Source organism: Lemur catta, chromosome 6 (assembly GCF_020740605.2).
Source record: "Lemur catta isolate mLemCat1 chromosome 6, mLemCat1.pri, whole genome shotgun sequence".
NCBI classification, from domain to species: Eukaryota; Metazoa; Chordata; class Mammalia; order Primates; family Lemuridae; genus Lemur; species Lemur catta.
Window position 1 is genome coordinate 79,717,673 of NC_059133.1, and position 144,179 is coordinate 79,861,851.

General features: G+C 35.3%; 1 protein-coding gene across 1 annotated transcript; it reads right to left on the reverse strand.

Moving 5' to 3' along the window:
* Positions 1–44,342: 44,342 nt before the first annotated feature.
* On the reverse strand, positions 44,343–111,766 carry ETNK1 (ethanolamine kinase 1). Its single transcript, XM_045554203.1, has 8 exons — positions 111,267–111,766; positions 90,122–90,381; positions 71,232–71,372; positions 68,215–68,357; positions 58,728–58,811; positions 56,899–57,059; positions 47,515–47,588; positions 44,343–47,187 (listed from the first exon to the last, which is right to left on the reverse strand). The coding sequence occupies exons 1-8, from the start codon at positions 111,420–111,422 to the stop codon at positions 47,115–47,117; spliced, it is 1,092 nt and encodes a 363-aa protein (XP_045410159.1). The 5' UTR covers positions 111,423–111,766; the 3' UTR covers positions 44,343–47,114.
* Between the last annotated feature and the right edge of the window lie 32,413 nt (positions 111,767–144,179).

The window sequence follows — 144,179 nt, forward strand, 5'->3', positions numbered from 1 at the left end:
GTAGGGTGGGAATGGGCTTGGTTGGTACCTGGTGGTAATAGGACTATTCTAATAGAGTATACTAAACATCGTAATAAAGATAAGTACAAGGATCACTTGAAACCATGCACTTCAGGGAGGTTTGGAACAGGAACTTGGGCTGGGTCATAAAGAATGAAGGAGACCCCACTGAATCAACACCCCAAGACCTATTCATATAAATCAGTCTTTCCTTATGAAGCCTACTCCATAAAATCGGAAGAGGTGAATTTTCCACCAGATGCATAGAAATCAACATAGGGACACATCAACCATGAAAAAGCAAGGAAACATGTCACCTCCAGTAACAGACCCCAATCATAAGGGAATATATGAAATGCCAGAAAAGAGAATTCAAACTAATAACCTTAAGGAAACTCCATGAGATACAACAGAATACAGACAGACGGTTCAACGAAGCCAGGAAAACAATTCATGATTTGAATGAAAATTCAACAAAGAGATAGATATCATAAAAAAAGAACTGAACAGAAATCCTAGAGCTGAGGAATTCAATGAATGAAATAAAAAATACAATTGAAAGCTTCAACAACAGACTAGAAGACCAAGCAGAAAAAAGAATAAGAAATAAATGAAATTGGGTGAGGAGAAAGGTTCTTTAACAAAGAAAATAGCATGTTCAAACCTCAGAGAAATGAAATATCATGGTCGTTTGGTCTCTGTCACTGAAGCATTGCTTGAGAGCACATGGAGATTGGCAGTGATTGACTCACGGTGCCATTCTGAGAAGTCTAGGTTTTATCCTCTATTCAGCTAGAACCCAATGAAGCACTCAGCAAGAAAATAACATTCCCAGATTTGTGTTTTAGGAAGATTATTTTAACATTTATGTGGAGAATGGGTTGGAGTGAAAAAAAGATTGCACAATGAGGGATTAATTTGTAGACTTTGGAATAATCTAGGCAAGAAAGAATTTGAGCCTGAAATGAAGTAGTATTGGTGTAAGTGAGAGAAGGGGACAACTAGGAGGTAGAATCAAGACCTAAATGAATGAATATAAGGAATGGGGAGGAGAGAGGAGTTGAGTATTATTCCCAACTTCCTGGGTGGTTTGAGGGGATGGCAAATAGATTAAACATAATAAAATGATATGTATTTCAATATGAAAATGCTTAAACACAGTTACACCAGAAGACATAAGGAAGCAGTCACACGCTTGCATTTATTTGCAATAAATGTTTGTATTTAACTGACACCTTTTGTTTATAGTTGACATTTTAAAATAAAGGGTAAATAATTGTATTCCTACATACTTAATGTGCAATAGCCTCCAATTCTAGGTCATCTTCTTGACAATAATATACTGTTCCAAACTGGAGGATAATTCTTAAACATTATGTTATGCTCAATAATGTTCTCAACAAAACATAGTATAATTTCCCTTCATTTTAAATGGCAGCTGCATTCTTAGGGACTTTTGTATGTTTAAATGGTACAAACATACTTCATATTCATAGATAAAATGGAGTCGCATTCCAGGCTTAGAAAATTGTAAATGGCTTTTTTCACCTACATGAATGGCTGGTGGAACCACTTGAAGTTGTACAGAATACAGGACAATTCTTTGTGTGAGACTGTTCTGTGTACTACAAGATGTTTATTTAGCATCCCATCCTCCCGGTATGCTATTGTAATAGCCAAGCCCTTATGACACCTAAATCACTAGACTGATTAACAATCTTCACATCAAATCTCCAAACATTCCCAGAGAATGGTATCACTCTGACCTCATTGAGAACTAGTGTGCTTGAGGAATGTTCCAGAAAAAACACCACAGTTTCCTTTTTTCTTAGTAGCTGTGGAGACCACTTCAGCTCAGAAATTTTTTTTAAAAAATCAGCTTCTTTGAAAGGAACTTTGATCCTGCTAATGGAGAAATTTTTGGTGTGTCACGAACTGTACAAGACACACTGGTGGCCAATCAAAAAAGATGAAAATGAAAATGGCAGTATCACATCCATTCTTCGGTTTGCAGAAAAAGTCTCACCTCTGTCTGTGAGGGCTTGTGTTACCTTAGGTCATTTCATGAACTGTAACAGGCATTCCTTCACGCCCTGCAAGTCTGGGGGTAGAGCTGGGGGCAAGATATGGAGAATGGCTGTATCTTTACTTAATGGGTGGGCCTCATCCACTGGTTTGTTGAAGCCAGTGTTGTGCTGGAGCCAGCTCTCACGGACTTTTGAGAGCCAATCTAAATTTTTAGGGATTTTGTTAGTCCTCTGACAATACATAAGAGGCTTGGAATTGGCAATGGTGATAATATTTAAACCATGGAAAGTGGCGAACGCTAAAAATCAGGGCTCTCCCCACTCTCCAGAGCCAGATGTTAAACATTGATCAGTATACCACCAGCTGAAGCTCTCCTCCATCCTGTGGGAAAAAGAGAGGTTGTCACTGGGGAGGCATGTCACAAGCACCCTAAATCTTCCATGTCCTTTTGGCCTCACCAAATGCTCATTATAGCCATTATGCTTGGTAATGATGCTACAGTAATGTTGTTATTTATGGACATGTCAATGCCATTTTTCTGTAGCACCCACACAAGTGTCTCCTGAGTGGGCAGCCCCTGTGCTGGGCACTAATATATACAGCTAAAATGGTTCACCCTAAATAGACATGTCTAGAAAATCCTAGCACCCCCATCTGTCAAGGAATGCATTTCAGTCCTCCCCTAATCTTAGGGTAGCTAAATTTTACTCAAAGCTCAGCTTGGACATAAACACAAATTCACTCACTTTTCAATCAGTCTGCAACCCCTGCAAGACCAAGCTTGGGGAAAAACCACAGTAGCCTCAAAAGCAAATGAAACTGACAAATCGCTGAGCTTCAGTTTCTGGGCCAAAAAGAGTTAAGAGTTTGTCAGCTTCAAGTCACTAGAGGCTTTAGAAGTCAGTCAAATCTGCCGACTCAACACATTTTGCTTTAAATAGAAAAGATGCCAACTGAAGCTGAATGGCGAAAGAGATTTCCAGGAAGTGGTAAAACGAAGGAGAAGGCAGGAGAAGGGAATATGTAGTAATAGTCACAAGTTTTACTTCAAACAATCTGACAGCACTTGCATTAGATATTCTATCTTCTTTCTCCACCATGCCCTCTAAGTTAAGTATTATTTATGGCCATTTTTACAAGTGGCAACATCAGAATGGTAAGATAAATAAGCTACTTCCAGGCATTTGGGGAAATCAGAACTAAAATCCTAGTCTTATGATATCTTCCTCTCAATCATTCTTATTCTAGATATATGTTTCCCATTTGGTAACATGAAGATAACATAACTAAAACATCCCTTGAGCCATATCTACGCTTATGCTTTTATGCACGAGTCTGTTTTAAAAATAGTTGAAAACAGTCAAACATCCATTTAGTTCAATTGAATTCTAGCATTAAAAAAATAAATATAGTCTACAATAACTCCATATGCTATTGGCTCTTTATATCTTTTTTTCCTTTTTTATAGCTTTACTGAGGTATAATAGACCTACAATAAACACAGCAAGTGCACAATGTGTTAAGTTTTGATATATGCATAAACCCATGAAATCATCCTCTCATTCAAGATAGTGAATACTATCGGATAGTCGTCCTTCAGTATCCTTGGGGGATTGGTTTCCAGCAGCTTCCCAGATATCAAAATCCTCAAATTCTCAAATCCCTGATATAAAATGGCATAGTATTTGCATATAACTTATGCACCTCTTCCTGTATACTTTAAATCATCTCTAGATTACTTATCATACCTAATACAATGTAAATGCTATGTAAATAATTGTTATGCTGTATCTTTTAGGAAATAATGACAAAGAAAAAAAAGTTATATGTGTTCATGACACACACAAATTTTTTTCAAGTATTTTCGATCCTGGTCAAATCCACTGATGCAGAACTCATGGATTTGGAGAGCCAACTGTACATCCATCACACTCAAAATTTCCGCATGCCCTTTGTAATTCTTCTCACCTGCCCTTTCCTACCCACCCCCACCCCAGGCAACATCTGATCTGCTTTCTGTGGACAAAATAAGTTTTCATTTTCAAAGTTTTATAGAAATGAATTTGTACAATATGTACGCAATGTCTGGCCTCTTTCACTAAGCATAATAATTTTGAGACATACTCATGTTTTTGCATGACCATCCTTCCATTTTATTGCTAAGTAGTAGTCCATTATGTAGATGTATCACAATCAGTTTATTCACCTATTAATGGACATTTGACTTTTTTCCATTTTGGAGCTATTAAAATAAAATTATTATGAGCATTAATGTGAAAGTCTTTGTATGGACATATGATTCCTTTTCTCTTGGATTAATACCTCAGAGTGTAATGGCTAGATCACATGATAAGGTACACTTAACTTGCCAAACTTTTCTAAACTGGCTATGCCATTTTCTATTCCCAATAGCATAGTATAAGAATTCCAGTTCTTCCACATCCTGGCTAACAGTTGATATGTCAATCTTTTTAATTTTAGCCCTTCTCATAGGTTATAATACTATCTCATTGTGGTTTTAATTTGAGTTTTTCTAATGAATAATGTTATTAAGCATCTGCTCATGTGCTTATTTCCCATTCATATATCTTCTTTGGTGAAGTCAATTTAAATCTGCTGCCCATTTTCAGGGGTGGGCATTTATTTTCATATTATTGAGTTTTGAGAGTTCTTTATATATTGTGGATACATGTCCTTTAGCAGATGTATTATTTGCAAATATTTTGTCGCAGCCTGTGGCTTGTCATTTCATTCTCTTAACAGTATTCTCTGGAGAGCAGAAGTTTTTAATTTTGATGAGGTCTAATTTAGCAATAGTTTATTTTATAGATCATACTTCCAGTGTCATATCTAAAAAAACTTTGCATAACCAAGGAAGGTCAAAAAGATTTTTACTTATGTTTTCTTTTGGGAGTTTTAGAGATTTAGGTGTTATATTTAGGTGTATGATTCAATTTGGGTTTTTTATTTAATTTTTGTATATGGTCAAAGGTTTGGATTGATGTTTGTTTGTTTCAGCACCATTTGTTGAAAAGACTACCCTTTATCCACTGAATTGTCTCTGCACCTTTGTCAAAAATCAGTTAGTTGACCATATATATGTGGGTCTATTTCTGGACTCTATTTTGTGTCATTGATCTATGTGTTTATCCTTATGACTTTATCATCGTCTTAGTCAGCTTGGGCTGCCATAACAAAATACCACAGACAGAGTAGCTTAAACAATAGAAAGTTTTTTTTGTTTTTTTATTTTTTTATTTCAGCATATTACAGGGGTACAACTGTTTAGGTTATATATATTGCCTTTGCCCCACCTGAGTCAGAGCTTCAAGCATGTCCATCCCCCAGATGGTGTGCACTGTACCTATTAGGTGTGTATATACCCATCCCCTCTCCCCCCTCCCACCTGCCCGATGAATGTCACTACTGTAAGTGCACTTAAGTGTTGGTCAGTTATAGAAAGTTATTTTTGTACGTTTCTAGAAGTTAGACGTCTGAGATCAGAATTCCAGCATGGTCGGTTTCTGAGGAAGGCTCTTTTTCTGACTTGAAGACAGCCACTGTCTCATTGTGTTCTCACATGGCAGAGAAAGAAAGAACAAGCTCTCTGGTGTCTTTTCCTATAAGGGTAATAATCCCATCATAGGACCCCATTCTCATTACCTTATCTAACCCTAATTATCTCCCAAAGGTCTCATCTTCAAATACCATCACATTGGGGCTTTGGGCCCCAATGAATTCAAGAGGACACAAACATTCAATCCATAACAACCATAGTATAGATAACTAGCTTTATAGTAAGTCTTGAAATAAGGTGGTGACAGCCTTCCAAATTTTTTCTTCATTTTCAAAGTTGGTTTGGTTATGTTACATTCTTTGCATTTCTGTGTAAATTTTAGAATTAGCTTGTTAGTTTCTACCAAAAAAAAAAACCTTCTAGGTTTGTATTAAATCTTCAGATAAATTTGGAGAGAATGACAATTGTGTTATATTTCTATACGTGTACAAGAAACACTCAAAAATTAAAAATAACACCACTTATAATCACATTAAAAACATGAAATACTTAAAAATAAATCTGATAAATAAACGTGAAAGACTTGTACACCGAAAACTACAAAACATTGCTGAGAGAATTACAGAAGACCTAAATAACTGGAGAGCTATAGCCTATTCTGAGGTTAGTAGACTCAATATCAGAATGTTTTCTTCTTCCTTTTAATAGTAGAAGCTGCTGCATTGTAGTTTCTCTTGGAAATAGGTGAGGCCATTTGACTCTGATCTACCTAAAAAAAATATCTCAGCAAAAGACTGTGTATAACTTCTGGGTTGTTGTACATGTACCTTTCCAACTTTCTGTTTTCCTCTTCCCCCTGGCTGGTGAGCATGAGGGCAGCATGCCAGGGTAGTGCATCTTCAAGTGTATTCCCTGACCAACAGTATCAGCCTCAGCTGGGAACTTGCAGGAAATGCAAATTCTTGGGCCCTACCCCTGAACTATTAAATCAGAAACTCTAGAGTTGGGGCCCAGCACTCTGTCTTTAAAAAAAAAAAAAAAAGAAAACTTCCAGGTGATTTAGACGCAGACTGCAAAGCATCACTTAGAACCTGGTTGGCTGGATCCGTTCTTTGAGCAGAGTCTCGCACTCTCCTAGGACTGCCTGCCTACCTCTGCCCTCTCATAGGATGGAGAAATAAACTTTTCTTGCTTGAGACTGTGTAATTTTGTTCTCTTTGTTACAACAGCTTAACCTATGTCTAACTATACCTCCATCGTGCCTGTAGGTGATGTGCTGACCTCGTGTAGAGAAGATTCTCTTTTAGGATATATTGTTTATCTCAAAGGTAGTATCAAAATTATCACTTCACGTCAAGGGTTGCATTTGCTTACACTGAGGGCACATCGTAATAATAAGTAGTACCTATCTTATGTAAATTTTGACATATTGATAAGTTGGATAAATAATAAAGTTATATAATACACTATGTCCAAAGATAATTTTATAGATTACCATCTATCAGTCTTAAAAATTATGAAGCATATATTTTCTGCCATTTTCCCTTTTTGTATAATTTCTTTTCTTTTTCTCTAACTTTGGAGAGAAAATATGGGATTTTTTTTCCTCTCCAAACTATCTACTTTTTCCAATCCGCTCCCATCGTGTAGGTACTTTAGTTGTCAACAGCAGCGAGAATTACCCTGAAGACTTGTTCAAGGGAATTGAAAAGGTACGAACAGCCCTAGTTGCTGAAGGTAAGAAAAGTAATGCTTTAAATAATATTCACAGTTGATCATTCTTCAAACAGGAAAAAAGAGAAAGAATTATGACCTGGAAAACATATCTTATTATTTTATATATAAAATGTTATTATATAATATAAAAATATATATTATTTTATATTTCTTATATAATCTGATATATATGGCCCAAAATACATTATATATGTGTATGTATTTTACATATATATGTATTTTAAATTTATGTATAGTAAATACATAAATAGTAAAAGTACAGTCCATTAACTCTTGGTGGAAATTTTTCAATGGTTCATCATGAAGCACTTCTTACAGTGCTTGAATAAGCCTGTCAAACTTAACTTGAGTACTTCCTGGTGACAGGAAGATTCAAGTGTTCACAGCTCATTCACTATTCTACTTATTTGCTAAGTATCTACTCTGTTTCAGACAGCCTCTTCAATTTCTGAACAGCTGTAATTGTTTAAAAGTTCTAACTCATATTGAGATGAAATCCTCCTGTAAACAGCTTTAACACGGCACTGCAGAAACACACGGTGCTAAGGGCTGGGGATATAGACACAACTGACATCAGGGAACTCACAATGTCCTGTGGACGGGGACAGGAGGTCTGACAACGGAATTAATAAACGCCAATGTGCACATGTACAAAGTGCGTTGAGAAACCAGAGGAGGAAGCCTCCAGCTACCTCTGTTAAGGGAATGGTCAGAGAAGGCTTCAAAGAGAACATGGCCTTAGAGAGAGTCCTAAAAGAGGAATAGGAGTCAAAAGAGAAAGAAGATTCCAGGCACCAGGAAGAGTATGGATACAAGCATGGAAGCATAAAAAAGCATGACATATTTAGGAAACCATGAGTAGCTCAGTATGGCCCAAATGAAAGGTTGTGGAGTAGGAGGTAAGACTGCCAAAAATCCATAAGCTGCAGTTTAGGAAAAGGCTTGTCCTTCATGATAAGGGGCTCATACTTCACTCTCCAGGCAATGCAGAAGCAGTAAAGAATGTTATGTGAGTGAATGACGTGATTAGTTTTCTGATTCGAGAAATTACTCTGAAGTATAAAGAATGAATCAGAGAAAGGAGAAAACATTAAGAGAGAACAGAGAGGAGACCTGTGAATAGTCTGTAAGTTTCTTCCCCATTTTTTTATCTTACCCTCTCTCCTGCAATAGAAAATGTGTCTAAGCCAAGGTAGCAGAAGTGAGGATATAGATGAATCGACGGACTTGAGAGAAAAAGAAATGATTGTCATCAGTACTTAGTGACCCATTCAATATGGTGAGCGAAGGAGGGGGCTCTAGTTCTGCATCCTGGAGCTTCCCAAAATTCTTCCCTATGACAACCCTTCAGTCGTTTGCAAATAATTACCACATTCTTTCCCTCACCTCTCAAGCAAACCAATTCTTGCCTCTTCAACCTAAGCACAGTAAAACGCCATTCCCCAGTCCTCCTATCCTCCAGTGTTGAATTAGGTGTAGAAGGTGCCTTGTCTAAAATTTCTCAACTCAGCAACCTACTCAAAACTCAATAAATAGATAAACGCATTCCTCATCAGCCTGTAGGACTTGACACCAGCCAAAAGATCTCCTTCACTGTTCAGTTGTCAAGAAAATATATTAATGCTTCTAAATCAAGAACAAAAATAAAATCACTCAGAAATAAAGTTTAACATTTCGTGTTTTTGGCACTTAAAATATTCTTCTATTTGTGCTATCCCAACATGAGCATATGACTTGCAAAATAAAGTAGCCATAAATCAGGCTACTATAACACCCTCCTCACAGACATTTGTCAGGAAAAATAATTAGTATACTGACTAAGAGTACACTAATAAAGCAGTGCATTTCATTTCATTTGGTCCTTATTCAAAAACTGCAAAGAGTTCCAAAGAAAAAGACAAAGAAAATGAGAACTATCATTATCCTATACCCAGCTGTACTGGTGATGCACCGTTTCTTGATTCTGGCAAAACTCCTGGACTTAATCTTTTATTTTTTAACCTATTGATTCTTTTCCATTAGTGACAGACTTGTTCTTCTATAAGAGATGGGTTTCCAAATTGGCCTGAGAGAGGCATGTGGGTTAGAAACAATATTGTCATTGGCCTAGTTTTGGCAGGATTGGTGGAAAGTCAGACAACTGTTATGTTTTGGAGTTGCGGGCTAATAGTGCCCTCTGTTTTCCATTTTTGCTCCCATCAACAGAATTACCAGATGGCCAAGAAGCCACTAGAACAGAAGTAATGTTCTAATACGGTGGAAAAAGACCAATCCAGTAAATACTCTAACATCTATCTAGTGACTTAAAATAGCAATCTAAATGTTCTAAAGATGAAGGGAAAAAATAGAAAATATAGCAGAAACATTTTAAGCCTCACTCCTTTTACACGAATGCCTGGTCTTTTTAGAACAATGAATTTACCACAGATTCCAACACTCTCAAACTATCCCACCCATCCACTCAAATGCCAAACTTTATAGTCCGGTGGACCACAATTACCCAAAAGATTTATACGACTCTTCCTAAAACTTCCCAGAGATTCTCAGTCAGTAGATCTAGGGTGGGGCAGGGAAATCTGTAATTTTAAAAAATCTCTCCAGATGATTCTGATGGTCACATTGGGGAAATCATGTAAAGAAATATGGGATCTATCTGGAGGAGGAATTTTCAAATGAGGTGTTGGACATAGAGTAATCAGTTGGGTAACTTTTTACATACATCCTCTACTCCCACCCCCAAGTTTCTTGCACACCTCCTAGAGGATAGGGAGTCTAGTACCCAGAGTGAGTATGAGTAGAGAACCAACTCTCTTTGGAATGAAGAGTCAGGGAACCATCTATGGGAAAAAAATGAAACAAAAACAAAAACCCTCCCTCTGGATGATGCAAGGTTGCTTGGAGGTACAATGTGTGTTGCTTCTGTGATGTACGCACGAAATGCCCTGACTTTACCACAATGCAATATATCAATGTGACAAAATTTCACTTGTACCCCGTGAGTATATACAAACAAAAAAATAATAGGAAAAAAATCCTCCCTCTCTGATCGTATGAACATGTAGAACCAGTCGGGTGCAATTATAAAACAACTGTCTTCTTCACCACCCACCTCAATCTGGGTTCATTCTATGAGTCAAGTTCTTCCTCTGCTCCTGGAAGAAATTAAGGTGAAACTGGTTTTTCCTAGCATTCGCAGATATTAAAATCATTTTATCTGAAACTGAGTTTCACATTACAATTAGAAGTCCAGTCAAAATTATAGAGTTTACAGTTGAAATTTCCCTTATGACCCTACTGGGGATCTGTTCTCCCAATTTGGGCCAGCACATTCAACCTCGTCTCAGTTTCCTCTCTTGCTTCTCCTCCTCCTCCTCCTCCTCTACCTCACTCACTCAGGATTAAAGGTGGAAGGTCTGCAAAATCAGTTTATAGCTACCATCTTCTCAAAATGGTATGTGGAGCATCTATTGGCTTGAGCCTTAGATGAAACAGGAATTTGAAGAGTCTCATTTTACATTTTAGTGGCTAAAATCCTAGTCCTTTGGACTGCCACAGTGAGGTCAATGGATTTCCATTAGAGGATCTGAACATGCCCTGTATTCAGTTGGCTCTTTGACATTCAAAGTCTGGGCAGACTGGCAGGTCCCATTTGCCAAGGAGCAATTACTTCTGTAGTAATTAGGTCTGGAATCATGTTGCCTGTTTGAATCAAAAGCAGTTATCTGCACAAGACAACATTCAACCAGTGCAGACACGGAGTAAATAAACAACCCATGTTTCTTCAACCAGGCACAGCACTGAATTTCATAGCAGTTAAAGGTTCTAAGGGTATTAAAGATTACAAGACTGTAATCATAAGAATACTAAAGAGATTTGTTAATTAAAGCCAAAATCTGGAAACATAAGCTGAAGTTATTATTCTTTATATTATAATAGAAAAGGAACAGAGGGGCAAACGGGGACAAAGAGAAGGAATCTTAAAAGGTAAACTGGAAAGCAAAATCATAAAAATTTAGCTATATCAAGAATTCTAAAACTCAACTCATTTAAAATCTTTATTTTGCGTGAAATAATAACAATAGTAATAAGCAACCCAACTGAGTAGTCACTGTTTTAAGCACCTTATGTATATTATTTCATTTCATCTTCACATGGCTGCGGTAGATTAGAATCTTGTTCTCAGGTCTTCACTCACTCCCTTTTTATGTTATACAACCTTATACTGCACTGTAGTGGGCAGAATACATCTCTCCACCCCATTGTGGTCAGACTTGACCATGTGACTGGCTTTGACCAGTGGGATGCAGCAGATGTAACTCAAATAGAGGAGTTAAGTCTGTTTTCTAATTTTGTAAATTGTGTAATTTGATGTGTCATCTTGCATTCTTGAGATTGGTGCTGGCCCAAGGAGAATGAGGAAACATATGGAGTAGACATAAATTCAACCTGGAGCCTGGAATCAAGCTAACCAATGAGAATCCTGAAGCAGATATGCCTCAACAAACTTTCAGGCCCACAAGCTAGGAAAATTAATGCTTGGGAAGTTTGGTCTATGACATTATTTTAGCAACAGCTGACTAATACAGAGGCCTACACAGACAGAAAGGATTTCTGCTTATCATCAAGATTGAAATAAATTTCAAAATAGTCATATTCTCTTTGTAGAGATCTTGCACCTCCTTGGTTAAGTATATTCCTAGGGATTTTATTTTCTTTGTAGCTATTGTGAATGGTATTGACTCTTTGATTTGCCTCTCACCTTGACTGCTATTGGTGTATAGGAATGCTACTGCTTTGTGTATGTTGATTTTGTACCCTGAGACTTTGCTGTATTTATTTATCAATTCCAAAAGTCTCTTGGTGGAGTCTTTGAGGATTTCTAGATGCAAGATAATTGAGACTACTTATTTGTCTCAATTTAGATACCTCAGCTCTAACCTATGCTCACTACTAGAAATTAAAGATTTTCTTAAATTTGAAAATATTACAGGGGTACAAATATTTTGGGTTACATGGATCACTTTTATAATGTTTGAGTCATGGTTATAAGTGTGCCCATTACCCAGATAGCATTCATTGTACCTGTTAGGTAGGTTTTCACTCATCCCCTCCTCCTGCCTTGCCCCTGCTTGATTTCTGTTGACTTGTACTCCCCTCTTTGTACATGTGTGCTCATTGGTTAGTTCAATTTAATAGTGAGTACATGTGGTGTTTGTTTTTCCATTCTTGGGATACTTCACTTAGGATAATCGTCTCCAGTTCCAACCAAATTGTTGTAAAAGGCTTTAAGTCATCCTTCTTCATTGGTGAGTAGTATTCCACGGTATACATATACCACATTTTGTTAATCCACTCATGAATTGATAGGTGCTTGGGTTGATTCTACATCTCAGCAATTGTGAATTGTTGTGCAATAAACATTCGAGTGCAGGTGTCTTTTTGATGAAATTACTTCTTTGTCTTTGGGGAAATAGCCAGTAGAAGGATTGCTGGGTCAAATGCTAGGTTCCTTGAAGTATCTCCATACCATTTTCCATAGAGGCTATACTAATTTATAGTCCCACGAACAGTGTAGAAGCATTCCTTTCTCTCTGCATCCACACCAGTATCTATTGTTTTTGGACATTTTAATAAAAGCCATTCTAACTGGGGTAAGGTGATATTTCACTGTAGTTTTAATTTGCATTTCCCTGATGATTAGTGACATTGAGTACTTTGTCATATGTTTATTGGCCATTTGTCTATCTTCTTCTGAAAAGCTTCTGCTCATGTCTTTTGCCAACTTTTTGATGTGGTTGTTTGATTTTTTTTCTTGCTGATTTGCTTGAGTTCTTTGTAGATTCTGGGTATTATCCCTTTATAGGATGCATGGCTTGTGAATATTTTCTCTCATGCTGTAGGTTGTCTATTTTCTCTGTTGATTATTTCCTTGGCTGTGCAGAAGCTTTTTAATTTAATCAAGTCCCATTTATTTATTTTTATTGTTGCTGTGATTGTCATTGGGGCCTTCTTCATAAATTCTTTGCCTAGGCTGATATCTAGAAGAGGTTTTCCAATATTTTCTCCTACTATTCTTATGATTTCATGCCTTACACTTAAGTCAAATCCATCTTGAAATAATTTTTGTGAGTGGTGAGAGATATGGATCTTGTTTCATTCTTCTGCATGTGGCTATCCAATTCTACCAGTACCATGGATTAAATAGGGCTTCTTTTCCCCAGTGTATATTGCTGTCTGCATTGTCAAAGATCAGTGGGCTGTATGTGGATGGTTTTATATCTGAGTTTTCTGTTTGTTCTTTTTGCTTAAGATTGCTTTGCCTATTTGGGCTCTTTTCTAGTTCCAAATGAAGCACAGAATTATTTTATCTAGGTCTGTGAAATATTAGGTTGGTATTTTGATGGGGATCTCATTGAATCTGTAAATCACTTTGGGTAGGATGCACACTTTAAACAATGTTGATTCTCCTGATCCATGAGCATATGTTTTTCCATTTGTTTATGTCATCTGCAGTTTCTTTCCTCAGTGTTTTGTAGTTCTCTTTGTAGAGATTTTTCACTTCCTTGGTTAAGTATATTCCTAGGCATTTTATTTTCTTTGTAGCTATTGTGGATGGTATTGAGTCTTTGATTTGACTCTCACCTTGACTGTTATTGGTGTATAGGAATGCTACTGATTTGTGTACACCAATTTTGTACCCTGAGACTTTGCTGTATTTATTTATCAATTCCAGGTGTCTCTTGGTGGAATCTTTGGGGTTTTCTAGATATAAGATCATATCATCAACAAAAAGCAACAGTTTGACCTCCTCTTCCAATTTGGATACTTTTAATTTCTTTCTCTTGCCTGATTGCTTTGGCTAGGACTTCCAGTACTATGTTGAATAGAAGTGGTGACAATGGGCATCCTTGTCTTGTGCCAGTTCTTAGTAGGAATGCTCTCAACTATTCCCCATTCAGTATAATGTTGGCTCTGGGTTTGTCATATATGGCTTTTATAATTTTGACATATGTTCCTTCTATGCTTAGTTTTTAAGGGTTTTTATCATTAAAGGGTATTGAATTTTGTCAAATGCTTTCTCCACATCTATTGAGATGATTATATGATCTTTGTTTTTGCTTCCGTTTATATGGTGAATCACATTTATTGATTTACATATGTTGAACCATCCATCCTTGCACCCCTGGAATGAAGCCCACTTGGTTATGATGGATTATTTTTTTGATGCCCTGTTGAATTCAGTTGGCTAGTATTTTATTGAGAATTTTTGCATCTATATTCATAAGGGATATTAGTTTATAGTTTTCTTTTTTGTTGTTGTGTTCTTCCCTGGCTTTGATATCAAGGTAATACTAGCTTCACAAAATGAGTTTGGGAAGATTCTCTCCTTCTTTATGTAATGGAATAATTTCTGCAGTATGCGTACCAATTCTTCTTCATAGGTCTGATAAAATTTGGCTGTGAATTCATCTGCTCCAGGGCCTTTTTGTGTTGGAAGATTTTTTATTGCTGCTTTAATCTCATTAGTCATTATTGGTCTTTTTAGGAGTTTTATTTCTTCCTGATTGAGTTTTGGTAGATTGTGTGATTCCAGCAATTTATCCATTTCTCTACATATTTGAGTTTATGTGCACAGAAATTTTCATAGTATTCACAAATTATATTCTGTATTTCTGTGGTTTCAGTTGCAATATCTCCTTTTCAGTTCTGATTGAGCTTATTAGGGTCATTCTCTTCTGTTTCTGGTTAATCTAGCAAGAAGTCTATCAATTTTGTTTACCTTTTCAAAGAACCAACTTTTTGTTTCATTGATATTCTGTTTTATTTTCCTGTTTTCAATTTCATTTAGTTCTGCTCTGACCTTAGTTACTTTTTTCTCTTCTGCTGGCTTCAGGTTTCATTTGCTCTTCTTTTCTAGTTCCTTGAGACTTGTTATTAGATTGTTAATGTGTGATCTTTCTGTCTTTTTGTTGCAGAAACTTAAGGCTATGAATTTTCCCCTTAGGACTCCTTTTGCTGAATTCCATAGATTTTGATAGCTTGTGTCCACTTTGTCATTCAGTTTGAGGAATCTTTTGATTTCCACACTAATTTCATCATTAATCCAATAATTGTTCAGCACAGGTTGTTTAATTTCCATGACTTTGTGTAAAATTGGGTGTTTCTCTTGGTGTTGATTTCTACTTCTATCCCACTGTGATCTGAGAATATATATAGTATGATTTCTATCTTTTTTTAGTTTATTAAGACATGTTTTGTGACCTAAGATATGATCAATCTTGGAGAATGTTCCACGTGCTGATGAAAAGAATGTATATTCAGTAGTTTGGGGGTAAAATGTTCTGTAGACATCTGTTAGGTCCATTTCTTCTAGAGTACTGTTTAAGTCTAGTGTTCCCCTATTTATAATATTTTCTTCTTGGATGATCTGTCCAGTTCTGTCAATGGGATGTTGAAGTCCCTAGCAATTAAGATGCTGCCATTTTATCGCCTTGCTTAGATCTAGTAGGGTTTGCTTTATGAATCCTGGCACTAGAATTTAAGGATTTTATTTGGAAAAGAGCTCTATAAGGAGCTCAAACAAATTTTGAATCACTAAAAGAACTAAAAAATTTACATGTATTCCCTTTTTTGGTATTTGTTTTGTCTGAAATGTAAAAACAAACAAATGGACATCTATAGCTTAACTCAAGCAATATATCAGCTTCTGGATGAACAATATTAAGCAGATTGGCAAGGGGTTTTCATGCAAAATGGACCATCACCTTCCAGGACTAGAAGCATATAAAAACAGTGGCATTAATCAATAGGTGTTTATTGAGTGTTTATGCAATATTAGCCTGAGAAAAAAAGTGGCAGCTGGGGGTGGGATCTTGAGGAGTGGCTAAAAATAAAAGTATGAGTGAAAGACCTTCCCCTGAGAAAGTTTACTGCCCTTCTAACAGAAACTAATAGTTTCAAATGCATTGTTTCAAAGCACTTAGAACCACATGGGAACTCATAATTTCTTTCAAAAATAAATATAAAATTTGCTAAAAAATAAAAACATCTACTCTCCCCCAAAATAAAGTCTACAGCAAACATCAATTCAATAGTTAAAAATTAAAAGTATTAACTTTAAAATGAGAAACAAAAATGATTGATGTCATCACTTATCTTCACATTATATAGGATATCAAAGCCAGTGAAATAAGAAAGAAAAAAGAAGTAAAAAGCATAAGAATTGGAAAAGTAAAAATAACCATTGCTATTCGCAGAATATATGATTATATATATAAAAAACTCAGAAGAATATATAAAGTGTTAGAACTATGAAAATATTTTTAATGAGGTAACTGAATATAAGATTATTAGTGTAAGGATCAATATAAAAAGGCTAATTGTACTTTTATATACTAGGAATATACCTATAGAATATATAACTTTTTAAAATACCACTTTAAAAACCAGCAATAGAAAAAAATTGTGTGAACAAATTTAGCAAAAGCTTTGCAAGATTTCTATGAAGAAAAATCTAACACTTTACTGAAAGGTATGAAAGATGACTTAAATAAATTAGAGACATACCATGTTCATGGACTCTATGAACATGTATGTATTGTAACAATGTTAATCATGCTCAATTTGTTCTATATATTCAGCTCCAATCACAGTCCAATAAGGTTTTTATAAGACATGAAAAGCTAACTTTTAAAAATCACATGCAGATTAATGGATGGATAGAGAGATGGATGGTTATATGACAAAGAAATATAATAAAATGTTAATTATAGAATCTAGGTGGTAGGTTCATGGATGCTTGTTTACTGTAAAATTCTTTCAACATTATTTTTGATTTTGCATAATTAAATGTTGAGCGAAAATCATATGGAAAAGCCAAGAGCTAAGCATAGCCCAAATGCTCCTGAAAAAGAAGAATCAAGTGTTTTACCCCTACCACATGGAAAAACTTTGGATAAAAGTTATAATAATTAAGACAATGTGGTATTGGTGTGGAAACAAACCAATGAATCAATGGCATATAATAGGGAGCAGGCATTTATGAAAACCTGATTTATGTCAGATATGACATTATAGAAAAGGATAAACTATTCAATACATAGTGGGAGAAAAACTGGTTATCCAATGGAAAAGAATAATACTGTTACAGACAAAACTGTCAGAAAAAGTGTATGAGAATATCTTTTAAACATCTTTATAAAATGGAAAGTTTTTAGAAAATATGACAAAAAATATAAACCGTAAAGGAAAAGACTAATCAATTTTATTTCAATTTTATTAAAAACTGCAGTTCAACAAAAGATGGCATTAAGAGAGTAAAAGATTGTTCCACAATCTGGAAGGAGTTCTTTTCCTTTCATATAACCAAGAACAGATTAATATCCATATTTTATAAAGTACTCTTATAAATCCTTGAGAAAAAGACAAACAACCTTACAGAACACATAGGCAAAAGACACAAACAGGCATTTCACAGGAGACGAAGCATGAATAGAGCATAAATCTGTTAAAACATGTTCAAATTATTGGTTGTAGGTGAAATACAAATTAAAACCACAATGATATTCCATTTCATACAGACTGGATTGAAAAACATTTATAATTCTCACACCATAATATGTTGGTGAGAATGTGGAGTATCAGGAATACTCTTATAGTAATTATTGGAAGTGTAAATTGGTACAACCATTTTGGAAAACAATATGACATTCCCTAATAAAATAAATCTTGGAAATGCTTTATGACCCAGCTAATCCATTCCTAAGCTTACATGCTAGAAAACCTCTTGCTTATGACAAATGTACATGAATTTCATAGCAGCATTGTTTGAGATAATGAAAACTTAAAAACAACCCAAATTTCTATTACAGTAGAATAGATAAAATAGTGGTTTATTTATATAATCGAATACTATATAACTGTGAAAATATATGAACTATGACCACATATATATCAAAAACATAATGTTAAGTGAACAAGACACAAAAAGTATATAGTAAAACCACTTGCAAAATGTTCATAACTGATAAGATTAAATAATATATTATTTAGGAGCTTATAGAAACTAAAAAGATAAGTAAAACATTATTATTATAAAATTTATGGGCCTAGAGGGATGAGGATACAATTTGGAATAAGTATAAAGGAATAAAGATAATGACTTATTTTTTTAATTGGGTGATACGTGTATGAATGTTCATTTTATTAATATTTTTAAAACTAGATACATACATACTACTTTATATTTGATATAATTTACAAATTAAAAAAATTTAAGGCAAGTGCAGAAGCATGAAGGGAAGTAAAAATCTAAAAGGCCTATCAAAGGGAAGGAATAAGCAAACTCCTTTGTAAATATTAACATTTTTAGTGGCCCTCAACTTTAAAACAAACAAGCTAAAACAAAGGTGGCACTGGCTTATACAACGCTGTAGTAACTTTGCTAAACCTTCTGTGAAGTATAATCTAGGAACTTAAAGACCACGCAAGACTTCATGAAGACTTCTCTCCCCAAAATGTATAAATTATGGCTAAGTATATCTTTCTGTCCCAGGAAAGAGAGCAAGGGAGTAGAAATTATAGCCAAATATCCTTGTTTTCCTCACTCCCTTCCTTTTTTCTTTCCTTGTGTTTCTTACTTTCTTCCTCCTTCCCTTCTTTCCTTCCTTTTTCTTCCCTTCCATTTTTCTTCTCTCCCTCCTTCCTTCCATCCTTTCTGTCTTTCCTCCTGTATTAGCTTTCTATTACTGCATAACAAATTACAAAAAATTTAGCAGCTTAAAACAAAACAAATTTATTATTTCACAATTTCTGTGGGTCAGAAACCCAGGAACAGATTAACTGGGTCCTCTGCTGAGGGTCTCACCAAACTGCAAGCAAAGTGTCAGCTAGGAGCCTGATCTCATCTGTGACTCAGCATTCTTTCCCAGACTCATTCAGGGTGTTGGCAGAGTTCAGTTCCTTGCGGCTATAGGTCTGAGCTCCCAGTGTTCTTGCTAGGTGTTGGCCAGGGGTAACTCTCAGCTCCTGGAGCTTCCCTAAGGTCCTAGGTACCTGGCCCTCCTACAGTAGGCATCTTACTTCTTCAAAGCCAGCAGGAGAATCTCTCTCATGCTTTAACACATTAACTGTCATGTGAGTTGTATTTAACTCATCCTAGTTTTGACCCCAGGGCCTCGAGAAGCATATATAACCTCCACAAAATGGCATCATTGTTTCTTCAGTACATATTTCCTTATCTGGAACTACAGCAACCTGAAACCTTTCAAACACATGATCAAGAAGTGGCTGGATCTTGAAGAGACAGTTACCAGGAGGACATTGTTAGAGAAATGCCACATTCTCAGAAGCATTTCAAAGCAGTTACCTGACATAAGTTTTTTCACTAATCGTTATACAAAATGTTTTTTGACCAGTAGTCCAGAAGTCTTGGCTTCTTGCTAAGGCCCATCCAAAACAATGCTCCCCAAAATAACAAATTTTTCATTAAATTAGAAAGAATCACTTTGTTTTCAAAGTTTTTATTCCATTTTTGTAATAAAACACTGTGGCCCCAAGGGGAAAAAAATTTTTTTCTAGTAGAGCAGTCAATGTGTTAAATCTAACTTCATTTCAGAGTTCACCTGATTAGGTCAGGCCCTCCTGGGATAATCTCCCTTTTGATTAACATAGAGTCAACTGATTAGGAACCTCAATTACAGCCAGAAATCACAAATTATTTAAAATGCCTGCAGCATAGAGTGACAGGCGGCATTGAGTAGGAGAAAGCTAGAGAAATAAAGGCTGAGTCACAGATGATTTTGCAAACCACATATGGAATGTGGCCTTCATCCTAGCCACAGTTAGAAGCCATTGAAGGGTTGAAGGTTTTTAAGAACAAAAATGGTAGAATCAAATGGTCAGATCCGCATTTTAGAAAGATGTCTCAAAGGGACAGTAAGAAAGAGACAGAAAGAGGACAATTCACAAATAAGTATTTATAGGATGAAAAGGGAGCATGTGACAAAAGTAACTCTAGAAGCTACCCCCAAAATACTACAGCATGTTCTCAGAAATTCTTTATTTTGAAAAACAATTACTGGGTATCTATTCTATGCCCAGAAGGAAAATTTATAACCAGAAAAAAAGACACATGTCTCTCCTGATCTAGCCTGCCACAAATGTATGCACATGGCTTTTGATAAAATAGTTCAGAGAGAGCAAAAGTCAAAATGCCAAAGAGGATAACATTTCAGGGAGAAGTTTAGCATACCAAAATCTATACCACATCTTCACCCATAGTTTCCGGTTTGGATAAAATGTCATTCTTAAACTCCCTTGAAGTCAAAGGGATATAGGACACTTGGTCAGTTACAAAGTCCTTGTGTCCACAAGATAAATTGTTCAGGGGAAGAACGAACCTTCCAGAGAGTGAGACTGAGCAAAACCTTTCACTTGGATCCTCTGTGTTATTTTTAGTAGTACAGTAAGAGCCGGAAGAGGTCAGAACAGAGGCATGACCTGTGCACAGCTGGGTTTGCTGAAAAAGGTCTCCTAATGAAGGAAAACAGAATATAGCTCTGCAGAGAGGAGGGGCAAATCCTAATAATGAATTTATCTTTACATGAGGTGTTCGATGACTTCTCATTCAAGCTGTCAAAGGGTTTAGGGGTTATCTTGTGATTGGAGCATCCCACATGTATAATAAATTGCTAACTTCATCTCTTAACTGACTTGTAAATCTTGAACTTTTTCAAGGATTAACTACTCGCTAAATTCATTTATCAAAATTAAAACTAGGTTTTCAGAATGCTGCCCTCCAAATCCCAAGAAACTATGGAAGATTAACCTTTTGCCAATCTTTCCGGGCTGAACTCCAGTGGGTAGCATCAACACAAGTGATTAATAGTGGGTATCGAAGGTCTGGGGGAGACACTGACAGACATTTCTCTCGTAAGATGGCATAAGTCAGCTACTAATCAACCTGAGAAAACAGACACCTTGGTACTCTTCATAAATAATGAAATATTTCCCATTAATATTTAGAACCACATGGGAGTCCTGTTTTGCACTAGTACCAGAGGTTTTCACAAGTGTATCAGACCTCACAATGTTGCCAAACATCATTGACTAACTCAGCCTTTTTTAATCATACTAGAAGCATCACTAGCAGCAGCAGAACAAAACCTCAAATCCAGAGCAAATTAGTCATAGCTCTTCTGTGATGCTGTTTTGTAAAAAGGACTTTAGTTAACATTTCTTATCCTGGGGACCCCTGAACCATTTGAGTTGTATGCAGTGTGTATGCAGTCTATATGCAGGCTGTATGCAGTCTGTATGCAGTCTATATGCAGGCTGTATGCAGTCAGTATGCAGTCTATATGCAGGCTGTATGCAGTGTGTATGCAGTCTATATGCTCATGATGGAGAAGCACATTCCTCTCTCTCTTCTTTCTCCCTTGTCTATTTACGGCTTGTGGTGCTATCTTGAGGCCTTGGAGGCATTTCATCCAAATATCTGCATTCACACAAAATGTTCCAACACCTTCCCAGTACAATCCTTGACATTTTCTCTTTCCTCCCTGAGTGGCACATACTGTGAACCTGCTTCTTCTTACGTCTGAAATGGCAGCTGGGCCCATTAATGGTCCCTCAGATTCTCTACCTCCATTTCTCCTCTAAAACAAACTCCTTGCCTCAGTTCGTAATAGGTCTGATGATGCCCTAAAGAAAATGCCGTGGAGACTTTGCTATCCACTGAAGGGTACATGTCAGACCCAGATGGAGGTGTAAAATGCCACGTGCCCTATCACAGTATTCCCAGATTCCCTTGATTATACTTTATGGAATTATTCCCTTTGAATTCTCTCAACCAGTGGTGAGCGATCTTTTCTTTTTCCCTTGGGGGCTACTGGCTTACAGTATAATCATTTAACTGGGGATCATAAGAATACAGGTCATACTAATTCCACTCATTTTACAAGCATCTGGGAAAGCTAACATTACTGAGCATTTATGGGTACCATGCATTATATGAAACAATTTATATGCATAATTTCCACCAGTCTTTACAACAATTCTGTGAGATATGTTCAATTACCAATATTTATTTAACCAGGAGGAGACTGAGGGACTGCGAGTATAAGTAACTTGCAGGAGTCAGCCCCTGGTCTGTCTGGCCCCAGAGCCTGGGCCGTTCTCATTCATGACTGCCTTCTCCTTCACCAGCTCTGCCGTAGGTCCTAGAGTCACACGGACGCATAAGCTGATGTTTCTGTTCCACCCACACCTGGGGCTTAAATTGCAAGAAAAACATGTTAAATGCTGTTACAGAACTAAGAACAGAGTGGTGGTCCAGGACGGAGGATGGGGATAGATAACGCAACCTAGAGGATTGAAGAAATCCTCCCCAGAGGAGTGACATTCGAACCAGGAACGTGACGGAGAGTATTCAGAGCAGAACAGGCGACATACTAAAGCTCAGTGTTAAAAAAGGACACATGCCAGAAAAGGCAAAGATGACATGATGGCGGTAGAGGCTGGGAAAGAGGAGGGTGGAAGAGGAGGAGAGTGACAGGAGATGGAAAAGGTTAAGTTAGGCCCTAATTCTAATGCTTAGAAGTCTAGATAGTATTTTTCATGCAAAGGAGCCCCTTGCTTTTGAGCAAAAGTATTGCATTATTAGGGCTAACTTTTTTTTTTTTTTTTTTTTTTAGGAATACTAGCCAGGTGGAAGTGTGGGGAATGGAGAGCAGTAGAGAGAAAGACCAGGAGCAGAGCCACCTGTTTGGAAGCCAGGACAAAAGTGAGAACAAGACAGGAGAGGGCCTGGGGCAGACCAGCGGCAGTGCAAATGGGAAGGAAGGGCCAGGCAAGATACGTGTCAAAATATCTCCATGCCACTTGTCACCATCTTCTATATCATACATTTACTTACTGATTTTTTATTTTCTGTCTCCCACTAGATTGTAAGTTCCACGAGAGCAGGGATTTTTGCTGAATCCCTAGTTCAGAGGACACTGCCACATAGAACCTCCATAAATATACTTAAAAGGAATGAAGTCAACTCAAAGGAATTTAGGGACTGATTGGATTTAATAGATGAGAAAGTGAGATGCCTGAGGGACGACCACAAAATCTAGCCTGGGAAACTGAATGGACGGTGATGGAGATCAAGAATACAGGAGAGCAGTTTTGAGGGCTCTATAGGATTCCAGACTGACACATGTTGCAGGAAGTTTCAAGTTTGGGACTGAAGCATGAGAGAGAAGACTGGTTTCAGAGATGCTGGCGTCATCGGTGCAGAGTTAGAGGTGTGTTAAAGCCATGGACGTGAATAAAACCAGGCAGAGCCTACAAAGAGAACAGGGCACGGGAAGAGGGAGAGGGAAACCACAAGCAAACACAAAATTTAAGAGATAGGAGAAGCCAACAAAAGAAACAAGGATGAGAAGGTGGAAAAGCTAAGAGAACTGGGGTGTAGAAGGGTGTTCCTGGAAACGCCAGAGTCCTGAAAAGCAGAGCGGGGTGCATTTGGGGACACTCGTGCTATAAGCCATTTGTATTTGGAAATTAGACGATCATTAGAATCTTCATAGAGAATATTCTGGGGCATGGAGCTGAGGACTAAATGCAAATTGTTGAAACTTACGCAGGAGGTAGGAATAAGACTACCACCAGCTCACTGTCACCTTTGTGCAAACTAGAAAAAGGTAGCCCTTGTTGGCAGAGACACAAGAGCACACCAAGTGACAGTAGAGTGCTGTCTCCCCTGAGCCCAGTACCTTCGGGTGGGGCACAACCTGCCCAACATCATGCCCTGGTCCTTGCCAAGAATTACGCAAGGAGTTATTTTAGAACAGTGAGACCAGAATGCAAGGACCAGTGGAGAATTCAACCTAAGATAAAGGAGAAGAGATAGCAAAAGGAGTACAGTGCAGGAGGAAATGGAAAAACAATACACCTTGGAGTTTAAGGAGCATTGTAAATGTTTGAAACAGAGGAAAATAAAATGTATTAGAGGAAAGAAAAATGATGATCCAATCCATATTGATAGTTCAACTGAGGCTGGATACTGATGCTACAAATTCACAGCTATATAATTTTTTTCCTGCAATGTTCAGAAGTCCCGCAATAGGAACAAAGAAATTAAATGGTTAGCTTCATCTTAACTTTTTTTAAAAAATTAAAAAATGCTTCACCACCCATTTTAAAAGTTGACAGCAATCAGAAAAATCCAGACTGTGGGAAACTGTAGAAAAAAAGCTTAATTCCCTCAGTAAATAAATTGCAAGTTGAAAAAAAAAAAACAGGGAGAGAAAGTGGGAATCTATAGAATAAAAAATATTAGGAGAAAAATCAACCAATCTCTATATGTGAACTTTATCTGAATACTGATTCAATGGACAAGTTATAAAATAATTTTTCACTGATGTGAAAGGGCAATTGGAAATTTGAATATTAGCTAGATTTTGTAATATTAAGGGAGAATTGTGAATATTTTTAGGAGCAATATACTAGGATTGTGGTTATGTTTAAGAGTCCTCATGAATGAGAGATATATACAGATATATTTACAGATGAACTTGTTACAGAACTGGGACTTGCTTCCAAATAATATGGGAAGCAGGAAAGTGAGTGAGATACAGGTGAAATAAGAGAGGTCATGAACGGAAAACTTTGAAGCTGGATGATCCGTGCGTGGCATTCATTCTACTGTTCTGTGCATTTTCCTATAGGTTTCAATTTTTCTGTAATACATTTTGTTTAATTGAGTGACAAAACTAAATTCTACTCAGTGAATAATGGAAAATGGACATTAGTACTAATGATGGCCAGTTAAGGAGACAAGATGAGAAATGCAAGAGAGGAAAATAATGTAAAAGAAGGATCCATAAATCTGAAAAAGGCTGAAAAATTCAAAAGACTAAAACAGAGAGAGCTAAAGGCATAAACACAAACAGAAAAAGAGGAGGCAACCAGAGCGAAAGCAACGCAGATTCCAAGACAGACTTGTGAAATTACATTACCACCTTGTGGTCTTTTAGGATATTGCCCCTAAATACTCAAACAGTGATGTTTTTTCACACCTGTAGGCATTTGTGGGGACAGTGTGCCTAGACTTGGACCAGGCATAACTCAGTTAAAGGGCACAGGTAAGCTTTAGTCCAGAGGTTTCTTATTTGTGATCTAAATTTTTTTGATTCTTCTAGTATTTTCAGACTCTACTTCCACTCATTGTCACAAGGTCTCAAGATTTAGCAAGCTTTGTTGTCCCAAGTTTCCCATTTTATATATTCTGGGTCAGCTCCTTAATTTGGTATTTCAGGACTTTATGGGAAAAAGAAATCCTTGTTCACATTGTGCAAATCCTTAATGGTTTCTTGCCTTTGGTGTTATCTTATCTTCTTTTCACCATTATATCTCCAGCCTGAAGGATCTTAATTTCCAACTCCTTTATTTCCTCGAGCATTCTACTCACCTTTCTCTTCCTTCTCCAACTCCATAGAAGTTATTTTTCTTACAGCATGTGACAGAGCAGCATAGTCTCTTCATATGGTGTAGCACCCCACGACAGGGAAGGATTGCAATGTGGAACCAAAGGGAATCAATTTGTGGCTAAAATGGCCCACTATTCAGCCAGATGACCCAAGCCAGAACATTCTACCTCTCTCATACTCAGCAGCCCAAATAGCCCAAATATTGTTACTATCAGCCCACATTATCTTTTGAATTCAGCCTCCTGTGTATCCACTCTCCTCCTGTGAGTGCTCTTGCTGTCCCTGTCTCTGGTGCAGACTGATGCACCAGACTCCTAGCAGGCCCCCTGCTTCCAGCCCATAGTCCCCTCAATGGACCCTCCACACGGCATGCAGTGACTTCTCCAAAATGCACATCTGGTCATGTGACTCTCCGCCTAACGTCTTCCAGCACTCCTTAACACCCACAGAAAAGAATTCGAAATGCTGACAGCCAACCTCTTCATAACACAATTCCTGCTGCTTTCTCCATTCATTCACTGCTGGTCCCCCAGCTTACAGGCTCTGCTCCAGTCAAACCTGCTGTTCCAGCCAGGCCACTGCGTGCTCCACACTTCCTTGTCTTGGTGCAGGCTGTGATCCCTGTCTGAAAACCCACTTTTATGCCTAGTTAACTCCTAATCTTGGTTTGTCTTAATTCAGACTTAACACTCATGGCTGGCCTCACTCCCCAACTGAGTGTTCCCATAGCACTTTCACACTAACTCCCTGTATTGCAATGATGTGTTTACCAGTCTCTCTCTAACCCCTGCTTCCAGCTCCCTTAAACTCAAATGTACAGCAGACTGGAACTGTGCCATACGTATTTCAGCATTCCCAGAACCTAGCATAGTGCCCAGCAAGGCTTGGGTATGTGATAAAGATTGGTTGCCTTCCACTCTGCAGCTATTTGTAGGGCTCTGATCTCTTATAGAGTGGGTGGCCAGAGCTTTAATGAAGAAAAGGAGATACCATTTGGGGCTTATTATATTCGGCACGTATTTTTTAAGATAATTAGCCAGTGTTAGCAAGGATTCTCTCTTAAACTTCAGGTAAGAGCTCAAATTTGTTCAAATCTTCTAGAAGTAAATGCAACAAAATATATCCAAAATATGCATATCATTACGCCCAGAATTCCATTTGTAGGCATTGAAATTGACAATGGGCACAAAGATTTAGATATAAGCCTGTTTGTCACTGCTGGTTTAATATAGTTAAAAAAAAAAAAACTAGAAACCTAAAACATTCAGAACAGGAGCTTACCAAAGTAAACTGTGGTGTAACTGGTAATGGAATTCTAGGCAGCCATTAAAAATGAAATTGAAAGTTATTCTTCTGAAAAGCAAAACCACAAATGCTGGTATGAAAAAAAACTGTGGCCAATTTTAGTGTGTGTTCATTTCTATCATGGACTAATGCAATAGACTTATGTAAATGTATACACTCATACACAAACATAGACGCCCATGCATAACAAAAGGCTGGAAAATATATGTACCGAAATGAAAATAGAGTTATAAATAACTTAATTTCTGACTTCTCTTTAGCTTCTGATTTTTCTCCAGTGTAGAAGTATTGCCTTTATAACAATAGGGGGGAAATTAAAGGTTACATTTTTTAGGAAAAGAGGAAGAAGAAAAGAAAGAAGGCTGAGTCCCTGAAGCCATCAAGAAAGAACATGGGAAGCTGGCCTGAATTTAAAAGAGTGTCTGAATCTCAATAACAGAAAGACCTGTGAGGTTTTACAGAAGGTTAAGCCAATTGGTCGGATGTGACTTAGTGTCAAGTACTCAGATCAATATGTACTTGAGGTCAGTGTCAGTGAATGGAAATGATTTGGAGAGGACGGAGGTGGGGGGCAGAGGTGATATCTGTCAATATTATGGGTCATACGATGCATATAACCCTTCTTTCCTTTGTTGCCCCACCCCACCCCCACCACTTGGCCTCCATTCTTACTACAGGGACCTGGAGAATACTAAAGACTTCCTTTATTCATGGAGAATAGGAAGGATATCTGTGAATGTAGTACAAGAAGACTACCTATGCCATATGCCTGTCCATTCTATCGGGCTCTGCATCATTGCCCTGAGGCTTCCCTCCCCTAACCAGAGGACAGACCGACTCTTTCCAAGTGCTTAGAAATGTATCTGAGTTCAGATTTCATCAAAACTTTTCCATTGGTTGATTTACAAAGAAAATCTTCAATACAAAGAATATCTGATCTCATTAGAATGAATATAAAATATTTGTGCGGAGAATTCTTTTGTTCAGACAAAAAGGACCCCACTAAAACCATAATAGATGAAAGAGGAAGTTGAAGGTGAACAAAACGAGATAGCAAGAGTATGTTAATTTTTCATGAACTTCAGGTATGAAGTGGAAATGGGAAGGGTGCAGGTAAAGGGAAATATTTACTTATTGCTATTTTGTTTCTTTGAAGGCAAAAAGAGACTCTAGCATTCTCATATCTTATGAGAAAAGTTATTAACAGGGAGCTATTTAACAAGGAAAAGAAGACACAAAGGGAGGGCCTGGTATTGAATGGGATAAAGAACATCTCTGCTTCTGCAGCTGGAGAAAAACAGGTGATGAAGAGGATGGATAAGATTTGTAGTTTTGAAGATGGAATATGGTAGAAACTTTTACTTGATTCTTTGTGAAATTAGAGGCAAGATCAACTGCTAGAGAGAGAGAGGTCAGGTAGTGGTTTTAGAGGCATCATGTTTTTGGAAGAGCCACAGTAGATATAGTCCTCCTGGGAGAGATACATTGTTGTAAGTGGTGTTCTCTGGGAAGCAGAGACTGAGACAGAGTTGAGAGTACAAAAGTTCATCAGGGAGTAAGACTGGAAAGAGGAATTATGTCTTATGAAGGTCTCAGTGTTGTTTTCTATGGTTGGCTGGTCAGACCTTGAGAGGCAGTAGATCAGACTTATGTAGGAATTTATGCTACTGAGCCCAGCCTTAGCCGACGCCTTAGCCTATGCCTCTGCTAACGTGGCCACTTCATTCATGTGCCCATTAGGTCACCCATGGGGTGGCCACTGCTAAAGCCTGGCTAATGTCAAATGGCCATGCCATTTTGTCTGCTTAGTTGTTTAGTGCCTCTTCCATGGAGGATTCTATTTGGGGTATGTTAATGTCTGATAGATCTTTAAGCTTTGTGCCACTCCCATATGTCCAACTCTATGTCCCTATCCCAGATCTTATCACTGATATTCAAATCTTTGTTCCTTCTGTCTCTGACCAACTCAACACTGCCCATGAGTCCTTATATAGTGTAACCTCCTTCCACACAAAGAGGGTAGCCTCATATACCACCCAAAACTCTCTTCACCGAGAATATTTTCCTTCAGTATTACATCCAGCTTACATCCATACAAAGCCAACCAATTTATAAACCAAGCTCAGGCCTTCTCTTTTTTTTTTTTTCAGCTGGTCATGCAGGACCTCCCACACAAGGATAGATGTAAGTTGGAGGAGGGGCGATGGTGCAAATATAATGGACAGAAAGAGGGGGTGGCTTATCTGCTCATTTGGCCTGCTTGTATCTCCTGGTCCTGTTCATATTTAGTCTCAGATGTCCTATTTCCAACTTAAAATGAATTGCTACCTGACTTTATTACCTGACAGGACCAACAGGATACAGATCATGATGGCCAGTTCAAGACGCATGATTATTTGGGGTCCCATGATCAATTGTTCCATCTCTTGATTATTTGGGGCCCAGTAGCAAACCAACAGCTAGTTTTCAAAAGGCAATTAATCCTATGCTGCATATGGCAAGCCTACTCCAAAACCTTATGGTGCCTGATTTGAGATTCCTCCACTAGGAGAAACTCCGTATTACATCTTTTTCCACCATCGACATCTCCAACACCATAGGGTCTACCAACCATATAGCCCAGGAGGCAGAGCTACTTACACCACAGGCTTGACTTGTTACAGAGGTCTTATCAGATCCAAGCCCCACTCAAAGCTAGCAGTCTCCATACCATCTACTATATGGAGTAAAGCGGTATTCCTAGGTGTAAAATATGTTGCCTCTGGAATTCAAAGAGACCTACTTGACACTATGGTTTTTTCTCTGTAGTCAAAGATGCACAATACAACATTTTGTCATTTACTTTGGAGGGGATGTCTCAGAATGACCCTTACAACTGACCCCTAATTATTTAAGTCGAGTTCCTGAATCTTCTTAGGGATTATCACATCTGTGTTTTGCCAAAGCTTCTAGTATGTTAACTACCTCTTGTCATTGATGTAATGGTTCAATATGTTTGGTGGGATGTCCAGATGGTCTAGATCTATTTGGATTACACATGGCAGAGCATGATGAAGTTAACAAAGCCTTGGAATAAAGTTATAAATGTCTATTGTCTTCCCTTCCATTTGGATGAATACAGTTTTGAGCCCATTTCACGACTGGGATAGGAAAGAATATTTGTCCAACACATGGATGCATGCCAGGTACCTGAGGCTGCATTAATCTTCCTCAATGAGGATACCGCGTCTGTGTGGCAGCTATAATCAAGGTCACTACTTAGTGAAGCTTGTGGTTGTCTATATTCTTTCTTCAGGATCCATCCCCTTTCTGCAGGGGCCAAACTAACAAATTAAATAGAGATACAAGCAGGTCTATCACTTCTGCATCCTTTAGATCTTTAAGAGTGGAACTAATTTCCACCATCCTCTTCAGGATGTAATACTGTTTTTGATTATTTTATTGGCTTAAAAGGGAGCAGCATCAGAGGTTTCCATGTGGTATTCCTCCCTATGATTTCTCTTATCCCTTTGGCCAAGGACCCAATATGGGTCACTCCAACTTCCAAGTATATCAATACCAACTATTCATTTAAGAACTGAAAAAAATGACCACCAAGAAGGTGGACACAGTGAACCCAATATAACCAGACTTTGACCAGGACTCCACTTAAAGCCTGATTCCCATACAACCCCAACTCTAAACTGCAGGGGTAGGGGTGGGTGGGAATGATAATACTTCTATCTCTAGTTATGAATGCCAACTTGGACCCTATGTCCAGTGGACCTCAAAATTCCCAGGTATTCCTCTTTCTCTAGCTTACAGACTCAATAGCTGTAGGTCCCTTTGAAAAGGGGCTGGGGATTCAGTACAGTTTTATTTGCTAGTGAACTTGTTGCAGTGAACTACCCCCTGAGGACCTGACCAACTCTTTTGTAAATGGACCCCTGGCTTGAAAATTGGCTCATTTCTGAAAATTGGACAATTGTGGCTTTTATTAGCAAGTCTACCTCAGCCTTCTGCTCATCCATTCTTGCTTTTGTTTACATATATCAGTATATGTATGCTCATCTCTTTTGTCCCAAGGGATGCTGTGTACTATTAACTGTCTCCACCTAAGGGCTCGAACCTTAGTTGTGCATGGCTCTGAGCAAATGATTTTTGTGGAGCCCTGTCTATATAATTTGGTTTAAAATGTGTTAAAAAATTCATGGACCCATGTATAGTGATTTATCAATGAAGATTTAGAACGAGTAGAGAAGAGGTAATTACATATTATTTTCCTGTCCAATCAGTGCATGTGAAGATTCTTTGTGGTGTCCAGAAACCATCTCTTTGTGTTTAGGTCCAGGAATGATCTCTTAATATTCTTTATTCTCAAATGCACCATTACTCATTAACTCGTTAACTCATTAACTTTGTAAACTAGCACCATAAGAAAAAGGTAGTAACACTGTTATTAATCACAATGCCATTGCTCTTCAGACTCCGTTAGCACTGGAACAATAAAGACTTTCTTGCTTCTGCCTGCAGTTCCTTCATACCATTTAACGCTGATTACATCATCACTTATTATCCTGCATCATCCTTTGTAGTTCCCATGAATACTGGTTTCTAATGACTGTTTCAAAGTTGTTGCTATGCTTGATTGATGAAAACCACAAACTCAAGTCTTACCCAGAATATGCAAGAAAATGTAAACAATAACTTGTTTTTTTAGTCAACTTAATCATTGGACTTTTATAGAAAAAATGTAGAATAACATATCTTCCAGCCATGTCTTCTTGAACTCTTTAGGCTGTATTCACTGCGTTTCTATAATGTGATTTCTTTTAACATTGACTGTACCACTGCTTTCCACACACTACCACCAACAGGGAGGGTAGTGAGGGACCCATGAGTGAAGGGACTCTTGGGTGGAGTGAAAAGAATAGTCTTATTTGCACATGAAATGTCTGTCCTTCATCTGGCATGGCTTAAGTGTGACCCATGTCAACCTCAGGCAAAAGAGGACATCAATCAGAAGGAGCCATTGGCATCACAGACCAATAGTCTCAAAAGCCCTCAAAAGAGATAGATGCAATGACCCCTGAAGAACTGCCTGAGCCTAAAAAGGGAGTGGAATAACCACACTGAAAGCAGGCAAGAGGGCACACAGAGTAAAGGATACCTGAAACCATGCAACTGCCATTGAGTATTATAGAACAGAGGCAGTACCATGGCCAGAACATATATAGATGAGAAACACCACATGGGCCCACATGTGGTTCAATCCCAAGAGTCAGCAGAAGGCCACTGGTAGCACAGAGCCCTGAACCTATTCTGTGTCCAACATGAGAAGAGTCATTCCAAAACCAGCATGTCAGTCCAGTCTTGAATGATCCATTCATGTGCTGGAGCTAAGTAACAGCTCATGATAGCCAATAGTCTGCATCTATCCCTAACTCATTAGTATCTTGAAATTGGTGACAATGAGAGTATTTATAATACACCTGGGAATTGGCCAGTGCTACATGGTTTTTTTATGAGACAGCTTGTTGATAAACATCTGCCAGCACACTCCTGGTATGATCCCATGAAATAAATACTGTGCTGACCAGGAAACACTTGCCCAGCTGGCCTCCTGGAGCTGGGGCATGGCCACAGGGCTCCAGAACAACCCCATAAGCATGAGTTCCTGAGCTTGTTGGGGCATCTATCTGGGTGATTCCACATGCAGGGTAGGGGGTCAGAGATCTCTCAACAGGAAGAAATAAGAACTGGAACGCAAGAAGGTTCTGGGCTAGTCTTGGGGCATCCCACTTGGAGGGAGACTTTTTAAATTACCAGGAAGGTACTCCAAAACATGAGACCATGACAGGGCCTCTGCTTGCTCACATCTGATGGTGATAATAATCTCCATAATTCTCAACTGGTCAGGCTCCCTAGGCTGTCACTCCAGCTGGTTGTTTGTTTTGATATTCACAACCCCTGGTTGCTGGCAGTTAAGCACCACCATCTGACCTCCACACTTCAGCGCACTATCATCCCCATTGCTATCAATAAGACAAGTTCTGTGATAGACTCTCCTACCATCAGCCCTGGCTTATAGAGGAGAGCCATCATTGAACTTGGCTGGTGGCCCTTTCACCAGTGAATTCTTTATGGACTTGGTGAATGACTTTATGGACTTGGTGAATGATGTGTCCTCTGTAAAACATGATCTTCTGATGAGTCATCTGGCCTCATATAATATACTCAAGATTATATGTCCAGCATGTCCACTTTTCCAACCCTTTACCACAGTATCTTTTTCTAACGTATGTGATGGCAACTCAGGCATTTCAACCTCAATCATGTGGGGCCATCATTTTCTTGCCAGTGTCTAGGAACCACCCTGGCGGTAAGTTTGCATCATCCCCTGGAGCCCTTACTAGGATGTTAAATTGTATATCCCAAGAGAATGCCATCAAGTTAATAAACTCACTGTAAGTTACTAGCTCTATTATACTTAAAACAGTTTTCAATTGTTAATTGACTTTAGCTTTTCATTATCCATCTATAGGGTGTCAATGCAATTTAGTAACAACAATCCAGTTCAATTATCTTTATATTTATCATTCCCCCTGTTCATTTCAAACTCCTGAATAATCACACTGCACCAATGGATTTCAATCCACCCAGTGCACTATCCCAGTTCAACATCAGTGAAAGCATAGCCATGCATTGTTTAATGACAGGGATGATTTCTGAGAATCGTGTCATCAAGCAATTTAATCTCTGTGTGAACATCACAGAGTGTACTTTTATAAACCTAGAGGGTATAGCCTCCGACATACCCAGGCTATATGGCGTAGCAGTAGCCTATTGTCCTTAGGCTACAAACCTGTATAACATGTTACTGTACTGAATACTGTAGGCAACTGTAACACAGTGGTACTTATGTATTTAAACATATCTAAACATAAAAAGGTACAGTAAAAATATGATATGAAAGATAAAAAATGGTAAACCTGTATGGGCTACTTATGAATGGAGCTTATAGGATTGGAAGTTGCTCTGGGTGAGAGAGAGGTGAGTGAATGTGAAGGCCTAGGACATTACTGCACTACTGTAGACTTTATAAACACTGTATACGTTACTACACTAAATTTATACAAAAACTTTTTTTCTTCAATAATAAATTAACTTTAGCATACTATAACTTTTTTACTTTATAAACTTTTTAATTTTTTTAACTTTTTTACTTTCGTAATGACACCTTAAATCACAAATACATTGTACAGCTGTGCAAAAATATTTTCTTTCTTTATATCCTTATTCTATAAGCTTTTTTCCATTTTTAATGTTTTTTTTTTTTACTTTTAAAAATTTTTGTTAAAAACTAAACATACACATACATTAGCCTAGCCTATACAGGGTCAGGATCATTGAGACTAGGCCATAGGAATTTTTCAGCTCCATTATAATCTCATGGGACCACCATTATATATGCTGTCCATCATCGACCAAAACATTTTTATGTAGCGCATTAGTGTGTGTATATATATATATTCCTTATAAAATGATAATAAATTTAAGAACATTATGCACTGATAAAAGGAACATTAGAACAGTCCAAACAGCAATCCAGCAGTTTTTTGTTAAAATAAATATATGCATACCCTATGACCCAGCAATTCTCCTCAGATATATCCCAGCAAAATTACTGCCCATGTCTACTGCTCATGTCTACATGAGGATGTTCACTATTATTTATGGTGTCAAAGAGTTGGAGATAATTTGAGTGTCCATTACTGTGAGAAATAGGTAAAATGTTTTGGATGTGCACTAAATGTATTATGCAGCTAACAGAAACAGTATCATAGAGGTACATATTCACAGAGCTACAAAAATTAAGAATATAGTGCTCAGTGAAAAAAGAATGAATATGCAATGAATATCAGTGATGTGAATTAAAGACAAATTGCCATAAAACTATACACATATTGTAAAACTAAATTCAAATTAAAAATAGATACAGTGGTTGCTTATTGGGAATAGGGGAATAAGAGAGTATTATAATTATATTATATATTAATTACAAGATAAAAAGGGAATGAATTAATAAATTAATGAGCAAACTAGCCAGAAGCAATTTGCAAGGACCAACAATAATATGGCTTTGAAAGACAAGTATGATTAAATTGGCCAGCTGCTCCTGACAGCAACTGCTCTTGAAGGCCCAGGCTACATTGGAGACATTTTGGAATTGAGGAGCATCAACTAGCAAAATTGTCACTGAGCAGGGCCAGCCCCAGGGGCAGGAGTGGATGAGGCACATGGTTGGATCTATCCAAGCCACTGTTTTTCTCCTACTACAATCCAGCCAATTGGGAGGCCATAACAAAATGCCACAGACTGGGTGGTTTAAACAACAGATATGTATTTTCTCACAGTTCTGGAGCCTAGAAATCCATGATCAAGGTGCCAGTTTTGGTTTCTTGTGAGGACTCTCTTCCCAGCTTGTGAAAAACCACCTTCGCTTTGTGTTGTGTGTTCACACTGTGTGCCCTCCTCAGAGGGTGTGTTGGGCGTGGGGGGTGGAGGGGTCTTTCGTGCCTCTTCTTATAGACACTAATCCTATCAGGGCCCCATCCTTATGACTTCATTTAACCTTAATTACTTCCTTAGAGGCCCCATTTCCAAACACAGCCACACTGAGGTTTAGGACTTCAACACATGAATTTGGACAGGACACAGACATTTAGTCTGTAACATCGTCCAAAAGCTAGATGAAAACGGCCTTCATTCAGGAAGAGCCTACAGGAAATAAAATTCAAAGCCCAAGACCTACGAAGACAAGGTATTTCCTTGTGGAAGGAAGTGTTATAGCTGGGCCACTGGAGCCAGCTCCAGTATCTTCTGAGTGAGCTGGAATTGTAAGTAGGGCACACAACAAAGGGAAAGAAGTGATATGCCACAGTGATGGAAAAATATCAAAAGTTCTCAATTTGTATATTAAATCTTTTCAACAGTATTTTGCCCACTGTGTCTCAGCATTTTAGAACTAGAAGAGACTCTAGAGGTAATCTTATCTACCTTGATCATTTTACACATGAGAAAATGAAGCCCACAATATCCATGGTCATAATTGGGAGTTCTTGCCACTCAAACAGAACCCTGCGATAGGTCCTGCATAGTGATGCAAGACTTCATCTCTAATTTCTGTCTCCAAAGACACTCTGAGTTGACAAGGAAAAAGAGCAGAAACTAACCTCCATTCAACCTTTACAAAGACTGGTGCAATTAGCAGCCCCCCTTTTGTTTGTATTGCTAAGGTGAATGAACTGATGTCACTATAGTATCAGGTAACATAAGACAAAGAATGCTGCTCTTCTAAGGAAGGAAACTCACTGGCAAATGTGGTCAAATGGTTACATTTTCTTTCTTGTTAATGATTTTTCTGTTTTAGAATATTTTGAAGCTGGAACTTAAAAATCTTTTTTAGCAGGATTGCTTTAGGTTCTTGTTAGGGATGTCACCAAGACAGCATTTTACAAGGCACCTACACAGCCTTCTGTTTCCATGTGAAAAAAAAAAACTGCAAGAAGCACAATAACATTTTAAATTCTTTCCAAGTGTTACAAAACTAGGAAAAAAGAGAACAGTTTTAGTTAGCTTCTTAAAATGTGGTGAAAAGATTAAAATGGCAACCCCTTTATCAACTAATTACTAAATATACAGTTTAAATAATTTTTCAACTATTAAGATTCACAATATGGTTGAGAAAACAACTAGAGAAATTGCAGTAGAAACTAGGATGTTTGATTTATGATCTAGTGTTGAATTAAAATAATACCGTAAAAATACCTGGTATGTCAAAGAAGAGTTTTAGGCTGATTCCCCTTTTGTGACATTCTGGGTGAGTGCAGGGGTCAGAGACAATAACCCAATGTAACTGCCCAATCTTAATGACAGGTACTTTAAAAAATAAAGTTCTAGTGTAAGTCAATAATGCTTGGCTTGGGTTTTATTGACTTTTACGCAATATTATGAGAAAAACAATTATACGCTTTGGCTGAAACACATCTAGAGAGAAAAAACATCTTTTACTGCTTGTCTCAATGTTATGGACACACTTTTTAAGACTATACACTGGTGGGACTGCAAAGCTGCTGGGATGCTAGATTCTAATACGGAATTCCAGTCACCTCTGGTAAAACAATGGCAGTTTACAAAGTATTTACATACTTCCCTCAACTGGGCTCAACTAAATCACTTACAGCTAAACCATGTAGAAAGAAGTATGTGGTAAAAAAGTGGATGTCTAACTTCCAAAGTAATGAAGTACAGGTGCGCCAATGAAGCGGCTTTGGGGGTGTATTAACGCAGGATAAGATACTCTGCACAATCAATCATTTCGAGTTTTTACCTTTCTCTAAGATCAAACACTGTCTTAACGTTTTTTGGGTTTTTTTTTTGGCTTGATTGGAAATATTTCCTAACTATTCAATACTTTTATTCATTCATTTAACAAACATATATTGAAGTTGATTATGTACCTAGCACTACATAAGGTTCAGAGACTATGAAAACAAATACAGCTCATGTCGTTAAAGAGCATGCCTACTCAGGGAGACAAATTCATAAACAGAAAATTGTGAGAAGTTCGTTGATAAGAAGTGTCCCCACAGCACTGTAGTGAGATAGGAGAAAGGGGGCAGATGGGACAATTGACCTAGCAAAACATGGCTTTCTGAAAGTGCTAATTCTAAAGTAGTGTGAGGAGAGTTTTTAAGTTTTAACAGAGTAAGAATCAACCTGGTCAAGAAGATGAGAAGAAAAGCATGAACAAAGCACAAAGTAAAAAGACTGAAGTATTTAATATATTTAATTGTGGAGCTAAGAATAAAATAAGGGTGGGGACATGGGTGGAAGAATAGTATATAAATGTTTATGTTCTGACATGCAAAGAATATAACTAAATAAAATGAGAGAAAAAAGAGAAAGTAGAGTAACATCACTGACTGTTCAACGGATAACAAGCTAGAGTCAAAGGATAAAATTTAAAACTAACAGGCAAGATAGGAAAAGCTAAGAGCAAAGGCCCATATAAAAACTACACATACAAAGGAAACCACAAGAACAAAAGTACAAACCTTCCTGAACACAAATATCAAAATAACAGACACACTAGAGAAAAAAACACAATAGATATAAACATAATACATAGTAGTAATTTTAACACAGACTAATCTGGCCAGAACTGAGTCTAAACATCAGTCATATAAAAATTATGAATGGGTTTATTAAAATGACAAGATTTGCAAATTGACTCATAGGGTAAAATCCAATTATATACTGTATATAAGGGACACATTTACAACAGCGACTCAAAAAAGCTATAGGGATTAACAAAAATAAACCAGCAATTAGAAACAGTAAGAAAACAGGATTATGATCCTGGTATCAAAGAATTCAGACCAAAAAGCATGAAATGAGATGAAGAGTGAAATTCTGTAATGGTAAAAGCCACAATTTACAACAAAGACATAACAATTATGCACATTTACACACCAAATGACATTGCAACAACTTATATGAAGCAGAAACTAGAACAGATACAAGGAGAAATTGATAGAATCACACACTGATGATTGGGAAGTTTAACATACCACCATCAGTGCAAAATAGGTCATAGGAACAAAACAGTGAGGATGAAGCTTTCCCAAATTTAGTAAAAGACATAAATTTACAGATTCAAGAAGCTCAAAACCCAAGCAGGATAGTAAATACAAAGCAAGTTGCACCTAAGTGCATCGAAATCAAAGTGTGAAAACTAAATTTAAAAAAAACCTTGAAAGCAGTCACCAAAAAAACAAACCACACTATACACAGAGTAACATTCATTTGAATGATCAACTGTTCATCAGAAACAATGGAGGTCAGAACAATGTTTTTAGAAAATACAAGTATTGAGAGGTAAAGGAGATTTGTGTGCAATTACTCTAAATTCATAAAAAGAATATTGATACAGAGAGACAATGATTATGTGAAGGAAGTAAAATATTTATTAGAGGACATAGGAACAGGATATATGGGAATTCATTGAACTACTCTTGTGACTTTTCTGCATGTTTGAAATGACTTCAATATAAAAATTACAAAACAGATGAATATAGATACATGTGTTATTCTACACACAAATATTTTCTAACTGTCCACCGATGGAATCTAGAACCAGCAACTTGGTAGCAACCAACACACCTGGTACCCAGATCTTGGTTTCTAAATACCAATCCCTAGTAAATAAGGGGGGGAAAAAATCAGTGCTCCTTGAAGAAATAGTTGAAGGTTGAAGTAGGGAAGGTACAAGATGAGCCTAGAACACCTCATATTGTCAGAACAGGAAGTGCTCAAAAAATGATGTAGGCATGTTGAAAGGATACAGAAGCCAACTTAAAGGAGTTTCCGATTACCAAACTCAAAACAACTTGAGCAACAAAATTATTGTAATGGATTATAGGCCAGAGAATTAAATATCTGAGTCCTTACTAATATAAGTAACTGAATAAATAAATGTCAAAAAAAGGTACAGCTCAGCCTTACAGTAAAATTCCAGTTTATAAATGTAGAAGAAAAGAGGGAAGTAGAAAATCAATGTTAGGAAGACATAATTGTTGCAGGCAAATCCCACCAATGGATGCTAACATTCTTGGCAAGAGATCTGCAGTTTCAGAATATTCCCCCCCAAGATATTTATTAATTAAAAGGGGGAAACTGGAAGGAAACTGGCATATACTGTTTACTAATTTGCATATTAACATCTTATACATCCTCATATGACAAACTGAAAGGGCATACTGATTTTACGGTATTCTTGATACACACACGTGTACACAAGAAACAAATATGAAATGGGAGTGGCAAGGAAAAACTCTGCAGTTGAATTAGAAACTGGAGGTACCAGTGTGAACTTAACAATTTCTAAAATAATATGTAGTACACATATTATATTTTATTTATATATGAATGTGTGTGTAGCTTTCTTTCTCTGCCAGCAAAAAGGACCTAGGATCTGTGATATCTCAGGAGCAATGAGCATATCTAGTTCTCAAATCTTTATTTCTAAATACCACTCCTTCTAAAAGGAACTAGGTTCCTCCAGGAGAAATGGCTGATTCCAGGGCTAAAACAGGGAACATACAAAATGAGTCTGAAATGTCTTTTTTGCTAGAAAGTAAAGAAGGGCTCAAAAAATGTTGGGCGTATATTAAAAGGACACAGGAACCAGATTTTTGATTTGGCTCCCCCATGCCAAATCTTAGATAATTTTAACATCAATATAAATACAGTTAACAGATAAATAAAACAGAAATCTGAGTCTATACTTAAAATACAATTACATGGATGGTAGATGATTGACAGATAAAAACAAGAGGATGATTCCTTACAGATGCTGAGAAATATGGAGCATGTAGTGAAATTGAAAAATCATCATTTTGCAGCTATATCATAACAAAAATTGGTTTGGGCAAGAATTATCAAGGGTTGCTAAATCAGGAGGGGAACAGAAGATGTTTGTTAAGGAGCAAAATACTTACATAATCTTAAAATACCTTCTCACATGTTGCCTATTAGTTGCAAGGTAAAAAATAACTACACAGTGAGGACATAGAGCAACACTTTAACCAGATGATCAAAATTAATATCAGCAAGTTCCTCACCTCAGATGTGATACTTTAACAAGGACACATCGCTTTTGGAGTTTTTTTTTGGTTGGGGAGACATAACCACAGCTAATCATTAGAAGGTACCAGATAAACCCAAATCAGAAACCATTCTATAAAAAACCCACACACAAACACACAAAGTACTATTTTTGTTATGGAGAGCTGATCTTTATGGTAAATAAACATCACCTGAAAAGCAGAGATCTTATTTAATTTGTATCTCCACCATCTATCACAGTATCTGATAATTTTAAGAGTTTGTTGGTTGAATAGATACTCCCTGCCTAGACTGTAAGATGCTAGGTCCTAGATAAGGTCTTTATTCATCTATGTTTCCCACCTTCAATTCCAAGAATAGTGAAGGCACAAAGTATAGTAGTTAAAAGAAAAATGAATTTTTACACTAGGTATACAGAATTTGTTCATAAGTTATGCAATATTCCATATACTCATCTCAAATATTCAAAAGTAAACATTTTTCAAAACTTTTTAACAGTGTATTATAAAACCAGAAAAATTAGAATTTAAAGAATCATTCCAAATATACATTTATATACTAACTTTGAAAAGTCTTATATTTCCAGATATTCTACAAAAGGAAAACCTCGAAAATAAGTGGAACAATAAAATTTATGGATACACGGTAGTTAGAACCCAACTTTATTGTTACAATTTTTATTTACAGAATATAAATCTCTTCAAAAAGATACATTCCTTCATTTAATCAATGGTAAAAAGCCTTATTAAACAGAAATAAAGCCCAAATGTCACTTATATTGAAACAGAAATACAAACAGCTTCATTAAAAGTTTATGAACACATAACAAAAATGTATTTTTACTTAAGCAGTTACATGAATGACGCTGTTTTTAATTTTCTTCACTGGCAACCCCATTTTACCCACAGAACAAATTTTACTTAAATTAACAGTAGTAAAAATGTAAAAATTAAATTTTAAACATGAAAATATGAAACAAAAAAACAGGAAGTATCTTCATTACCAAACAGATTAACAAATTCTCAGACACTCAGATACTTTCTGAGGCATATCAAACACCTACATCAAAAGTTGCATTCATTTGAGAGGTATCAATATATTTTCAGTGCTGAGACTATTTGTAGCACTTACAGTATATACAAAGCAGCATCATACTACTATGGTTCACATTTGATAAACACAAATTTAAGCTTTATGCCACAATTTCCCAATTCAACATACAGCTAACGCAATGACAGTTACTCATTTCATTTTCTTCTTCTGAAAGTGAATAAGAACATTACCATTTAAACACATGGAATAATGCCATGTCTTCTTCCTTATAATCACAGTTTAGTTTAAAAATCAAATACTTGATATCATGGAAACTTGACCTAGCTGTACAAAAGCTCCTAAATAGAGTACAGTCAAAAAGTTTCCTCTTTGCAGATGCCATTAATTTATAGTCACTTTAGTACAGAGAAACACAGGAAACTATTTCCGATTACTGGACAATAAAAATTTCAGTGTGTCACTACCTACAATTAAGTAGCAAGCACACCACTACCACAACCATGGTAAGTTAACACTCTCATATCCTCCACTGCCTTTTGGGGGTCTTTTCCAGGCCACAGGAGCTAGTTTACAGGGATACCACTGGGTTTCAACCTATCTCTGACAAAGTTTCTTCATTATGAGTTTTGAAATTTTACTAATGGAATGCCTACAATTCCAATCAGCCAGTTCTTTTCTTATTCTTCACTAATTAGTTCAAATACAGTATGCAATGTTTCCAATTTTCATAAACATAGGTGTTTTATTAAAATGATTAATGATATTCAAAATACCATTAATGGGTAATAAGTTAACAAAAATGAAACTAGGAGTATTTCAGAGAGTAATTTTTTCATAACTAGAAAAGCACATGGTAGCATGGCCAAGCAGTCTAAGGTGCTGGATTAAGAAAAGCTACAGGATTCATAATGAACATAGATATAATGATATTTTAACCCTGCTGTTTTATAACATCAGTAGTACAGCAATTGCATAAAGTACAGAAAAGAGAAAGAAAATTTCCAGAGAGAAACCTACTAAAAACTTGAATTTTGGATGCCTCAAATACAAAAGGGTTTATAGTGCTTATAAGCACTATCGTCATTTTTTCCATGCAAATAGTTCAGATCTTCATTCCGTTTCAAATTATAATCCAGAAATGAAAATTTTCAGCACAAAAACTGTTCAGAAAAATCTAATTCATTATGTAATATATCTTCTTAATTTCAGCTTTCAAATATTTAAGTAATACAAACCCAAGTATTTTCTTTTATAGCAACACATTTACAGATTGAGTTTCAAAAATGGAGGAAAATTCATTTAAAATAATAGATACACTTTTCTGTCCAAAGATATCACACCTAAGACATGACACTGTACTCACACAAAGTGGTATGAAAGAGAGGGAAAAAAAAAGGTGGTTCAATATAACTAATGGCTTCTTTTTAAAAAGAATCAAAAACAGATTGCCTTCAGTCAAAGGACATTCTAAAATCTAATGAACTAAAGAAAAAAAGAACAAATCAATTTTGAAATAAAGATAAAGCTGCTTTACCACATATTTATAACTCTTTTTCCTCTGTGCATAATTACTAGTGTTTGCCTTCTGTGTAAAGTAGGGCAAGTTGCTGCCAATAACAAAACTCTCGTAGCATAGAGCACTGTTAACTTTGTCTATCAATTGAATGACTGATTAGTATTAAAAGCCTAAGTCTGTATCACTTTGGAATGCAGTATAAAATGCTTATTAACAGCAATTTAAAGAAGAAAATAAAACTGATAGTATTTTCATTTATAATATGAAGAAAACAAATTCATAAAATGGTATCGAAGGCTTCTGTGTTACGTAAAAAAGAAATATCTGTATCATTTTAAAAGTGAAGGTCTTTAATTTTTGACACCTTGGCGAAAACTTTTTTTTTCTTTAAATCTGTAAACTTTAGTAACATATTCATGATGTTAAATATTTTTAGTTCAGCAAAAACTAAAAATAATTGTCATTAAAAGATTACTTCTGTCTTTTACAATCTTATAATGAACAACTTTAAATTTACAAAAGTCATCTGAGATATGCTTAAGATGAAGTAAGAGCTATTATTTGTTACATCTTTTGTATATATGGGATTTAGATTCACATTGAGATATATAAAATTTCAAGGTTTTTTTGGGTAGAAAAATGTTAACAACCCTGAAAATAGGAAAAGGTAATACTTTAGTCTGTAACCATTAAATTATACTTTTAATTTCTTTTAGCATAGAATCATGACTCAAAGAATGGAGCTCTATTAACGTAACAGTGTATGAATTCAATGTTTCCAGTAATCTTACCTCACAAAAACTAATGGCTAACTAAAAATGAAGAAAAGTTTTATTAGGCACTGAGAGGCTAAATAAATAAGTACTCACATTAACCAAAGCTGATAAACCCTATTTCCAGTTCCTGTGATCTCACTGTGCAGCCAGAACTGTTGGCTATTTCCAGTCTAAAACCAACAAGCTGGATCATTTCCTTACAGAAAAATTTCTACAAAAAGGAAGAGAATGCAAAACAATACACAATCTCATATGCAAGATACAATTCACACTAATTTACAAATTTTTATTTACACTGTTTTATATACATTCCAGGCAGACCTAGTTGATGAGTTTTGTGCTCATACTGATCTCAGATGATCATGTGAACAATATGATTTACTACCACATCTCTTTGATTTTCCAGAAAATGGTGGCAGCACAGGGTTAGGAGGGAAAAAATCATCACTGGTCAGGTAAGATCATACAAGTATGAAAGGAAAAAAAGGGAAAGAAATTGTGGAATTTTGCTTGTTAAAGCATCCAGGCCACTATGGTCTACGGACTAACATTGAATATACATGAATGCCACTTCTAACAGCCATTTTCATATTTACAAAATGAGTTTACTATCAGTTGAGTTATTAGGTAAGGCATTCAAGTTCCTTAGCTTAACATAAAAGGCAACAGATATCTCAGCAAGCCACAGGACAAATTTTAGAGGGCTGATTTTACAGTGCTGCTGAGACTTACCTTTCTTTAGAATCCCATAGTTGATCATTATAAAGGGAAGCAATTTTGAATCCTATTGCTAACCTGCATGAAGATCTCAAAAACCTATACAGGAAGTAGGAGCATCACAACACTCAAAATCTGGCAAAGAGTGGGGGCAATAGAGTAAAATATCTTACTTTGTTCCCAAGATCCACTGCATACTTCTGAGGCTAAAGTGAGTGACTTTACTCCTGGTTACATTCACTTCTATATAACTCTCTCTAAAACACAATAGTGTCAAAGCTGGCAGCTATGCACAGTCTATCAAAAATGGTTCAGTGAATCTCCATTCAAAATAGTTTGAAGAATATGGAGTAAGGTAGAAGAATTATATTCTCTCCTCCCATAGTTCCACAGATATATACTGTTGCACTTTAGAAGGCAGAAAGCCAAAAAAAAAAAAAAAAAAAATTCATGAGTATTGTTTATTCTTCATCGTTCTATGAAAATGTTCAACCATAGATGAAAATTCCACCAAAAATAAGTTTTCCAGTTCACTCTAGCATTATAAAAAGCTACTAATTAATTGGTTCCATTCATTTAATCAACTAGGCAAACTCTATTGATCTTACAGTAATATGGTTTATAAACACAAAAGTGAACATTTATAACACTGGGGAGGTAGAAACTAAATCTTGGTCTAACACTGTTATAGATACAAACACATTTTAAGATTCTACTTATGTAACTAGAATTTACCATTTGAAATGGCCTTTAAGTGTTTCTACTTACTTTAATAGCTTTAAATATCTTGAGATAATCCAAGTATTTTAAAGCACTTGTCTTGAGAATAAAAGTCATTTGGAATAATACATCAGACTCCCCAGAAGATTTCTCAGAGAATAAATCTGTAGCTGCACATTTTGAATATGCAGATCCAGTAAGCCAACTTTGTACATGGGCACTTATGTGACCAAAGTGCAAAGCTTATCAGACTAATTTTCTAAGTTAACCATGACTGCTCAACTACACACAGCAGACTTCAAAACTTGAAGCCTACTAGTCTGTCCCAAAGATCAAAGATCTAACTTCTTTCCATATAATAACTGCCTCTCTCTCACCCCCAAACAAAATTAAAAATACACTTAAAAATAGGAAAAAATCAAAACAAACAGAAGCCCTCCTACCATGGCTATTTCTGTTTAATTCACATTTGTCACATTTTAAGTGTACAAGATCAATGTCCTAAATGTTCCTTATTTAATTCTTCTAATTGCCTCAACATATTACTCTGAACTTAAATGTATCAAGTAATCATTTGCTATCACTCTAAAGACATGGAACCAACCTAAAACATAAAATTAAACTATAAGGAATGAGTCTGGACAGGTAAAAAAAGAATTAATCTAAATGATATTTTCGTATTTCCAAGTATGATAAACTTTGTATATTTTTTCAAAAATTAACAATACTAGTGACTATTTAATAATCAAAAACATAGACTATCTCAGTAAGTAAAACAATTTTTGGTTAGAAACAATTTGATATAGTAAAATTTTTAAAACTAAAACTAGTAACTATAATGACCATATTTAGCATTTCGAACATTATTTAATACAGGTTTTGGTAGCATTAATTCATACTTTTTCCAAGATTATATGGTAAATATTTATATTTATACTGCCAGACTATGTAGAGAGACGGGGATTTAATTCTAAGTCATATTCCCCCCAAAAGAAATGCTTTCTAATACTCAGTTCAACAAGATGTACCACCAACAGAGACAATAAATGTATTTCACCCACCTAAACAGGTATTTTTCTATGAACATCCTAAGTTATCTACATCAGTCAATGACTAGCATTTCTAGAGTAAATGATTCATTTTACTTACAGTGCATCAAGATAAAAACGTTACACTGAACTAGAATGTTTACTAAAATTAATCCCATTAAAGTAAAACATTTAAAAATTTCTCTGGAACATTTTCGTTGCTTACACTCAAAAAACAGATGAAAGCAGTCACAGAATCACATTAAATTTATAATAAATAATTCACATATAACAGAGATTAAATTATCAAAGAAAGGCTTAAACTGACATCTTTATACCTTTTGCAGATTTAACAAGTTTCTAACCCACCACATACTGATAGCAATAAGTATATTTCTTGACATCACTCAGTCTGTTTAAAAATAGATCGATTGTTTAGAGGCATAATTTGTAAAGCAAGATAACCAATTAAATAACAGAATTTTAACAAATATTGGCTTTTTGGAGTTTCTTAAGAAAAGATTCACAAGCACTGCTCAGCTACTTGTGAATAATTAAATCTCTTCTTTACTCAGGCACTTTTAACGCAGTAACCTCAGGCTTCATTTTAAAGTACTGGTTAAAACGAACAATTGCATACCTAGTGAGAAAAGAGAATAACAACAAAATTACTCAAAGCTGAAAAACTTAATCCTTCTTTTATTTCCACTCACCCTTCTGGTATTTCTAAAGTTGATTTTTCAAGGGATGTATTTTTAGTTTATTGCACCACCTACTGGACACTTTTCTAGTAATGAGAGCACTTAGCTTATAGCAGATTTCTTCACAGACCAAGTACTAAATGCATGTGGCTTTTAGAATATAATATTTGACTAAAAATAACTGCAATATTCCCTATGAGTTCTAAATGTTAATCCAAAAAAAAAAGTAGAGACAAATGTAATGCATATAATAAAATTTAACTTACCCAAGGAAATCAAATTCAATAGTGGAGTATTTGGCTTGAATCAAGGCCCATAATCCCCAGAAGAAATGAGAAGCCTTAAAAAAAGGGAAGAAAAATCAGGAATTATGATAATGCTTTTCTTTACAAATGTCAATTTGTTAATTCTATCCTCTTCATCATCTCCATACACAATAGTTCCATGCTGCTCTTGTCATATAAAATATCTAAAACACAGATCAAACTGAAATGTACAGTTACTGGATGGCTCCAGATCACTTTTATCCACACCAAAAGAGCTATGGTAAATTATAAGTACTTAAAAATAGAGCCCGAATTCCTGTGACCTGCTTTGTATAAAGAAGAGTTTAGCATCAGCATTCATGGATGTTGGTTAAGTGTTTTTCATGGTTATAATTTCTAACAGGCTTTCCTATAACACATTATCAAAGGCCTTTGTTTTTTGACAAAAAATATAAGCAAAAAAGCCAATCCCAATCTCAGAAATAAATATATTTAAATGTGAAAAATGTTCTGCGAGTGACAAACATCTGAAAATAATTTTGTTGGCTCAATTCTGCATAACCAACCACAACATAAAGTAATACAACTTTACTTATGTCAGGAAAAAATGACTCTTAGGACTTAAAGGGAAATTACTATGTAATTAGCAACTATAAAATAATTGTATGTGCTTTACAATCTACTTAACGGAGCTTCTGATACCATTAGTAAGTTTTCACTTCCCAAGAAATACTATTATAATTAGAAATACTGTCAATATAAAAATAGTCTTAAAGGTAAGGTTTTTGTTTCAGCTAAATTCATTATAGCAACAGCAACAAAAGGACTCTAAGAAAAAAGTACTCAATAGCTGTGACCTTGGCATTTTTAAAAAGCTAATTTGGTAGGTGAAGTAGCACAGTGTACCACAAAGAATTCTTTTTTTTTTGACACAGAGTATTGCTTTGTTGCCCGGGCTAGAGTGAGTGCCGTGGCATCAGCCTAGCTCACAGCAACCTCAAACTCCTGGGCTTAAGCGATCCTCCTGCCTCAGCCTCCCGAGGAGCTGGGACTACAGGCATGCGCCACCATGCCCGGCTAATTTTTTCTATATATATTTTAGTTGGCCAGATAATTTCTTTCTATTTTTAGTAGAGACGGGGTCTCACTCTTGCTCAGGCTGGTCTCGAACTCCTGACCTCGAGCGATCCACCCGCCTCGGCCTCCCAGAGTGCGAGGATTACAGACGTGAGCCACCGCGCCCGGCCCAAGAAAGAATTCTTAATGTGAATTACAAGGTGCAGAAGTTCAAGTCCAGGCTCTATCACTAATTCCCTTTGCAATCTTTAATAAGTCACAAATTTTTAGTGTCAGATCTATCATTTGTAAGATGGGAATAGTATTAGCCATTCAGTATTCTATATAAGATTTTTTTGTAAGATTAATGGAAATAATATATGTAAAAAAATTTTTCAATCTAAAGATCTCTACTTTAAAAGTATGTTGCTATGAAGATCTCTACTTAAAAGTGTTACTGCATTTTGTTTTTGTCTTCCCAAAAAATATCACTAACAGAGCTACTCGGGAGGATCACTTGAGCCAAAGGAGTTCAAGGTCAGCCTGGGCAACATAGCAAGATTCTGTCTATTTAAAAGAAAAACAAAAATCACTAACAGAATATATAACTTCCTATGACTCAGAGGTGTAGAAAGAATAAACAATGTGTTAAAGAGTGGACAGGCAAAGTCACATGCATGAAGCATAATGGTTTAAAAAAAAAAACTGGGCTCTACAGTATGGATTTAAGCAACTTAACATGTGTCTTTGTTTCCTCATCTGTAAAATATATTAATAGGTCCACATTTGTAAAATATATTAATAGGTAATAATAGTATCTACACATCGCATATACCAAGCATTCAATAGAATATTAGCCATTGTTATTATATGAAATTGGAATAAAAATGATAAAGATTTTCAAAAATGGTCTTCTTTCTATCTAAGAAAGCAGCTCAGTATTGAGAAATAAATTATGAGATTAGACGACTTCCTTCTTCTGAAAGTCTAAATCAGAAATTCTTAAAGTAGTCCATGAACCCAGAAGTGGTTTCTAAAGCCCAAAACTATTTTCATAATAATACAAATAAGTCACTTTCACTTTTTACGTTAACATATACATTGATGGTTCAAAAGCAATGGTGGGTGAAGCTACTGGTACCTCATTGTAAGCCAAGGCAGTGGCAGCAACTGTACTAGTATAATGGTCTTATTCTTCACCATCACACACTCAAGAGTAAAAAGCTAGTCTTACTGAAGAATGTCCTTTATGAAGCTATTAAAACTATTAATTTTATCAAATTTCTACCCTAGAGTACGTGTTGTTCTAATATTCTGTGGGAAAAAAATACAAAGTACACATAAAGCATGTCTAATGTGTACAATGGTTGTCTCAAGAAAAGCATTTAGATAATTGAGTTGTGAGTTGAATTTGCACATTTTTAATGGAACACCATTTTTACTTAAAAAAAATGACTGATACACAAACTAGAGTTATCAGACTTGGGTATTTGGCAGACATTTTCTTAAATATAAAAAAGATAACTTGTCATTTCAATGAAAATACTGACAATATTTGTTGCCAATGATAAAATTCAAGTTTTCACCCTAAAATTAGAACTTGAGAAAAGTTGTATTTGATTCCATGAGCTTAACAGCTTCTCAGTACAGTACTATAAGCTTTTCTGATGACACTGGTGGTGATATAAAATCTTTTGGTATCATATAGAGATGTGTCAACGTTTGGGATATCTACACTACTCAATAAATCAATATTTTCCAAAAACTAATAATGTTAAAATTATAAAATCATATACAGGCAATCATTCAAAGTACAAGATAAGCCAATAGATTTTGATGGAATAGAGTAAAAAGTTAATTGGTATGTTTAGATTATACATTGCAACTAACCTTTAAGAAACTACCACTTGTTGAGTTTTGGTATAGTATCAAAAAAGAATATCCACAATTATCTGAAAAGGCAAAATACTTCTCTTTTCCAACATATGTGTGTGAAACTAATTTTTTCATATATTTCAACCAAAACAATATATTGCAACAGATGGAATGCAGAAGCAGATAGGAGAATCCAGCTATCTTCTATTAAGCCAGACACTAAAGAAACTAGTAAAAGTGAAAATAATCCATTCTCCTCAATAAATTGTTTTTTTCTTTGTTTATTTTGGAAAACAGTTATTCTTTTCATTTTAAAACATGGTATTGGCTGGGCGTGGTGGCTCATGCCTATAATCCTAGCACTCTGAGAGGCCGAGGCAGGCAGATTGTTTGAGCTCAGGAGTTCGAGACCAGCCTGAGCAAGAACGAGACCCTGTCTCTACTAAAAACAGAAAGAAATTATATGGACAGCTAAAAATATACATAGAAAAAATTAGCCGGGCATGGTGGCGCATGCCTGTAGTCCCAGCTCCTCGGGAGGCTGAGGCAGGAGGATCGCCTGAGCCCAGGAGTTTGAGGTTGCTGTGAGCTAGGCTGACGCCACAGCACTCTAGCCTGGGCAACAGAGCAAGACTCTGTCTCAAAAAACAAAAAACAAAAAAAACATGGTATTTATGTCAACATTTAATGAGATTATTTTAAAAATATATATAATAAACATTTTGAATTTTGTTTTAATTTCTAATATGGTAAATATTGATAACTAACTCACATAAACAAAAGCTCATAGAGGTCTCAAAACTTTTTTTAAAAAGCATAAAGGGAAGATCGAAAACTTTGAGAACCACTAGTCTATATCACCTTTACATATTTTAAGTGATACAAAATCATCTGTGGATTATAATCTCTTCTTCCTACCAAGTTTGTTCTGTAGTGGAAAAGACTGAAAAATTAGGGGCCGCTGTGCATTTTAAATACACATCAACCAAGCTCTTCTCACCATTTTCTTTCTTTCTGTTTTTTTTTCTGTGTGTGTGTGTGTGTTGTGTATGAGACAGGGTCTTGCTCTGTTACCCAGGATAGAGTGCTGTGGCATCATCATAGCTCACAGCAACCTCAAACTTCCAGGCTCAAGTGATCCTCCTGCCTCAGCCTCCTGAGTAGCTGGGATTACAGACATGTGCCACCACAGCCAACTAAGTTTTCTATTTTTTATGGAGATGGGGTCTTGCTATGTTGCTCAGGTTGGTCTCAAACTCTTGACTTCAAGCGATCCTCCCACCTTGGCTTCCTGGAGTGCTAGTATTATAGGCGTGAGCCACTGCACCAGGCCTCTTCTTGCCATTTTCAAGCAGAGTTCGTAAATGTATTTCTCAATCAATATTTATTCATATAGTGATATAAATTAACTAAATGATTCTACACTAAAGAAGGATTATAACATAAAACCTCACAAAAATCTCATTTTGGTAGGCAACAATTTTTATAGGGTGAAAAGTGAAACATTTATTTATAACATTAGACTCTAAATAGATGAAGAGGAAAGGCAGGAAACAGCCCATTCATCATTTGCATTCCCAAAAAGGACAAGAAAGTCCTTAATACTATTTCTCTCACATTTGGAACTTAGAGATATAAAAGCCTCTCTGTTAAAGGACATTTTAATTTCTGGGCTACTCACCCCTGTTGCAAAGAAAAATTCAAAGCTTTATATAACTGAAACAAATTAATAAATCCCCAAACTGTTTTCAGAAAAACCCCTGTGTAACTCTTAATATTTTACCAAAAAAGAACTCCAAGTCTTCATACATGTCAAAATACTCCTCAAAGCTTAACAAACCCATTATGTATATTTTGTTTGGTTTTATAATGCCTACTTTTGTTTGCCACCATCTCAACATTAACTAAACAATCAATAACAAGTGAAGTCTTAAAATCTTTACAAGTCTGGATCATGCCCCCTGAGCAATAGACATTTACTAACCATTTATTTAAAAACATGTATACCTTGATATTATTCAGATCTGTTTCTACCCTTATCAAAGCAGCTTTATAATGTATATACATTATGTTCTTAATGACAAGTGAACAAGGAAGGAGGAGTCTACAGAAGAGTTAACAGTAATATTTAAGACACATCCATAAGGAACAAAAAGAATCTGCCAAGGGATGCAGGGAAAAGGACATTTCAGGTAGAAGGAGTAACCTACACGAAAGTACATAAAACAAGCATAAAACATCATAGAATATCAAGAAAAACAAGATGCCTCTGTTAGACCAGAAGTATGAGGTGGAAACAGTGGGGAAATAAGACAATTCGTAGATGCCATCATTTAGATTTCATTCTGTAGGTCATGGGGAGCCACAGGAAAGTGACATAATCAGATTCACAAATAAGACTCTAACTACTAGACAGGATCACTTTTTTAATGTATAGGATGAATTAAAGACAGAAAAAAATTGGAGGCAAAGAGACTACCAAAGGCTAATGCAGGCAAGAGATTAAGGCCTTAATCAAAGGTCACAGAATTAAGGAGAAGGAGCTGAAATTGAGTATATTTTAGAAACCAAGGAGAACAGAACTTGGAAACCAAAAATGTGAGGATGAGGGAGAGGGGCACACAAGAAAAAAAAATCTTCCCATTTTAGAATATAACAACTGAATGGAAGGTATTTTAATTAAATCAAGATAGTGAAATAAAGAGTAAATAATGAGGTAGAATACAGGGTGCACAAAATAAAACTCAGGTTTCAATATATTATGGTCAGATACTAATGGGACCCCCAACAGAGACAGTCTAGAGCTCAATAGTGGGAAGAAACTCAAATTATGGTCATTAATAGAAAGCAATAAAATCCTTGGGACTAGATCATTCAATGAAAGTAATATGGAGTAAAAGAAGGTTGTAGCCCAAATCAGAACACTAATGAATACCAACATGTTAGAGGGCTGGACGAAGAGAAGGAAAAAAAGAACCAGATGGAGAGACTGAGGAGGAAAGCACTAAAAGAGAAAAACCAAGGAAGAATTTGTTATGTAGCTGTGAAATGATTCAAAACACTTAGTTTGAGGCCAGGTGCAGTGGCTCATGCCTGTAATCCTAGCACTCTGGGAAGCAGAGCCAGGAGGATCGTTTGAGCTCAGAAGGTGAAGACCAGCCTGAGCAAAGAGCAAGACCTGTCTCTACAAAAAATAGAAAAAAATTAGCTGGTGCAGTGGTGTGAGCCTGTAGTACCAGCAACTCAAGAGGCTGACGCAGGAGGATCACTTGAGCCCATGAGTTTGAGGTTGCAGTAAGCCATGATGATGCCACTGCACTCTACACAGGGCAACAGAGAGAGACTCTGTTTCCAAAAAATAAAACAAAAAAACATTAAAAAACCCAAAACACTTAGTTTTGGTACATGAATGATATGTTTTGGTATAATAAGAACTTGGAAGTGTATTCCCCCCTCCCTTTGAGAATGTGACATATCAGACCCCAGAGCTTGGGGTGAACTCCCCCTCCTCTCAGAAATGTTAAGTCACACCTTTTCAGAACCCATATACAAGTTACTGACCTCAACTAGTGGACTTCAAAGTACACATAAACTTAAGAGTTTGACACATCGAGAGCTTAGGCCATGACAGGATGCATTCTGTCATCCATTTCTTCAAACAGAAGAGTTCAGGCCTTGACAGGCCTTGAATCTCCCCTGTGTTGGTCAAGCCAGTTTCTCCCAAGAAACTGCTCATAAAAAGGCATGCCTCAATCGTTAATTAGACTTTATGATCCACAGAGGCTGTTTCCCTCCTAACTGAATTAGACTTTAATAATTCTGGAACTTACTTGCTATGTGGTTAATGTACCTCATCTATCCCTGTGAGATTTGTTTAAATTATTCTTCCCCTCTTTAAGCATTGTGAACCTAAGGGAAAAAAATTATCTCTGTATGGCAATAGTCTGTGTGAATTGTGAAGCCACACTTTGACCATCTCCTTATTTTCACCATACAACAGAATTGTATCACAAAAGTCAATGAAAGAAAATTTAAAAACCAGTGGTAAATACTATCAAATGCCCTGGACAGATCAAGTAAGATAAGAAATGAAAAGTTTAAATTGGACTTAGCAATTACATCATTATTAGTAAGCTTTACTTGATTTTTTTTTTAATAGCAGCGAGGGAAAAGGCAGACTGCAGTGATCTGAAGAGTGCATGAAAGATGATAAAGACTGAGGGTTTGCTGATATTTCACCCAGCATTCCCAATTATTTATTCATTCAAACATTCAAGATGTGGCAGGCACATACTTAATATTATCAGTGGGATGAAATTAGGAGTTGGTAAGAGCAGAAGGTAAACTGGCTAGCTAAAAAGAAGCTATAAAAAGTCTTGAAAAAGGAAGACAGATCCGACAAATGGAAAGTTGGTAATCTCAGTGAGGGGGACAGGCGAATCCATGTGTGGGTAAGTCTGCTAACTTCTGATACATTCTTTCTATTCTGAAGATAGCAATGGAGGTCCGGAGGCAAGAAAGTTATACATCTTAGAAGAGAAAAGGCAAGAAAAGCACACTACAAAGGATCAGCAGAATTTTGATAAAATAAAAAGAATTCAGACAAAAATTGGCTTAATAAACAAAGGGTTTTTAATGGTTTCTTAACGAGGAAGAACTGAAAATTGGTATCAACCTCTGCATAATAAACTTACTATATACCCTTATGCAAAAACTAATGTAAATTCAGAGGACATGCTAAATTATTTAGGAATATTATCAAAAAGGTCTTAAAGTTTTATGTCTCTATCAACTGTCCTTTATCCTTTTTCCATCAGACCTTCTACTGAATTTATGACATTTTATTAATATGAATATATTTATTGCACATTTCATGGAGATATTCTTTTTTTTTTAAAATCAGGTTAAGTAAGTTTCCTTCCAATTCCAATTTGCTAAGAAATTTTCCATAGAAATGGGTGTTAAATTTTATCACAAAAAAGTTATTTTGTACATTTTATTTGCCATTCTAAATTATAAGCACTTTGAAAGAATGCATTGTTTTATTCCTGTTTTAAGCTCCCGATCTACCTGACCTAGAGTAGCAATAAGTATTTAATATCTGATTAGTGAATATTTATAAACAACTTGGTGATCAAACCAGAAGTAACTATTTTTTCATACCACGTACAGATACAAACACAGTATCCAAAAAAAACTTAAACATCAAAAGTTCACACGGGAAGCCAAGTCAGCTCTCTAAAAACAATGGACTGTTAACTAAGAATTTGGGAGGTATATGGACTTTATGTGGAAATTAATAAATTCAATGCCTTAAGAACATGAGAAATTAAATGGGTACATGAAAAAATACAAATTACAGCAATAATAATATTCCTCTTATTAATACAAAAACTGGCTAAATGATTCTGAAGTTCATTAAATGACCTAATGAGAAAGAAAACCCTTCATTTTCTCTACTTTAAGACCATGCTTAGAAAGAATAAATAGAAACAGCAGGCATCCTAGGGCCAGCTGGATAGCATGGCATTAATTGAACCAACAGTTCTACCAAAAATAGATATGAAAACAGCAGGTAAAGTCACATTTCAGCACACTCTATTACCTGAGATGTATTCTGAGTGACTCTGGGGATATGTTGCTCTCAAGACTATGAAAACAGTACACTTGTGAGCCACCATTAGGCTCTACCAGTAAAGACAACATAGCAAACATTCCCCATGTCAATTGTATAAAAATTATATTAAAACTAAAAAATAGCAGCTAAAATAACTTTGATCTATTATTCAATTTAATTGTCTAATACCTTAATCGAAAGCTCATTCCAATGCATCACATTATTCTCAAAAGATAATTTAAATGAGATACTTTCTAAAAAATAAATGTACGTAAAGAGAAGTCGGTCTTAAAAATGAAAATAATAATAAAGCATTAAAGCACCAAAGAAGCTAGAAATAAATGCTCATGACAAGACAATAAAGAAGACAAAATACTGAATAAGCCATAAAACACAATTCTACTGGTCCTTCCAACTTATTTTTATTATTATAACATTAAGATGTAATGATTACAGGTACGTGGAAAACCTCATTTCCCATAAATCGGTCTTTGATTATGTTTTTTGTAACGTAAAGAACAAGGATATAGGAAACTGCTTCACACATTAATTCTAACCTTAACTACAATCCAGTGATTAAATAAGACATTACTGAATATCTACCAGAGGGCCAGATACTGTTCTAAGGGCTGGAGATATAACAGTAGATGAAACAAAATTTTTGTCCTCAAAAGCAGTGTAATAGAGTAATGTAAACTATAAATAATCATGATTTTTCATTAGTTTGAAGAAAAATTCACAAAACTTTGAATGGGAAATTGTTTATAAGATGATGACAATTTAGAAACTTTTTAAACTATCCTAAGAATCTTTTACATTTTTACATTTAAACTTACCAGTGCAAACTGATTGACTTGAATGAAGAGTATTTCTACCTCCTTTTCAGTAACTTCGGTCCCAAAGCCCTTATACTCTTTGTAGGCTTCGAGGTAAGAACGCAGCCACTGACTTTGTAGTTCTCTATCTGGATAGAGACTATAGTCCACTTCGCTCACACCTTTAGGGGGAAAAAATACACTGCAGATTTTAAAAACATATACTCTTCTGCATACCTTAATAATCTTTACGAACAATAGTTTTTTTTTTCATAAAAAATTAATCATTCTGTATTTCAGCTTAAATTCTAAGGCACATTACTGTTGATCACCATAATCAATTCTCATTCCTTCAATTTTTCCTCAAAAAAACACCTACATCAAAAGCTCCAAATCTGCATTTTAATAAGCACCTCAGGAAATTTTTAAACACACTCACATTTAGAGCATTACCTGCAACTGTGCCTCTAAAACTTTTTTTTGACTATGACTCATAGCAAGAAAAACACATTTTTATTAAGATCTTATACATATATAATTAATTTTCACAAAACAGTATTTACCCCAACTATATCTTCCAACTCTGATATTTTCTATTTCTATTCTTTTCTATTCCTTGCTTTAAAAAAAAAAAAAAAGGTCATTACCCCACAAATTTGATTTCATGATCTACAGTTTGAAAAACCTAGAAGACAAAGTTCATACTATTCTGCCTAGCACTGAAGGTTCTTCATAAGTTGGTCTAAATCTACCCCACTAGTCTTACAACCTTCTATTCTCCCTCATGTATTTTATATCCTGTGAAAATAAGTAACTCATCTTGAACTTTTTTTCCCCTTTCCTGCGGTACTCTCCCTTCTCTTTGCACATCCAAATCCTACCTAACTTTGAAGTTTTGGCTCACTTGAGCTTTCTTTTATATTCACAGCAGTGACCATCTACATTACTAACGTATCTCATTACATGCACAGCTGGTTTTCCCTCCTGTAGATGAGATATGTAAAAATACATACAGCACATGTGTGGGGCTATGGCATGTATTTATAATAATAAGCTTCATGGAGAATAATAATAGGAAACATAAATTAAAACGTTTTCTCAACTTATTTCCCAGTCTGGTAATCTGAAGTATGTAAAAATACCCCAACACATAAACTCATGCAAACACAAATTCAACAATGAAAAATTCCTATTAGATCTAAACCATCCAGGAAAATTTTCTAATCTTTAGTTTTAGAACATTTCGAGTTTCCACATACACTCATAAAATGGATTTTAAATTAACTCCACTTACATTAAAAAAAAAAACTAGTGATTTTAGATTGATTATAGACTAACTGGGGTAAAAATGACCAAGTTTTCAATATTAACAGCCAATGACACAAAAATTCTTGAGCTTTTTAGTGAACCAAAATTCCAAAATCCTGAGTTTACACTGGAAACAGCAAAGGCTTTTAAATCACAAAATATTAGGTTCAAATCTTAGTTCTCTGTATTTTACTGGACCTTTGGTGAATTACTTTCCTCATCTATAAACTGGGAATATTACCTGTGTGTTGTGGAAGAAAAGGAGATGAGATTTATGAAGCACCTTGCACTATGTCAGATCTCAACAGAAGCCCCAATCATTCTTTTTCTCCTATGCATTATTTGCTGAGGGCAATTAAGGAAGAAATTTTGGTGATCTCCTCTTTCTTCCAGTAATTAACAAAAACAAAGAAAAAAGGTCAGCAAGAAGTAGAAAAATGTTGCTCCAGCTGATCTTCTTTAAAGAAAGAAAAAAAAAAACTCTGAAAATATCATTTCAAAGTCAAATAAGTTACTCTATTAGCTAAGCCTTGGATTTTTACCTGCAAATTCATTGAAATGATTTCCAATATCATATGCCAGGTAGTTGTATCCAGAATATTCATAATCAATGAACTGTACATCACCTATGTGAGACACAAAAACAAAGACATTAAGAAATCACACACAAGATCAGAAAATCCCTATGCTATTTGTAATTAAATAGCTTCCAATATTTTGTCTCATTGTACGTGCTTGGTTACATGCACTTTTGAGACAATGCAGGGTAAGGCTGTGAATTTTATGGCAATGAGCTTTACAAAATTCAAATTATTTCTCTTGATCAACAGCTTCTTTGTGAACATTAATGTCTACTTTATTAAAGAAAAATGAAGGTATAGTCATTCTCTAAGTACAAACAAAAGCAAAATATGTCTCTCACCACAAGGGGGCATCAGTTACTTAAAAATTTAAGCGTAATTAGAGATGAAAACTCTATTGTTTGAAATTGTTAATAATCTATGTAATTTTAACAAAAACCTAATCTATAATGCTCTAACAGTAAACTGACAAGCTTATCTACATGTAGAAATCAAATAAAAACTTTCAGAGACCTGAATTCTATAAACCTTGCAGTAATACTATAATACTACTTGCTGATCAACTTAATAACACCACTAATTTAAGAAGTTAGTTGCTATCATATTTTTACATTTTCCTCGAATGCTCCATAACTAAAATTTCCATATCTGAGTAGCATTAAGGTAGTGGTTTTATCTTTTAAAAACAGCAAAGGTATGATTTCTTTGGCTCAACAAAGATACAGGTCTTAGGTACACAAGAGAAAAAGTAAGAAAAACTAGAGAAAAAAGAGAGACAGATGTTTAAAAAAAAAATCAATGTGGGTCACTGTCTACACCAGGGATCACAAACTCAAAGGCTTACAGGGGCATAGAGTTAAAACAGATACGTAAACTGAGATGGCTGTAAAAATACTTAACTGCTTATATTGAAAAAAATGTGTAACACCTGTATAGTTAACACTGACTTTTAAATATCAAGCTGAAGTAACAAAACAAACTCCTGGTCAATGGACATTGGCATTTTGCCAAACAGCTTTTGAACTATAACGTCTTGATATAGATTTGTAAGTTTACTTTGGGGAAGTATGTCAATAGTATTCAAACACAGAGAAAAATAAAATTATATGACAAAAAATGTCATGGCAAATGTGTTTCACATAAAAGCAAAAACTTTTCAAGAAAAGTTGTATTTCAAAAATATAATTGTATTTAATATATAATTCTAAACTTGTATAAATAACAGTCAAGTTTAGAGTAAAATAAATGAGAATGATCAAAGTATCATACCCCAGTTTTCAAAATGTAATGCATATTATGATAATAAATGTAAGTTTTAAATGTTGGTGACAATAAATCACAGCAATTCAACTACCACAATTATTATATTCTTGAATTCACAGGACACTATTCCACAAACAGTCTTACAGTTAGCCAAATCACTTTATTAAACTGCAGAATAGGAAGTAGAAACATGTTTTAAAATTCTTTTTCTAAGAATCATTGGGAGTGAGAGAGCGAAGACCATCATCATGACAAAATACTTGCAGCCATGAAAATAAAACATGAAGAAATCTCATTTTCAAAATTAACGACTAGCAGACTTGCAAATGTCATATGAAAAGTACATATTAAATAGTAAACACTCTGGCTCTAAATGATTAAAATATGCCCAAAGAGAAAAAATATATATATAATGCATAGGAAAAAAAGATGAATGGAAATAAAGCAAAACAAAATGTTTCTACTGGTTTTATTACAGATGATAGACAAGTGACTTTTTTCCTTTTATTTTTCTGTTGTTTTAAAAATTCTTTACAATAACTATTACTTTTTGGAGGAAAAATGTTATTCTAAAAGAAAGTAAGATGAATTCTCTATACAAAGCTGTCCATAAGAGACAAAGCATGATTTAAGAGATACCTATCCACCAGCCTTCAGAAAATCAGGATACAAGAATATTTACCAAGTTGCACAACTAAGCCAACCTAAACGTTTTAATATAATTTTTTAATTGCAGCTGTTGATTACATTAGCTCTTTAAACACAAATTCTTGTAGAGCTCATATTAACTGTTACATGCCAATAAAAATACACAGCCTAGTCCTGAAGCTTACTTTTGCCACATAAATAAAAGCTTCAATTTCAATTTTCAGAACTATATTTAGAATTTGGCAAATATAGTTAAAACTGCAGGTAAACATGCCTGCTTGTAAAGTAAATACAATTTAATTAAAGCATAGCTCATTTTAACAAAAGTTAAAATCTGTTTCAGTATGAAAATTTTAGCAATGACTTTTTGTAGTAGCATTAATTCATTAAAACTAGCCTTTATTTTTAAATGCTATGTTGAGTTATAAATAATGAAATTTAAAAAATAAGAAAATGAAGCTAACAAGATACAGATGAGGCTGTTACCAGGCTCCGTGCATGTGAACAAGTGATGCGATAAACCTCCAGTCAGTGCGTTTAAGAAGCACGGGGTGCGCCGCCACATGGCAGCAACAATGGCATACCTAATCTGTAGCAGATGAAGAAAATTTGGCAAACTCACATTGTACAAGACACAAAGCTTAAAAGGAAAAAAATTTAAAAAAAAAATCTGCATTAACTATTCTTTTTCAAACTATTGCAAACAAAGTGGAACTCAACCTTAAATTTAATCTTCTGCAACAGAGTAAAATTAAAGAAGCCTACTTCCCTTATTCAGGGTGCCAGAAAAATCAAATTACTGGAAAATGCCTTCCTATCAACAGAAAATATACTATCTTTTTTTCTTCTATAAATTTAACTTCTGATCTCTAAAATTTCCAATTTTTTAGAGGAATGCCAACATCACTATTAATAATTAACTAGCTCATATGGCATGACCATCTTGTTAATTCTTTAAGACATAAATTTTTAACTGCAGTTTCAAGAACGGAAAGACAATGAGAATACTCCCTAAAATTTTATGTGTATATGCATTTTCTAAGGAGGGAATTCTCAATTTTCCAAATTCTCAAGGGATCCTTGACTTCTAAAAAGTAAAGAACCACTACCTTAAGGAGTAGGACTGTTATTTGTCTGTATATAATTAGCAGAGTGACAAACACATATTGGATAAAGTATATGATTAATGGATAAGATTACAATGCAAATTTCCAAAAGCTAAATTTTCTTTTTTATTACTATATTTCTTACATATCTTCACCACAGTAATAAAATCTACACACTACTGGGTTTAACTGTTCAAATCTCAGTATACTGAAAATAGTCTAACAATTTTAAAAGTATTTTCAGGCCGGGCACAGTGGCTCTCGCCTGTAATCCTAGCACTCTGGGAGGCCGAGGCGGGTGGATCACTCAAGGTCAGGAGTTCGAGACCAGCCTGAGCAAGAGCGAGACCCCGTCTCTACTAAAAATAGAAAGAAATTATCTAGCCAACTAAAAATATATAGAGAAAAAAATTAGCCGGGCATGATGGCACATGCCTGTAGTCCCAGCTACTCGGGAGGCTGAGGCAGTAGGATCGCTTAAGCCCAGGAGTTTGAGGTTGCTGTGAGCTAGGCTGATGCCATGGCACTCACTCTAGCTCGGGCAACAGAGTGAGACTCTGTCTCAAAAAAAAAAACAACAAAAAACCAAAGTACTTTGAATGCAAAAAATAATAATTTATTAACTAAGGCTACACAGTTATCACATGCTACAACTGTCTAGACAATTTCTTTATTTTGTTATTAGGAGAAAGGGATAAAAAGCAAAATAGTCAACATGAGAACCTGAAAATCTTTCCAGCTCACTCCCCTTTTTCTGCATTATTATGCAAGTGGAAAGAGAACAATGAGAAAAGTAACCATAATCATACTAATGTTGGCAAAATGTTTTCTCTCATATACAGAAAAAGCCAGAGAGTATTCTGGTCTGGGAAACTTTCCCTTCATTCCTCACTCTGGTGTCCAGTAGTTATCTGTGAACACCTTCTCTATAGCACTCATCATACTAAATTTAAGTAACTGTTTAGGGATCTGACTCTTCCAATGTTACATGGCCTTCTGGAGGGGCAGTAGGGTCCCTTTCATTTTTCATTATGCAATCCACAGAGCAATACCTAGCACACAAAAAGTATTCAAATGCTACTGGAATAAATGGAGGTTTTGCAGAGAATGCTGAGACAAATAACAACACGTTTGCGGGGGGGGGTACAAAATAAGTATGAAATACCAAAGAAAAAAGAAGTGTGGCATTTCTGACATTCTTATGATTGAACACACAGTGGGCCTGAATGCATGAGTTAAAATTTAACAAACAAAAAACCTAGTAACTATTTTAGGTCATTCTTCCTTAATAGTTCAGGTTTTTATGGTCCATTTAAGTTTTTTATTACCTGACTTAGGGATATTTTATTTTCTGCTAATTGGTTGTTCAAAATACAAATTAAAACAGAGTTAAAGATTATCCTTCATAAAAAAAAATAATAATAACCTCACTCTGGAAAATACAGGTTGCCAAATACAAAATAAATTTGTATTTATTTAAATTTTAAAATAAAACCAATCTAAAAATACTCTTCTAAGTCATTAAAACATAACTAAAACAACCACAACTATAACAATGCCTTCTAATAATTTTAACACAGTTGACAAGATTTGGAGTCAATCAAGTGACTAAGAATTCACATACCCATTTTCTATTCACAGTGTGTAAAACTCTAAAATAAAAACCTGGTTTACTCCTTATTCCCAGAAAAAGCTTTCCTTTTCTTCAATTCATTGTATTTCCTTTAAAAGCTATAAATCAGCTTCTTGTATTTTGTTGACAGAGAAACTAAACAGTGATTGCCATTATTGAAATTTAAAGTTCTATGTTAGGCATTTCTGTGAGATTTTATGAAGAAATGTGGGACAGGGAGAGAAACAAAATAACCACCAAAAGTCATCAGACCAGTAAACATTCTGACAGAGCATCAAGACATGAGACAGCAATCTCAAAAGCTTTAGCAATTACTTGACATGTCAGCAGAAGAATTAGTTGAAATATTAGATTTGAAGTCTGTTAGTCAGTAAGTAGTATTACAATTTGTTCTACTTAGTATAAAGTCTAATAATTGATTAATTTAAAAGATGAATGATAAGTCTTACCGTTTTGGAGCAAGAACCACTGCTTTTGGTTTTATTTCTTATTGTGTATCAAATTCTATTGTCATATCATGTAAGTATTCTTTTCTTACCTTTTTAGGATGTCATTTCCTGAAGATAAGGAATGGGCCGCTGTTTACCAATCACCTAATTCCTGGCACTAACTTTTCAAAAATCTTGACAGCTACCATCAACTTCAGAAAGGAAGCTCACTCTTCTCCCATATTCCTGAGTCCTGTCAACTGACATCATGAGAGCAAGTAGAGGCAATATTTTTTCCTGTGATGCCTACCAGTTCCTGTTACATTCACATGTGAAAATGCCTACAAGTTGCAGGGTGCTCATAGTCTTTGTGTGCATGTATGTATGAACATGTATGTATGTATATACAATCACATACCCACACATACATTTTTTAATTCTAAATTAATCATTCAAGTTATCATAAATTAGAAACTGCAGGTTGCACTTAAAGACAAACCAAATTTTCATCTCGTACCTATGAGCCCTCACTAGTACTTATAGGACATAATTAACCTTTCTGACCTACAGTAACCATTTTTCATTCTCTCCAAAAGAGATACATTGTAAAATGCCTGCCATAAATATAATACAGGGGTTGGCAAACTATGTATGTTCAGGCCAAATCCACTCCACCACCTGTTTTTGGAAATAAAGTTTAATTAGAACACAGCCACACTCATTTATTTATGTATTGTCTATGGCTATGTTCACGCTACAACACAGGGTTGAAGAGTTGCAATGGAGACTACAGTATGGCCCACAAAGCCTAAAAGATGTTCTACCTAGCCCCTTACAGAAAAAGTTTGCCAACCCCTACCTTAGTATAATAGCTACAACTGAGAGCTGCTAATTACTTGGTCTAGTACTACCTATTTTATATATGCATGATCTAAAATCTTGTCAGCAACTATCTGAAGTAGATATTACCTCTAAGTTACAAATAAAGCAAACTAGAGTTCTAGCATATCAACAGTACAAGAATGCTTCAAAATCTGTTACACACACATATTTCTAAGCCTATCTTGTTCTTGTCCAGTTGGTCTTTATGGGGCCCAGAAATCTGCAGTTTTTTTTTCCAAGTACCCTAGGTGTTTCTGATGCAAAGTCAAGAATCAAATGTAAGGCCGGGTGTGGTGGCGTGTGTCTGTAATCCCAGCTTTTCAAGAGGCTGGAGTGGAGGCATCATTTGAGCCCAGGAGTTCAAGACCAGTTTGGGCAACATAGTGAGACCCCATCTCAATTTTTAAAAAAAATCAAATATAATCACTTGTAAAGAGATAAAATGACTTGTCTAACACCACTTACTTCTATAAGTGATTGGGTAGGGATTTGAACCCAAGTGTACTTGGTTCCAAAATCTATTACTTTTTCTGACTACTCTTGGCTATAAATAAGCTTTAAATATATCTGCTTTTAAGAGCTACTCTGAGATTTATAGTTAAAAAATATATAAAATCTAAGTTATTACAGTTTAAAAATATATGCAGAAATTTCAAGATGATCTGGTATAAATTTATGAAGTTTGCTTAGGATTTGCACATCTGAAACATTAAGGGTCTGAAACATACTACTACAGATAGATACTAAGCTTGACGGTATCAAGGCCAGTCCTTTAGCTTTCATAGTATATTTATCTTTGTTTCTCATAAATGGGTACACAATAGTGAAGTCCTGAGATCAAGTCACATGACTGACTTAAATAATAAATCAAACACATGTTTATGAATATAACATGCAACTTAATCATTTATTATATGTGGAAATTGTCTCAATCTCAAAAGACTCAACTTGGCTTTTATATGCTATAACAGAATAACGAGTTAAGAAGGTAAATAACTTTGTAGTCCGTATCTGTAGTTTTAATTAACCTTTTAAAATCACTATCATAAGTAAAATATTAATGCTATGCTACAGTCTCAAATGTATCATTTTTTGCATAGTGATTTACTAAATCTTGCCTATTCTTGCCTATTAAATTTACTAAATTTATAGAATTTACATTTTTAAGTATGAGGCATGGTATCTTCTACTTATAACTTAAGATTCAAATATGTCATAGTTATATTTCCTCAAAACCATTAGCTCCTAATTTGAAACATAATACTAAAGACTAAAGTAAGCTTCCTGCCACACTTTAATGAGTTTTAGATTTTTACCTCAACATTCTAGTAATATTTTTCTTAATACTTATATTTCAACTAATCACATAGGAATTTTTTTTTTTAAATAAATGCCACAGGGTACAAAGCAGCCTTCTTAACAAACATTATAAAACCATTGATAAGGTGGGGGTTAAACCAGAACATTTCCATAACTAACACACATACATAAACCACAAAGACAAGAAGAAACAAATGATACAAAACAGATTTCTAAGGAAAAGGTCAAACTCTAAAAAATATATCAAAATAGTTACATCTGTGGAGCTGTAAAATTTGTTTTTCTGTGTACGAAAGAAAAATTAAACACAGAAGTATGATTCAGGTAACTCTTGGCAAAAAAAACAAATGACAACCTTAAACTCAAAGTCAAACTGAAGCATTTATTTAAACTATGGGAACTTTTCATATGACTGATCTTTATGTAGGAACCTTTCATATGGCTGATTAATAGTTTAGAAATAGGCAACTGTTTAAATAAAAGAGTAAAAATGTATTTTCTAATATCAAAGTAATCTGATTTTTTTGGTCCCTTATTTTTAGTTTTATAAACAAGTTTGTTCTGTGAAATGAATATGCAAAAGAAACTTGTAAAAATAAAAGCATGAAAGTTTAAAATTATATTCCAAAGAAAATAATAGATTCTCTTTGATTAACTTGCAGTTAAAAATAAAGCTGAGTGTCCACTTCAAATGTAAGATGAAGTCCCTCACTTGAAATTCCATCATATAAAATGTGTTATTAGGTCTTGCACTGAACTTAAAAGCTAATACATTGCTATAATGCATAGTTAATGCTCTTGTCTCACAAATGGCATTGAGATTTGGTTACTAGTATATAATGTAGTACATATATACTACGGCAATTGTATATAATAAATGTATAAACATATATTAAAGGACACTGTCAAGTACTTAATGTTTTAGGGTATACCAGAAGTTTAAAAAAAATGATCCCATACAAAAATTCCAGGACAATTCAAAATAAAGATGTTAGCTCAGTATATTTTTGAAAAATAAAATCTCTAATCCACAGTAAAATATCAAATATAAAAAATACTCAAACATGGTTTTGAAAATATGTGCTTAAGCCTACCACCCTTGACAGTGTTCCTTTGGTTGGTTTTCTTCAGCTATAATTCAGTTATAAATGTTAACAACTATTGTATTAGAATAGTTCCAACTTACATTCTGAGAAGGGTCATAAAGAGTAATTTAATATAATTATGACCATATTAATGAGAATTCTTTGGCTTTAGAATATTCACAACAGCATACTTTGGAATCAAAATCTGGTCTTCCAACTATAATGACTATCTTCAAAAGCAGGTTTCCTATAACGCAATAGCTTCATAGCTTCAAACATACTTTTTAAATTAATACTAATCCTTCAACCAAAATTATATTTTTAGATTTCAATTTAATACTGAAAGGCATCTATCATTTAGCAACCAAACCTCAAACCACTTTACCTAATGACATAATACAACCAAGTGTTTCTTAAATATGAAAACAGAATTTGAATACAGAGCAAGATCATTCCATCAAAAAGTATCACTGTCTACCTCAAAAAATATTAAAACTATTAACCAAAGCTTCCTGATTATTACTTTTGTAGATACAAATGTGAGCAACCACAAATAATACTTCCTCCATCTGTGGCTCTCTCCTTAGAGTCAAACTATCTAATCAACATAGTAAACAAGTAATGGGAAACGTGGAGATCATTTATTTCTAATACCATTGTCCTTCCCAACACTGAGAAAATTTCTGTATTTATAAAGTGGTGCAATGTCAATTTGTTGATTTTCCATAACCTCCATTATAAGCAGATATACTTTCAAATCATGAATAACCAAATAGGTTTTACAGTTAAACTTATAAACAAAATCAATTCATCATTTTATATTTAAAGATACAAAAGGAACCACAAACTGTTTCTAAAACAACCATTCTAAAACACATATTTTATACAAATATACAGACTATATATTCCTAACTTATCACAGTTACCATGACTTTAAAGCCTAAAAGAAAATCTTTAAAGGCTTCATGCATGTTTTTAATCCTTGCATTTGAATTAAATTTATCTTTATTGATACAAAGATAAAAGGACCATTAAGAACATAAAAGAAATCAACTTTACTTACTGCTATGGTCAAATACCTACCTTGTTTCTCATTGTAGATTATATTCTTACACAATAGGTCATTATGGCAAAGCACAACAGGTGAGCCCAGGTTAGAAAGAATCTCCTTCATCCAAGTCATCTCTTCCTGAAGAATCTGAGGGCTTGGGATATCACTTAGGAACCTTTTAGTTTTAAAAGAAGAATTAAATCTTGTTTATCTTAATGATTTTTTCAAGTTTGATTAAGGATTAAAACATATTTTGAATAAGTTCTTTCCATTTAATTGTACATACTCCCTAATTAAAACAATAAACCAATTAGTCCAAAAGTTAGGATAAAGAAAACCTGTATAATGAACTTAAACTTAATACAAAGTAATTGAACAATGGTGAAAATGCAGGGCAGAAAACTAAAAAAAACTATCACTATAAAATTTGTGGGGGGAGAAGTAATATACATAGTTAACAGGCAACATTTACTAAGTACTACTCTAAATGTTTTATGTTTATCCGCATTTTATAGATGATAAAACTCAGACAAACTAAGACACAAAGTTTAATAAAAAGAGGTTTAAGTATTAATACATTATTTAGTTACAGAAACTATTAAAAAACTAAAAATATCTATTTCAAGCTTGAAAGAGTGAATGCAGCATATATCATCTAAATTCTCAGAGATGTCAATAGATTATGATCTACAGCTAAATCAGAAATAAAACTATATTATCTAGGTATGTTAGGTAAATCAGAAATAAAGTTATATTATCCAGGTATGTTAAAAACAGAACTGTTTTAGAAATTGCTTCAGGCTAGTGAGACTGAGAAGGGTGGGAGGTAGCATGACAAGCTGGACAGAAATCATGACTTTTTATCCTATACTCTTCTACACTATTTATTATGCTATATTTGTATTAATTTGATAAAAAAATCAACTGAAACAAAAATGGGCTATCACAAATTCCTCAACAGCACCATCAGGCTTAAAAAATTGCTGTTAATTTATTCTTTTCCTCCTTCCCTTAATACTTTAAGTCATGCTCTCCTGATTTTTTTTTTCCCCACAGTTTCTCAATAACCCCTTACTTTTCCATTTTACAATATAATACAGATTCTTTTTACATTACTGAATTTGCCTGTTCAGGTGCTTTCTAACTGTATTTTCCCCACTGCTGCATTCTTCTCTACATACAATTTCCAAAAGTACATGCTGTTTTCAAAATGGTATGACTGTTCAAAAGAATCTATTTTTTAAAAAGTATGGCATTGAGGCCAGCGTGGTGGCTCACGCCTGTAATCCTAGCACTCTGGGAGGCCAAGGTGGGTGGATTATTTGAGCTCAGGAGTTTGAGACCAGCCTGAGCAAGAGCAAGACCCCATCTCTACTAAAAATAGAAAGAAATTATATGGACAGCTAAAAAAGTATGGTGTTGAATGGAAATAACAGGATTCAAATGATTATGAACAAGAAAATTATAATCACATACAAACAAAAGGGAATGGAAGAAAATATGAAAATAAACGTTTTTAATATTTTAATTATTTTTATGTTCTGGTTATATATTTTCTATTGGGACAGAGTGCTTTCTTCCTGCTATTTACCATAGTACCCGCCTCCAGCTTTTCCAAAATCAGTAACCTCAAGGATTTAAAGAATACCTTGGAAGAGTCTAGGAAATATAACTCAAAACTTTCTTTGAATAATAATAATTTTTAAAATAGCAGCTAATATATATTCAGCACTTAAGAGTGTGACCAGGCACTGTTTTAAGCACTTTATATATACTAACTCAATGAATCCTCACAAAAACCCTACAGGGTTAATATACTACTCTTATGTACATCTTATAGATGAAGAAATTTGCTCAAGGTTACACAACAGAAATGCTAGTGGCAGAACTGAGATTTGATCTCAGTCAGTCTGCTCCAGAGTCTTGTGCTCTTAACCTATACAATATATACTGTCTCTCTCAACTCTGCGTTATCTTAACAAGCCAAGAAAATCTTCCTTCACCATCTTCATCCACCTAATTATTTTTAAATAGTTTTTCCCAAAATCTTTCAATAAAATGGCTACTTCAAAAGAGAATTCTCTATTTTTATACTGTAGCTTCCTAAATATCCAGCACATTGGACACACTTCCAGAAGTTTGCCCATACTCATTATAGAGGTATAACATCCCTATCTAATTCAAAGTTTGACAAACCACCTGCAAATACACACACATACAGAGTGAATCAAATTAATTTTTGAAATAATCAAACTCAATAGCTACTTTTTCCAATGAATCATTTTAAAAAAGAAACAAGAAAAAAATATACGTAGGTCATGCTCGCCTCTGTTCTTCTTAAAACAAAGACTTCCTAAATACAAAGATGTAGCCTTCACATGTTTTAGATATAAAGGACGAAATAAAATTTCCAAATTTTGTATTAGCAATATTATATAAAAATATGATCATAAAATTTAGATTCTAAATACTAATCCATAAATTTTTTATACAGAAAATAATGAAATATCTTAGTTTAAACTTGGGGGAGTCAGTTGTATAAAAGCTGATAAGACTTTGGTAAGTGAATTTTCAACCTCATTATCTGGGATTTAAATAGCCACAGTGAAGACAATCCAAACTTTTTCATCCTTCAATATTACTACACTACCCCAATGTAGATAGATCCCTAGGTCTTTTAAAAACAGCTTTCGATAAAAAGAATTTTAAAAAAGTAAATAAAGTCTCTATGGCCAACTCATAGTATGCAAAAATGTACTCATTTATAGTGATCTTTATATGAAAATTATTTCCAAATAAATGTTCCATATTTGTTTCTTTCTCCCCTACTTCCACCCCTCTTGCTGTTATAGGGGTTTTTGTTGGGACAGGGGCACTGATGGAGATAGAAGTAGTTATTTCTACAGAGTTACCTGGGAGTCAAAAAAAAAAATGAATGCTTATTTTACTTTAATGCAAAGAGATAAAACCAAATCCAATTTTACACACAAACCTTGTTTACCTTTGAAACCCTATTATAAAGCAAAGTAATGTAAAACATAAATTTTACCTTTTATTAATGTCTTCATCTGCAAATCCTGTGGGAATGAGAGAGAAATATTTTCCCATCTTTAGCCATAAATTAGATTTGGGAATCCAGCCATTGTGCGCATGGATAGCATGAATTTTAGCAAGCTGACGAGCTATTAGCCTGTTTAAAACACAATAGCATGAAAAGAAAAAGTATAAGTATCATAAAGTTCATGTCTATTGACAAAGATTCAAAACAGCATAAAAAGAAGTTAAGCATCATAAAGTTCATGTCTATCGACAAAGATTCTTCATTTGACCAAATTTTAGTCAAGCTCCTGAACCTTCTTATAGGCTATCTGTGCATTTCCTTATAAAATCCAGTTTTAGCAAGACCCTGCTAGATCAGTTTAGCAAGAATGTCCCATCCTCGATATTTGATCACCTTAGATATTTGATCAGGTTCCTTGTCCTCCACCATCACCCAGGCAATGTCTAATCACCGTAGCATGTGTTCGGTAAGAATCCTGTTAGGTTGACTTAGCCAGAATCCCCCCACACTCCTGATTCTATGAGTAATTTTCCATCCACGAATCCCCACCCTGCTCTGTGGCTATAAATGCCCACTTGCCCATGCTGTATTTGGAGTAGAGCCTAATCTCTTTTCTCCCAATGCAAAATCCTACTTTCATGGTGCCTATACCTATCACGATGGTTCTGAATAAAGTTGGCCTTATAAAGCTTTAACAAGTATCACTGAATAATTTTTTCTTTTCACAGTTATGGTGCTGTGACTCAGATAGAATTAGATTCATCACTGGACTCCTGGACCCTAAGTTGCCTCTTTTGAAACCCTTGTCTTCACGTCTGACTGAACCACTGCTCCAGACTAACAACCAACGAAGCTAACAAGGACTGATTTTGATTTTTAAGATTCTGAGTATTCTTAAAACTCTGAAACTAGGTTAGAGTCCCAGGCTTCTTTTGAAAGGTATCTCCTAGGCTGGAAGTCCTTCGTCCTGGCTCTCCTCTGTGAAGCCCCTCTGTTCTCTCTACTGGATTCTGCTTCTCCCATGGGAACTTCTTTGTCACCTGAAACCCTTCCTTAAACCCTTGCTGACTATATGCCCCAACAACTCTGTCCACCTCATTCTTGTTGACATGATTTTGCTGAGGAACTTCAAAAAAATTATAGAGCCTTAGGTACTACCCCTAGAAATTCTGGTTTAACTGATGTGGGAAGCTGCCAGGGCATGGAGATATTTAAAAGCCTCCCAGATGACTTTAACATGCAAAAACATTTGAGAACCACTCAACTAAGACACACAGGGAACATAGCATTATATTTAGCCTTCACCAACCTGTGATTAAATACACAGCTTTATTAGATTTTATACTGTCATGAGTATTCTTACTTTTATCTAACTAGTTTCTAGTAAAAAAAAAAAAAAAAGAGTACTGATTTTCCTTTAGAGAAACTTCCATCCTCCTTACTTTTAGTTCATATGGTTCACACAGAGCTGATCTCAATCCTAACTATATCCCACCTACACCACTAGCTTTAGGAATGAGGGAGCATATGAACCAGACTTGCCCAGAGCATTCCATTGTGCAGGCCACAGTGATTGGTTCAGGACACATTACCCAATCTAAGCCAAGAGACTTGATCCTAGGTTCATGATTAACTAACTAATTTGTTGATGCTAGGCTAGTGGAAGTTATTAAGAGGATCATTCCCCCTGGGATGGCTGAACTGGTTAGAGAAGCCTGTTGATTATTATAATGCCCATTCTTAAGGAAAATTTGTCAGAAAAAGAAACTAAGAGAATAAAACAGAATAAAGTGATATTTCTAATAACATTGAAGCCTCTAATCCACCCACGTTTGAACTCAGTATTCTCAGTTATATGTACCAATAAATTTCTTCTCCTTTAAGTCAGCATAAATTTTCAAATTGTCGTCCTCAATCGATAGTATCAGTCTCACCCTTATTCTGACTAATACATTACCAAAATATTAAAATTTGTCATCTTTTTATATGCGTCTACTTTGGTTCAGACCTCTCAAACAAATTGAGTAAACATTTATTTGTATAAATTAAATAATTATTGACTGACCTTCCCCAACACCACACACTCACGTCTACAAGATACAGAAAAAAGAAATTTATTTTTATGCCAGTCTCATACATGCATAGAAAGCTAAGCCCAAATGAACTTATGGTACTTCATGAAAAAGCCAGGCAGTGATAAAATCAAAACAAAGAAGAACCCAAATGCATATACACAGTGCAGTGAGCTATGATGATATCACTGTACCCTAGCCTGGGCAGCAAAGTGAGACGCTGTCTCAAAAAATAGTAAGAAGAATATCATTTTAATAGTTTTACCTCAGGGTTCATAGAAGACCCTGATTTGCAAATTACAAAATGTAATCTTAGAAGTTCTCTAGTTATTCAGCTGACAGTGACTAGGATGAAAATTCTACAGTAAATACTTAAAAAATGAATAAAAAAAGTAGAGCCACAACTCCAAGGGGCATTTACAGATTAATGGAATCTGTTGAACATGAATAGCTGGAGAAGACAAAATATCAACTAATTTTGAATGCCCTGCCTTTCCTGGCAGAAGGTGGCAAAATGGGGCTGAGCCAGGATTTGGAAAAGCCCAGCAGTCTCCACTATAGAATATCCCCATAACACTGCACAAAATTAGTTGGGTTTCCATTCTGACTTTGCCATTGTACCTATAATCTGAACTTAAGCAAATCATTTAATTTTTCTGGTTCTCAGGTTCCTTACAAGGAAAACAAAATAACTGGGCTATTACACAGTTTTGAAGTTCTCCCTCAGATCTAATGTCATATGTCCCTGAATATCAGGGGGAAAAAATGTATACAAAAATTTAATCTACTTAACTTTTAAGTTCACTAATGACTTGAACTTCATATTCAGATTCACACACAAAAATCCTATAGAATAACTTCTTATTTCATACCAATTCCCTATGAGTTACAATAGAAAGGTTAAATGCACACAAACCATGGAGTGACAAAGGCAAAATCTTTCAAATGATACTGATTTTTATCAAAAATTTACCAAATACAATTATTCCTTTGAACAAATTTCAAAAATTATAGATGGAAATATGAGAACTACTTTTATATGAAATTTTAAAAACATTTTCTGCATAAGGTGATAATGCCTACTCTAATGTAAATAAACCAAAATATCTGTTAATGACCATCATCATATAGCATAATTACTATTTGCAAATATATCTATATCAAAACTTAAAAGAGGCTTGGTATGGTGGTAGTGGTGCATAATCGAAGTCCCAGCTACTCGACAGGCTAAGGCAGGAGGATCGTTTGAGCCCAGAAGTTCAAGGCCAGCCTGAACAGCATAGCGAGACCTTGTCAAAAAAAAAAAAAAAGCCTCTATTGATTGTGAAGAGAAGTTTCAGAAATGCCTATGTCAAGAAAGATTCTACAGAAAATGTAACTTTCATCTTATAGAAACAATGCTTTGTTGATCTTCTGTCAGTGAAGATACGGCAGTATATAGCTAAGGCTTCTTCTGCATTCTGTAATGCAATGATCATTCTTCATAAAAGAAAATCTGGGCTGGGCCCGGTGGCTCACGCCTGTAATCCTAGCACTCTGGGAGGCCGAGGTGGGCAGATCGTTTGAGCTCAGGAGTTCGAGACCAGCCTGAGCAAGAGCAAGACCCTGTCTCTACTAAAAATAGAAAGAAATTATATGGACAGCTAAAAATATATATAGAAAAATTAGCCGGGCATGGTGGTGCATGCCTGTAGTCCCAGCTACTCGGGAGGCTGAGGCAGGAGGATTGCTTGAGCCCAGCCAGGAGTTTGAGGTTGCTGTGAGCTAGGCTGATGCCACAGCACTTTAGCCCGGGCAACAGAGTGACACTCTGTCTCAAAAAAAAAAAAAAGAAAATCTGAGTTACATTTACCCAAGCATGGTAGCATGAGCCTGTAGTCCCAGCTATTTGAGAGTCTGAGGCAGGAGGTTCACTTGAGCCCAGGAGTTCAAGTCTAGCCTGAGCTACACATTGCAAGACTCTATCTTTAAAAAAAATAAAATTAAAACTAATGTTTAGTATCTTCTATAAGTAAATTACAGATATATCTAGCCCATCTACAGGTATATTCTCAAAATAAAATTAGAAAGGTAAAGGGCAAAGTTAATATCAAATAATAATATGTTTATATAATAAGTAAAAATATATTCACAGTATTATTAAAAATGCTAGGTAGCATTTTCCTATATAATTCAAAATAGAACCATACCAATAATAATATTAATAGTAACAGTTGAGAATGCTTTATCACTATGATTGACAAATACTACCACTAAGTTATCCCTCAAGAGGCAAAGACCATGTCTTATTATCTATTCTAGCACTCAGAACTTAAGAGGAGGTACTTAGATATTTGATAAGTTAGAATGAGTTATCTTAGCAGGAAACTCAGAGTACACTTAGAAATTGACCATAAAGCTAATAAAATTCTTACCATAAGATTCTTTCACTATTAGGTTTATTGTCAGGTGGATTAAAATCTATTTTGGATTTTTTAAATCACATGTAATAAAAATTGCTAACAAAATTAATGTTTTCCTATACAAAACCAACATGAGCATACATCTGAATTACTGCCTATTCTTTGATAAGAAAGGCATATCTTGCTTAAACCTCTTCCCAAAGTCTAAAATTCAAGCCAATTTCTATAGGTCTCAGAACTATAGGTCTCTTATCTCTTATGCAGCAAAATTAACACATGAAACGTCTTAGTCCTTTCAGTTGTTATAACAAAAATACCATAAATTGGGTGGCTTAAAAATGGCAGAAATTTCTTTCTTGCAGTTCCAGAGGCTGCAAAGTCTAAGATCAAAACACTAGTTGATTCGGAGTCTAGTGAAGGCCATTCCTCATAAATACCACATTACTGCTGCATCTTCACACGGCAGAAAGGGCAAACGAGCTCCTGTGGGCCTCTGCCATTCTTGAGAGCTCCTCCCCTATTACTAATGACCTCCAAAAGGCCCCACTTCATAATACTATCGTGCTAGGATTAGGTTTCAACAAAAGAATTTTGAGGAGACACAAAGATTCAGATCACAGCAGAAAAATTTATTTACAATACAAATCTCCTCATGGAAATAACAAGTATAGTTCAATTGTAACCACAGCCCCTACATACTTAAAAACTAGGCCTTGCTAAGAGATTAAAAAAGTAAATACACTCTACTTACAAGTTTCATATTCATCTAAAATTTTTGATAAATTGGGCTTGAACAAAACATACAAGTTTTTAATGGCTTTAAGAAAAACAGTTTTTACTAAAAACTGAATTCAGCAAAATTGCAGAATACAAAATAAACACTCAAAAATCAGTTGCATTTCTACACTAACAATGAACAATCCAAAAAGGATTTTAAGAAAACAATTCCATTTGCAATAGCATCAAAAGGAATAAAATACTCAGGAATAAATTTAATCAAGGAGATAAAAAACTTATACACCAAAAACAAAATGTTGCTGAAAACAATTAAATATACAAATAAATGAAAGATATCCCATGTTTATGGACTGGAAAACTTAATATTGTTAAGATCTCAATACAACTCTAAGTGATCTACAGATTCAATGTAATTCCTACCAAAATCCCAAAGCCATCTTTGCAGACACAGAAAAATCCTTCATAAAATTCATGTGGAATCTCAAAGGATCCCAAATAGCTAAACTAACACTGAACAAAGAGTGAGGTTGAAGTCTTAAACTTCCTGACTTCAAAACTTAGAAATCAGAAAGCTACAGTAATCACAACAGTTTGGGACAAAAACAGACACACAAACAAATGGAACGAAACAGAGAACCCAGAAATAAACTCATGCATGTAAGTCAAATGGTATTCAACAAGAGTGCCAACATCATTCAATGGGGAAAGGACAACAATGAGAAAAGAACACCAGCGGGGAGAGGACAACAAATGGTGCTGGGAAAACTAGATATCCATATGCAAAAAAATGAAAATGGACCCTGTCCTTATACCATATACAAATATTAAGTCAAAAGGAATCAAAGATCTAAATGTAAGAACTAAAACTATAAAAACTCTTAGAAGGAAAAATAGGGGGAAAAGCTTCATGACACCAGACACTTGGCCATGATTTCTTAGATATGAAACCAAAGCGCAAACAACAAAAGTAAAAAACTATGCATCAAAAAACATAATCAACAAAGGGAAAAAAGCAACTGAAGAATGAGAGAAAATATTTGCAAATCATATATTAATATCCGGAATATATAATGAACTCCTACAACTCAATAATAAAAAACCAAATAATCATATAAGAAAATGGGCAAAGGACCTGAATAGACATTTCTCCAAAAAAGATAAACAAATTTTTTCATATAAGCATATGAAAAAACATTCAACATCACTAATGATTAGGGCAATGCAAATCAAAAGCACAATGTGATATCACCTCACACCCATCAGGATAGCTATCAAAAAAACCACAATATAACAATTGTTGGCAAGAGTGTAGAAAAAGAGGAGCCCTTGGGCACTGTTGGTGGGAAAATAAAATAGTACAGCTACTACGGAAAACAGCATGGTCGTTCAGCAAAAAATTAAAAATAGAATTTCCACATGATCCAGCAATTCCACATCTGATATTTATCCAAAAGAACTGAAAGCAGTAACTCAAAGAGATATATTTGCACACCCACATTCATAGCAACATTATTCACAATAGCCAAAAAGTGGAAACAGCGCAAGTGTCCATCCATAGATGAATAAACAAATGTGGCACATAAATATAATGCAATATTATTAAGAATTAAGGAAACTCTGAAACATGCTACATGGATGAAACTTGAGGACATCATGCTAAGTGAAATAAGCCAGTCACAAGAACACAAATACTGGATGACTCCACTTACATGATATACCTAGAGTAGTTAAATTCATGGGGATAGAAAGTAGATGATGGATGCCAGAGGCTGTAGGAAGGGGTAAAAGGAGAGTTGTTGTTTAACACATATAGTTTTAGTTTTGCAAGATGAAAAAATTCCTAAAAATTAGTTCACAACCATGTCAATGTATTTAACACTACTGGGCTGTACATTTAGAAAAAATTGTTAAGATGGTAAATTTATGATACATATGTTGACCACAATTAAAATTTAAATTTTGTTTAAAGCATTCCTGAAAAAAAGAAAACAGTTCTTAAGAAGACTTGATTAGAGCACTTCAATTACTTTTTATTAGTAAATTTTACATACAATGGAAAAAAGCTATTTTTACATTTCTTATTTAATTAAAAAATTTATTCATTTTTAAATGTTTCTACTTTTTATAATATATTCACTAACACAAAATATTAGCAAATCAAATCCAATAATGTATAAAAAGAATTATACACCACAACCAAGTGAGATTATCCTAGGTATGCAAGGCTGGTTCAACATTTGAAAATCAATTAATGTAATTCATTACATTAACAGATTAAGGAAGAAAAATCACACAAACCTATCAGTAGATGCAGAAAAAGCGTTTCACAAAACTCAACACCTATTAATCATAAAAAAATCTCAGTAAACTAGGAGCAGAGGGGGAATGTCCTCAACTTGACAAAGAATATCTATAAAAAAACTACAACTAATATCCTACTTAATAGTGAGAAACTTGAAGCTTTCTCACGAAGATCAGGAATAAGGCAAGAACATCACCTTTCACCAATCCTTCTCAACACTGTACTGAAAGTCCTAGCTAATGCAATAAGATAAGAAAAGGAAATAAGAAGTATACTGACTAGGAAGGAAAAAATGAAACTGTCTTTAATTGCTGATAACATGATTGTCAACCCAGAATATCCAAAAGAAGTAACCAAAAAACCTCCTGGAATAAGTAACTATAGCAAGCTTGCAGGATACAAGTTTAGTACACAGAAGTCAATCACTTTCCTATATATCAATAATGAACAAGTGAAATTTGAAAATAAAGCACAATACCTTTTGCAGTGGCACCTCCAAAAATGAAATACTTAGGTATAAATCTAACAAAATATGTAAAAGATCTATATGAAGATGACAAAACTCTGATAAAAGAAATCAAATAACTAAATAAATGAAGAGATATTCCACGTTCATGGATAAGACAGTCTAAGATGCCAGTTCTTCCTAACTTGATCTATAGAGTCAATGCAATCTCAATCAAAATTCTAACAAGTTATTTTGTGGATATTGACAAACTGATTCTAAAGTTTATATGGACATTGTACCTCATAAAGATAAATACTATTTCTCAATTAAAATATATTAATAAAAAAATTTTAAAATAAATTTTATATGAAGAGGCAAAAGACCCAGAATAACCAACACAATATTGAAGGAGAAGAACAAAGTTGGAGAATTGAACTACCCATCTTCAAGACCTACTATAAAGCTACAGTAATCAAGATAATGTGGTATATGCCAAAGAACAGACAAACAGATCAAGGGACAGGACAGAAAGCCCAGATATAGACATAAATATAGTCAACTGATCTTTGACAAAGAAGCAAAGGCAATACAATGGAGAAAAGATAGTCTTTTCAACAAATGGTGATGAACAACTGGACATTCACATGCAAAAAAAAAAAAAGGAATTTAGACAGACCTTACACCCTTCACAAAAATTATCTCAAAATGGATCATATACCTAATTGTAAAATACAAAATTTTAAAACTCTGAGAAGATAACACAGGAGAAAATCTAGATGACCTTGGGCTTGGTGATGATTTCTTAGACCAAAGGCATGGTCCATGAAAGAAAAAATTCATAAACTGGACTTCATTAAAATTAAAACTTTCTGCTCTGTGAAAGACACTATCAATAGAATGAAAAGAAGCCACAGACTAGAAAAAAAAAGCTTGCAAAACACATACCCAATAAATGTTATCCAAAACATACAAATAGCACTTAAAACTCAGCAATAAGAACACAAACAACCCAACTAAAAAATGGACCAAGGACCTTAAAACACACTTCACCAAAGAAGATATACAGATGGCAAATAAGCACATGAAAAAATACTCTACATTATATACCATCAGGAAAATGCAAATTAAAATGATGAGATACCACTATGCATCTATGAGAATGGCCAAAATCAAAAACACTGACAAGAGCAACTCTCACTCGTTGCTGATGGGAATGTAAAACAGCAGAGCCACTTTGGGAAACAATTTAGTGGTTTATTACAAAACTAAACACACTCTTACCATATGATCTAGCAATCACACTCCTTAGCATTTACCCAAAGGAGCTGAAAACTTATGTCCACACAAAAAAACTTCACAGAGATGTTTACAGAAGCTTTATTCATAATTGCTAAAAGTTGGAAGCAACCAAGATATATCCTTCAGTAGGTGCATGGATAAACTTGTTATATCCAAACAATGAAATATTATTCAGCACACTAAAAAAGAAATAAACTGGCAAGGCACGGTGGCTCACATCTATAATCCCAGCACTCTGAGAGGCCAAGGTGGGAGGATTGCTTGAGCTTAGGAGTTCAACACCAGCATAAGCAAGAGTGAGACCCACATCTCTATGAAAAAATAGAAAAATTAGCCAGGTGTGGTGGCATGCGCCTGTAGTCCCAGCTACTCAGGAGGCTGAGACAGGAGAATTGCAGCTTGAGCCCAGGAATATGAGGATACAATAAACTATGATGACGCCATTACACTTTGCCTGGGGAGGGGAGGGGAGGGGAGGGAAGGAAAGGGAAGGGAAGGGAAGGAAGGGAAGGGAAGGGAAGGAAGGGAAGGAAGGAAGAAATCAGCCATTAAGCCATGAAAAGATATGGAGGAAACTTAATTGTATATTACTAACGTCAAAGAAGATAATCTAAAAAGCCTACATATTGTATGATTCCAACTATATGAAATGGGGAAAAGGCAAAACTATGGAAGCAGTGAAAAGATCAGTGGTTGCCATGGGTTAAGGGGAAAGGGGGGATGAACAGGCAGAACACAAATTTTTAGGGCCGTGAAAATACTCTGTATTCAAACTCACAGAATGTACTACACCAAGAGTAAATCCTAATGTAAACTATTGATTTTGGGTGATAATAATGCATCAATGTAGGTTTATGAATTGTAACAAATGTACCATTCTGATGGGGGATATTGATAATGGGAGATGCCATCTATGTGTGGGGACAGGGAGTACATAGGAAATCTCTGTACCTTCTTCACAATTTTGCTGTAAACCTAAAACTGCTCTTAAAAAATAAAATTCTTTAAAAGGAAAATCTCTTCATTAAGGTAACAGCATTGTTTAATAAACCATTAATTTAGGTTTACATATAAAGATAATAAAAAATTACTTAAAGATTTCTGATTCACTATCACAGAATCATCCTTCTACCTAGTCTCAATAAGTGAGATTTTACTATAGTAACATGAAGGGAAATACTGCTTTAAAATACCATACTTGTTGAAGCCAAATGTTTGAAAATCTCAAGACTTCAGAGAATTCCTCAAATGTCCACTAATACTAACTGTTCCCCTCTTGGAAGCTTTTTAAAATTAAAGATATTGTAACAATAAAAAAAATTATTGAAATTGAAAAACAATCCTTAATCCTACCATTCTAATACTATTTCATTTTTACATACCCCTTTTGAGCTTTCACATAAGCAAATTATTGCCAGATCATAGCCACAGCTAAGCAGTTTTTACACTCATTTTTTCCTCTTAGCCCGGCATCAGTTTCGCATGAATTAGACTATATTCAAAATTATCATTTCAATAGTATCATATACTCATTTGTGTGTTGATGTACCTTAATTATACATGAATATAAGAGATTTCTAATTGTTGCTGCCAGGAACACAGCATATAACTTTCTTTTATGAATTATTATATATTACCCTATTGATTTCCAAGAGGGAACATTACCAACTTTTCATGCAACACAGTGTGCCAGTTCCACTACAGTGCCCTCAGCATGCTTTTTGATAAATATGCAACAATTAGTTTGAAACTACACTTCTTTTGTACAAACTACACTATGTCTGTCACTAGGTGATTCTTAATTAAACTTCAGCTAGGATTCCCAACAAGCGGGGAGTTTTTGAGAAATACCTGAGGAGAAATTTGAAAAAATTACTAAACACCTTTGATTTTTTAAAAATTTCTAAAGGCCTCAGCAACACTTGATTGCTTTTAAAAACTTCAAATAAAACACGTCATAATTAATTTCCATAAGTGAAATTACCAGTTAAGCATTAACTTAGTACAACTCCTTAACTTAGTATAACTCTTTGTCTTTACCTATAACATTCCCTTCACCTCCTCCACGCTTTGCTTCGTTCTTTAAATTTCAGTTCAAATGTAATCTCAGTGAAACACTGCCAAATTTCCCAAGTATACCCACAATCAACAACCCTACCTTTCTGAAAACCTATTCTGTGTTTTGTATACTATTTAGCTTTTTTCGCCCATGATTATCGTCTGTCACAAACTGTGAATTACTGGGACAGCAGGAACTGTTTGAATTCTTCTTCCTCCCCAAGACTAGATCAAACATAAACATATGCCTTTTATATTCAAAGCAGATACTCTCGATCATAATCATAATACAGGCATATAGCTATGGCTCAACAAGGCAAAACAAAAGAGTACTGTGGACTTTGATCTAAAGCTCAATCAACATTTACTGAAGCTGTGATCAATCAGTCCAGATCAGTGGCTGACCTAACAATCAACAGCTTCTTGAAAGTTCATGACTATATTCAAACACTAACGGTCATAACAATGGATCAAAACGGGACATCCAACTAACCCCAAATTGGTAATAAGGCCCCATTAATTAATAAATCAAAAATTCTTTTTTATCACAGATAAATAAAAATCATTTTATAGAAGGAGAAAAGCTAAATAAGCATGTCATCCCAAGTTTATCTCTCCAACCTCTTCTTGGGGCTCCACAGCCATCATTTATTCACTTGGTTACTTGATATTTAAAAAGTATGTCACTATTTGAAAACAATAAAACCACGTTCCTATTTAAGATCATTTACGATTCAGACATTTTATTAATTCAAAGTTGCCTTTTCCTCAATTAGCTTTTCTCTTTGTATTTTCTGTTTTATAATGATTAACAAAACCTGCTCAGCTAAACACTTAAATATGCCATAAAAAATTACAAATTGAAAGAAATTTAATAGCAAAATAAAGAGCAAATGTTACTACTCATGTCAACTAATCATATCCTATCACACACCTTATTGTCATCTTTTATTGTTTCCTTTCTCAGCCTGTACTCTGCTTCTTCTCTTCAAAATTGTGCAATTCAATATATCACTTATTGTAAGCCAACTGTCACAGAATTTAATCGAAAGTATTGATGCTTGATTTCTAGCAATGTATATTTTTTATGAAGTGTGTATATGAGTTCATTAGTTACACTTACACATATTCTAAATGAGTACTAAAAGTACAGAAAAGGGAACAATTACTATAAACATATTTATGGCATTGCATCAAATACCAAAGTCAGTTTTAACAAACCTTTAGTGTTCCTGGTTAAAAATTAAAATTATCCTATTTTTTTCTACTTGAGGTTACCTAAAAAGATCAACTATGAAAATCTTTCCTGTTAAAAAGAAACCCTACAGTAGGCTTAATAACAATTAATTATGTAAAATAGTGAGAAATCAAAAATAGAAAAAAGTCTACATTCACTTTCTTGCTTTTATTTACTTCAAATCTACAAATTTTCACTTTTTATAAGTAGTATAAAAATACTTAACTATTTTTCTTTACATTTTACTTTCTTTTCTCAATGAGAAAGTAGAATGGTTCAGTTACTCATTATTAGTATTCTTTGAGGATGTGCTTTTATTAGCCATGTGATCACTGGCAAATTACTTTAAATTTTTGCACCTTAGTTTTCTCATCTATTGAAGTGGGATTATAATATTACCTATCTTTTATGGCTGTTGTAGGTTGAATTTATTAACATATGTAAGGTGTTTGGAACAGTGCCCAGCTTATATTATAAGAGCTATATATCAGTATAAGTGACCATCATCATCATTTTATTATGTCATTTCTCAAATCTTTCATGTATAAATCCTCACAATTATTAACAGGATTACAACATATCTATTACTAATATTTTTAGTACTAGTAAAAAAAATAAAATCTTGGATTTTTAATATAAAATGGTATCTTCAAGGTAGTTAAAATCACAAAAAAGACAAAATAAATCTGTACCCAAGAGACCAAAGAGGTAGTGTAATTGCTTAGATGGGAAAGATTCTGAGGTTTCATCCAGGTTCAGCAGGAAAGATTCCCAGGACTAGTCAGTATTCTCTGTTATGAACAAGGGGGGAGGGTTAGTGGCAATAAATTATTTGCTGTGCCACATCCATATGTTGCTTTCCTATACCTTAAGGAACACAATATACCAAAGTAAATAGTACTAAAAGCAAAAAAGATCTGTTTGAATTTTAAAATTCAAAAAATATGCTTCTAAAAGCATAATAAAGCCAATGGATTAGTAATATCTATGACAATTTGCCTAAGTAACATTTAATAGTTTTTTTAGCTAATGTCCAATTTGTTAGAAGCTCTGCAGAAGTCTGATAAAGTGTGAGAAGTCTTCTGAGAAAAATAATTATCATTATCATAAAAGCTAACACACATTGCTTAACATATGGCGGGTATTAGTCCAAGTTTTTACATATATTAACAAATTTAATCCTTACAACAACTGTAGAGGTAGGTGTTATTATCACACCCATTTTTAAGATGAGGAAATTAAGACACAAAAAATTAAGTATTATACCCAAATTCACACACCTCATAAAGCTGAGACAATCTGGCTCCATAATGTACTCTTAGTGAAAGAGCTATCCCGCCTAATACAGAATTTCAACATGGCACCATGGCATCTGATGCCATAACTTTCTACAACCATCAGTGAAAGAGAAAAAAACTGGCCCAGGTGTCCAGTTTCTATCATTGACTATAGAGTAAAAGGAGATAAGAATCATGTGAATCTGAACTTCTGACCGGCAGATGGTATCCACTGCCACCAGTTTAACTATAAGTTTAAATCTGGTATATCAAAGACAGTTCAGGAATATCCATGTATACCATAGGAAAGTGCGGGATTTACATGGGCCATTAAAATCAAAGACTCATTACCATTCACAATTGCTACGAAGAAAATAAAATATCTAGGAATATACTTAACCAACGAAGTGAAAGATCTCTACAATGAAAACTACAAAACTCTGAGGAAAGAAATCATAGAGGATACAAATGGAAAAATATCATGTCATGGATAGGCAGAATGAACATTGTTAAAATGTCCATACCACCCAAAATGATTTACAAATTCAACGCAATCCCCATTAAGTTACCAGAGCCATACTTCATAGACTTCACAGATATTTCATAGAAAATATTATAATTCTATGCTTCAGCTGGAACCGGAAAAGAGCCCAAATAGCCAAAGCAATCTTAAGCAAAAAGAACAAATCCGGAAGCATCACATTAGCAGATTTCAAACTATAGTGAAAGACTATAGTAACCAAAACAGCACAGTATTGGTACAAAAGACCAATGGAACAGAACAGAACAGAGAACCCAGACATAAAACCATCTACCTACAACCAACCAATCTTTGACAATGCAGACAACAATGTATACTAGGGAAAAGACGCTCTATCCAATAAATGGTGCTGGGAAAATTGGATAGCTACATGCAGAAGAATGAAACAGGACCCCTACCTCTTACCACTCACAAAGATTAATTCAAGAGGGATAAAAAACTTATATCTAAAGCATGAAACGATAAGAATTCCAGAGGAACATGTAGGAAAAACTCTTCTAGATATTGGCCTAGGAAAAGCATTTATGAAAAATACCCCAATGTCAATCATGGCAACAACAAAAATTAATAAATGGGATTTGATTAAACTAAAAAGCTTCTGCACAGCTAAGGAAACAATCACGAAAGCAAACAGACAACATACAGAATGGGAGAAAATATTCACAAGCTACACATCCAATAAATGCTAATAACCAGAATTTACAAAGTACTCAAGCAAATCAACAAGGAAAAAACAAACAACCCTAACACAGAGTGGGCAAAAGGCATGAACAGATGCTTCTCAAAGGAAAGAAAAATGGTCTCGAAACATGAAAAAAACGTCACTAATCATCAGGGAAATGCAAATTAAAACCACAATGACATATCACCTTACCCCAGTTAGAATGGCTCTTATTAAAAAGCCCAAAAACAACATATGCTGGTGTGGATGCAGAGAGAAAGGAATGCTTATACACTGTTGGTGGATCTACAAATTAGTACAACCTCTATGGAAACAGTACAGAGAATCCTCAAAGAACTAAAAGTAGACCTACTATTCGATCTAGCAATTCCACTACTGGGTATTTACCCAAAGGAAAAGAAGTCATTTTATTAAAAGACACCTGCACTGGAATGTTTATTGCAGCACAATTCACAACTTCAAAGATGCAGAAGCAACCCAAGTACCCATCAATTCATGAGTGGGCTAATAAAATGTGGTATATGTACACCATGGAGTACTACTCAGCCATAAAAAAGATGAATTAATACCTTTTGCAACAATCTAGATGGAAGTGGAGACCATTCTCTAAGTGAAGTATCGCAAGAATGGAAAAGCAACCACCGCATGTACTCACTATTAAATTGGAACAACATGCTGAGCACACAAGGTGCACAGAGGGAAGTAAAACTCAGTGGAAAGCAATCAGGGGGAGTGGGGGTAGGAGAATAAACCAACTTAATGGGTATTACAAACACTATTTGGGTGATGGGCACACCTATAACCAGGACTCAAGCATTACAAAAACGATCCATGTAACTAACCTAAAACATTTGCACTCCCTTAGTATCTTGAAATAAAAATAAATAATATGTAAATTAAAAAATTACTAAACCAGTAAAAATGGTATTAGCCTTAAGCAACTTTTCTCTTAAATCTTTTGGATATTTTTTCTTTCAGTTATCTCTAGGCAAGAACTTTAATACACTGAATGCTATTACTGACATCAAAAACTAGTGTAATATATACAAAATTATCATTTTATATAAAGTTTCTCATGCTGGCAACAGTATAAGTCCTGCCAACTTCTAAGTGGCTGACATATTATATCCACCCCTATAACAGACCCACTGGGACTTTGGTGAACATGATTCTTTCTCAGTATAAAGTCCTCTTTCCCTGAGAAAACATACAGATGAAGAGAGTATATCCAAAAGGAAAGGGGTGAGAGCCTGGGAATCCTGTTCAGAAAGCATTCCCAGGGGTCCTTGTGCCCAGGGCTTAGAACTTTAGGGGAACAACTGACCAGTACTTAGGCTGCTTTCTATCATAGTACTTATCAAGCACAGCTGCACTGCAGCTTCCACTGCCTGGATCTTGGTGGCACTGTTCCAGTGAAACCATTTCATCTCAGCTTGGTGCAGCTTGCCAGGCCTCTAGGACAGGAGCTCCACTGACCAGCGGGTATTGTAGTACACGTGGTGGTCGACATGTATGTAGTCGTCCAGGTGCTTCATGTCCAGCCGCCACTGCTGCTGTTACCATCACTGCTCTTCTCACTGCCTCTTGGTCTCTGCAAAGTACTCAAGGAGCTCCTCAATGATTTTCATATTGCTCAGGGCACATTCTACCTCCCCATCTGATTCAGTTTCTATCTCCTCCTCTTTAGACAAAGCTTGGTCTTCTCTTGCAGATGCCTGGATCCTATTGCTATCATATAGATGCTGCACACACCTTCTATAATTTGAGTGACTTCAGTGGGAGTCCTGGGAGGTCATGCAATAGCCAATGAGGGACTCCTTATCATGAGAGCTTTGGGGAGAAGTGCAGGAGGGAAGTACCATGGAGTACTGAAATACGATTCCAAGGCCTTCCTGTAGGTGCTCTCTCTGGTGGCTTCACATTCACACACAAACAAGCCATTAACTGATGATAATGTTGCCATTATCTTGCATATACTAGATGAGAACACCAAGACTCAGTAGCTTTTCATGTTGATGCCTTTACTGCCATCTCTGCTCATGAAAGTCCAAACAGGCACTAAAACTCTGCAGCTTGCAGATCCTGGTCACTGGGGTGAGCAGGGGCCTATTTTTCAGTGGGAAGACAGGAGTGTGTGGGAGGAAAGGTTTGTGGATACAGACTTTTTTTTTTTTTGAGACAAGATCTCACTGTCACCGGGCTGGAGTGCAGTGGCATGATCACAGCTCACTGCAGCCTCAAAGTCCTGGGTTCTACCAATCCTCCTGCAGCAGCCTCCTGAGTAGCTGGGACTATAGGTGTGCACCACCACACCCAGCTGATTTTTCTATTTTTTGTAGAGACGGGGTCTCACTCTTGCTCAGGCTGGTCTCAAACTCCTGGCCTCAAGCGACCCCCTGCCTCGGCCTCCCAAAGTTCCAGCATGACAGGCTTGAGCACCTGGCCTTAGATACTAAGGCTTAAAACTAATTTTTTTCTCTTTTCTTTAGTTGTAAGGAAACTCATGTGATGCTTCTCTAGCATCCTTATAGAACATATTTTTGTATCTGAATCTAACTCCAGCTTTTTCTTTGGTTTAATTTATTAATCTATTCATTTTTAATCCTGTTATACAGGTATTTCTCAACCACTGTAAATAAGATTGAGGGTTTATAAATAAATATATGCAACCCTAAAGACCACAAAAAAAAAATCTGACACAAAAGCGCAAACAAATTTATTCATCAGGGTCCTTCAACACATCTAAAAAGTATATTCATGTAAAATAAGAGAATATACCTGATTGCTAAATAGTAGGGTTTGAACAGATTTTTATGCCAAAATATTTTAAAGTATTGTTTGATACAGGCATACAATAGGTAAGTAATACTGATATATTCCATTTTTATCAGTGTGCTTACTTAACAATTCTAAATATATAACCCAAAGATCCAGAGACTAGTATAGACCTGAAACCCTTTTAGGAGGTTTATAAAGTTAAAACCATTTTCAGAAGAAGTTATTTACCTTTCTCACTCTTGTTCTCTCATGCACGTACAGTATAATTTTCAAGAGGCTACATGATATGTGATAAGGTCACCACACAGATGGCTAACAGGATGCGTACTTGATTTCTCGTGTTCCAAAAAATTGGTTTTGATATTTAACATGATAAGTATTGATAAATATAAATAAAATATTAAAGCAAAAGCTCTTTGGGTGCTCAATAACTGCAAAGAGTTGTAAAAAGTTCACGAGACCAAAATAGTAGAGAACTGTTGGTTTAACCTATGAATTAACTTGTTGTTTTCAAATCAAGCCTATTTTCTAGTTTTCAAAAACAGAAAGAAAATTTTAAAAGTTGGCAATTCTAGAGAAATGATCAAGCATATATAAGACATTATTCTTTAGAGAAAACATAATATATTGAATAATGAACAACTTAAAAAACCAAAGAAGTGTTAACAGAAACAATAGAAACATAATAAGCAAGAACTCTGAAAATATGCGCAATTAATAAGCAATTGGCAATAAGAAAATGTACAACACTTCAATTCAAACACTACTTTAAAAAATTAAGGGGAAGACTTGACTCTCTGCAGCAAGTTAATCCCAAAGCCTCATAGTCCTTTCTTCTGCAGAGAGTCAGCAATGAGAACTACAGATTTAAAGGAATTTCTTTCTTTCTCTTTAGGAAACGAAAATAAAACCCTAACGAAAGAAAGTTTCTAAGTTAACCAGATAGGTGCTCAAAGAAAGAAAAGGCAATGTTAAAAAAGACAGTTCCTTAGGGAACTTAATATTCTTATTTTTCAGAAGGAAAAAAAATTTGGTTAAATGTACCTGAAAATGGCGGGGTTGCAGACATGCTTTGGATCCAATGCTTCTCCTTGTATAAACTCATAGCACAGTCCGTTATTGAAGGTACAGTAGAGTTGTGGTGCACAGCCATGAGCCTGCAACACTCGAAAACTCTTTACTTCCTCATCTCGATCGACTAACAACTCAGTCTTATTGCCATAAATTCTCACCAGGACTACATCCTCCATGGTATTACCCACATAACAGCCAATAAGTTTATTTGTGATTCCATCGGTGAATAGCTGCCAGAAAAAGAAAGAAATGGGAGAAAAAAGCAATTTTATATTTTTAAGGAATAGGAGACAATTTGAAAATAATGAGTTAAATACTAATTAAAAGAAAATACCTACTTCTTAACATAAAAGAACCTTTGGATATCATTTTGTCTAACGTGTCTAAAACTTTAATTCTATATTTAAACAAAAAGGAATGTTAATATTTAACATGTTGCCCTTAATTACTGTAACATCATGATCCAAAAGTGTTAATTATTCACAGTCTTCATTATGTCCATATAACTTTTTTGCTACCTCTTGTATTTCACAGTCTGTCTTGTACTGCAGTCACTGCATGTGTGTATGTATGTACACACAGATGATCTATCCTATGTCTGTGTGCGTGTGTACACACAGATAATCTCCCCTATGTCCAACAAACTGATAAGTCTTTGAGGATGGGAACACTGCCCTCTTCTCAGTATGGTACATCACATACAGAAGTCCTTAATAATGTTCACAGGTTTAAATATACAAATGTAATCTATCATAATTTACATTACAGTAATTCTCCAATTTATAAAAAACTCAATTTTAAATATTAACTTTAAAGATCACTTAACATGCATTAAGCACTGTGTTAAGCACTCAAGGTATAATAGTTTAAACTTGAATGCTATGGCTAAAAAAAGGAAGTGCAACCTCAATTAGAGGAAGATAAAGAGGTAAGTAGCTATTTCCAGAGTATTTTCTAAATGGGACTTTTGGGACTTTTCAAGAGCGTTAAGTCAAGTACTTCAAATACTTTTTTAGATCTCAGCTCAGAAGGTATATTTAAAAAGCAAACAGGTAATTAGCAATACTAGTTCTCAAAGTCTATTCAAAAATTGTAACTTACATTATCTCCATACTAACTTGACACTAAAACTAACTCTTCTATTTACCCAATTATAATTCAGAGCTTTTAGGGGCTCTCAAGTAGAATAAAGGAAGAAAAGAAAAAGTGAAAGCAAGAGTTAAGGACATTTTTTTCAAGACAACTGGGTAAGAACAGGAAAAAAGGACAGAAGATAAGTTTTAAAACTATGTATGTACATTTAACAAATGCCTGAGAAAAAGCAAACATTTCTATTTCAATTGGAAATAGAAGCAAGAGTTAAGGACATTTTTTTCATGACAACTGGGCAGGAACAGGATAAAAGGACAGAAGATAAGTTTTAAAACTATGTATGTACGTTTAACAAATGCCTGAGAAAAAGAGTAAACATTTCTATTTCAATTGGATTCTTGTGACAATAAATGATACATGAAAAGCTTTAGATCTTCAGATGAAGATTTGAAAGAAAGTATTTACAAAAATGAGTATGCACCTAACAAGTGTTTATATAATGGTTTGTATTATTAAATATATACAGAGCTTAGCTGTCAACCTGTTATCAATTCACCTAATACAGGTAAAACTGTATAAGCTAATGTAAACAGACTTATTTTGAGTATCTATGTTTTTAGGTATGCACAGACATACAAGTATTGCTTTCCACCTAGATTTCAAGAAGATTATATATGAAAGAAGACATTGCCAAGAAGTATATGCACTTAAACTAAATGCTAATCATCATTTTATTAAACTCTGTGTTGAAAAGCATGTCATTTCTTATTACAATGCCATATCAACTCACAAATGCTATTACATAACTTCTTCAGATGTCATATATAGATATATTGATTCAATTACTATAATAAAGATTGAGAAACTATTTAACATTCTGAAATGCTTATAATGAATGACACTTTGGACTCCTCAAATTCTGTAAATCATCATCTCTGTTTTCTCTATCTTCACAGCAAATAGTAGGTACTTAATACTTAAACATTAGGACCCACATACTAATGTTTTCTTTATCTAGCTTATAAAAATTATATTCTTCCATTATTGCCTATAACCGTAAATTCCTTAACTGAACATGCTATATGGCACATTTATGTGTACTTACAAAAACATACATATAAAGATACATGTACTTAAAGGGCTAGAGAAAGACAAGATTACTGAATATGGATTACTAACAACTATATAAACATTTATAAAGATGACACAATGTCACAACTCCAACAACCCTAACCATAACTTTCTGTATGGTACAACAACCCCATACTTGGCAATGAAATGATAGTCAAAATAAATCTCTAAAAGAAAAAAAGAAATATATAAATACTATAACTCTACATTTATAAAAATATTTTATGTACAAATAAGGATTAAAATGTCTACAAAGATATTTAATAAAATACTAGGTAGTTTAAATCTTGCTTCTTATTTCTCCATAAGTAGTTTAAACGTTTTTCTTTTGGCTTATGTATGTTTCCTCACTTGTTTTCTTCTGCCATGAGCCTTGTTTACTTGTGAAAAAACTAGTGAGAACGAGAAATACGGTCCAACAGGTAGGCATTGACCTGGCACTCACAGCTAGGCCCTGAACATAGGCTGAACAGATGCTGAACATAAAACAATTTCACAGAACATCAACATCCAACAACAGATGAGGCCACTGTGTGATCATAAAAGGTCAAGACAAAAACAAAATTATTCTGTAAGCCACTGTGTGATCATAAAAGGTCAAGACAAAAACAAAATTATTCTGTAATCATGTCTAAATGTAGATAAAACTATGAACTTTGTCCAAACTACAAAAATTACCAAATATCCCCAAACACTCCTCTATCCTGGCTAACATAAGTGACTGCTACTGCTTTTCCAATCACAGCTTTGACCCTACTTCATTCGTCCAGCTTTCTAGGTAAGATTAAGATACACTTCCTTCCTGACAACATCCAATCCAGAGGGATACCCTACTACCTTCAACCCTCCCCCTAATCACCAGACAAATCAAGACCATTCTCCATGATGTAGTCCTCTTTGCTGCGGTAGAACTTGCTCAGCTATAGGTGTGTTTGTTTTGATCTCTGGCTAAAGAACAATGACTTCAGTTTAAAGAGGTTATGGATAATGCTTCCTACCCTAGAATGGTTTCCCACCTCATACATATACCACAAGTAACTCAACGTGCTGAACCATCCAAAATATACTATTAAAGCATATTAGACATATTCTAGATATATATACTATATTAAATATATACTTAAAATACAAAATTCTACCTCAGTCAAGGTAGGACAAAATATAAATCTTATGGTGCTCCTTTTAAGGGAGTTTATGCTACAGTTTGTCAAGTATTTCAGGTAGTATTTTAGAGAATGAGCTACAGAGCCAGACTTCTTGAGTCTGAATCCCAGCTATGATACCCACAAACTGGGTAACTTTAGGCAAGTCACTAACCTCTCTGTGCCTCAATCTTCTCATATATAAAATTAGTATATTAGAATCAATTTTGTAGCCTTGTATGAAGATAGTGAGTTGTACATAAAAACACTTAGAATAGTGCTTAGCACAAAATAATCTCTACATATTTAAATTTTAAAACCAAACAGCAAAATAATTCATGATGAAATCATAAGACTAAAAAGAAGACAAAATCCGTGTTAAAACAATATTTAAAAACAATAATTCCACTACAGATGCAAGAAAAATGTCCTTGCGCTTTCTGTCTGCCTGATCGTGGCAGCCAAGATTGAATAGAGGAATACAGGGAAAAAACATGGAGAATTTTCACAATTCAGGAATAGCCGTGTAAATAGTGAAGAACCTGTTTTACCCCAGAGAACCTAAAATTTGAGTTTACTTTAGAAGTGTTGGGAAATGTCCCTTGCCACCCTCCCCTGGTTGGTTACACTTGTAAAAAGCTTAAAGGTTAAAACTAATGAAAAGCCAGTGACTTTTGGGTCCATTTGGACATGTGAATCCAGTGATTTAGCTATCTAGACTTTACCCTAGTGCCTTTTTTTTTTTTTTTTGAGACAGAGTCTCACTCTGTTGCCTGGGCTAACAGCCTAGCTCACAGCAACCTCAAACTCCTGGGCTCAAGCAATCCTCCTGCCTCAGCCTCCCGAGTAGCTGGGACTACAGGCATGCGCCACCATGCCCGGCTAATTTTTTCTATATATATTTTTAGTTGACCAGATAATTTCTTTCTATTTTTTTTTAGTAGAGACGGGGTCTCACTTTTGCTCAGGCTAGTGCCCTGATGACTTTAAAGTCCATAATGTCCAAAACCTGACGCAGATACTAATCAGATTATAGTGCCCCCTGGTGATTGAAGAAAGCAAATTGAAATAGGTGTTGGAAACTAGTCTAAACTTAACAGTTTTAAGCCCTGATCACTGGTGTTAAAATGTAGAAAGAAGAGCCAGACTCTGATCTAGGAGGCCACTTGCCCTCTGAAACATACTAACATGAATTTTCAGGCAGTAGTCAGTGCTGTGGAAACCAGGATAACCTGATAAGTGGGAGAGACTCTTGAGGTAACACCTAAGATGAAATCCAGTTGGGAAGCTAGCTAGCCTCCAAAGTCTGAAAGGGCAGATAAAAACAGCAATGTGAATGACGGGCAGGTGTTGGTGGGACCTGGTCCCCCTGCCCCAACTTCTTTTGAAATTTTTCAGATCTACAGTAGAGTCCCTACTTCCCTGCAATGTTCTTTATAGCTGTATTCCCCCAACATCCAGATCCAATCAAGGTTCATAAATTACATTTTATTATGTCTAGTTTTTAATCAGGAAGTGACCAACCCCAGCTTTCATGAAGTTTTATGATTCCAGGTAGTTACCCCTTATTTTCTTTTCCTGGTTATTCCTAGAGTTAGGTTAAGGCATTCTGGGCAAAAATAATAGGTAATGTATCCTTCTATACACATCAGAGGCATATGACATTTTGTCTCATTGACTCTAAGTTTGATACAAGTATGTTTCTAGTGGCCCTGGGCTTTGTTACAGATGTGGAAAACAACTAAATGGAGGAAGAGGACTAATGTCTAGGAAGGCCTTTGGAATGTGACATTTGAATGCAGGTTTGAAGGTGTCGAAGTAGTGTGAGTATCGGGACAGACCATTCCAGGCCAAGGGAACAGCGGATGCAGTCAAGTGTGCTTGACGTGTTCTGGGAACAAGGTTGCCACTGTGCTGACCCAAGAAGGCAAAAGGGAAGAGTCAAGGTAGAGAAGTTTGAGTGCACAGGGGAAGAGGACCAAATCACACAGGAAACTACAGGAGGGCTTTGAAGAGGAAGAGTTATGTTATCTGACAAATTTTCAAAGGATCATTTTAGCTGCTGGGTAGCAGGGTAAAAGTATATAAAGTATGGAGGCAAGGTGGTAGTGGCTTAGTCTATGGTGGTAGTAAAAGTGGTGGGAAATGAAAGTACAGGATATGCTCATGGGTTGAACGACAAGTGAGAATGAATATAAGGTTGATGAGAATTATTTTGGCCTGAATACTCATATGGAGCTGAATTCCATGTGGAGTTGAATTCCATTGAGATGGAAAGACTATAAAGATTGGAAATCAAGAGTTTGGTTTTGAGGCCAGGAGCAGTGGCTCATGCCTGTAAACCTAGCACTTTGGGAGGCCCAGGTGGGAGGATCGCATGAGCCCCAGGAGTTGGAGACCAACCTGGGCAATAGCAAGACCCTATCTTTACAAATAATAAAAGAGTTTGGTTTCAGATGGATTAAAACACACACACACACACACACAATAATTCCAATATATTTCTCTAAAAGTAGCTTAAATCCAGATAGTTCAATGTTGAATATCACCATTTCTGGGCAAATTCTCTTTTCACACCTAAGAAAGTAAAAAGCCTTCAATTTAGTTAGTCAAAAATGCCATTCAACATCCTCAAGTTAGAACTACCCTGAATGTGTGTTAGGTTTTTAATGACTAATTATATTCTGTTAAACTTTAATTCCTAAAATGCATACAACTAAGTTAGTGAATTTAGCTCCTAATCACTTCTAATCTTTAGATTAAATATAAACAGCTTTTAAATACTAGGTAAATAAATAATAGATTCTAAATTTGTTTTCTGTTTTACCTCATCACATGGTTTTAAAAAATAACACATATAGGTTAAAAATAGGATTTAAACTTGCCCTTTAACAAATTCAAACAATCTGAGATTTCTTTAACATTTTTTATTACTTAATATTAATGATATCACTCTACTCTGAAAACTGGCAATTAAAATAGAATTAAACATTTATCCTGCATTTTCTATGAACTATATTTCACAATATCCAAACAGCCCTGATTAATGAGAAAAAGTTATCTACCAAAGAATTCCAACTGACAAATGTGGAGGAAACAATAGAACTAGAAAATCAATATATCACAACCCCCAATAAACAACTACTCCGGCAACAATTTTCAATGAATAAAACCAATAGATGAAAGATTGATGGGGAATTTTATAATAGCAGGAGTCATCGGTCACCACATGAACTCACAACCAAACATGTTATATACCTCCTGATGAGAAATATACTATGCCAACCATGACTTGGAATCTAATCAAGCTTCCAGACCTTTCTATTTTTAGGAAAATACAGGGGTTCAAGAAACACCACAAAGAAGCATAACAAAAAACAGAAAATGTAAGTCTGTCTACATAAATGACCCACCAACAGTCAATGGCATGACATTCTACTAATAGTTTAAAGAGGTTTAAGAAACGTTTAACAACCAATGCATGGATCTAGTTTGTATCCAGATTGAAGTAAAAAAGTGTGAAAATATTTTTTGAGCTGCCTGGGAAAAATTCAGTTGTGGACTGGTTATTATACTATGCCTAGAAATTTATTGCTAATTTTGTTTGGTATGACAACAGTGTGATTATTTAAGAAAATGTGTGTGTGTGTGTATATATATATATTTTTTTTTTTTTACAAATACATACTGAAATAACCAAGGATAATGACTTGAGATATGAGATTTGCTTCAAAGTACTTCAAAGGGGTTAAAAAAATGAAGCAAATGTGGATTCTGCATAATGGATATATGAATACTCATTTCATTTTCTGTACTTTGAGTATGTTAGAAAAATTTATATATGTGTGTATATATATATATATATATATATATATATATACATATATTTTTTTTTTCTTTTTTAAAGACAAGATCTTGCTCTGTCACCCAGGCTACAGTGCTATGGCGTGCATAGCTCACTGCAGCTTTGAACTCCTGGACTAAAGTAAGACCCCTCTGCCTCAAGTCTCCTGAGCAGCTGGAACTATAGGTACGCACCACCCTGTCTGGCTACTTTTTCTTATTTTTTGAGAGACAGGGTCTCAACACGTCACCCAGGCTGGTCTCAAACTCCTGGCCTCAAGTGATCCTCCCACCTCTGCCTCCTGAGTCACTGGTATTACACACATGATCCACTGCCCCCGACAGAAAATTGTTATTTTTTAACTTGCATGATATAACTAATTAAAGCATCAGTGAGGAACTCTCTAGAGCTTCTATTAGAGAATTACATAATATAATATAGCACAAGTATATAAGATTCATTTATGAGCAGATTCCAAAACAGATAAATGATAAAACTTAAAGACAGGTTAAAAAAAGGGGAGGGTAAGTTAAAAGGTCCAAGTGCTAGGAGACTGAAAAATAGATTATATGGTCATGTATCCCAACCACTTCTAGAGGCCAACTTCTTTCTCTTTCCCTTCTCAGGCAAGTTTGTTGAAAGAGAATTTCATATTCAGTATTTCCACTTCCAAAGTTACTATCTATTTTTTGCGATTTTTATTTTTATCAAGCAATACTTGTGGCATGTGGTTTAAAAAGTTAACTAGTACTAAAAGTTTAATAACAAGGAACAGTACCTCCCCCCCCAAAAAACTCCTTTTCAATTCTCATGTTATATAATTCCTTATTTTAAATACCATTCGTAAACTGTTTTATAAAAAGTCTACATGTTACTTAAGGGCTTCTTATAAGACAGCCTTTCTACATCATCTCCTGCTACACACATGCACATATAGGTATATTAGATTTTTTGTTTTATCAATTTTCAGTTATACTATTATGTATATATCCTTCCAAACCCCAACATGAAGTGTACTATAAATTTCCTTTCCCAGATGATTTGTTTCCTCTTTAACTAATAACGTTCTTATTTTCTCATTTGCTTACTATGTTATATACCTATTTGTATTCCCAATATTGGGCTGTAAGGCCCTGAAGCAATAGGAATAGGAATCCAAGTGAGCAAAGCTCTGCTTTCTCCCTCAACACACACAAAGACATACGCACACACACTACACCACCATCATCTCACTCACATCTATTTTACATACTGGATTTTGGCATAAGCTTTTATTTTAATAAAGGGTTCTAGCCCTAAAGAAAAGGTTGAAAATCATTGATCTAAATCATTTATTGGGCCACTTTCATTCCTGGCCAAGGAGGAGTAACAGGGACAGGATTTACCCTCCTCCTTAAAACAACTCTCCCACCCCCAAAAAATCCCAGATGAAATAACAATTTTCAAGACACTGGGCTTCAGACAACAGAAAATAGCGATCCCTGAGAAGATAGGAAACAAACAAAAGTGAGCTCTACAACTGTCCCAGCTTAATGCCTTGAAAGAATTCTCAAGGCCCAGCACGCGCAAGGAGAGCTCAGATGGAGCTGTGTGGACTTTCTGAGTTGACATAAACTGAGAATCAGAGGCAATCAAGACAGAATATGCAGGACAAGAGTACTGAAGCAGAAAGAGAGGCAGAGAGAGACAGAGACCTCTGGGGATATGCAAATGACCCCACTGAGTATTCAAAAGAATACTGACTGGGACATGTATGTGAGGAAACTACCTGTGAGGAAATTATCCAAAGCTGAAGAAAGAACCATCCAAAAAGATTAGAGGAAAACAGTACCTAACATGCACACAGGACTGGAAATGGTCCCTGTTCCTAACAGCCACACGGGAAAACCTCATAATTCATGGGTTAATGGATACAGTACACAAATGGATCTTGTGTCAGTAATTAGTAATAATTAGCCCTAGTCTAAACGATGCACTGGTCCCACCTAATAAATCTTAAAAGCAAGATCTGAACAATTCAAACTATTTCAAATAACCGCAAAACTATCCAGTGTCTAACAGTAAAATTCACTGTTTTATTTTATTTATTTTATATATACCTATTTGTACTTCCTACATTGGAGTATAAAATAAATTAAATACAAATATGAACATGATGATTGAAAACCATCAAATGGCTCCACATTGCTTAAAAGGATAAAGTCCAAACTCCTTACGGCATACAAGTTCCCTGACACCTCTCTAGCAATCCACCTAATAAACTTTTCCTTCTTTTTCTTCATCTCACTAACTTCTTTAATAACTTCCTTAAAAATTGTAGCATAGGGCCGGGCGCAGTGGCTCATGCCTGTAATCCTAGCACTCTGGGAGGCCGAGGCGGGTGGATCGTTTGAGCTCAGGAGTTCGAGACCAGCCTAAGCAAGAGTGAGACCCCATCTCTACTTAAAATAGAAAGAAATTATCTGGCCAACTAAAATATATATATAGAAAAAATTAGCCGGGCATGGTGGCACATGCCTGTAGTCCCAGCTATTTGGGAGGCTGAGGCAGTAGGATCGCTTAAGCCCAGGAGTTTGAGGTTGCTGTGAGCTAGGCTGACGCCACGGCACTCACTCTAGCCCGGGCAACAAAGCGAGACTTTGTCTCAAAAAAAAAAAAAAAAAATTGTAGCATAGGAGTTATCTCTTTTGAGAGACAGTCCCTAAACTCATACAAAGCATAAATATTTCTTAGTGCTTGCTAGTATCCTATCCACAGCATTTACTAAAATGCACTATAATTGCTTAACTATACTTGCCACTCCATGTTACACTGTGAGTTCCTCAGAGACTTGAAAAATACCAAAAGAAAACACATGGGCCAAACGGAAAAAAAAAAAAATACTAAGATGGCAGAGAGAAAAACCCAACTACATATATTAAGTAGTTACATTAAAGGTAAAAGAACTCAATAAATAATCCAATTAAAAGACTAAGTATGAAAGAAACAACTACACTCATCTCTCAGCAGGCACAGGGGCCTGGTTCCAGAACTCCTCCCCAGTACCAAAATCCACAGATGCTCAAGTCCATTATATAAAATGGTATAGCATTTTCATATAACATATGCATATTCTCCCATATACTTTAAAACATCTCTAGATTACTTATAATACCTAATACAATTTAAATGCTATGTAAATAGTTGTTAAACTGTATTGTTTAGGGAATAATGACAAGAAAAAAGGTCTGTACATGTTCAGAAGAGATACAACCATCCATTTTTTCTTTTTTTAAATATTTTCAGTCTGCAGTTGGTTGAATCCATGGATGCAGAACCCTCCAATACAAACAGTCAACAGTATATGCTGCTTACAAGAGACATGCAAACAAAAGCTGATGTAGATGTCCTAAATCAGACAAAATAGATCATAATGAAATATTCCTAGAGATAAAGAAGCACATTTTATAATGACAAAGGGATTGATCCACCAAGAAGATACAACTCTAAACTTGTATGCATCCAATAACATAGCTTCAAAATACACATAGCAAAAACTGACAGAATTAAACAAACCTCATAATAATCATTAGCAACTTGAGCACACTATTCAAGACAGACCTGATTTTTTAAAAGTTGAGAAAAATCATTATGTAATAAGAGATCGAAACAACAAAACTAAAAATCCAACTTAAGTGACACACCCAGAACATCCAGATCCAACAACAAAACATACCTTCTTTTCGAGGCCACATAAAACATTACCAAAATTGACTATAGGCTTGATTATAAAGCAAGCCCAAATAATTATCAAAAGATCAAAATCAGCCAGAGTATCTTCTCAAACTACAGCGGATATGAGCTAGACACCAATAGCACATACTTTACCAGATAAAAATAGTCAAGATGATAAATTTTATGTTTTTAGCACAATTTTTTTTAAATTAAAAATTCACCCAACTCATTGAAAATGAATCAAACACATCTAAATAATCTGTGAGGCAAAGAAAAAAAACCACAATGGAAATTAGAAAATATTTTGAACTGAATAATAATAAACACATATTGCCGAGCAAGTAGCACCTGTCGCCTACTATCAGGAGTAGAAGTCTGAGAACTTCTGTTCATTGTATCTTGGTATCATCGTCACCAAAGAAACCACAATGCACAGTCAAGCACTGCGTGGAACAACACTTTACTCACACAGAGTAAGGGAAAGAGCAAAATCAACTTCAGTAGTGGGTGTCAGTCCCCCGTGGCCAGTGGGTTCCTCCCAGCAGCTGATGCAAACAAATGGCCTGCACACACCAAATGGCCTGCAGTTGTGCTGCTACAAAATAACCCATGCCCTCCCCACAAGGGAAATATAGTAGTTAGGTTGGCCAAATGACATATGACACACATGCTTAAGCAGAACAAACGAGCATACACTGAGTCTGAAACAGGAAAGGATATTGCCACTTTAGATGAAAGTCCAGCACAGGCTGTAAGGACCTCTTAGTAAGGAAGCATTCCAGGCCCAAGGCCCATTCTTATTTGGTGGGAGGGGGACTGCCTTTCCCAACAACATATCAAAATTTGTAGTTGCTCACAGAACATGTAATAAATAAATATATTAGCAAGTTAAAAAGGCAAAAAAAATTAGTGATCTAAGCTTCTAGCTCAAGAAGCTAGAAATATATGACTATAATGAACCCATAATAATTTAAAATAAAAAAGTTAAAATAAAGGAGCAGCTAGAAATTTTAACAGCCTATTAACCTTTGAGAGAAAAAAGGATTAGAAAGAAAATAATAAAGGACAAAATCATCAATTAAACAGAAAAAACTCAGCAATCAAAAATTATTCTTTGAAGAGATCAATAAAGCTGATAACTTCTGAGCACAATTTATCAACACAGTAAGACAACACAAATTATCAATAAAGAAATAAGAAATGTACTTTGCTATAGATACTACACAATATTATTAAAAACTCTTCCAAAAATAGAAAAAGAAGAAACATCTTCCAACTTGATAGCAAAACTTGTCAAAGACATTACAAGAAAGGAAAATTATAGACCAATCTCTCTCATGAATATAGTTGCAATATTAGCAACTGATAAACATATAAATAGGAGAGCATATCACAACCAAACAGGGTGTACTCCAGGAATGCAAAACTTATTTAACATTCGATTTTTTTAAAAAATCAAAATAATTCACCTCAATAATAGAAAAAAGAAAAGTCACGTAATCATCATGAGATGCAGAAAAAACATTTGATAACATTCAACACTCATTCAAAATGAAAATACTTACAAAGCTAGGAATAAAAAAGTAACTTTCTTAATCTGACAGAGTTAGCAAAGCATACCTAGAGAAAATATCATACCTAACAACAGCAATTATCATACCTAACAATAAATTATTGTAAATGTTCTCCCTAAGGACAAGGATGCCCACTGTTACCTTTTACGTTTTATTTCAATAGTGTGCTGGAGGTCCCAGCCAACGCACTAAGACGGCAAACAAGCAAGCAAATGAGCAAGCAAACATTATTCGCAGATTATATACAGAGAAAATGCAAAAAGAATTTCCATAAAAACCATTAGAATAAATATGTGAAAAAGTCAATATACAACAATCAATTGTATTTCTGTACATCAACAAGAACAATTTTTAAAATGATACCCTGTACAATAATACTCAAAAGCATCAATACCTAGGGACAAATCAAATAAAACATGTGTAAGTTCTCTACAGAAAACTTCAAACATTTCAGAGAAATTAAAGACCTCAATAAATGAGACTTCCATGTTTACGGACCTTAAGACTCAATATTGTTAAAGAATTCACTTCTCCCCAAATTTATCTATTGATGCCACAAAATACTAATCAAAATCCCATCCAGTTTCTTTCGTAGGAATAGAGAAGTTTAGTCTACAACTTATATGGCAATTTAAAAAGCCAAGAATAGTCAAGGCAATCTTAAACAACAAAGCTGGAGTACTATACCATGGACTATAGTAAGTATATCAGATACCAAGACCTATAACAACAAATAAGAGGAATCAAGACAGTGTGGTATTGCTGCAGTAAAAGACAAAACAATCAATAAAATAGAACAGAATTCATAAACAGACCCACAAGGTGACACTGCAATGTTTAAAAGATGGTCTTTTCAATATGATACTGGATCAACTCATAGCCATATGGGAAAAAAATGAATCATGACCCCCCTCTACCTCACACCACACATTAACAATCAGTTCCAGATGGTTTATCAAAGTGTAAAAGAGGAAATAATAAAGCTTCTAGAAGAAAACACAGGGGAGTATCTTCATAACTTTGGCATAGGAAAAGATCTCTTGTTCAAGACATAAAACATGCTATCCATAAAGATAAAAATTGAAAAGTTTGTCTTGATTATATATCAAAAGACACTATTAAGGGTGAAAATGCAAACTACAAAGTAGGAGAAAATGTTTGTAATACATGTCTAAAAATGTATTACAAATGTATTTTTAGAATATATAAAAAACATTTACAAATCACTAACAAAAAAATTAGACAATCCAATAGAAAAAAATCAGAAAAAGAATTGAGCAGGCACCTCAAAATAGAAGACACCCAAATAACCAACACACGTAGAAAAAAAGATACACTAATTATCAGTGGAATACAAATTAAACTTGGAATAAGATACCCTACCAGAATAAGAAAAATAAAAACAGACAATACCAATTATTGGTGAAGATACAACACAGCTGAAACTCTCATATACTGCTGTTAGGAATATAAACTGGGACACTTTGAAAAACTGAAAGCATCCAGTAAACCTGGAAATACACACACCAGATGACTCAAAGTCTACTTCTAGGTATTTACTTAACAGAAATGGATATTCATATTTGCAAAAAGATAAATACAAGTATGTTTGTAGCAGCACAATTTGTGTTAGCCAAAAAGTAAAAACAATCCAAGTGTCCATAAATAGTAGAAAATAAATAAATTGATGTATATTCTTATAATGGATAGTCAGCTATGAGAAAGAACTAAGACTATATACACATGAATAAATTTCTCAATATCTGGCCATACACCAACCCTCCCACACACAAAAAACTGTACATTCCACACAATGCCATTAAAAAAAGAGGCAAAACTAATCAATTATAAGAGGGATGAATGATGACTGCAAGAGAATATAAGAGAGTATTCTGGGGTGCTAGCCATGATCCATTTTCTGATTTGGATACTTGTTAAGTGCGTGAGGCCACTTCATAGGAAAATTCATCAGGTTCTACACTTAAAAATAAGATTTGTGTACTTTTGATTACATATCTCACACATCAACAAACATTTTTTTAAAAAAGTATTAATTTGATATTCACATCACAAAGAATATACTGCTACTTAACTCTTTTCAATAACTTCCGCTTATAGTAACCCTAGAGAAAATTTCCCAAAGCTACAAGGTTTTTCAAACTGAAAAGAAATACAGAACTTTGGAACTTTGGCTTTAATTTCTATATTACTATTTTAAAGAAGGGACATATATAAAACAAAATAAAATTTCTTAGTCTATTAATGCATTCTCAACAGAGACAATATCACTGCCAAAGGGGCAAAATTTCATTATTGAGGGGCAAAAAAGATCTTAGATATTTCAATGGTTTATAGCTCTCCTAAGCTTAACCCTACCTGATAAAATCTTATTCTTTAGTATTTAATTTGTCCTGTTCAATAGAAATTTGTTAATTTTAATTAATTTAATTTAAATATTCTTCTTAGAGATTAATTAGAAAAGAGAGTTGAGAGAGTGGCCTACACTGTGGAAGATATTCAAAAGTGTTTGCTTATGTACAGGCTGATTATAAAGTACTTTGGAAATTACCAGTTTGTAGGATAAGGAAACCATGGCCTAAATAAGTTCCCAGATTTATCCAAAGTCACACACTAGTAGAACAGGTTAAAAATCTGGTGTCTTCACTCTTAATCTGTTTCAGGGGTATCAAGACCATCTTCAAATTTATGGATCACTAAAACAATCCTAGACTCATTATAATATGGCTAAAGCATTATCTGAGGAAAAGAATAAGGAAGGGGCAGAAGATGATAAATCCCTGATGCCTAAGTAGGTTGCCAAATCAAACAGCAGGCATGCTGCCATCTGTTAACAGGACACAAAAGTAAATGAAACTTAGAAATGATAGAGCCAACCCCAGAAGAGTTGGGTCACCGTACACACAATAAAGTGCAAAATAATGAGAAAAGTAATACACGATTCCTTGGCTACTGTTAGCCATACTGCCCAAAGAAAAGACAGTGCTGGGATGGATCCTGATGTTGTACTGACCCAGACCTTAGATTCCAGCTGATCCAATCCAACCTCAGGCTCCTAACCCTGAATCATCCTAAAAGAGACAGATCATGCTGGAACAGCAGACAGCTCCCTGTTAACCAAGATAATTCAGGCACAGGTGACCACAATCAGGAAACTATTGAAACCAGGAGATAAAAGTGTAAAGGAGTTATCTCATTTCTTCGATGAATACGATGATTTTGTGGGACATTCTGGGGATCAATATTTTGTGGATCAAAAGGTTCCCTTAGGAAACTTTATTAAGATGGATCATAAGAATAAAGTAAGAAGCAGTCTCCATGGTTTGAAGATAATGGCATGTGTGGGCTAATGCAAGACCCACGGTTCACTATTGAACAGTCCTGAATGGCTGTGACTAACCTCGATAGCAACCTAATCCCCACAGGACTGCTAGAGCATCCTCAAATTTTGCTGTCAGCAAGGGTCCTGGAACAAATCTGAGGATACCAAGAAACAAGTGTATTTTATTAATAGCATATATTATTTGTATTTTTAAAACAAAATTAAAAAGTTTAGTTATAGTATGGGCCTAATTTTCTTCTTTATATTCCTTAGAATTTAAAATCTGATGTCATTTTTAAACAATTAAATCACATGATGTTTAACATGATCATCAAATATTATGTTTGTGGCCAACGAAAATTATAGTCAATACCACAGAAACATGGAAAAATGTTTATGAAAGGCTAATAAAAAACGAATACAAAATTATACATAGGATTGCAACCATGTAAAATATGTTTAGGAGAAGTACAAGGTAATTAACAAAAATAAAACAGTTGTGAATAGAATAGAATATGAATGATGGGAAATGGGTTTTTTCTATTCAAAGTTTCAATATTATGGCTGCATACCATGGCTCATGCCTGTAATCCTACCACTTTAGGAGGCTGAGGCAGGAAGATCTTTTGAGACCAAAAGTTCAAGACCAGCCTGGGCAATATAGTGAGACCCCTTCTCACATTTTGTCCCTTATTTCCATCTACAAAAAATTTTTAAAGATTAGTCAGGTGTGGTAGCATGTGCATGTAGTCCCAACTATCTGGGATACTGAGGCAGGAGGATTGCTTGAGTCCAAGAGCTCAAAGTCGCTGTGAGCTTTGACTGCGGCACTGCACTCGAGCCTGGGCAAAAGAGTGAGACCCTGTTTCTAAAAAAACAATTTAAAAATAAATTTCAATACTGTGATACATCTTTTTAGTAAAACTATTTTGTGTTCATGTAGTCTCTTATAAAAAGACAGTCATGCATTTAGCATATTATTTTCTCAGAGTATATATTTTTGAAAAAGGACTAATTCTAAACATTCTATTTTAATTAGAAAAATTAAATCTGCTATTGTGATTACCACTAGGGGGAGGGAAAGGTTCGGACTAGGAAAGGAAAAACATACTCTGGGTTGCTGGAGATATTTTCTTTCTCTGGGCTGGTGTTATACAAATATATGTTTTACAACAATTTATGTTATGTTTATCTTTTTAAAAATAGAAAAGAAAATTAGTTATTAAATTAGAACACTAAAAGAGACACACTTAAAAGAGCAACTATATAGATCTGGTTTTTGATTCTTCATTTAAAACAAATAATATAAAACATTAAATATCAATATTAAAATAAAAGGGGTTGTGTATTTTTAATAGACTATTCAGATAACTACCTCTAACACAGTTAGAAAGAGGAAGGAAAACTCCTGTGTAGCTATACAACCTGACACAAAGATTAGTTTCCAAGATAGTGTATGTATGCTTAAAAAATAAAATGAAGAAATTTCAAAAACATGTATTCAAAAACTTGTAGTACAGTACAAAGTACACTTTTTAAATGTTCCCATGTAATTATTACATGTGAACAAAATATGAATGTTCATTCCAAAAACACTATACTGTTACAATTTTCTTATTTGTCTTCCCCATCAGACAGGGAATTTCAAAGAGCATATATTTGGGTTTTGACTCAGGCATCCAACATACAGTAGATGCTCAACAGCAATAATAATTGCCATGAGAGACAGCATTTATTTCATCCTCACAATAACCCTTTGGGGTAGGAACTATTATTGAATCCATTTTACAGCTGAGGATATTGAGTCTTAGGAAGGTTAAGTAACTGGACCAGGGTAACTAGTTAAGTACAGAGCCTGGACTAAAAACCAGCACTGGGTTCATGCTCCACACTCTTGAGCTCTATAATACATTGTTATTGAAAAACTAAGTTTATATAAGGTACCATATAGCAAGCAATCTCGTTGAGACCCTATAATAAGAATAGATATATTCAGTTTATAATATTACATAATAACTATGGGTTTACTACCCAACCGATCAAGCCTTTGCCATTACCTACTCTAGGTCCTAAGTTATTGAAAAATTCACACAATGACAAGTTAATGAGAAAAACAACATTGCTCAACATTGCAAACACAAAGACCCTGAGATAATGTACTGGAATATTCCCAACATCAGCTCTTTTAGAAGGAAAAACAATTTTAAGAGTCTCTTGAGAATTATTGTTGGACCTGAGATCTGACTTGATTCCCTATTCCTTTATAAAATGACTATCCAAAGAAATGTAGTTAAATCAAAAATCTCAACCTTCAAATAAGTTAGGAAGAGAGGTCACTATCTTAAAGGAAAGCTGAAACGATCCCTTTTTTCTAAAATAGTGTCACTTATGGAAAAAGTAATTCAAATTGTGTTCAAGGGAACTTAAAGCCAAATCTCTTTATGAGCCAAAGCTTTTATTTTTAAGAAGTTAATTTTAGACTGAAATGGGTTCCCTGTCTTAATCATAATATACAAACATAACCTTTTCTTGGTCAAAGAGCAATAATTCATAAGATGGGTTCTGCCATTTACAAACCACAAATTCACTTTCATTAACTATAAAATATTCACTAACAGTACTTGTCTACATCTACCCCACAGTATAGTTGGAAGAATATATGTGAGAGTGCTTTGTAAACAGTAAAGTATTTATTATGAAATACAAAGTACTGTGGCTGGTATTGTCGTTTTAGATCTACTAGATAATACACTCCAAAAAACTCATCACTCCTTTTATACTTTTCCTTTTAATCTTGTAAGGACAGGAACTCTATCCAAGTTGAGATACATTATTCCAAGTGCCTATAAGTTCTGAGCAAAATCTGGGCCCTCTATCGTTTTGACCGTATCAAAGTCTTTTTTGTTTGTTTCCGAATTTTCTGATATGTTCTGGATAGCTCAGCTTGCAGGAGTAACCACCAGGTAAGATGAGTATTACTATAGTAAGCTTCTAAAGTATATCTAAAACATACTTTAATCACATAAAAGTATTTGAAAAAAATCTTTGAAAAAAACAGGCTATATTACTGATACCCAGCTGTTCTAAAATCACATTATAATCTGTTGACTATATGATCCATACTTCCCCCTTCTGAAATGTGCAGTATGATTTTTATCTTTAAACTTTAAAGGAACTAAAATAAAATCTCAAAAGAAAATATTCCCAATGAGATTTACAAAAGAAATCCTAAAGCAACACAAAACTGGAGTTTGTAATAACCTTGAGGATTTAGATCTATCGCATTTAGAAGTGAACCACCATCAGTTCAGCTTAGTAGATGCCCCAGCTTCTGGGCCAAAAGCTTTGTTTGCACATGGAGGGAATGTATTTCTAACTAATCATGATCCTTAGGGCAAAATAAGTGGTAGCATTTACCTTCACTTACAAATAAGTGTCTTAGAGGTTTGGATTATAAACCCAAACATCTTAAAGTTAAAAGTTGGCTACACAGAAGATTCAATCCCAAATAGTTACTTTCCAATGATCCAAAACAGTTCGATGTCACTACATTTTGTCCTTTTTTACCTATATCTTGGGTTTACTTCACTGAGTATCACCTAAAAAAGAGATAGTGCCTACCTAATATGGTTGTCTGGGTGACTAAATGATAAAAAAAATACAGATCACCTGCCCCACAGCCTGGCATATACTACCCCGCGGAGGTTATTCTACAGACAAATACATCAAAGGAAATTTCAGTCCTCAAAGCTTCAGATTTTTAAAGTCACTACTTAAAAAGTAACATGATTTGCCAGCACTAGAATGTACCAGGAAGTAGCACTCTCTTTAATTAATATCTGTTTAATTTATAATTGATGCCAAAAAATAAATCATTTTAATAAATTTTAGAACCTTCTATAATAAACTACAAATGAATTAATACACAAGTACTGAGTTTCAACTTGGAAGACATTTCCTTAATAAAAGAAATATATCAATTTTTTAAATTATGCATGAGGATCATTTTGGATCCACTATTTCCTATATACTTCGCTAATACTCCCTTAAAATGTTGAAATTTTTTGTCTAAAAACTTTCTTTTCCAAAACATATGGGTCCTTTTAATCTGCTCAAAACGCTTCTAAGCAATAAAAACTGAAACTAACACTCATGAAAGCCCCAATGTCAGGAACTTTTCTAGGCTAGGCACTGTTCATGTTTTATTCATCTCTGTATAGGTGGCTAGCTAGGTTAGCAAAGAATTTAGCAAAGAATTAAATCGATAAACATTGCTGGCTAAATTAGTCATCAAGATGAGGCAGATGATTAGGCTAATTCAAATCAATGTTCTTACATCATTGCTTATATTTGAAACAAACCTCAAATATCCAGCCCTTTATAATTACTGGCTTTGTTTTTTGTTTGCAAGGGAAAAGGAGAAAAGCAGGTTCATTTTCCTATATAGTTCCTGAAACTATATATTCCAAAAGCTAAAAACAAATTAGTATTCAAAATGTCACATACATGAAATCATAACTTCCAAGTTATTAGAAAACTCTTAGACTCTCAGGGATTTTTCTCCCAATTTTTGGTCTATCTGTGAATACAGTGGCTCAAAAAAAATTCACAAGCCACTGCTCATTCGAACATCAGATGTTAATTTTACTAAGACGACTATAACTATTCAGAAATATCGAGTCAAATAAAACAATGTGTGTAGTGCTCCCTAGGAACCCGATCATAGCAATGCATGGTCATGGTCATTACTTTGGAATACAGTATTCTCGCCAATCCAAGGATTTGGGAAGATAAAACGCAGGGTGAGGCACACATGGGAATCCATCACCGGGGGAGGGGAGAGAAAGGAAAAGATCAGAGAGGATTAATTACTGCATTATTTGTGGAAAGGAAGGGAGATTACTTGGGCCAATAGGCGAGGACCACTAGGAAGGGGAGTGGAAAAGGTTCATTTTGCAGTTAGCAAGTCAGGGGAGTGGGAGGAGGGGCGACTATCAACGGGGACTGTTCCCGGTGTGGATCGGTGCGTCACTTACGTAGCCCCTTCTAAAAAGAGAAAATTGCCCTCAGGTCAATCTCAATAAGCAACAGTGAAGGAAGGGGGAGTGACCTTCCTAGGTGGGACGGGGGAAATAGAGGGTCGCCTCCCAAAGGACTGCGGGAAGCCACGGTTCCCCTAGATCCTCCCCGGTCATGGGGGAACAGAGGGGACTGTGGTAAGGAGCCTCATGGCCGCAGCCGGGATGTGAGCGACCTAGGGCTGAGGCGTGGGCGTTACCTGCAGGGTCACCTCCTGGGGGTCCCAGTGGGGCCGCAGGTGTTGCAGGAGGCTCAGGGCCCCTTCCCGGCAGCGCTGTTCCTCCTGATCCTGAACCGTCACGTTCAGCTTGGGCACCTCCGGGGAGCCGGACGGAACGTGGATGTAATTGGCCATGGCCCAGGCGACGGCAGAGACTACCACAACGACGACGGCGACGGCGACCACGAGAACGGCGGGCGCCGACAGGCTGGTGGACCCTTCCGTCCCGGGGCGCCCTCGCGGGAGGGCTGGGGGCGCTCGGACGGGCGGGCGAGCGGCAGGAGAAAGGCTGGAGGCGGCACTACAGCCGACCCGGTCTGGACAGCGGTTGAATTGACGCTGGGCCGCTCACGGGAAAAATCCCTCTTGTCGGCGCTCGACCGCGGGCGGCCGCGGAGCATGCCGGGACTGGCCTGACGCTGGCGTCACGCGCGGGGCGGAGCCTCCGCCTGCGTCGGCGGCCGAGGCTGGATTCTCGCCGGCGGGCACAATAGGCCGCTGTTCCGCGGGGCGACCGTGTGCCGCGGTTCCAGCACGCTCAGTCCTGTGAGCTGCGAGTCTGAAAAACGCAGGCTTCCCTCTCGGGGATGAACCTGAGCCTTGCGAAGGCTCCCAAGGCTTTAAAGCTCTAGTTCACCTGATCAGGAAGGTTGTGGGGCTCTGCGCTTGAGTTACGGTGGAATTTTTCTGGGAAGCCAGGGACAGGCTCTGAAATAACCCCAGGATCATTCTGTGAGGTCGGCCTGGTCTGGCAAACTAGATTAACCTAGTCGCCTTGATCTTGGCGCTGCTAGGTCCTGGAGACCACATAGTAGCTGGATTAGCAACTAAATTCCCTGTAGCTGTATAACGGGAGCACAGTACTCGGGACATACTTAAATAAAACAACTACAACACTTCAAGAGTTATCTGTAGTCAGATGTTTGACTATGCTGGCAATTATTCAAAGCCGGGAAGAACAGGTTAGAGTCTGGGATGAAGATGAAAGGGAAGGAAAGGAAAATAGAGTCTGGGATGAAGATGAAAGGGAAGGAAAGGAAAATAGAGTCTGGGATGAAGATGAAAGGGAAGAAAAGGACAATAGTTTTGCGGCTCAGCGCTAGAGTAACTCATTGACTGGGCAGAGGTTCCCCAAGTGGGCCCTGAGGGCTCACCATTGCTATCTTGAAACTGCATCTCGATGCCTTACGGCAGCCATTTCCCCTATTAAGGGAATATTGGGAATTGGATAATCCACAAGTAATTTATTGGGCCCTCCTAATTTTCCTTTTTGGTGGAGGAAAATGGGCTGGAATTTGACCTTTGTATCTTCCCTGAAGCACTTAGTACGTGGTGAATACATTCGTTGATAGTAAATGACACCCTCAACTGGACTCAGTTTAATTAACATTCATGTTTAATTACCTCATTAGCAGAAGTGTACATTCTGATTGATTGTTCAGAAAGAACTTACCTTTGTAAGTCACAAAATAAATACTTAATAGATAACAGTAAACAACCTAAACTGAAAAGGGGTGGAATTGAGCTTTATAATACAGCAAGGAAATTGACTCAACATTCTGCAGACTTAGGCGTATTTTCTTTAAATCATGTACTACAAGAAACATTAGATTATAAGTTCCTTCCAATTTGGGAAGAGATAATATACTAATGCTTTCACATTTTAGATGGTATTTCTTGTATTTTTATATAAATTTGTATGTATTTTTTGTTAAACTGACATTCTAAGAATTTTAAAACTATGCTTTGTAACTGTAAAATAATTTAGCAAATTATGAAAATTTATTTTTGGAAACTGAACTAGTTTGTAATTTTAAATGAGTCCATTAACAAATAGAAAGAAAAAAATAACTATTAAGTACTTAAGAATAAAAGTAACAAAAAAATACAAGATCTTTATGAATAAAATTATACTACTGGAGAAATGAACCACATTCATGAATAAGAAAGGATAATTATTATAAGAACCTCAATTCTCTCTGCATTAATCAATCAATACCTATAAAGCAATTCCAGTTAAAATTTCAACACAGTTTTTCACAGAACTTGTTAAAATGACATTGAAATTCATACCAAAGTTTAAGGTTGTGAAAGAAAATAAAATTTTAAGGCTCACCTCCACCTCCTCACTGGCTGACTGAATGGACCCCCTCGTGGCCAAAGTAATATCCTAAAACTAAATTGCCTGCCAGGAGGAGGGAGGTCAGACATGCCTCATCATGCCCCCCTACCTTCTTGGGGATATCCTTTGTAACCCATTAACAAGCCTAGGGGTATGCAAGACAAACTTACAGACCCTCAATTTACACAATAAATCTATGTCCTTATGGCTTATCTCTGATGAACAGCAACTATGTTAAAATATTCCAAGCCTTTAAACAAAGCTTCATGTCTTTAGCCAATTACAAGCCAAAGAATCTCTAAACCCACCTATAACTGTAAGCCCCTGCTTCGAGATGGCCCACCTTTTCAGGCCAAACCAATGTTTGATTCCCACATACTGATTTATAACTTTACCTGTGACCCCTATCTCCCTGAAATGTATCAAACCAAACTGTAACCCAGCCACAGCAAGTCCACTTGCTCAAGGCCTCTTGGGCGTGGCTCCGGGTCATGGTCCTCAAATTTGGCTCAAAATAAATCTCTTTAAAATTATTTTACAGAGTTTGGCTTTTTTCCGTTGACAAGGTCCAAGAAAAGCTGCTGTAATTTTGGGGGTGAGGGAGGTAGGTAATGTTGGAGAATAAGTTGGGAGTCCCATGCTGCCAAGATTTACTATATATTGGTTTAGGAATGGGCAAGTAGACCATTAGAATATAATAAAGATCCAAGAAAAAAACCTATACACACATAAGAACTTTGTATATGACAAAAGTAACATTAAAAATTAGTGAGAAAGTTTAAGCTTGTCGATAAACAGTACTGGAACAAATGCTTTTTGTATGGGAAAAAATTTGATCCCTCCTCATTATGCACAAAAATTAATTCTGGGAAGATTAAAAACCTGAATGTTAAACACAAAACTGTAAAAATGTGCAAGAAACATTAGTTCTTAACAACTTGATGTATAGATTCAATGCAATTCTAATCAAAACCCCAGAAAGTTATGTTGTGGATATCAACAAACCAATTCTAATGTTTACATGCAAAGGGAAAAGACCCAGAATAGCCAACACAATATTGAAGAAGAACAAAGTCAGAAAACAGGCAGTACCTTACTTCAAAACTTACTATATAAAGCTATAGTTATCAGAACAGTGTAGAATTGTTAAATGAATAGATAAATAGATAAATGAAACAGAATAGAGAGTCCAGAAATAGATCTACACAAATATAGTCAACTGATATTTAACAAAGGAGCAAAGGCAATTCAATGGAAAGAGGATAGCCTGTTCAATAAATGATGCTGGAACAACTTGATATGCACATGCAAAAAAAAGAAAGAATCTAGACATAGATCTTATCTTTCACAGGAAGACTTAAAATGGATCACAGACATAAATGTAAAACACAAAGCTATAAAACTCTTAGAAGGTAACATAATAGAAAATTTAGGTGACTTTGGGTTTGACAATGAGTTTTTAGATGCAACACCAAAAGCACAATCAATGAAAGAAAATTGATAAGTTGTACTTCATTAAAATTAAAAAACTTACTCTGCGGAAGGCACTGTTAAGCAAATGAAAAGATAAGCCACAGACTGGGAAAGATATTTACAAAACATATTGAATAAAATACTTGTATTCAAAATATACAAAGATCTCTTAAAATTCAACAATAGGAAAATAAACCCAATTTAAAAATGGGCAAAGGATCAGAACAGATACCCCATCAAAAAGATGTACAGATGACAGAAAAGCATATGAAAACACTTTCAACATCATATGGCATTAGGGATTGCAACTTTATACAATAATAAAATACCACTACACATCTATTAGAAGGGCTAAAATCCAAAACACCAATAACCAAATGCTGATGAAGATGTGGAGGAACAAGAACTCTTATTCATCATTGGTAGAATCCAAAATGGTATATAGCCACTTTGGAAGACAGTCTGGCAGACTTTTAACAGAGCTAAACATTTTACATATAATCCAGCAATCATGCTCCTTGGTACTCACCCAAATGAGTGTGTATAAGAATGTTCACTGCAATATTGTTCCTAACAGTTAAAAACTGGCAACAATCTAACTGTCCCACAATATGGAAATGATCAGTGATTAGATGGATGGATAGATCGATCGATTAGTAGATGATGAAAAGAAAGAAAAGGAAGGAAGGGAGGGAGGGAGGAGGAAGGATGGAAAGAAGGAAGGAAGGAAGGAAAGAGAAACAGAAGGAAAGAAAGAAATCGTATAACAGTGAAGTTGGCAGATGGAACATGTTCATCTACTTATGCACACATGCAGGAGACAACGGGGGACCCTAGAGTCAAAAATCAGGCAGTAGTTCTGGGAATCCACCAACACTTTTAATTAATTTCTTTGTCCTTTCTCTCTACCTGTTTTTACCTCTCTTCTGCTTCTAATTATCCGGTTTTGCTTCCTCATGATTTCTGCTTACTGGTTTCTCTTCGTGTGTCTTCCTACCGTTCAGATCTTATCCAAAAGCTGTTCCCAAGGGTCCTTTCTATTGCTTCTTTTATCACAGCAACCTGTTTTATGTAAGGTTTTTTGGAGTGGCTGGCGCCAGAGAAAGAAAGAGCAGAGTTGAAAGGGATAAGTAAAGAGGCTTTATTGGAGCGCTCCCGGGTGGGGGTAACGAGTCTCGAGAGAGGGACCTGGCCGAGCCTCACAGTCTCACGGAGTGGGACCAGAGAAGCCGCATGGCACAGAAGTTTGAGTGGGTTTATATATGTTTTTAGGGCTGGGGGATGGGAGCTTCTTTGGCCAGGAGATGTTGGCGCAAGGAGTAAGGAATTTCTTTTTTTCAGTACTGGGGTGGGTATTGAGGGATAGGAGGGGCTTCTTCTTTTTTCATTAGGGAAGGGAGGGGTGCTTGCCACCAGCCTTACATTTTATTTTTTACATATCATTTATCACAATGTGAGTTATCTTGAAATCACTATGTTTACTTTTTTAGGGTCCATCTCTTGATTTTAGTCCCCTTCCTGTGTTTAACATGACCTTGGGACCCTCCAGGACCTAGAATGGCCTGCCTCCCATGTCTGCTTCTTTAAATCCCACTCACTCTTCAAAGCTTAGCTCTCTAGCAATCTTCTTCATGGAGCTTATCTGGATTTTTCTAGTCCAAATTGACTCTCCCTTTTATACGTCTATTAAAACACCTAAAAAATTCTGCCTCGTGACCCCCATATTGTGGATTTAAGTCACAATGATTATGCCACATAAAAAAGACTAGAAAAATCATTTCTAACTTGTTACATAATGAGCATTTTGTATGAAAGAATGAAAGGATCTCTGAATATAAATGCAGGGGCTGCTGTGTGTCCTAAGTGTTTTAATTACAATGGTGTTATATTCAGTTACCAGAGTAACAATGTAAAGAATTTGCAGAAGAAAATGTTCTGTGAAACAAGATTACAGAGACGTGTCTAACAGCTAGATCTACCACACTGAAAAACGTGTTTAAAATGGAATCACTCTCATACACCTAACAGAAAATCAGTTAGTTAGTGTCACTGTAAAATGAACTGAAAATTCAAGAATTCAAAACATCTGTGATACCAGACAAAGACAAGCATAGTCTGCCCCTCCCCCACAAAAGAAAAAAGAGTCACTAAGTGCTTAGATTTGCAGAGATGGTACATCAAAATAAGGCTGCACCAGTTCTGCATATCATAACTTTAAGATAGCCTAAGGGAACTGGTCATCTCTAAAACTGCTGCAACAACCACATTAATCATCTAAGATAAGGCTGTGCTGCTCATATTTGTGCTCAGTTACATGACATAATAAATATTTACCTCTATACAACATGTCTATTAGTTCTTGTTCTATCTTGTTCCTTTTTCATATTTCTAGAATCAGATTGTAACCCTATTTCAGCCATAAGATTATCTCTTGAGATTAGGAATTCTATAATTTTCCACTTTATGTCCTCAACAGTCTTAAGACAGCGTCTTCCATATAATAAATTATGAGTATGGGTTTAATTGAACAGAGAAACATATCAAACTGTCCTCAATTTTCATCTTCTAAAATATGTAAGCAAAAAAACTTTTTAAATATTGTTATGTGAGTAATGAAAGGAGTGCATCTTACCAAATGTTAGATCACATCTTAAAGCCATAAAGTGTTTGGCTAGTACAGGAATCAACAGATCAACAAAAAAAGAAAGATCCCACTATATATGAGTATTTAGGAATTAGTAAAGGTAAAATTTTAAATCAGTGGGGGAAAGTGGGTTATTCAGAAATAATGGTAGCTGGTTCAGTGGCATGGACCTAGAATCTCAGGAGTCTGAGGCAGAAGGATTACTTAAGGCCAGGAGTTCAAGGCTGTGGTGCACTATGATCACACCTATGGCCTGAGCAACATAGCAAGACCCTGTCTCTAAAAAATTTTTTAAAAGGAGAGTAATGTTGGAATTATTTTTTACAGATTTGTATAAAGTTAGATTAGCAGTGCTCATTACTGTTATATAAGTGGTAGTAATTAAAAGCTCACAAACTCTGATCAATATTTCATCATAGTTCTCTTTATATATATATCAGTGGCAAATATATCACTTTAAAGGTGAAAAAAAAGGATATTTAGCTTACCTTAATCCTAGGGGTTTTTAAAATTCATTTTCCCCAGGACTTAGCTGATGATTGGCATTTAGTAGGCACTTAATAATTATTTGCTGAATGATAAAATAGGCAACAGACTAAATATGTTCTATATTATAGATTAAAAATTTTTTTAGACTCCAAAGTATCCTGAATTGAATAATCAGCCTTTATTGTTTTACTGTAGTACAATTCCAACTTTTATCCAGATATATATAATCACTTTAACATCAATTTCTAAGTTAAACTTTTAGTAACTTTATGCCTATTTGGTCCTCCATAAGAAATATTTGAAATAATATTTTGAAGAAAGGATTTCAGAGAAATTGTGTGTACACACAAAGAAGAAAAGGCTAAAGCCTATTACTTGTGTGCCTATAGCATATGAAAAACACACAAGGGCCTGGTTCCCCAGCTTCAGATTCTGCTAGGCATTGTTGCAAAGGACACAATGTTGTTTTCTTGCTCTTTAAGACTACAGAGGTAATGAAGGGGCTTAAAAGGAATTGAACTTTGTACTTAGACAGTCCTGATGTAGAATTCAAGGAATTTATTTCATCTTTTTAACCTCAGTTTTCTCATCTGCAAAACAGTGATAATAACAGATGCAGAGAAGATTTAAATAGGTGGTTATTGAGTCTTTGGAACAATGCCTGGTCCTAGTAAGGGCTCAGATATGTTTATCTGAATTATAGCTTTGGGGTCTGCCTAAAATGCTTCTCTCTTCCTTCCGTGGGATACTTTTATCAGAGGCTAGAGGAAACTATTCTGAGGGAAAAGTAAAGAGAGTATCAAGGACCTACTTTCTCTCGTCCTTTGCAATCTACTAAGCCTGCTCATGTTACTCTCCTTTTCTTCCCAAGGTATGTTTTAAAGCTGCTAGGAGTAACATGACCTGGAAAGAGAGCACAATAACAAGGAATGAGGAGTGACATAGTGACTGGTGGCTCAGAGATAGTGTCTGCATGTCACCTAAAGCCAGAACAGATGCAGGGAGATTGGCTGGTATGGATTTGGAGGATTTATGGATGTGAAAACTTTGATGATTGCTAAAAAGATAAATGAAATACTAGTTTTTTAATGAAGATGGGCAGAATGTAGCGCTATTAATTGTAAACTGGCAAGATAAACCAGGATGCCTAGGCAACCACTAGATAACAGATTGTCAAGCAATTCAATAATAACCATCCAGAAGAGGTTAAAATACAGTGAGGTGAAATCCTGATGGCTTTAAAAGAGTAAAGCCTGCTGTATTAATTAATTGACTGATGACGGTGTTAGGACATTAGTGACAAAAAGGAAACACTGGATTTGATCGATTTGAACTTTGGTCAGATGCAATTCTTTCTTCTTGTCAACACATTAAAACCATATGGTCTAGAATCCAGTATTGTAAGTTAGAGAGAAAATTGACTGAAAATCTTACCCAAATGGTTAACAGTACTAGTGCTGCTGAAATTTACTAAATGGGGATATTTAAGGATTGGTCCAAGGAATTTTTTAATATACTTTTATGTGACAAAAATAAGACATTTTACAAAAACCAGTAGGAGTTTCTACTCATCCCACATCTCTGAGTCAGTGCTCAGAAACAGCAATTGCCAAACTGAGATACAACCTCTTGACCCAAAACCATATGTCTACAACAAATATGTAAGAGGTGGCCAATATACAGACCCTCAGATGGAAAAAAATAAAAGTAAGGTGAAGGAGAAAAAGGGGAAGAGGCAGAATGGCAGAAAAATCAAAATAATATAAAGTGTCCTAATTAACTCTAAAAGGAATACAAAACTTACATATTTAGATAGATACAAATTGATTCTTTTAATGTTAATTATATCTTGAATTGATCACAAAGTAATAAATGTTAAAAACAGAACACATCAATCTTGGAGAATGTTCCGTGTGCTAAAGAAAAGAATGTATACTCAGTAGTTTGGGGGTAAAATGTTCTGTAAATGTCGTTAGGCCTATTTGTTCTAGAGTCTTGTTTAAGTCCAGTGTTTCTTTATTTTCTGCTTGGATGATCTGTGCAGTTTTGTGAGCGGGATGTTGAAGTTCCCAGCAATTACAACCCCTTTGCTTAGATCCCTTTGTTTATCTCTTTGCTTAGATCTGGTAGGGTTTGCTTTATGAACCTGGGCGCCCCTCTGTTAGGTGAATAAATATTTAGGATGGTTATGTCTTCTTGTTGAATTGCTCCCTTTATCATTATATAATGATCATCTTTGTCTTTCTTTACTGTCATTAAAGTCAATTTTATCTGATATGAGATTGGCTACAACTGCTTTTTTTTGGTTTCCATTTGCAAGGAATATTTTTTTCCAGCACTTCACCTTGAGTCTGAATGAGTCCTTGTGGGTTAGATGTGTTTCCTGGAGACAGCAGATATTTGGCTTGTACTTTTTAATCCATTCAGCCAGCCTATGTCTCTTGAGCAGGGCATTCAAACCATTCACATTGATTGATAGAATTGATAAGCGGTATGCTGTTCTGTTCATCCTGTTGGGTACTGCCTTATTGCTTTGTGTTCCCTCTTGTGCTATTTTTTATATAAGCTCTGACCTTTAGCTTTTGGATGGTTGTACACTGGTGAGTGTCTATTGTGCTGATTCACGTATTATGGGGTTCTGAGTATTTCCTGCAGGGCAGGTCTGGTCTTGACAAATTCCCTTAGTGTTTGCTTGAAACAGTATGGAAATTCCTCAAAGAACTGAAAGTATACCTACCATTTGACCCAGCAATCCCTCTACTGGCTATTTACCCAAAGGAAAAGAAGTCATTTTATCAAAACGACATCTGCACTCTAATGTTTATTACAGCACAATTCACAATTGCAAAGATGTGGAATCAACCCAAGTGCCCATCAATTCAAGAGAGAATTAACAAAATGTGGTATATCTATACTATATACTACTACTCAGCCATGAAGAAGGATGAATTACGGCCCTTTGCAACAATTTGGATGGAACTGGAGACCATTATCCTAAGTGAAGTATCTAAAGAATGGAAAAACAAATACCGCATGTACTCGCTATTAAATTGGAACTAACTGATGAGCACACCTGTGCACACAGGGAAGTAAAACTCAGTGGAAATCAAGCAAGGAGAGGGTGGAGAAGGGAATGGGCAAAAACCTACCTAACGGGTACAATGAACATGATCTGGGTGATAGGCACACTTATAATCCTGACTGAAGCATAACAAAAGCAATCCATGTAACCAAAAACATTTGTACCATCATAATATTTTGAAATAATAATAATAATAATAAACAGAACACTTGAAAACTCATAGAAAACTAAAATCATTAACCTGAGGGTAGACAGACCCAATATTAAGAAGCAAATGAATATTCTTCTAAGTAAAAACTGAGTCAAACAGCAAATTAAAAATACGTTAACAAAATTTTGAAAATAATTGATATGAAAATGATATATACAAGATGGGATGCTGCTAAACTGGAAGTTACAGTTGTAGGTAAATTCATGACTTTAAGTGTTTTATCATCAAAATAGGAAAAGAGAAAATAAACATTGTGATTATCCTTTAAAATATACCCCAGGGAGGAAAAATGGGGAGAGCACAGGCCACATAAAATCAATGTCTCTTTCAGCTCAGCCAAGGCTTCCTTAATAAAATGGGATTCTGATGTGCCACTAGTCACTAGTGTGGTGGAAAATAATTTTTTTAAAAAAGATTGTATTGGCAATTGCAGCAAAAAGAGTAAGTTACTCAGGAATGAAGATGTACAGGAACTTTTTCTTCTAAGGTACATGCTCATTTTTAAAAAATATAAAATATTAACATGTATAAAGAAAAAATACTGTATTGTTTTCTACTCCACAATAATTATAAATAACGTTTGCTCCACATGATTTGATTGAAAGTAATTTAATCAGAATGGTTATTAGTCTAAATGAAAAAATGATCAAAACCATCATTTGAAACCATAGTTTCCCAGAAACTAACATTCACACATGCTGCACCATTTAGCAATTTCTCAATCTCAATGCATCTTTAATAATTTTTGTCTATTTTCATAATTTCTTGATTTTCAGCTAATTCTACAGGTCTGACTTATTTGTATTGAAATTTGAAAATAACCTAAATGCTAAAGGGGCACCCCAAGAAACTTGTGATATTCCCCCAGGCACCATAAACTTATGATATCAATAAATTAAAATGTAGTCACAAAATGTATCTATTGCAATGAAAAGCAAAATAAAAAGGTGATCAAATAATATATGGAATGTGTTTTCAAGTTAAAAATTAAAATTTTAAAAATTATACAATATATACACACAGAATGGAATTTAGGAAGATAGGCATTGTTCAACAGAGATCATATTTTTTTTATAAATTGACAAATTATAATTGTCTATGTTTATTAAGTACAAAGTGATATTATGTTATATGTGTACAACGTGGAATTATTAAATCAAGATAATTAATATATCCATCACTTCGAATATATATATATATTTCTGTAGTAAGAACATTTGAAATTTACTCTCTCAGGAATTTAAAGACATGTAATACATTATTATGGACTATAGTTAGCATGTTGTGCAATAGATCTGACAAAACATATTTCTTCTACCTACCAGAAACTTTGTGCCCTTTGACCAACAGCTCCCCATTCCTACTACCTCCAGCCTATGCTTACCACCATTCTACTCTCTACTTCTATGAGTTTGTTTTAGATTCCACATATAAGTGTGTTCATGTGGTATTGTCTTTCTGTGCTTGGTTTATTTGACTTAGCATAATGTCCTCCAAGTTCATCCATGTTGTTGCAAATGACAGAATCTCCTTCTTTGTTAATGCTGAATAGTATTCCATTGTTTATACATAACCACATTTTTTTTCCATTCATCTGTTAATGGACACTTAGATTGATTCCATTTTTTGGCTATTATGAATAATGCAGATATCTCTTCAACATACAGATTTCATTTCCTTTGGATGTGTACCAAAAGGGGGACTGCTGGTCATGTGATAATTCTATTTTTAGTTTTTTGAGGAAACTCCATACAGTTTTCCATAATGGCTGTACTAAATTACATTCCCAATAACAGTATAATAGGTCCCTTTCTCTACATCCTTGAGAATACTCCTTTTGGGGAGGAAAAAAAAAAAAAGAGAGAATACTCCTTTTGTCTTTTTGATCATAGCCTGACAAGTGTGAGGTGATATTTCACTGTGGTTTTAATTTGCATTTCCCTAATGATAAGTGATGTTGAATTTTTTTATATATATTTCTTGCCCATTTGTGTGTCTTCTTTTTCAGAAATGTCTGTTCAAGTCTTGTGCCATTTTTCAAATGGATTATTTGTTTTCTTCTTACTGAGTTGTTTGGGTACCATATATATTTTGGATATTAACCCCTTATCAGATGTGTGGTTTGACAATATTTTCTTCCAATATGTAGGTTGTCTCTTCACTTTGAACTGTTTCCTTTGCTATACAGGAGCTTTTTAGTTTGATGTAATTCCCTTTGTTTTTATTTTTGTTACCTGAGCTTTTGGGGATCAAATAAAAAAAATCATTGTCTAGAACAATGTTGTATAGTTTTTCTCTGTTTCCTCTAGTAATTTTACAGTTTCAGGTCTTATGTTTAAGTCTTTAATCCATTTTGAGTTGGTTTTTCATATGGTGTGAGATAAGGGTTCAACTTCATTCTTCTGCATGGGGATATCCAATTTTCCCGATACCCTTTACTGAAGAGATTATTCCTTTTCTCACTATGTATGCTTGACACCTTTATCAAAAATCAATTGAATGTAAATGCATGGGTTCTTTTCTGGGCTGTCTATTCTATTCCATTGGTTAATGTGTCTGTTTTTATGTCAGTACCATGCTATTTTAAATATTATGACTTTGTAATATAGTTTGAAATGAGGTAGTGTGATGCCTACAGCTTTGTTCTTTTTGCTCAAGATTATCTTGGCTATTGAGGGTTACTTGTGGTCCCTATAAATTTTAGGGTTTTTTTTTCTATTTCTGTGAAAAATGACATTGAAATTTTGATAGGGATTGCATTAAACCTGTTGATCACTTGGGGTAGTATGAATATTTTTAAAATTTTAAGTTTTCCAATCCATGGACAAGGAATATCTTTCCATTTATTTGTCTTTTTCAATTTCTTTCAGTAATATTTTATAATTTTCAGTATACAGGTCTTTCACCTCCTTGGTTAAATTTATTCCAAAGTATTTTAATTTTGTTTTTGTAAGTTTTATCAATGATATTGTTTTCTTGATTTCTTTTCTTGGGTAATTCATTGCTGATGTGTAGAAATGCTACTGATTTTTGTGTATTGATTTTGTGTCCTGCAACTTTACTGTATTTGTGTATTAGTTGTAAGAGATTTTTGATGGAGTTTTTAGGGTTTTCTATAAATGAGATCATGTCATCAGCAAACAGTGACAATTTTACTTATTCCTTTTGCTATTTGAATGTCTTTTATTTCTTTCTCTTGCCTAATTGTTCTGGCAAGGATTTCCAATAGTATGTTGAACAGAAGTAGCCAAAGTTGGCATCCTTGTGTTGTTCATGTTCTTACAGAAAAAACTTTCAACTTTACATCAGAGAGAAAGATGTTAGCTGTGGGCTTGTCATATATGGTGTTTATTGTGTTAAAGTACATTCCGTCTATACCTAATTTGGTGACTGTTTTTATGATGAAAGGATGTTGAATTTTATCAAATACTTTTCCTGCATCTAATGAGATGATCATATATGTTTTGTCCTACATTCTGTTAATGTGATGTATCACATTTATTGATTTGCATATTTTAAACTATCATTACCCATTGTCAGTCTGTTCAGATTATCCATTTCTTCAAGATTCAGTCTTAGTAAGTTGTATGTATCTAGGAGTTTATCCATTTCTTCCAGTTTATTCAGTTTGTTGGCATATAATTGTTCATAATAATCTCTTATGATCCTTTTTTTTCTGTGCTATCAGTTGTATTGTCTCCTTTTTCATGTCTGATTTTATTTGAGTCTTCTCCCTTTTACTTTTAGTCTAGCTAAGCATCTGTCAATTTTGTTTATCACTTCAAAAACTAACTCTTAGTTTTTTTGGTATTTTTCTATTTTTTCGAGTCTCTATTTCATTTATTTATTTATAACAATGATCATTGTTATATCCTTCCTTCTGCTTACTTTTGACTCAGTTTATTCTTCTTTTTCTAGTTCTTTGGGGTGTACCATTAGATGGTTCCTTTGTGATCATTCTTCTTTTTCAATATAGACATTCATTGCTATAAATTTCCCTCTGAGAATTGCTTTTGCTGCATCCCATAAGTTTTGGTATATTGTATATCCATTTTCATGTAACTCAAGATTATTTTTGATTTACCTTGTAATTTCTTCTTTGACCCATGGGTTGTTCAGGAGCATGTTATTCAATTTCCACATGCTCATGAATTTTCCAAGATTTCTCCTATTACCAATTTCTACTTTCATGCTATTGTGGTCAGAGAAGTTACTTGATATGTTTTAATCCCTTTAAATTTTTTCAGACCTGTTTTATGGCCGAATGATTTAACCTGGAGAATTGCCTCTGGTCTAGCTGGGTCACAGGATATATTCCCTGGCTGGGCAGTACCGTTATCTGGGTTTTGTAATTGGGCAGGGCTGTATGCCAAGGTTAGGCAAGATAGATGGAACCAGAAGCTATGTTCTGTAGAAAAACATAGTTGAGGCTTGCCTCTTGCCTGGTGGGGTTTTGGAGTGGGTTCTGAGACTGGGTGGGATTGCTGGCTGGCTAGGAACTGAATCCAGATTGAACTTCCCTTCATATTTCTGGGACCAACAAGCTGAGTTTTGCAGGTGCACTATGCCATTGGCTGGTATCTCTGATTGGATGCCACGGCTGTCAGAAACACAAAGCTACCATCAAGACAAGCATTCTGGTCACTATGAGCTCTACCTCCTCTTATTGTTTCTACCTGAGCCCAGGCAATATAGTTATACTGTTACCCCCAGTGATCCCCATGGGTTGAGACTGGAGTGGACTTCCTAGAAAGCATCTCAGAATGCTAGGGAAGCTGGATGTTTGCCTCTGATTCCCTTCTCCCACTGTAGATTCCGTGGGCCTTGGGTAAAGTTGTTAGTAATGATCACTCACACTCAATTTTCACATTGTAAAATGTGCAAACTATTACTAACTACCTCAATAAGGTTATTAACTAGATTAAATAAAACATGTAAATCACTCAGCATAGTAGCACATAGTATCTACTCAGTACATGTTTGCTATTGTTAATAGTATTGGTCAGTTTAAGTCAACCTGAACTATTAATAACAACAGGTATCTTGAAATACTTATCAACTTAGATAACAGATTAATTTTGCAGCAATAAGAAGAAAATATTCTATTTGGACTAACTAGGACCATGTTTTTATCTTTCAAAAAATGTGATACATCCAAACAAACCCCCCCCCTTTTTTTTTTGGTGTGTAATGGTTTGACCTGTATAACACAATTTCTGAGACAGAGTAGGTAATTAATAAATATTTCTTGATTGATCATTGTTGTAAGGTTATAAAGAGGCTACTACGTGCTATAAATTGTGAAATGTTTCTTATAAGTACATACAAGTGTATATCACTGAAAGCCTTGGTTGATAAGGGTAGACAATACAAATCTTAATGGGTTCACTGACTTCCCATAAACAAATAATGAAGTCAGTCTGTAGTTCATTATACTTGTGCTAAAAAAGATTCTACCATACCTACCTGTCAAGAAGTCTAATTAGGAGTGAAAGAACAAGAGTTTTCCTTTCCATTTCAAGTCCCTCGGCCACAAGCTAGTTAACATTGGTGAGGGAAGAGCAGTCGTGTGGACAGAAGTAGGTCAAACAAGGCTGAATTTTAAATATCTAAATATGACTGGAAATCCATGGGATTTTCCTGAGATATCATTAAGAGATTAGTCAGGGGAATTTGACAGGACAGAATTGAAATCATTTAGAAAAAGATAAGTTTATGTTTATACCCTACTGAGGAAGGACTGCTTATTAAACTAGTTATGTGTATTTTTCTGGCAAAAAGTCTTTGAAAACTTTTAGATACTATGGCCATACCACTCTGAATGTGCCTGATCATGTCTGAAAAATTTTTTAGAACACTTAAAGCTTTTGAGAACCTTAGAACTAATAAAGAATTAATAATACTTAAGATATAAGATACTCAAGAAGAAAATAATTTATAAAATATACGTAAACCACTTGATATAAACATTAGTAACAGTGTAATGAACAGTGTATCAAAACTGTTATGTTATTTGTTTCACTTAATTTTATCATGCTATAAATATCACTTGTGAATTGTGCTTAAATATTTATAATAAAGACAATAGAATACCTAAAGTATGTCCCTCTTTCAGTTTGTTTCCTGAAAAAAACTCATACTTTTATTTCAAAACCAGTACAACTGTCATGTCTAGGGAAGCTATAAATAATATACTTCTATATCCTATTATATTATAATCATCTGTTTATATTTCTTTTTTCCCATACTAGATGTTTGTTCTTTAAGGATAGGAAGTATATCTTATTTGTTTTTATATTCCCTACCTAGCAAAATGCCCAACATTTAGTAGACATTTAGTAAGGGGTTGAATTAATTAATGAATAGATCATATATACAGTCATGCATTGATTAACAGTGGGGATACATTCTGAGATATTCATTGTTAGGCGATTTCATTGTTGTGTGAACATCAGAGAGTGTACGTATACAAACCTAGATTATAGAGCTGACCACCCTATCTAGGCTACATGGTTATAGCCGGTTGCTGCTAGGCTACAAACCTGTATAGCATGTTACTGTACTGAACACTGTAGGCAATTGTGACTCAACAGTAAGTATTTATGTGTCTAAATATAGGAAAGGTACAGTAAAAATATGGTATTATAACCTTACGGGACCACCATCATATATGTGATCTGCCTTTGACTAAAACTTTGTTATGTAGTGTATCACTGTATTTCTCATCATTAAAAAGTTGAAATTAAATTCTGAGTAACTAGCACATTTTGGGAAAGTCATTGATGTTCAGGACCAGGAAGTGCTGAATGTGTTAGGTTATTAAGACCTTTTTTTCCCAAGGTTACAGGAGATTTACTGACAGAGCTGTTAATTGACTTTATTGCTTACCAACTGCTGACACTAACATAGGTATTAAAAACTATGAAAAACATCTAAATTGTATTGGCTTTTTAAAGACTACTCTGTTTCCTTCAGGCTGTGACAAACTTATCCCTGTGAAGTCAATGAACAGTTCTAAGAGATCTTAATTTCCCAGTAATGTGATAGTGAGGTGGATGGGGGAATATGACCTAAGGCTTGCAATTCTACACGAGTGTTTAACTTCTTCAAGTAACTCATTAACTATTTGTATTACTAATGTAAAGTGCAGGATGATTCTAAAAAACTAAATAGACAAATGCTGTTGGAAAAGGGAAATCTTTCATGCTTTTATGCCGTTAGATACTCTACTGTTTGTGAGTTGCCTTATGTTCAGTGAGATATTACCTCAAATTTTTTGCTTAGAGTGTTACTTTTTAAACTTCAAATGTGGTGCAGAGTTATAAAAAAAAGGCTTCACTTGAACTTTGTTTTATGACTCATGTCTCATAACAGTGAAACTTTCAACTTGGCACACACTCAAATAAATATGTGCATGGAAATATTCATCAAAGACATAAACATAGTGATGCAGTGATTAATTTAAAAAACATTCCATTAAAAAGTACACTTATTATTGTTTTGTTATATTCTTATATGTGATAGCATACCTTTTAAATTTTAAACTAGAATGACACTGGTATTAACATGGCTATTATCCTAGTTTTACAAGCCTGGCTGCAGGGATTTCCATATCTGTTGACTTGGATAATGTGTCTAATGTAAGGATAAAATTTCGTCAAATAAAAATGTTATATTTTCAGAAATAGTACTAAAGGAAAACCTACTTTAGTAGCAATCTAGATATTTATGTTTGTCTTTTGTTTCCTAGCACCTAAATGAATCTGGCAATAAAGAACCTAAACTAATTATCTTACAATTTAAGAGTACTTTAACTGAACAGCAATTAAAATTTTTTTCTTTTTGATACATAAGTATGTTTTGCACACACAGATGATAGACAAGACTAAAAAATGTTATTTCTCTTATTTATTTACTAATAATTATAATTTAAAACATATCTTGCTTAGGTTTCACAAAAGCAAGTATCTCAGTCAAGAAAAGTAATAGGCTGGGTGGGGTGGCTCATGCCTGTAATCCTAGCACTCTGGGAGGCTGAGGCAGAAGGATTGCTTGAGGTCAGGAGTTCAAGACCAGTCTGAGCAAGAGCAAGACCCCATCTCTACTAAAAATAGAAAAATTAGCCGGGCTTCATGGCACGTGCCTGTAGTCCCAGCTGCTCTGGAGGCTGATGCAGAAAGATTGCTTGGGCCCTTTTGTTTGAGGCTGCAGGGAGCTTATGATGATGCTACTGCACTCTAGCCCAGGCAACAATTAAAAAAAAAAAATAGGCCGGGCGCGGTGGCTCACGCCTGTAATCCTAGCTCTGGGAGGCCGAGGCGGGTGGATCGCTCGAGGTCAGGAGTTCGAGACCAGCCTGAGCAAGAGTGAGACCCCGTCTCTACCAAAAAAAATAGAAAGAAATTATCTGGCCAACTAAAAATATATATACAAAAAAATTAGCCGGGCATGGTGGCTCATGCCTGTAGTCCCAGCTACTCGGGAGGCTGAGGCAGGAGGATCGCTTAAGCCCAGGAGTCTGAGGTTGCTGTGAGCTAGGCTGATGCCACGGCACTCACTCTAGCCTGGGCAACAAAGTGAGACTCTGTCTCAAAAAAAAAAAAAAAAAAAAAAAAAAAAGGGAAAAAAGAAATAAAAAAGAAGAAAAGAAAAAAGAAAGAAGAGTTCCACTGAATTCAGTTCACATCAGACCTTTATAGGATTATTATTAAGTTATAACGTCATTAAAATAAATATAAAAGAATAAGACTTTTAATGAGGGTGTGGATAAATATAACCAGAAAATCTATCCTGATTATATCTGTGTCTCCTGGAAGCTAAAGTAGTATGTTAGTTACTAATATACAACTAACGTGTATTGAGCATTACTCTATGTGAGCCAATGTTCTATACACTTTATAAATATCATTAATTTTCACAACCACTCTATGAAAAGCCATGACGCAGTACATAGTTCTCTTCAAGAAAATCAAAACTGTTTACTGAAACTGAGCAATTTTAGGCAATTGTTGTGTGAATTCATTCCTAAAAGATATTTCCAATATAATGGATAATTATTTTCAGTTGTAGTTGTACAAATGAGAATAACACCACACCTAAAATTGTGCTGTCAGTTCTGAAAATGAGTAAAGAGTGTGTCCAGAGAAAGTTGAACAAGTTAGTGAAGCACTCGAAAATGTTTTTGCTCCAATAAAGGTTACAGTCACTGTGGCTCTTTGGCCTAGAGAAGAGACTACTCAGCTATCTTCATATATTTGAAGGGCATTTTGTACAGAACAGATTAGATTTTATTTTTGTATTCCTTTGAGACACCAATGAGATGTATGAAATGGGGCAAGGAGACTTCGTCAGTCAATGATTTCTTTTGCATTGCTGAAAATGCTCGATTGTCATTACCAGAGTAGAGTTTGTTTTTGTTCTTTTAAAATTATTTCAAAATAAATGTAAAACAGCTTTACCAAAAAATGAAAGGAAAGAAAGCAGGAAGGCAGGCAGAAAGGAAAGAAAGTAGAAAAGAAAGCTTGGGAAAAACATAAGGAATGATCTATTAAAGATTTCCTTAAAAAGTGAATACAATGTAATTTAAGATGACAGTCCTAATTTCTTAAGAGAATCGGAAGATTTATCCAATGTATGATCTGGTAAGCATAATGAAAACTATGAAAACAATCACATAAAAAAAGACCCTAAGAAATAAAATACCCAATGTTAATTAAAGTATACTTGATGAGTATTCTCATATATTTCTGGTGGGGAATATGTATAAGTTGATACATTTAAACAAAAAATAATTTGACAAAATAAAACATTTATAACTTTCACACTATAATTCTACTTCTGCAAATCTATCCCAGTGAAAAAAATCTTAAGTAAGAAAGAAACTATGAGCACAAATATGTTCTTTTTAATAGCAGAAAATTGGAAATAACATAAATCCAATTATAGAGGAATGGTACATTAACTATAGTACATTCAATGGATAGAACCTTATGTTGTCATCAAAACGATGCTTTCATGCATAGAAAAATGTTTGTGGATAATTGGAAATACTTTCAAAGAAGTACAGTCCAAATTGCCAAAACAGTTTTAAAAGAAATTCTAATAATTTACTTGGCTGTCTTCTAAAATTGTTAATAAATTCCTTTCATATACCCAAGTAACACTTCCCACATCTTTTTTTTTTTTTTTTTTTTCCTTTTCAAGTCTTTGCAAACCCACAGTATTCTGGAGCCTCTTGTTTACAAACCACATTTCAACATTCTCTCTTCCCCTGTTTTCAACTGCTTTCTGTTTCTCTCTACCCCCTCTCCACCTGTTATTTTTTTTTAATTACTCCAGATCAATTTAGTTTTTCTCTTCCCCCTACCCCTTTCCAGTTTTGAATTCCACATCACAAAAGTCCATCACTCCAGTCTGGCAGAGATGACCCTCCTCTAGGGGAAAGGGAATGAAATAAAATTAGCATTCTCTCCTGTGGTAGAGAGAGGGTCATCTCCACGTCAATAATTGTTTATCCTGTTCAGTTAACAACAGGCTAAGAGAATTTAAGATACCAAATATTGAAACTTGGTATTCAAGTATTATTGTCAAATTGGTTTTTGTTTAAATGTATTATACATACTCCCGCCAGAAATATATGAGAATACTCATTATATATACCTTCCTCAACAATGGGTATTTTATTTCTTAGTCTCCTTTTTCATCTAAAGCTAAGAAAAATTATTTTTAAATACTGATAAATACATAGTTATAATAATATTGACGTAAGTGGTAGTGTTAACATGTAAAGGACTAGGAAGCTCTTCCAGACAGATTGCTGTATAAATGAAAATTTCTTTTGGAACTATGTCCTAGGACACTGCCAATCCCTTGCTGAGTTAACGAGTATGATTTACATATATCCTATTTACACTGAAGGCAAAAGTGATGAGAAGTAACCAGTTGTTAATGGGGGAATATGTCAAGAGGAAGGAAGACAGCAGTAAGGGCTGTAAGAATACTTAAAATTGCTTCCTTGTTTTTGATTTTTAAAAAATTTCCATTTCTAAACATAACTGATATTACTAGAGCCCTGCTGCTCTCTTTGATTAAATGAGAAAAGATTAATTGCTATACTTTGCACCTCACTAGATACTTCCTGTAATATCCTGTTTCCTGTTAACTACTGAATCAATAATTTAATTAAAAATAAGTAGAATTATAAGTATATAGGGATGAAGTTTCATGAAGTTTTGGATCTGCCTTAAAATACTTTAGTGACAAAAAGGAATAAAATGAGATTAGATAAAGCTAGTATGGCAAAATACTGATCATTTTTTAATATGGGTTAGGCATGTATGAAGGTTCATTATACTAATCTCTTTACTTTTGTGAATGTTTGAGATTTTTCATAATAGGATTAAAATCAGTAGTGTAGTAAAGGCAATTTTAAGCTCTTAGTTTTTTGTGTGTGTGTTTTTGTTTGTTTCTTTGTTTTTTTGAGACAGAGTTTTGCTCTGTCACCCAACCTAGAGTACAGTGCTGTCTTCATAGCTCACTGCAACCTCAAACTCCTGGGCTCAAGCAGTCTTCCTGCCTCAGCCTCCCGAGTAGCTGGGACTACAGGTGTGTGCCACCATGCCCAGCTAATTATTCTATGTTTTGTAGAGATGAGGGTCTTGGTATGTCACTCAGGCTAGTCACAAACTTTTGACCATAAGCAATCCTCCTGCCTCAACCTCCCAAAATGCTAGAATTACAGGCTTGAGCCACAGCTGCTGACCTTAAGCTCTCAGTTTTAAAGAATAAAGTTTCACATTCCACTGATGAAGTTTTATGTTACATCTTGATTTATTCAGAACAAATATAGATACAAATATAGGTCAATTCCTAAGATCTAAAAAATTTCTAACTCTCCAAGGATGAAAAAAATAATATGCATATGATATCAGATTCAAGACGTTTTGACTTTAGGTATACTTACAAAGTAACACCAACTTGCACTTCGCATCACAAACAAGGAATCCAACTGCTCCTCTGAACTCTATTTCTAATACTCTTCATTAGCTCTTTCCCATCTCCCACCCCACTTATCTTGGATTTAGTTTTAAACACCCTTTCCCTTCACTCTATTGTTTTCTTATTGATTCACTCGAGTGGAAAATAGCTATATAGGATTAAAGAGAAAAAGACACTTGGATCAAAAAGGATCTTACAAGAAGTGGAACAAATACCATCAGTGGTAACTAAAGAGAGAAGACAAAAAAAACTAACCATGTTTTGAGTCTTCTGTGCACCAATGCAGTATTATTGATATTTTGCATGTGGCAGGATAAGACATTTTTTATATTGTTTGCAAGAGAAGCTTATTATTTACTTCTGAAGAGTCACCAGAGTGGCTCTATTCTTTATGCAAATATAAAGCAGGCAGAGGTCCTTGCTCTGTAATGAGGGTGTAGCAAATATCTTTTATGATTCCATTGGGTCCGTCACTCACTGTCATTTTGGGAACATAAAGCTGGTTACTGGAGCAAAACTAGATCGCTTTTCACAGGGAGCCCAGGCCCTTCTGGGAGAGAAAAAAATCCTAAATATCCACTCTGGGGTTATCCCACTCCCTCTCCTCCAAGATACAAAATTAGAGAGTACTGCTGGGATGGAGAAAATAGGCTTTATTCACCCGAAGACCAATGGTAGGGGTAGGCAGCCTGTTTCCTGAGATTAATGTATTGAGAAAGGGGTTATCTGACTGGTAACTCCAACTCATGATACACAAAAAATATGGAAATAAAGAGAGTAATAAATACATTTATACTTTTTTCCACATAAAGAATTTATTGATATCCTTCCCCTGAACAAGATAAAGCTTTCACCTCACATTGGATTTTTCCCTCCTTTTTCTTCCGTTGTATGGAAATTTAGCTCTAAATTATTCTTTTTATGCTATACCTCTGTCTTAGGAAAATTACTTGTGTATAAAATGGTGCTCCCTGCACTTTAAAATTCAAGGAGAATAATTTGGAGTCAATTGAAGTGGACAAAACAAGAGGTATTCAAATCCCATACTATCTGCTCTAAGGCCTCAGACTTCCTCACTGGAAATCCTAACTTCACTTACATTCATCTCCTTCTCTGAATAGTTTTCACCCTTGATTTCCCACCTCAAGTCCCATTTTTCTCTTGAAATCTCACCAACCATCTCACTCCATAGAGTTGTTTATCTGCCTCTGAATTTCTATCATATTTACCACTCATTTTCATATTCTCCTCTGTTGTTTTATTTTAAGTATATACAGTAAAATGGAACTTATTTGATAGCAGTGACTGCATTCTAGATCTCTGTGGACTCTACAAAGAGGATCATATGGTGTTTTATACGTAGGTTGAACACTAGACTGAATGTCTAATTTGGTCAGAACCTAGAAGTTCTTCCCCTACCTCTCTTTGGCTCTTTTTAGCTTAGTAACAGTCATGGACAACTGAACGTGAATCATAGAGCTGTTATTGGTCCACCTAGCAACGAGGAGGGTTCCCAAGGATACAAACTCTGAAGACACAGCCTTTTGATATGGTAATGAATGTGTAAGGAGATAGTCCTAAAACAGAGTACATTTCCAAATAAGCCAAAATCATATGTCAATATTAGAACTACTGTGTAATTAACTGTGGCTTCATAGTCTCAGGGGGAGCCATTATTGCCCTCTCTATAATCAAACATTTTGCTTTAGTCACATGAAGCAAACATCTCTAATTTTCTTTAATAAAATAATGAAGACATGCAGAGGAGTACCAAGAATAATAAAACAACCAATCATGTACACACAAGCCAGATTTAACAAATATTAACATTCAGCCATTTTTCCTAAGAAATAAAACATTATAGAATTTAGGCCTTCCTATCTTATTTTCCTTACTTCATCCCCAGAAGGACTACTATCCTAAAGTTGATATGTATACTCTTCCCATCATGTATTTATATCTTTTTTACCATGCATGTATATATCTATTAATATCATGTAGTATTATCCTATATGTTTACAAATGTTACACAAATGTTATTTTGTACATAGTAGTCTACAAACTGCTTCTTCATTAAAAATTAAAATTTCATTAAAAATTAAATCAGCTTCTTAATTTTTTATTGTCTTTTTTGCTTATCTATTATGATTTTCTACTTTTATTATTTTTTTGTACTTTCTTTGCTTTGCTCTATTATTCCTTCTATAAATAGTCCCTGTGTGCTTGAAAAACTAAACATATTCTCTAATTGTTGTGTGTGGGTATATAAAACATGGATCAAATCTGTTAAATTGTATTGTTCGAATGTTCTATTAGTATGTTTGATTCATCAGTTTCTAATAGAGTTATTAAAGATTTGACAGTTTTTCTTTGCATTCTTGAAACTATATTGCTAGGAATATACAGAGTTTTCATTATTGTAACTCTTAATGGGTTGATCCTTTCTCATTATGTAGCATTTATTTTTAAGTCTATTAAATTTTTTGCCTTAAATTTTTTGTCTGCTGTTAATATTTCTATATAAGTTGTCTTTTGTGTAGTAATTTTCCTTCCTTAATTTTTCCTTGTTTAATTTTCCCATCATTTTATTCTCAGCCTTTTCATGCTGTTTTGTTTTTGATGTGTTTCTTATAAGCAGCATAGGGTTGCATTTTTATGAATTTTTATTTTGAAATAATTTTATAGGTGCAAAATTTGCAAAAATAGTACAAAAAGTTTTTATATACCTTTCATATAGCTTACCCAAGTATTTACATTTTCTATAACTAAAATATAATTGTTAAAATCAGGAAATTAACATTGATACAATATTATTAACTAATCAATACACTTTATTTACATTTTTCAATTATCCACTAACATATTTTTAAGCCCAGGATTCAATATAGGACATAACTTTCATTTAGTTGTTATGTCTCCTTATCCTTCTTTAACCTCAACAATTTTCCAGTCTTTTATGTTTCATGACCTTGACACTTTTGAAGAGTACTGTGCAGTGATTTTCTGACTTCTCATGAAGACATTTAGGTTATGTGTTTCTAACAAGAACACAACATAAGTGGTTCTTTGTCCTTCTCAGTGCATCATATCAAGAAGTATGTATTATAATATTGATAACTTACTGGTAATGTTAACTTTGATCACTAGGTAAGGTAATGTCTACTAGGTTTCTTCACTGTAAAGTCACTATTTTTCTTTTTGTAACTAATAAGTATCTTATGTAGAGGTACTTTCACTATGTAAATATCCAGTTTCTTAGCATATAATTGCCTACTAATTTTAACATCCATTGACAATACTTGTCTGAAATAATTACCACTGTGGTGTTTGCCAAGTGCTTATTTTCTATTTGCATCATACGTTCTACATTTATTAATTGGCTTTCTACTGCAAAGAGAAGCTTTCCTTCTCTACCTGTGGTATATATAATAAGACATTTAGTTTTTGTCCCTGGTTCCTGGCACAGAGCTCCTAAAAATCTTGAAATTTCCTGAGTGATGAGGGTGATGGCAGGGGTGGGGTTTCTAATGAGACAACTCTTGGCTGGCCCCTAGAGAGCCTCAGAATGGGGGCTGTTGGCACAAAGACAAAATCTTGATTAGAAGCTTGAAACTTTCAGTGCTGCCCCCAACTTCCCAGGAGGGGAGAAGGGCTGGCGATTGAGTTAATCACTAATTGCCACAATCATGCCTATGTAATGAAACTTCCATAAAAACCCTAAAAGACAGAGTTCGGGGAGCTTCCACATTGGCAAACACATCCACGTGCTGGGAGGGTGGCACATCCCAACTCCACAGGACAAAGGATCCTGCACTTAAGGTCCTTTCAGACCTCACCCTACGTAACTCTTCACATGGCTCATTTGTATCCTTTATAATAAAAGAAAAAAGTAAAGAGACAGTATGGTGGGACCTAGTATTTGAAGAGATAATAAACAGGATATTCCAAAATTAAAGAGTCATAAATTTTGAAAATTAGTGTACACCAAAATCCAAAATAAAATATAATAAAATAACTCTACACCTAGACCTATCATAGTAAAAGCAAAAACAGATTACCTAAAAGTAAAAAAGGAATTCAAAGCCCCTGAAAAAAATTCAATATATAGATATAGAACAATCTCCAAGATAATCTTTTTCTGAAACTCCTACAATTGATTACTTCTCATGCCCTTTTTTTTTTTTTTTTTTTTTTTGAGACAGGGTCTCACTCTATTGCCAGGGATAGAGTACAGTGGTGTCATCATAGCTCACAGCAACTTCAAACACCTAGGCTCCAGTGATCCTCCTGCCTCAGCCTCCCGAGTAGCTGGGGCCACAGACATGTGCCACCACACCTAGCTAATTTGTCTATTTCTGGTAGAGACAGGATCTCACTGTGTTGCTCAGGCTGGTCTTGAACTCCTGGCCTCAAGCGATCCTCTCACCTTGGCCTCCTAAAGTGCTGGGAGTACAAGCGTGAGTCACCATGTCAGGCTCTTATGCCATTTAATAACATAGACATCAAAATTGCAAATGTGTCATTTTAGATTTAGTAGCAAAACCTATGCCCTTTGTGTTTCTGAAGGTAAGTTATTATACAAAAGATACCCCAACATACAGTGGCTTAAAAATGGAATTATTTAGTGCTCTCATATGTAATCTTGAGGCAATTAGGCCAAGTTTTCTGGCTGGTTCTATGCTCCACGCAGTCACTAATTGGCCCTGATTCCTTCCATCCTGTGTTTCCACCATTGCCTAGCACAATTCTTAAGCATTTTTGTTCTATGGACTACTTTGGCACCCTATTCTAGTAAATGGACTCTCAGAATAACTTTTTATCCATAAAATGAAATATATTTGGATTGAGATGCAATCAGTTATACTGGGTTACAGTTATCAAAATAGCTTTCTAAATTGTGATACAATAATAAATATACTTTTTAGTATATTAAACAACACAATCCAGCACTGACTGTAATAATCCTTATAACTTTGAAGTAGAATTGAGCATAAATGATATTTAGAGAGACTTGAAAAAATTGTAATATGATACAAAAATATTCTTTTGGGTAGCAAATTCATAGGTATTATGATGAAAAACAATTAACTCATTAAAAAGTATAATAATCATTATCGGTTCTGGTGCCTCAACCCCCTTGGCCCCAAGACTCCTGGATTATGACCGGGAAGAAGGGAGTAACTGCCTGAGTGTTCTAATCAGCTCTTGCTGCAGTAATGCTGCAGAACAAACCACTCCAAAAGTTGGGTCCTAAAACAATAAGCATTCATTTTTCCTACAGGTCTGTGGTTTGGTTGGTTGCTCCTTGGCTAGGCTAGGCAAGATTCTTTTCTCTGGCCTCTGCGTTCCAGGCTCTAGGTTGCAGGTTGGGTTCAAGTATGCTCCATGTGCTTCTATAGCAACTACCCAGGTCAGATCACTGAAGCACAAGAAGACAAAACAAATTTTACAAGCACACTTAAAGCCTGTACTCACATCATTTCCATTTACATTCTATTGACTGATGCAAATCACATAGCCAAGCCTCAAATCGGTGGAACAGTGAAACGGTTTACTCCAAGTTGGAGGGGAAGTAAAGTGAGTATTTGCTGAACATAAATTTAATCTTTTAAATAAAGATTTCCAGGAAGAAGGGCAAAGAAGAGAGGAGAAAGGATAGGCTCCTAAGGCTAGAAAACAGAGAAGCTTAATTCTGTCCATGGTTGGAGATGGAAGAGGAGGAACAGCCCTCACCCCAATACAAACCCCAATTATCAGGAAGTAATATGGAGGCCCTATGGCAGTGTGTGTGATGATAATGGTGATGAAATGCTACCAGGTGTCACAAAAATGATAGACATTGATACTGGCGAGAGAAATCAAAAATCAACAAATAAGGAAAAATTAAAATTTTATTTGATTGTATTAATATATGATGAATAGAAGCTATATGTATGATTTGTTAACTTTCTGTGACTCCTAGTCTTTAGGTACAGTAATCATCACAAACATATGTCAAACTGTGTTATTTTAATTATAGTAGAAAAGTTTATATACTGAGTGTTTATAGATTTTTGCCATGTTATCTGATTTTTTGCTTATAATTTGAGGGATGCACAATCTGAACTGGGGTGGAAGCTAAGGAAATAGTAAAAGAAGAACATGTTTAAAAGTTGTTTTGTAGAAATTATTGACAGAAGATAGTAAATAATTGGGTATAGGTTTAAATAAGATGTATGAATCCAAGATGTTTTCATATACAAGCCTATTTGACTTCTTGAATAGTGCTGTACAATCAATAATAGCAAGTAAGTTGTAAGGGGTCTGAGAGATAATCTCCAAAAACGGCTATTAGCAATCCCTCTCCATCCTGTACACACATGTTGCTCCTCCCTTCCAGAGGAGAAGTATATTCACTCTCTCCTTGAAGTTGGGCTGCCTTGCGATTTGTTTTGACCAATGAGATATGGCAAAAGTTATACTTTGGACTTACAGTCCTTTCCTTTAAGGGAACATTTCAGCCCCAGGTGAGTTACTAGCTGAATATAGCCATGTACATAACCCTAGCCAACACCATGTTGGCAGAGTTACCATTCAGCTGAGTCTAGCCAACTAACAGAATTGTGAAAAATTGTAAATAGATTTTTTTTAAGCCATTATATTTTGGGATAATTTGGTCCTCTGCAACAGAAAAGTCAGACAGAAATTGGTACTGGATGTGGAGTTCAGTCACAACAAAAACTTTAAAATACGCAGCAATGGCTTTTGGACTAGGTGGTAGACAGAGAATGGAAGGACACAAGGAGATTGCTGGAGGAGGCTGGAAAGACAGTGAGGATACTGTAAATAAAGACTGGAGAGGCTGAGCACAGTGATTCATGCCTGTAATCCCAGAATTTTGGGAGACCGAGGCAGGAGTATCGCTTGAGGCCAGGAGTTGGAGACCAGCCTGGGCAATATAGCAAGATCCTGTCTCTCCGAAAAAAATTTAAAAACTAGCTGGACATGGTGGTGCATACCTGTAGTCCTAGCTACTCAGGAGGCTGAAGTAGGAGCATTGCTTGAGGCCAGGAGTTCAAGACCAGCCTAGGCAACATCCTGTCTCTAAAAAAATAGAAAAAAAAATTAGCCTGGCATGGTGGCATGTGCCTGTAGTCCCAGCTACTCAGGAGGTTGAGGCAGGAGGATTGCTTGAGAGCAGGAGTTTCAGGTTATGATGAGCTATGATCGCACCACTGCACTCCCACCTGGGTGACAGAGTGAGACCCTGTCTTTAAAAAAAAAAAGCTGGGAAAATAACAAAAATAACATTAGTGGAGGCTGGAGAGGCAATGGTGAAGTTATTATGGGAGACTAGAAAAGGGGAACCCAAAGTATGTATTAGCAAAACGGTTACTAAGCCTGTTGTCTGTAGCAACTGATTTAAGCACTTATTTATCCAATAACTATTTATTGATAGTTTATGATGTGCCAGGCACCATGATAGGGACTGAGAGACAATGTAAGCATTCCAAAATGATTTATTTCTAGTAGTTAGCAATTTTCAGAGTATTTTTGTAAATATTGGTACCTTCTAGCAATTATAAGTAGATGTGGCTATTTCTCCACTCCCCCATTCTCAATAACCTTGGTATCAGGGGTATCCCAGTGAACCTACAGATCTGTTTATGGAGAATTCTAGGCAAAATGTTGAAATACCTGTTGGTTTCTTTTAGCAACAACATATGATTAATTTATTACAAGAGAAAGTTGAGGGTAAAAAAGAGGAATTGTTCAGATTTCAAGCAATTTAGTGGACATGAGAGATCTTCAAAAAGTTCATGAAAAATGCAGCTTATGAAAAAACTATGCATGGATTTCAAAATTTTATTGCACCAAAATAAATTTGTATTTACTTGTTATAACTTGTCTGAACAAGATCTAGTTTGAGGCACTAAGAGGGATAAGACATGAGTTTGAAAAGAGCCCCTCTCAGAGCAACATGAATGTGGCTAAAATTGAAGCAAGAACAAACATCTAATTTATGGTGAAGCTTGAATGGAAGAATGGTGAAATCACTGATGCTTTATGAAAAATTTATGGAGGCAGTGCCCCAAAGAAACCAGTAGTTTACAAATGGATAACTCATTTTAAGAAAGGACAAGATGATGTTGAAGACGAAGCCTGCAGTGACAGGTCATATCAATTTTTAAGGAAAAATTTCATCTTCTTCATGCCCTAATTTAAGGGGACCAATGATTAACAGCACAAACAGTGCTAACACTAGATAAATCTCAACTGCTTCAGCTTACACAATTCTGACTAAAAGTTAAAGTTGAGCAAACTTTCCACTCAATGGGTACCAAAACCATGGTGCCCAGGTCAGCTGCAGACAAGAGCAGAGCTTTCGATGGAAATTTTAAACAAGTGGGATCAAGATCCTGAAGCATTTCTCTGAAGAATTTAACAGGATGTGAAACATGGCTTTACCAGCATGAACCTGAAGACAAAACACATTCAAAGCAATGGCTACCAAGAGGTGGACGTGGTCCAGTCAAAGCAAAAATGGACCAGTTAGGAGCAAAGGTCATGGCAACAGTTTTTTGGGATGCTCAAGGCATTTTGCTTGTTAACTGTCCGGAGGGCCAAAGAACAAAAACATTATTGTTATTGCTTATTATTGAGTGTTTTGAGAAAGTTAGCCAAAGCTTTAGCAGAAAGCTAAATCCCACGAAATCTTCACCAGAGTCCTTCTCCATCATGACAATGCTTCTGCTCATTCCTCTCCTAAAACAAGGGCAATTTTATGAGAGTTTCAAAGGGAAATCATTAGGCATCCACCTTGCTGTCCTGTTTTGGCTCCTTGTGACTTCTTTTTGTTTCCTAATCTTAAAAAAAAAAAAAATCTTTAAAGGCACCCTTTTTTTTTTCAGATAATAGTATAAAAAAGACAGCACTGACATAGTTAAATTCTCAGGATCCTCACTTCTTTAAGGATCGACTAAATGGCTACAGATAAAAATCCTAACCCCCCCACCAACTGAATGGACCCACTCTTGGCCAAGGGGACCTCAGAAACATCTTAAAAATTGAGTTCCCAGCCATGACAGGAAGGGAGTTTAGACGTACCCTGGTATGCTCCCTCCCTTTTGGTGGTTTAGACACAACTGAGCAGCATTAATGTTAAAATAGAGACAGAACAGACTCTTTGTGACAATAACATAGCCACCAAATTATAAACAAAACCTAAAGCCATACAAGGCTAAGGTTAAGTCACGCCCGTAGGCCATCAATCTTCCTAAACAGTTTTGTTGTGACTTACCTTCCAACCTGATGCTAGCACAGCATCGCATGACAGATAACAAACCCCTCTTTATCTTAACTTAAATATTCCTTTCTACTAACTCCAAGTCTCTAGAAAAAGCTTAACTCTTTCAACCAATTGCCAACTAAAAAAAAAATCCCTAAACCCGCCTGTAAGCCCCCACTTTGAGATGTCCCACCTTTTCAGGCCAAACCAGTGTATACCTCTTATGAATTGATTTATGATTTTACTCGCAATTCCTGTCTCCTTGGAATGTATCAAACCAAACTGTTCTGACCACCCTGGGTGAACTTTCTCAGGACCCTTTGAGACTCTGTTTCACTGAGCTGCAGTCACTCATGCTAAGCTCAGAATAAAACTCTTTAAAATATTTTACAGAGTTTGGCTTTCTCATTAACAGAACTTAGGTTTCTAAAATGCTCCTGAGTGATAAGTAATTTTAGAAACACTAAGAGAGCTGGTTCTGGTCCCAGCTCTGCCTCTAACCTGCCATGTGACTTCATACTAGCTTATATGTAAAGTGGGGATAGTACCACTTAGCCTGCCACCTGACAGTTATTTTGTAGTTTAGTTGAAAGTGGACATGAAAGGATCTCTAGAGTTCAGAAGAGAGGTACTATTGTGTTCATCACTTAGTCACTGCTCCATCATAAAACAGTATATCCTCACTTATCGTCATTGATAGGTTCTTGGAAACTGCAACTTTGAGCGAAACAACATGTAACAAAACCAATTTTACCACAGACTAATGATATAAACAAGAGTTCAGTTCTTATGGCATATTTATGGTCACAAAAGCATCATCAAAATTCTAAATAAAGACCCCAAATGGTTCTAATATTAAACACTGAAATAAATGTGAGTGTGAGCCATACAAATACATTAAAGAAAGATTAATAAAAACAAGTAAGATAATTATTTACCCACTTATTTCAGTTCAGGGTTGTGGGTGGCTGGAGCCTATCCCACCAGCTCAGGGTACAGCGTGGGAACCTACACTGGACAGAATGCTATTCTTTTTTTTTTTTTCTTTTTTTTTTTTTTTTTTGAGACAGAGTCTCACTCTGTTGCCCAGGCTAGAGTGCTGTGGCATCAGCCTAGCTCACAGCAACCTCAAACTCCTGGGCTCAAGCAATCCTCCTGCCTCAGCCTCCCGTGTAGCTGGGACTACATGCATGCACCACCATGCCCGGCTTTTTCTATATGTATATTTTTAGTTGTCCAGATAATTTCTTTCTATTTTTAGTAGACACAGGGTCTCACTCTTGCTCAGGCTGGTCTTAAACTCCTGACCTTGAGTGAGCCTCCCACCTCGGCCTCCCAGAGTGCTAGGATTATAGGCGTGAGCCACTGTGCCTGGCCCAGGATGCTATTCTATCACAGTTTGCACTCACACTCACACTCACACTCAGACTGGGACAATCTAGACATGCCAATTAAGCTAACATGCACATCTTTGGGATGTGGGAGGAAACTGGAGTACCCAGAAAAAAACGATGCAGACATGGGGAGAATGTGCAAACTCCACACAGACAGTGGGACTGGCCAGGAAGCGATTTTTTTCCCTAAATGTTATAACAAAACGACATTA

Bases quoted from the DNA above. Each gene is read 5' to 3' on its own strand.
- ETNK1 (XM_045554203.1), bottom strand. From the start codon at position 111,422: ATGGCCAATTACATCCACGTTCCGTCCGGCTCCCCGGAGGTGCCCAAG. The intron at 90,382-111,266 runs GTAACGCCCACG...TTTTTCTGGCAG, and splicing joins CCCAGGAGGTGACCCTGCAG to CTATTCACCGATGGAATCAC. The intron at 68,358-71,231 runs GTAAAATTTATG...TAAAACTAAAAG, and splicing joins GATGAAGACATTAATAAAAG to GTTCCTAAGTGATATCCCAA.